Below are 144,179 nucleotides of genomic sequence, written 5' to 3' on the forward strand. Positions count from 1 at the left end.
TGGCTGCATCCTCCCTGCCTTTGGGAGGCTGACTTAGGCTGCAGGATCTCTGCTCAGAAACTTCATCCACGTTTCTCCTCAGCCCCTTTAGTTCCCATCTTCTATTTCCCTGCCCCAGTTTGTGCCACAGCAGCGAGACAGGACGCAGAGGGAAGGCAGCTCTCCATGCAAGGCAGCAGCAGATTATACACACACCTGCGCATGCATTTCAGTAGCAGGGCTTTGTCAGCAGTGTTTTGTGTATAGTAACTCTGTAATATCACAATACCCAGCCAGCGGTGCACAGCAAGGTGAGCATGTACAATTAGGTCACTATAATGAATAATGTTAATGCCATACAGGTTCAAGCTGCTCTAGCCTGTTCTGGTCTTAAGTCACTTTTTCACATAATTTTGACTCTCTGCAACAAACTTTACAGCTTCTATGAGGACTGTGGCATGTTCACATGAAATATGCCATGTGTATTTTTTTTTTACCTTTGATTTCTTTAAAGTTTATCATTTAGTTACTAATGACAGTATCCTTAAATACTGCAAACTAAAATGAGAACAGGCCTTCAAGACACATTAGTGTTAAGACTTTCACATATGAATTTACAAATTAGTGTCATTAAAAGTGAGTTTACCTGGCCATGCAAGGCAGACTAGAAACAGTAAAGTTGCATGACTAAGGAGCCTGTCGTTGCACATTCACTTCCAAGCGGGCAGTCAGCTGGAGCAGCCCCCACTTCCAACCCGACTGTTGTCTAGCTGCAGACCACTACTCTATATACATTTTGCTCAGTGAATCAGTCAGAATTGATCTGGTCTCTTCCTTCCTCCCCTCCTGCTTGTTCTTCTGTTTCCAGATACACAGAGCCACCCAGTGCAATCAGCACAACAAAGCAGCCCCAAACAGGAATGAGGTGGCTAAAGCAACACTTCAGTTGAATATGAAACCAAAGTACATTAGAAAAATCGACCTCACACAACAAGGGAAATTTGCTTCTATAAAATCAGTAGCATTCCACGTAGACAAATCAAGTACCTACAAGAGAAAGCTCATAGCTATCTCTTAACTATCCTTCATTTTCAATATAAAATTTTCCTCATCCAGTTCCAGTCAGTTGCAATTATCTTTTATCTTCATGATGTATTTACATTGAAGTGCAGAAATAGCTGAAGTTAGTCAACTTATATAATTTCAAAGTTCTCATCTCCTTTTTTAAAATCTAATTGCAGTGCTCAGTAGGTGGAGAGGTATAAAATGTATTACATATTAAGCCAAATTAAAACACGTATGGCATTCTCAGTTAATACAAAGTACACCTATGTAATTTCATAGGGTTATTATAGTTCCATCTTCTAATGATTTATGATCTGGAGGGTGTTCTTCATAATCCATACTAATGCTGCCTGCTGAATGATTCAAGTTTGTCTCGCTGGACGGAAGGAAACCATTCTGTGTGGGCTCATGAAGAAGTTCCATTTGTGTCAACGACTCCAGGCTTTCACTGGTACAGACAGCCTTTGGAATCTGCTGGGGCTCACCACTGTCTTCAATAATAATGTCCTCTTCATCGCTCTCCTCTTCTCCTTGCAAGAAGTTAGTTACAATATTAGCTGTGCTACTCGGAAGGCTAGATTCAGTAGACTGACCAGAGCTGCCAGAAGTCCGACTGTTCCTGACCACATTGTTTCTCTGGTTTGCTGGCCTTACTGTAATGATCAGGTTACGGCTGTTGGCAATCATCATGTCTGTAACCTGATCAAGGCTCTTTCCTGAAACTTCTATTCCATTCACCTCCAGTACTTCATCATTAACAGCCAGCAAGCCTGTACTTTGAGCCAGACCTCCAGGGACAAGTCTGGATATGAAAATTCCTGGAACTTTCTCTAGTCCTTGTGGCGTTACTCTGACACTAGAGCCATCTCGTATGTAGAATCCCAGGGGTTTGTCGGTTCCGTATTTGTAAAGTCGCACCCTGCGATGGGTTTCTGGAAGAATATCTACGTCTATGATAGAAGATACGGGTCTGAAGTCTTGAGGCATGCTAATGACAATGTGGGGTTTCTTCCTGTGGTTGTCGGGACGCAACACATTGGCTAAGACGTTTTTCTTCCTTGTCATGGTATCTGTACCAAAGGCACTGTAGTCCGCATCTTCTGTAAGACAGTCATATTCATGATTAGACTGTGATAGCAATGCATATACACCATACATCAATCGTTTTAGGGCAACAGATTGAAATACCTAATCTAGAAGGTTCTCAACATGCTACAGTAGAAATTTTTCTCTCTAAATATAAAACTAGCTTTTACATTATGGGATTGAGAAGAGCTTGTAAGGACCACTTTCTATTACCAAAGGAAACAGTACATACTAAAAAAAAATAGCAACAACAGAATGAAAGAAAAAAGTATTCTACCTGCCCAAAAGAATGCATTTTGGAAATTTTTTTTTTTTTTTTGGAATCATTCCACTTGTTAGCCTCCTCTCCTCCAGTTTCAGATCATTGGAATAGAGAGAAAAAAAAAAAAAAAAAAAGAGAGAGGGGGTGGATAAGCAGGCAGAGTGCCTATGACTGCCTCACTCCTGGACACTAGCCAAGTGACCTGGATTCAAACTCCAGAAAGCTTATTCCATTCCACGCTCTCACCCACCCCCATGCAGTGTAGGTAAAATGGCTGAGGAGCAGAAACAAAGAGCCCTTGCACAGAACTGCTCCAGGCTAAGTTATTTATACAACACTAACGGCTACAATTTGATTCAGAAGTGTGCAAATTGCTTGGTATTTTAAATGGAAAAAAGTATTATGCAGAATACTTCAGATCTGATTGCCAAAGCAATTCTGATATCTGAAATACCCCTTAAAAAAGGCTTCTGTTTTTACTTTTAATACTCTCCATGAAGCTGATTTTAAGTGAGAAACTGAAACCCATTCAGATCTGACTGAAGTCCCTCAGGTTTACACTAGTATTTCTGCAGTGCTATGTAAAAGTTTAGAATCAGAGCTGGTTTATACTAACTCCAGGAGGTTGGGATTTCTTTGTATTAGTGTACTTGGCTGCCATTGGCATGGTGAAGAAAATGTGAAAGTTTGGTAAGAGACTGATATGTAGAGATTAAGAAACCTATGGAAATGCTATTGCAGTGTGAAAGTTAAAGATCGTTGATGAAAGTACTCCTACAGGAGAGGACATGGATGCCTCCAGATCCCTATGCCCACCTTGCAGAGCAATTTCTGCGCCTGCTTTCTCTTAGATGCAGACATCTTTTCACTCAGAGTGAAATTCCTGCATGAACTGCTCTGTGAATAAAGGTTGCCTCCTACACACTGCTGCTTAGGACAAACATGCCACAGCACTGTCATTTCATGTCCCATGGGGTATGTTGGGCGCACCCTAGGGATTCCTCCTCTTCACCCAGACACCCGGTGAACTCTGCTTCCCTGATTTCCGAGGAAAGGATCAAATATAAGAAAACAGTTAAAGCAAGGAACACTATGAGGAAGAATATGAACGTGGAAGCAAACAGCAGAATCTACTAGAATCTCTACAGCTGAGCATGTTGAACTAGGAGTTTGAAAGTTTGTCCCATAAAAGCAAGGAATTATGGCTGTTCTTCACCAAAAGAAACTTCTAAGTAATAAAATAAAATCACTGGTTTTCTATGCTTACTTAGATTTTAAGATCAGAGAAACATAAGTAGAAGTTCTACCCTGATGTACTGAGGACCCATCAAACCAGTTTCGAGTTAAATATCTGGTCACTACTTTGAGAAGATTTCTACCACTTGAAGAGTTGCAATAGAGCTGCTGCTCTGACTTGGAAACACTCCTGTTTATAGGAGAACTTGGAAAGAACACTTAGGAAGCAAGAGTAGATAGAAGGGCCTTGCTCTAAGCATGTCTTTCCTGTCAAATACAAAGTAATGTACAGCACCAGCACACTGGCAGTTTAGGTAATGATTAAATAGACAATGGCGCCTTGAATATTAGAATTCATTAAGAGCATTAATGAGAGCAAAGGTGATTTCTTAAGCCACGGACTTCCCCTTTCCGCCACAAGCACTTCACATGGAATTTGGTGATCTCAAGCTAAGTTAAAAACAAATTTTTGCAGCACATGCCTCTAAGTAGCAGTTTCTGATACTGCACAACTCTGCTGTTAAGTGTTGCACAACACCACAGCAGAACTAGTGAAAAATATTCCAAGGGACAGAGATTTTTGCATGGACAAGTCATTTTGATTCATTTCAAGCATGTAACTTTTTTGGTTTGTGGCAGTGGTAAAGATTTATACAAATTTAACACTTCATTGCTCTAGAAGAGCTGTTTGTTGAAAAATGCTCTAAAGAGTCAGTAAGTTGGATTTAGATGAACACTGTTTGTGCTCTTGATTCAAAGAGCTAGGTATTTTACACATTTTCAAATCATAGCAAATCTACAAATCTCAACACTGATCTGGTGCTTTTGCTTGTAAAAATCACTACTTAAGTTTAGTAACACATTGTTGCAGTAAGATGGTATCCCCAAACTGCAAATTATTTATGTCAAAATATTTAAGGCAAACTTTTTAAGTTATCAAAGGTGTTGTATTATAGTTAATCTTAGCTTAATAAATCAGCATTAGCAGAAAATAAGATTGAACTTATGCTACTTTAACTAAGGGAGAAAAAAAAACATCAAAAAGTTGAGGACAAAAATTCATCTCTCCATATCTCAGCCAAACAGTATGACTTTGTTTAACCTCTCCTCCACTACTAAACAAATTTTCTAAAGCAATATTCTCGAGTACAAAGGCATCTTTGTCCTGGCATCTAGCTAATCAGTTTAAAGCTGCAGTGAAAAATATTTTGGCACGAAGCCAAAGGACTAGGTGTTAACTACAGATATGTTAAGGAGAATGTCCACATTCTCCTCCTCTTCTCTTTCAGCTGTTGCAGACTGAGGACAACAGCAATCTGCATGCATATTACAGTAAGTTTAAAACAAAAGTCCACAATACCCAAACCTGGTTTCAACTCAACATTGTTCAATACAAAATATTTAAAATTACGTTCTTCTGGTCTACCAACAAAGCAACGAAGTTACCCTTCATGAATTACACTTTCAAAACCCCAGAATCATGCAACTGCATTGGAATACTGATGTAAATTAGCATTTTTTTCCTAAATGTTCCAATAAATCAAGTCTCTATTTAGCCACAAGTTATAATGGAATATGGTTTTAGAAACTTTTTTTTTTTCCTCCTCCTCCCTAAAAGGAGGAGTCAAACTCTTTGGATATTCCACAGAATTGTTTAAAAAGTCAACTTCTCTTATATTTTTTACCAGAGAAGTTAATACTCTACAAGCCTTAACAGTAAAGTGAAGAAGTCTAACTTAAAAGGCAGGAAATTCCAAAGTACTTTTTCCACTTTTTAATATATACGATGCATAAAATTTGCCATAGCTGTTATGTTGTAATTTAAATACCTGTAAAACTCTCATAATATTAAGTGAACTACACCTCCTGTTTATCTATTATCTGTCATTATTCTTGTATTTACAAGGCAAAATCCCTCATCTGCCCTTTGGAGTCCATCAGTCCCATCTGAACCTTTTTTTCACCCCACACACATTTTATCCTTCAGTAAGATTTCTCACAGACAGAGTGACTCCAATACATCTGGACTTAATCAGATAGATCAGTTTAACCTTTAAATTCCAGATGTCAATGGTACCTGTTAATTTGTTAAAATGCAGAATGAAATTCCAATAATCAAATATTTTTCTGCAAGCTGATAGCCATCCTTGTGCAATATCACTCCCTAGGGATTTTACATTCTGCACTGGCATATTCAGAAATATTTTAAAGGAATTTAGTTAAAATGAATGTGATTTCACCACATTAGAGTAGCTCTTGGTTTCTCTCCAAGCTTGCCAATACGCATAAATGCTCAGGATAAGACAATTTTCTAGCTTTTGTAAATTATCAGTCAAAAGTCAACAGAAAAAGCATTTACTTTGGCATGCCAAAAATCTCTTAAAGATACAGACTATATTACCCTAACTTTTACAGTGTTACTAATATATGTTATTTCTATTACTCCCATTACAACTCTTTAAAGTATTCCTAGCACGCAAAATAGTATGAGGTTGGTATCATTTAAACAGGATTTTATTATAGCCTGTTCTTGGGCTGTTTTTTCATAAGCTGAATGCAGCTTACAGATAGGTCTACCTTCTTCAGTGCCTTTTTGTCAAAAAAAAGTCTTAACACCCCCAAATATTCTTGCTGGAAATGCAAAAAGGCAATTTCCATTAGATAAAAAAAAATAACACAAAGATCAAGAGGCTTAATGGGGTTTATAAAAGCCACAAAAAAAAGCCTTGCATGAGAGAGTAACTTGGGGTAGCTTAGCATTAAGTTTCCAAAACAGCAAGGTGACCGCCCTGCCAAGAGCAGGTATTTGTTCATTGTTTTTTCGTTGGTTTTTTTCCCCCCACCTTTTAATTGTTTAGATAGCATGACTCTTATTGTCTGTCTGTCAGAAAAGTCGTATCTATACAGAAAGACTGCTGAATAAGTTTTGACATCGCATACTCTTAATTCAGCCTTACTTATTATGGCCAAATTACCACCAGCAAATAATACATCCTTATCTTCTATAAAATCAACGCCGTTGTGTGGCAAGGATACCAATGGAACCAAAGCTTCAATTTAACTGGTAGAATTTCAGATTTATATTGAAGTTTAAAACAAACCTCAGAATTTGAGTGGTCGCAAGTATTTCAGTATAAAGTGCAGTGCTCTACGATTTTAAAATACAAACCTGAGCTCTTCTTTCTCTATGCTATAGCTAGAAGAAATCGTACTGACAGAAAGAAAACAAGGAAAAAACTACCTTCTACAAGGCTTTTCTTGCTCACCAATTCTTGGCATGCTAAACAAAAGTGGTTTTAGTTTTGCACATTGTATTAATTCTATTCTCAATGTCTTGTGCCACTAGAGTCACAGGAAATAATCTATTTTACTCTTGAAAAATAGCAAATTGGTATAACAGATTATATATGCAAAGTCAGTAACAAAAGACATATGGTGTTAAAATGTAGCCTTAATAATCCCAGCCTGACAAGTGGCTTATCTGTTCTCATCATATGGCTACTGAAAGAGATTAAATGGCCTTTTCTACCTGTAGGTTCCATTAAAGCAAATAGCTCATCTCCTTGGCAATTCAGAACCAAAACCATCCAGGCCTTACCATGTTATCCTCAACAAAAAACATGCACATTTTGCCTGCAATACAGCACCTGACCAGCTACCATACTAACTGTTTTTAAATATTGTCTTTGCTCAAGTCCATTGTGGAGCTTGTTTATTTTTTTGGAGTGTTTTTTGGAGAATTCAAAGCCTTTAAAAAGCAGTTATTTTATGAAGACTATTTTATGCACTAAGCAATAAGTAATCTGTTATGAAAAGATATTTGGCTGACTTATGGTAGGCATGCATGTGCACATATCCACACATGTATGTTGATGCCTGTACACAAGCAAGCTGAAAAAGAAAGAAAGAAATTAGATTTTCTTGGGTCCTCCGAAATGAAACAGTTTCAAATAATTCCACTACATTTCATCCCATTTTGATATACTGAACACTGTCTCCTGGTTCAAAACAAATCATTTTTCTCCATGAGTAAAACCAGACACTAGAAAGAAACAAACAGAACTTGTGCCTAGAAGATTCTATTTATAAAGACCAATTGACACACTGAACACTACTTATATTTGAGTTTGCTAATGGAAATAATCTTGCCTCTCTGAAAGTCACAGTGTTTTGTTAGAAAAAAAAAATGCACTGAGAGTAACATCTTACAAAGTTGGTCTTTAATTTATGCTGATATTTAATACTTTACATTATAAGATTGAAAAAAATGTGGAAAGTCTTATTACATCCTTTCCTTCTGTCCAAAGAAGATTTAAATTTTGTGCGAAACTTATACCTAACTTACAGGAAAAGAAAACTAAAAATAAGTTTAACACTTACTAATATATTATTAATAAATAACTAATATTTTATTAACATTTACTAATATAAAACAAGAAAGAGGCATTACTAGACATTTTTTACTCCATTTTGTCCAACTGAACTAAAAATATGAGCAGAAAGCACATAGTATAAATAGGTTGCTTGAGGAAGCTGTTGCAAGAAAGCTGTGAATACATTATACCCATAATTACTGTGGAATTCAACATGGTGAAATAGGACTGAAGGTTTCTTTTCCTCCAAAAGTCATACTGTTTACTGCAGCAAGGCATAACTGTGTAAACAAATGGTTCACACAATGCAAGTGCACGTACCTTTTCTTTGAATGAAAATCCTGAGTAGAGGATTGGCTGTAGAAACTGCTTTATGATAGTTGTCATCGTTATTGATAGGCAGCAGGTCTCCATGAATGTCCGTATATCCCACTAAGACATCAACATTTGGTATCTTGTGCACATGCTGCAATAATCCATAAAACTCCTCAAACTTCCCAGGTTTGGATCTTTCCAGAGAAAATCGTCGAAATTCTGCTCCAAACTACAACAACAAAAGATACATCTTACTTCATCGTGCTCAAACAATAGGATGATTTGATGCAACATCAGAAGTGTTACAGAATTGAAAGTACGCTAAAAAACAGAAACCACAATTTGGAAAAGGCTTTTATGCCTTTAAGATGTTTATTTTTTCAAAACTTTCACTCTACATTTGGTCTTCATATGAGTCTGCTGTAAGAATGCGTGCAGATTTTGTTTTTACTGTTCTGTTTAAGTCAAAACATTTGCTCATATGGTTGTCTAACAAGCTCACACACACTAGTATAAGTTATTGTAGATTCTCATACTCTTACATTGCAACAGCCATGCTCTGGGTATAGGACAGAATTCACACCCACCACTAACATCGGTTGCTCAAAAGCAAGCGCATGCTTAGCTGAGGGTACGTGACTACTTGAAACTTTTCCAAAGAAATTCCAGAGCACTTCAGAAAGTCACGTAATAGATGCATTATTCTTTTAGCATTTTAAAATTCCTAGTTTTTCATGCCAGGAGCAAAAAGCCATTTTAATCTGAATAATACAAACAATCACTGCAGGCTTTAAGTAAAAGGTGCAGCAAAGCTTTAGTGAGCTACAGAGAAACATTTAAATTGAATCCTCCCAAGCCTTAAGTTACTTCTGCTCTTATTCAAAGAGAAAAATATACGAGGCAATCAGCAACAGGTCTTCAAAAGTATTCAAATATTTGTCTGTACCATTAACACTCAAACTTCCATTGAATAATCATTTACAAAGAGACTGTATCCAGGGTGTAAAACACACAAGGTTTGGAAAATATACCGGGGACATCACTGGCACTATACTTTTAGAGCACGCAACTAGTCAATTATTTAGCTTTCAACTTGACATAAACAACAAACATTTCATGTAGATCAGACAAATTTTAATAGGTATAACTGACTCAATTACAGAGTTCTGTCCAATGCAGGTAGGACATGCAAACAGAGTATCAGATAAAAGTAGTTCCAGAATTCCAGGAACTGCACACCGGGCACACACGACACACCAGCAAGGACATTAAAAATAATGAAGAGATTGTGGCAGCATCCAGGCTACAAAAAGCCAACTAGCTTATGGTTATTACCATTTTAGACAAAGACAAGACAAAATAGAAATACAACATCAGTTGGTGATATTTTTGTCAATTCTACTGCTGATCTACAGAGAACAAAGATTTAAAATTATTTCTTCAGCGAGATTAATTTTAACCAGAACATGGTGGCACATGGAACAAAATACTTGGCATGAAAGTTTGAGCTTCGGTATATGTTACACTGCAGATGTGAATGAGCACATTACCAGGCTTCCAAACTGAGATCCTCTCATTTGATTACAATCTTTTAGGAGACAAAAGGTTTAAAAATCCTCACAAATCCTGAAATACGAATGAATGAAAATAAGGAGATGCTGTTGCGAGCACATTAGCACCACACTAACTCTAATACAGCTCAACAAAACAACCTAAAAAATCTTCTGCACAACACTCCACCTTCCACCAAAACTCGTAAATAAAAGGATTCTACATGAATATTCTTCTATAGATACTCTAATTGCAGTAACATTAACTAACAATAAGGCAGCAGGGAGGATTCATTCTTGCTTATAACAAAGTAAACAAATCTGCAGGAGGAACTCCCCTCACGTCAAAAACCTGTCTTCTTCATAATGACGTCAGCTTTAAGAATGTGTCTTGTGTCTCTTAATTCTTCAGTCACTTGAGGCAGCAATATCACAAAAGTTTCCCATTAACTGCCTCGAATTCACTTTGTTTAGTTTTGAAAGACTACACATCTAAAGCACAATTATGTAAAGGCTGCTTTAAAAATATATGTATTTCTCAATTTGGAGCAACTGCAGGACAAAATGCAGACAAAGAATCAGATTTTCATAAACATGCATTAAAAACATGAAAAATAAGAGTTCTATAACATTTAAATGTTTGGTGCACATACTAAGAGACTTTTAATCTGGCTCTAATTCCTATCTTTTTTTTAAAAAAAAACAATGCTCATATGACAAAATAGATAAAGCCAAAGTAAAACTATGCAATTTCATGGTCAGTTTATTTTAACTCCCTGAAATGTTTTCATTTAATATAAATTGTTACACTCCATTCCAATAAAAGGGCTGCACTAGCAGAAAATTAACAAATCGGAGAAGCTCATATGAGATGAGAGGTTGGGACAGACCAAACAGAGAAGGCTACTTGTTACCAGAGTTCTTTATAAATACAGGATATGTCAGGATGTTTCATTGGTAACTCATCTGAGAAAATGCAGTACAAGCTATGTCAACATACTAAGAAGATATTAAAAGACGCTTACAAAAGACTTATAGTTATATACTAAGAAAAATAAATTTTCTTACAGAAGACAAAGATGTCTCATCTCATAACATATGATACTGGCACTATATTTTCATACTATTATCAAAACCTCTAGGTTGAGGATAAAACTTACTCGATTAACATTAGAGAAACTGGGATAAAAGTATTATGGGGATCCCCTAAGGCAAGTTCAGACCAGTTACCTAAATCCAATAAGCTGACTACCAAAAAGATGTTGCTCGTGTGCCTGCAAACACAGCCGGGCTGTGCTGGCTCACAGCTGGGGCAAGATACATCCCCATGAAGAGCTGTGTATTGCTGATAAGGCTTCAAAGCCCAGACCCCTCTACAGCCATGTTTCCCTCCGCCTCCCACACACTCCTTTCTTCCTCCTCCTCTTTCAGGATTGTTCTTGCTTCCATAAAAGGGAGATGTTATATTAAATCAATGCACTTTTAGGCAATCCATTAGCGACAAGTAATTCTAGGAATGTCTTGAAGCTGGTTTTGTAATATGGGCATAAGCGACAGCCCCTATTTGTGGGATTTTTTGCATTTGCCTATACAAACAGCAAAGAGTGCATCTCACAGCTGATTCCTAGATATATTCACCCCATTTTTAAGCAAAAACTCACGATGGGAGAAGCAAGCAGGCATAAAGTTTGGGGCTTCAGGCAGTAATTATTTCACTCCTAAGCACATTCTTTTGGCTGTTCTCAGTCTTGAAAGCACATAAATGAAAGATTTCACCAGCCATAGGAAGAGCTGTGCTTTGCTAGCACTTCGAATAGTAGCTACCAGGTATTCCTGTGCTTTTTGATTTTGTCCACTTGAAGAGTATATCAACAGTTTTTCTTCTAAAAGTCACTATCACCTATGCAACTTTTCCGTGGGGGAAAACGAAAAAAAAAAAAAAAAAAAAAAAAAAAAAACACTCTAGTGTGTCAGGGTATCCTTAACAACGACAACAACAAAAACAAAAAACACACAACAACTACTTAAGCCCTGGCTGATGCACAGCTCTAACACTTGATCAGCCAAAAAAGACTGCACAGAAGGCACAAGCGATAAGAAGTAGTTAAAAACTGAACAGAAGATATTTTATACCAATGGAGAAAGTCACATTTCTGTATAGATACACTTACAATTTGCCTAGACAAAGAGAAAGGGTTTCTAACCTAAATTGCATATGTTCATTTAACTAATGACTTGACACATCAACGACTACCACAGACACCTTTACAATTCTTAACAGCTGAACGACAGTCAATGAAACATCAGAAAAAAAAAACAAACCCACAAGCATCAAAAATAAACCCAGAAAAAAACATAACTAATTCATTTAAAAACTTCAAGGCTTTTGCAACAAAGCTATGCTTGATCTGCATTAAGAATTGTGTGCAGATACTTTAATTGAAAGACATTTCATGGAACTGTGCACAGCTTTAACAGCAACCACAACAAAAAAGCTCTCAGTAGGAACTATAATACAAATATATGTGCTCATTAAAAAAAAATGCCATTATGAAATTCTTTAAGAGTCCCCAAAGGGCAGCAAGTTTTGTTTAAGGCAAGCTGACCGTGCCTTATCTTCACGGGGTAACACAAGCCGAGTAACAACAATCTCTGGCCCACTTGAAGACAGGAACGTAAACACATGGTTACCAAGTTAACCCGAAATCCCCCTTTTCCTCATCTAGCACAAGAGCAGGTTGGGGAGTTCAAGGATCACGAGGCTAAAACGCTTCCAGGTTTCCTCAAACTCTCCCAAAGCCTCTGTCGCCCTGGGAGTCATTTTAGCCAACGCCGAAACTGAGGGGATAAAGCGGCGAAACTGCTTTAAAAAGAAATTATAAATAAATAAATGAGAATATGTAAGAACACTGACTTCCCCTCCTTGTCCCCGGCCCGCGCAGGGAGCGACACGAGGCGGCCGCCCCCGCAGTGCCCCGCGCCACGGCCCGGGAGCGGCGGCGGCCGGTACGGGCCGGCCGGGGCGGGGGGAAGGGACGGGAGGCCGCCGTCCGGAGCCCCGGAGCGGCAGCCGGCCCCGCCGGCAGGTGAGTCAGCAGCGCTCCGTGCCCCGCAGCACCGGGCCTGCGACCGGAACCTCCGCGGCGGCCGGACCCACCTTGCTCTTCACCTCCATGGTGCCGAGGCCGCGGCTGCCCGCGGCGCCGCGCTGAGGCCGGCTCATTCCGCCGCCGCGCCGGGGCTCCGCCGCCGCACGCGCTCAGGGAAGGGCAGCGAGGCAGAAGAGCGGGCGAACGGCGCAGCCCCGCACCGGCCTCACGGGCTCCCGCCGCCGCCGCCCTCCCTCACAGCGCGGGGGGAGGGGCCGCGCGGGGCGGGGCCTCGGCGGCCGCGGCACCTGCCGCGCGCCCAGCCCGCCGCCCGCCAGGGGGCGGGGCGCCCGCGAGCGCGCGCTGCGCATGCGCCGCGGGGAGGTGCCGCGCACCTGCCGCTGCTCCGAGCATGCGCGGGGACGCGCGCGCGCGCAGCGGGGCCGCGCACCTGTGCCCGGCGCGGCGGGGCGCCGACATGGCGGAGGCGCCAGGGTGAGGAGGCGCTGCTGGGAGAAGGGCTGCTTTGTTTTATTTTATTTGTTTTTCCTTTTTCTCTCATTGCCTGAGGCCTCGCAGGTGTGGGATGTGGCCGGGCGACCTTTGTGCTGGAGGAACCGGGTCTGGCGCGGCCTCCTTCCCCTCAGGGGCTCTCGCCAGCAGTCCCAGTGCCTAGACGTGTCCTGTGAGCATAGTTTGAGGTGATTTGTCTGCGGGTTGCCTGAAATATGTATGGATCTTGCCTGAAGTTTGAGCTGTTCCGCTCTGGATAGAGCCATGAAGCGTGTCTGGCACATAGCGAAGATGCAGCTTGTGTTTCGTTGCCTCATATTAATGTATTAGGCAACATGAACCAGCGTGGCTCTTAACTTTGTGTATCACTATAATTCCGATATAAAACACTTTAACTCAAAGCCTCTGCTTCCCTACCCTGCTAGAGATCTCCCTAGTGACAGATCTAGTGGGAAGACCTCCGTCTGAAGAAGGCCTTCCTGTTGGTACAACTTCACCTATGTTGGTAGGGAGGAAGGCCACGTATCAACCATGTTATGTTCATGTGTTTTTTAAGTACAAATTGCTTCCTGGTAGAAAACTCAATTTGATGCACCATCATGTAGGCTTTGCATAAAGTGCTATGGAAGGACAAACAGTTCCTTGCAGTTCAGGCAGGTTATGAGTGTCTCGTCAGTTCACATGTCTCGGTCGCTAATCAGTTTTTAAAAACATCCAGTGCTGAATCACTTTTAGGTTAGTGCTGTTTCATACAGCTGATCTTAGGCCTGTCATGCCACAGGCAAAGAAATTACACCTGTCACTCAAGCTAAGACAAGCACTAATTAGTACAAAGGATGTTGTTAATTGTTAAGTATAGTTGGCTGTCAGTCAGTGTCTGGGCAAGTTCAAATCTTCACATCCTTTATGCAGTATGTTCTGCGTTTAAACAGAAAAAAAAATGCTGCATAGAGAGATTAGTCCCTGAATTTAGATAAAAGACATGATGCTATGGTAAATGTAAAATAGCAGATTGCACCTGTGTGAGCCACATGCAGGTAAAACCTCTTATTATCCAGCTTCGTAGTTAGGAAAACTGAAAAGATATTTGACTACTTCCCGTTTCTAACTTCTACAACCTACTTTGATTAATGAGCCACAGGAAAGCACAGAGATAGAGTGCACAACAGAAGCCAACAGTGCCTTTCCTGGGCTCTCCAAAGGAATTGATTTTTCTTTTTGTCGGGAAAAAAATCCGAAGATGTGTCCCTGGCAGTGTTCAAGAAACGTGTAGAGGAGGCACTTGGGACGTGGTTTAGCAGGCAGGGTGTTGGAAAGTTTATGGTTGGACTTGATGCCCTTGAAGGTCTTTTCCAGCCATAACGATTCTGTGGTTCTGTGATTCTATGTATAGTACTTGAAGCCAACATACAGTTGATTGGTTTTACTGCTATAGGTTTATGGGGGATAGGCTAAGGTAATTTTTTTCTACCTTGCATTCCTAGAATTGTTTGAGTGCCCTGCCGTGGGTGTGGTAGCATGCTTAAAGAGTGAGGGCAAATTCATTCCAAGTCACTGGAACCAACGTAATAAAAAGTATTAATCATAGTCTTGCTTTCATCACAAGGAGTGATGTATAAGGAAGGAATGTGATAAACAACTTGATATAAGATAAAGGTAGGAGAAAGGCAGGCTTTTTGAGCCAGGATTAACACCAGTTTGTAGCGCTATTTTAGTCACAAGCTCTCTAAAACCTGTGATTCAGACCTGATCAAGCTATTCATGGCATGTTCAGTTTCAGCTTCTGTGAAGTTGAAAGACGGGTTGAGTTTCCTAATCTGGGATAGCTGGGGAGGATTTTATGGGAACACTTTTTTTTTTTTTTTTTTTTTAGTTTGTTTTGGTGTGGAAATTGGATCACTAAAACCACCGTGCAGTATAGTGAGATTCTGCTCTAATGCATCTTCTGCTTCTCCTTTTCTGGCTAGGATTTTATTTTATTTTATTTTATTTTATTTTATTTTATTTTATTTTATTTTATTTTATTTTATTTTATTTTATTTTATTTTATTTTATTTTATTTGTTTGAACAATTACCTGAGTTGTATATCTGAAAAAATATCAAAGAACTATATTAACCATATAAAGAGCTTAATTTTAAATATGTACCACAAACATGTAGTAGCATGTGAGTCCAAATGAACATGTACTTCAAATTATATTTTTGCTCTACAAAAATACAGTTTTACTTTCAGTTTTGGAGTTTGGGAGCATTATTTATATATTTATTTGTTGGTCTTCCTTTAGGTAAACAGCTGCCTTTTTCATGTGATCAAATAAATGTTTGTTTGTTATGTTCTACAATTTTTCAAAAACACTTAAACTTACTCACATAAATATGACTGGCTAATTAAAGTTAATTAGGAATCTGCTCCAAATCTGGAAGATTTGTGCAGATGGAAATGGGTGACTAGTGGCAATGTGCTCTAAGAGCTGGGGACACCAAAGCTATCATGCTTCTTGCTGCAGAACTGTCTGTCACAAACATGGACAGCTCTGTTTAGGACTCTTGAGTTCGACTTCTGAGACCTGTTTCTGCTCTTTGTTCCGAATTGAATTTTTGACTTTCAACTAACTCTAACATGAGGCCTTTAATAAGGGATGTGTTGCAGGTATTTCTGAACACTACTTGTCCTGGGAAAGGATGCTCTGTAGTATATTTCTATTCTTGGTTATTCTTGGGTAGGGTGTGTTTCTGTGGTGATAAATTCTGAAGGTTTTTGAATCTACTTCTTATGAAGTCAAAAGTTCACACTGATAGCTTGTTTTTTACTGAGCTTTCTAAATAAAAATACAGATTTTTAAGGCCTTTTCCTTCTTATTCATCTAGTACTCTTCCATTTACATTTAGTGACTCTGGATTAATATGAAACTACGTCATTAATTAAACACTGCAGTACTAATCACTGCTGACGTCTCACACTATGCACACATGTATGTAGCTTAATGACTTCTTAGGGCTAAGGTGTTCTGAAGAAAACATCACCTATGTTTTCTTTATAGTCTGTCTATAGGTGTCCGTAGACACCTGTGAGGGTCTATAGATCGCACTTCAATGTTCCTTTCCTCAAAATGATCAGTGAACACTAGTTTCTCATCTTTTCATTACTGAGGGAGTTTTCCTGATCTAGACTTTGGAAAAAAAATAAAATAAATAAAAAGAGTAATTGATGAAAAACTTATGCTAAATTTAACACTGGCATACTTTGGAATTACCCTTTGGGGAATGCAGAATTTCAGGCTTGCTGGGAAGTACCTTGCATGGGTTGCTGTTTGTAGATAGAAGCAGCATCCTCTGTTAGTGTCAGTAACCTAGAATAAGTAGCACATTAAGTATCATCTGCTGAATAATGAGTCCCTCTGCCTTTTACTGCAAAGGAACATTTTTATATTGAATGGTGCTGATATATCCTAAAATTATTTGTGTCCATACAGTGTTTTTATAAAGGAAATCATTTGGCATTGTCTGTTGTTAAAAGTAATTTCCTATCAATATTTAAGTGTTAAAACAAACTAGTTGCTACAGATCCTAACTGTTTAATCTTTTATAATCCCGCAGTTCCTGTTATGTAATACCTTGCTTCACAGCTAGGTTGGCCTGTGTTTCCTTGTGTCCCTTGCTTCTCCAGGACGTGTTGTTTAAGCAGTGCATAGCTTGTCGCTACCTGGTTTTGACATCCTTTAGTAGTGAGTTTGTGTGTCACTGTTGTAAGACAGTATCTGCTGGCCCACACCTCCACAGATGCTCCTTTAGAAATCCTGCATTTAACTGTCTTTTCTTGGCATAGCTTGTTCATGAATATCTGATTTCTTTCAGAATTAGTAGAAACAAATGAGTATCTACAAAGTTGGCTCTACCATGGAGTCAAACTAGAAGAAAGTAAAGACAGGACCTGCCATGTTTCTGTTACCTTTCCAGCTGAGAGGAAATTAATTAATTTTGCAAATGCTACCTGCTTCCAACTACAGAAATAGGGCAACTGTTTGTAAACGAATTCATTAATGTTTATGATCAGATTATTAGTGAATAATACGTAACTCGTCTGTGATTGTATGACCAGTGTTCTGAAAAATACCGACGTGTGGTGCTCGATTGCACTGTGTTACACGTATGCTGAGGGCTGCTCAGCTGGTGAGCTAGTTGAGAACACGATGATATCAGGATTGACCATCTAGATCAAATTCGTCAGGCTTTCAGCCTGTTATCTGCATTGTCCATTCTAGCTTCTGATAATGAATTGTGTGGAAATATTCAGAGAATATTGAAAATAGCCCAGCAGAGGGCACTGTGGATCTTATTGGTGCTTTTGGAATTTAAAAATCGTTTACTGGGGTAAACTCACTTGTGTGGCACTTTCAATATGAAGGTAACTGTATTTACACTATTTGGGTAATTATGATTGTAGTTAAACATCAGGCTTACTTATTAATTGCAATATTGGCCATGACACTAAAAAATATTTGTTCACAGTACAATAATTGCTCTCATAGCATTACATGTAATTTATATATCAAATTAATGTTATCATGGCTTAGAACTGTCACTCTGTATTAACTAAATAATACTGATGCAGTGGCTATAAGTAAATCAGAAGAAGGACTACCCAAAGGCAGTAGAAAAGCAATTCAATTTTCCCATGTATGTCACATTTGACAATACTGGGTCTGTGTGGCTAAGCCATTGTCCCAGTTTTCCTAAGCTCTTAGAAGATATTTGCTGCTTCAAACACACAATGAATTTTCTCTCTGTAGTTCAGTTGGTCAAAAAAAAAAGAACACTTAATAAAATTCAAGTTAAACTTATTATGCCAGAACACTGGTGAGGCTAGAACAGTAAACATAATGTTGTTGCAACCATCCTGAATTTTGGAGAGTAGAATGATCTTTGCATGTCATTGGTTATTGATAGATATTGAGTGGCTGAATTAGTATTTGGGAAATGCTTTGAAGCCCTTGAAGAATTTTTTTTTAAATGTCCCTTTAGGTTTGAAAGACATAAGAATGTATTTTCTATTTTCATTATAATGTTTTAATGGTCCCAACAATGGAGTATTTACTGCTTTTCGTATGTATGAGAATTCTAAACACATGTACTTTTTTAAAGGAAATTCCAGAAGAATGTGAAACTAGCTTGCAACAATAGTTTATAGGACTGTGCCCATTGTTTTCAAGAATATGTAAATTGTTACATTATAGAACTTGCTTTGAACCCTGGTACATAATTAACTGCACTAAACATCAGTGTTCAATTTGGAAAATCTGTAGCCAAATGTTTTATTAGAATTTCGTGGAAAAGGAGAATGTGAACAAAACCATAGAGCAAATAATCTGAAATGCAGTTAAAAAATAATGAAAACCAACTACCATCCACATAAACACCAGATGAAGACACAACAAATGAGGATCATAAAAAATAAACTGGAATAAAAACATGTAAGGCCCGTCCGCAGCTGATCCCAGGGCCATTGGCACTGGGATCGATGGAAGCTTGGTCATTCACATTAGCAGATCTGGCCTGTGAAATTTGTTATAAGCCTTGTATTTTGAAGGAAATCAGAGCAGGGGGTGTTAGGTCAGCTGTGCTCGCAGGGGGCTCCTGCAGACATTGGGTGTTCAGACAAAGGTCCTTCCGCTGCTGCAGTCGGGCGGGTTTGGAGCAGCCCCTGCGCCAGGGCTGGAGCCGCGGCCGTTCCGCGCAGTCCTGCGCCCCGCGAGCCCAGGGCACGGGGAGCGCCCAGGCTGAAGCGTCCCCCTTGCCGACCCCGCAGGGCTGCCCGTCCTTGCAAAGGATGCCAGTTCTTGCCTCTTAAACTGCTGCTGGTGTGTCCTTGGTGTTATCCCAAGCAGTTAGTGCGATTGATCATAAAGCTTCCGAATACTAGGAAAATTAAAAGAACTGTTAGTAGAATTACTGTGAATAGAATCCGTGAGGTACAGGTATTTGCATCTTTGTGCAATTTGTTTTGTTAGAAATGCTGGGAAGTACTATTTAGTTACTGTTCTTTTCCATGGTGTTTCGTCATTGACTTTTTCAAGCTTCTGAGTACTCCTAAGCCAGTGTCAGGCTCAGGTACCAAACCTGTTTTTGTTTGCATCTCAGCACTGTTCTTTTTAGGTGCTTGAGTTGTTTGCTCAGCCCACACCACCAGCCCATCTGTTTTTGTCTTATGTTGCTCTCACATTCATGTGTGTCAGTTCCCTCATGTGCCTTCTTAATGACTTCTGCATTCAGCTGCGCCAGAGCTTCCCTGCATCTTTCCAGACTTTCTTTTAATCATGGGGATCGAAAAACGCAAATGCTCATGATTAACTCCATCAAGAACTTAAAACAAATAACTCTGCCCTAATAGGTCCTTGCATGAGATCTCTGGGCATTTGGTGCTTTGAGAAGCCTAGTTTGTGTTTCGTCCTGCTGCGATGGGGTGGAGGAGCCTGCTCTGAGTGCTAGGTATTGCTGAGGATGGTCAGAGGGGGAGCGAATGCTCCTGGTAATGAACTTACCAATGTCCAAAGAGTCAACTCATTTTCCCCCTGGCTTCCTCCTGACATCCTGCTCTGTCAGTGAATCCACTTGCCTGGCTTTATGGGGAAACCATTCTAAACAAAAAACCTAGGTGAAAGTGGAGAAGGGTTTCCAAAGCCAGGACAGAGTCACGGAGGGTGACAGGCCCAAGCAGGGACTGTGGCTGTGCTTGGTGTTTGCTGAGGGCCTGGCAAGGCCCTTTTGGAAGGGGAGAGGTGAGTGTGCGGGCGGCTTCCCCATGAGCTGGGCTGCTTTGGAGGATCCCAGTCTTCTTTCTGCCTTAAATTCACACCTTTTATTTATTTATTTATTTATTGGTAGGGCTACCTGCAAGGCACCTAGAAAGCTAGTGGGAGCGAAGCCATTCCCAAGAGGCTTGAAGAAACAGCGAGGAGGTGAGTAGTGGGTGCAGCAGCAAGGGCTGGAGCAGGTTCTGCTAACAACCAGGGACAGAGCAGATCCCTCCTCTTCAGGAGCAGAGGCTGAAGCCGGGGGGGTGGGGATGGAAAAAGGAAGAAGGCAGTAGTAGAAAGATGAGAGTTAGGGAGGGATTGTGGCGGGGTGTAAGGGGAGAGTCTTAAAAGGGATGTTGAAGAGATGGGGTGATGGGGAACTGTCAGGGGAAAAAAAAGAGGAGGGGAGAGGAGGAGTGAGCAGTGGATGGGGAAATGGGAAGGGAGGGGATCAGGCAGGGGAGGAAATGGCTGAGAAACAGCGAAGGGGTAAGAGGTGGCTGGAGGAGGCAGGGGCACGGTCAGCGGGAGGGCAGGGCTGGTGTCCCTGGTGCGCAGCCTGCCCGTCCTCGCCATGCGGCCCGCGGGGCCCGGCGCGAGCAGCGGGAGCGAGCGGCGGGCGCTCGGGATGCCCCCCGTGCAGAGCGGAGGGTCTGCCGGGCGCAGGCTGCGGCCTCGCTGCGCCTCCCCAGCCCCCCCGCCAGCATGAGGGGGGTCGGAGGGAGGGAGGGAGGCAGCGGGACAGGGCGATCCGCGTCCAGCGGCGAACGCTTCCTGGAAGCGGGGCGGGCGGCGGCGATAAGCGGCGCCTATCGCTGCCCCGCCGGGCCGAGCTGAGCTGAACCGGGCCGGGCAGGGCCAGCCCCGCTGCCGCAGCCGGGTGCCCCAGGAGCGCAGCCTTCCCGCGGGAGACCCCCAGGTGCGAGCGGCGCGGTGGGGACGGGGCTGCCCGGGCGGCGGGGAGCAGAGCAGGGCAGCAGGGCAGGATGTGAGGAGTCACCTATGGTGGGGCCAGGCTCGTGGGAGCACACAGAGAGCGAGCGGCACGGGATGCTGCTGCTGCTGCTGCTGCTGCTGCCGCTGCCACTGCTGCTGCTGCTGCTACCACACAGGGAGCAGCTGCCCTTACCCAGAGTAAGCGCTTCCACCCAGGGAGCCCCTGGGAGGTGAATGCCCATCAGGACGAGGTGGAAAGTAAGAGATTAGGAGAGCTCCTTGCCGTCCTGTGGGGCTTTGGAGGTGTCATTGTATGGGCTGGTTGCATGTTAGATAAGTCTTTCTGCTTGTGCAGGGATTGTGTTTTACTTGCTCATAAATATGGGTGGAGGTTGTGGGTCAGAGCGCAGCTGCATTTTGCTCCAAAGCTTAGTTCCTCATTAACAAAAAAGTCATTTTAAATAAGTTGGGCTAGATGGAAAATGAGTTGTTCACTACCCAGAGAAACTTGAAGGAATGTGGAAAATAGTGACGCGTTTCTTAAGCATGAGAGTATTGAGCCAGAGTCAGAGTACAGCACGATACTCAGGACTCCCGATTCTGTCATTTCCTTGGTTAGAAACAGAACTTAATCCAACTCTAGCTGTGTTTTCACAGCAGTAAAATGGGACTACACAAATTAATGAGGGGCATTAAGTAGTGTTTTTCAAAAGACTTTTTATTAAAAAAAAAAAGTGCAGAAAGGGTAGAATATCTGAGGGAATATTTCGTGTTGACTAGAAAGAGATGTCCAAGAAAGATGTGGTGCTCAGAGGGACATGAACCTTCAGAGCTCTGTTGTGTTCATGCTTAGTACAGTTTATCGTTTCCGTGCTGCTGCTCTGAGTTCTGCAGAGTGAATGACATAAACACGACACGTAGTAGAGGAAAAACTGCAGAAAACTTGCCAAAATGGGGTGGAGCTGCTGGCAGACCGAGCCCACGTTCTGTGCCCCAGGTCTAACGAGAAACTTGACAGAGATACAACACGTGCTACAGTAATGAACAACTAGCTTGATAAAATGTTCTTCCAGTTAGAGTCTGGATACTGTTCAGAGGAATTAAAGGGCTTCCCTGGGATGACAGGTCCTGCGCCTCTATCCTGTGCTCCGCTCTGGAGTCAGTTAATAGCTGAAGGGAAGCAGGGGTGTTTCGGCTAGCAGCACAGAGCCAAGAATGGGGAATTATATATGCCAAACGGTGAATTATGTAATGTTATTCGCTAAGGGACAGTGTAAGACAAAGTGATTTCCTTGTGTCAGGACAAAGCAACAGCAGAAATGCTCTGCAGTATTCACTGTAGCTCTGAGTTCCTAAGGAACAACTTACATGGGGAGATGGAGCCACATAACAGCAGATCTACCAGTATCACTCTGTTCCCTCCCAGAGCAAATTCCTTTGCAAGTGCAGAATCTCACCTCCCTATTAAAAAACTCGAGAAATGGAGTAGGGCCACTGTGGCTAAAAAGGGAAACCAGGTTCAGTCTAGTGGGAGCAGAAAATTATTGTTAAAATGTGTTTTTTTCTGAAGGTTTTGGAGGGTGATAATGTGGAGTTATGGTGCACCAGGACAAAATAGAAGCTCTGGGTATAGAAAGATATACATAATAAAGCAAAGGAGTGGGAAAGGCCCCAGAAAAGGTGATAATTATGCCATTTGGATAGAATAAATATGGCATATTGGAAGGAAAAAGATATGTGACATAGTAGGTTTAATGTTAGTTTAATATATACATTTGATCTTAGCCAAGGTTTGAGAGAAAGTAACAGAGTTGAAATATCCAGAATGTTATTGGCCAGACTTGTGTTTGGATCGACTGGCTGGTGACAACCCAAAATGACACAGACAGCAAATCTTACAAAGAATATCAGCCAGCTTTTAATGACTAGAGGTGCTCGGGGTCCTGGGTTTAATTCTGGTCTTAAGGTGGCGCCTCCAGTAGTACAAGAAGGACATAAAGGTCTATTTCTGAAATATCATCTCTATCCACTTTTTCTGACTTTTCCATTTCTGTTGCCAGTTTATTCTCCCTAAGCACAAATTGATTTAAACCAAAATGTCTTCAGAGTGCCTGAAAACATAATTACTCTTCAATTCAACATCTTAGGAAAAAAAATGGTCTTTAGCTCATCAATGTATTTAATCATTAGTAATTTAGAAGGTCAGAACACCAAGATGATCTTGTTTTCTTTGTCAGTAATACAAGAAAATGCTGTAAGTGTAGTTAGCAAAGCAATTTGTATGTAACTGATCCAGAATTGAATTTCGCTGTTTCAAATTAAATAATAAAATCTGTTTCATGGGGAACTTAAAATGCCGTTATTATTGGAAAAATAACTGTGTCAGTGGTACTTTTAAATTCATCAGATATGTTCTTTCCATGAATTCATCCTTGATCTGCTTGACTGAATAGCAAAAATCCATTCTCCTTGTTTTTTAACTCCTACTGTTCCAGACTGAAGGAAGAGGATTCTGCAGCCCTGCGCACTGCTCTGGCCCTCATGAACTGAGACCACTGCAGGGTTTGTATCTTGATGTGCCAGTCTCCACTTGCACTCTAAAGCACCCCTAGTAACTTGCATTGGATTGCAGTCATCTAGTATGTCTGTAAGGTTTCACACTGACTTTTTGGGTTTATTAATAAATTAAGAAATTGTTCATTTGATGGCTTACAAGCTGAACTCAGGCTATAGGGTTTCTCTCCCCCTTTTTTATCCCTCGGTTCTCCACAACAAAGCTTTCAGACTACAGATTGTCCAAGTGTTGCTGTGCTTGAGCTGAGCTGTGCAGGGCATGGCATGAAGTATCAGTAGGTGTCTGTAACCTCAGGTAAGGCATGCAGGTTCAGCAGACTTTTCATAAGGTTTGGCCTCGTGTGCACCTGACATATCTCATCTGTGAAATGGTGATAATACAGTAATGTTTAGGTAGCCCTGGGAAAGTGCTAAAACCGGGTAGGAACCCTTCTTTCTTACATGGGGATAGTTACATTTATGATTAGGAAAGGAACCTCATTCTCTCAGCTTTTATTCTTTCCTCATATTTGTTCCTCTGGTGGGAACAAAGCGCTCATCATTTTCTTGAAAATAATAATCGTTAAAAAAAATGGCCATAAAAAGTGTGCTCACCGTGGCAGTTTTCTCTAACAATTCTATGAACATTTTTAAATTAGCCATTTTAAGCTATGCATAAGGATCAATAGCTAATATTCTGTGTGCCTATGAAGGCAGGAAGGGTTATATAATTGCTTGTATTTGCACATCTCTCCCTGCTTCACAGTCTTGCAGGCCAGAACAACAACATAACTATTCTGAAAGAAGAAAGTTAATGTTCTGGCCCAGAATTTTAGCACCAGATGTGTTGCCACAGAAACAATTTAAAGGGAAAAAAGATTTACAAGTGAATCGTCTTTCTAGTGGAAAACGTAAAAACAGTATTGGTGTCTAAATGCCTGCCGTTGGTTTGTGTGTGTATTATATGTGTGCACAGGAGAGAAGAAGGGAGAATTTTACTTTTTTGTTTTATACATCTGTTAACATTTTTAAAAATCTCTATACATGATTGAAAATTGAAAAATATTCTATTATGGGCATGAGTTACATACTTCTGAGGCATTTTTATTAAAACCTGACTCATTTTTAGAAACTTTTCCTTGAAAAGTGTGCTGTGTGCTAGCTGATTCACTTAGCTCTATTTGCAACGTGCTTCAAAACCATTTCAAGTAAGTTGTCTTTGTGAAAGTAAGAAAAAATATTTGATTATATAAAATTATCGCAGATTTTGATGCTGACAATTAATAGCACATTCTTACTTGCTGCAGTTGACATGCTGATGAAAAGAGGGAATGCATATAGGAAATATTTTAATTTAATCTTACATAGGAAGGTTTAAAGCAGCCAAAGCCCTTGATTGTAGCTAGCGTTTATTTTTCTCTCACTAGTTGCCCCAGGGTACTCTATTCAGTGTATCCTTTTGTTGAATATTGTGAATATATTTGTCTGAACAAAATGCAATAAAAATTATCTTAATATTCCTATTGGCTTTTATGACCACAGAAGAGCTGTTTTTTGTTTGGTTTTGTTTTGGTTTGGTTTGGGTTTTTTTTTTCCCTGCTTTTTTTGCATGCTGGTTGGGGTAGAATAACAGGCAAAACAGCCAGAAAGGCCAGAATTACAGCAGCAGAGTGATATGGGTTGGCACTTGGATATCAGAAACTGTCTAGATGTAGTTACGTCCTGTATTTGCAAAAAGAGCTTTTTTAACTTAGACTGATTTGGGAGGAAAAAAATAGACATAAAATGTGGCAGCTGTACCTAACATTATTGGACCCTATAAAACTGACTAAAAAATTGGGAAGCTTTATAAAGGACCGAGAGCCACACATAGACAGACTTACTTGTTTCCATGGTTCCTCATGCGTTTGGAAGGTCTTTCCCTCTGCACGTTTTGACACACTGCTGGTTGGGGAGCTAAGGGAAACACCGCCTTTCATTGACCAAAAAGTTGGGATGAAATCTGTGACCTTTTGACATAATGGAAAGACTTTATCAGATGCTTTTTTTGTTCATAATGATACCCTGTGATTTTGGAAGTTAATGTTATGCTGAGAACCCGTCTTTAATTTATTGATAGGTTTATTTAACCTTCTATGTGTTTTTTTGTCTTACTTTCCATTATTTTCAGTTTTCTTTTCCCTTATTGAAATTTCCTTGTAGCAAAATATCAGAATATATCCATGTATACTGGAGTTATGAACAATTATTTATGCTTATGCAAATAGTTCTGCATTATTTTAAGTGCCCTACAAGAGTAATAATTTGGAGTATATTGGTTTTGGAATTATACTGCTTACTGTGTCACACATTTGAGTTTTGGCAGGTTCAGAGGCCTGTAGATCACCACACAAGATCTGCCATAAAGATAAGAAAATCATTTTTCCCCTGCATTCCTGATTCAGGCAGAACTCCAGTTTTGGGTGTGGAAGGAATGCAGAGCTGGGCCTACAGCTTGTGCTTGTGCAGGTTAGAAGTGAGCTTTCTAAAAGTAAAATTTGGATCTGAATCTATATCCAAATTCCCCAGGAAGACCGCAGATATTTGAATCCAGACTTCTGGTTTGGGTGCTGTTTGGGGCTGAATCAGACCCACATTGTGTTTGCAGGCTGGATCAAACATGCTCTTAATTAGTTCACTTCCTTTTCATTTGATATAACAAAATCTTTGTTTCGTTGAATAGGTTAGGTTTTCTTTAGGTGTTAGAGCTTTCCCAGACAGACATTGTAATTAAATCATTTTATTGTAAATTTCTACTTTAGGTGCTTATAATTTTCTAAAAAAAAATGTCCTTTGGGTCTGAAATTTCTTGTGCTTGGTTTCAATCCAGTGCTGAATAAAACTGGAAGGTCTGAGTAATGTCAGTTCAGCTACATTTGAGTTAAGTGCATTTTAAAAATACAAAGTTTCCAATTGCATTTTTACATAATTCTCTGCATTTGCATAACTTCTGTCTTATTTAAATTGCCACAGGCTCAAAGAGGACAAATCCTTCTCCAACACTGTGGCTTAGCTGATAACCAAAGGAGGAAACGAAGAGTTCAGTGTGCTTGAAAGTCTTAGTGTTTACTGTTTAGCCCTAGCATGAAGTAGCCCTGTGTAGCTGCCTAAATGGGAGGTACCAGTCTTTTGTGTAGAAAGCTAATGGAAATGTTAATTATTGAAACTCCCACTGAAACAATAGAGCTCTAGTTTTGCAACTCTGCTGAAGCCATTGAATCTTATTCCTACTTGCATTAGGACTAAGCTGTTCGCAGCTCCTCTTCTGAAGTGTTTGCATGCCAATGGGTTGTGCAACCAACATCAGTTGTTAACAAATAAAGAAGAATTTAAATAATCTTAGAAAATCAGTGCAGGCCTCCCAGCCAGCTGCAAACAAACATTAAAAGTGCAAAGCAACTAAGTAGCGGTGAAAAGGATCTCAAAATGTTTGTGGGTTTTTTTGATTGCCTTTTTTTTTTTTTCGAGAACATAAGCACAAGTCTAAGACTCTTGAGCTCTGGAGAGGAAGGCTTGGGATAAGAACATATTCTAAATCTCTAGTCCAAGTGTAATCTCTGCATCTGCCCAGGCTGGCTTGTTATCTCCAGGGCTGTAGTAATAAGAGTACATCATGAACCTTTTCCCCAGTGTGTACGAATTTGACTCTGTTTTTAAAGCAATGAGCAATTATATTGAGACCTATAATTGTCAGGTTATCCTTGCCAGCACAGTAAACGTGTAGCAGTACTGTCAAATAGTTCTCCTGAGCAAAGCATGTGGAGCCAAATGACATTTTGCTGTTAGAGCACTGAATGCACTGTCTTTGCTGGGCTACCTGTGTCAGGGAGCTGTTTTAAATCTTTAATTCTGGATCTGTCTGGTGTTTGGTCCCCTGCCAGCATGTGAATTTTGTATCAGAATGGCCATTTCTGAATTTTGAGGATCACTCAAGAGTGACTGCCTGCCAGGGTGTTCTCGGGGCTGCGTGTTATCAGTGATGATTCTGCAGAGGACCACAAATGCGAGTTCCTAAGGTCAGTGATTTGTGTCCTGGCGGTGAGAGGGTGATGCCAGGGGGTGCGGAGCATCGCAGGGACGCTCTGTTGTATCTGCTGCCTCTGCTGCCAGCCCTGGTTCCTCATTAACAGGCAGATTATCACTGCTGGGTTAGAGCACCCTTCAGCAGCAGGACACGGTTAGAGCTTTACAAACCCTGCCTGGCTGATGCTAAAGAAGCTGGTCGGTACCCACATAGCGCAGCCCTTTGATAGCATAGGAATCATCACTATACTGTGATGTTGAACTGTTTCCCTTGTGTGCTGCCCTGAAATTTAAAGCTATTTGCTGGCAATCTCATTAATCACCAGGATTCCCTAAATTACCAAGCAACTGCTGCTTGGATACGGACAGTGCATTTGGCCACCCATCTTTGTGGTAGATTTGTTTGTAGCTCTAGTAGCTATAACATCAAGCCTGGTGTCATTGGCTACGTGCCACATGCTGAAGGTGACGCATTGTCCTTGTTCTATTAAGCCAATAGGAGATGATGAATTAAGCATCAGCAGGCAGAGCTAACAGACACCTTCAGCCTTTTGCTACACTGTTCTTGAGTAACAGCTCGTTGCACTCCTGAGCCACCGTGAATGGTGGCATTACGGGTCACAGAGTCCATGTGGAAAGGGAACCAGGAGACCTTTTCTAGAGAAAACCCTGTTCTGTGAAGTGGCATAGTCTTATTCTGCAAGACTAGTCTTAGGTATAATTGGCTCATACGTAAGTACTGGGTAACATAAACTAAGTCAAGTTACATCACAAAAATAATTCTTTTATGAGGCACAAAAGATTTGCACTGAGAATTGTAATTATTCTATTTGCCTTCTAGCCATGCTAAACTCTGCTCTGCAGTTAAATGTGCTCTTATGACTTTGTCTTGGTTGAGGCTTTCTTTTTTTTAATGATGTAGCCATATGACAGTAGAAGGTCTGCAGCAATATCAGTATAGCAGTATGCCCGCTCTAGCAAAGTGCTTATAGTATCTCAAGTGACACAAGGCCTCCTCTGAGACCGTTGGGTCCCTGTGTGTATTGCAGATACCTGCCCTCGTAGCTGAGCTGGCTATGCATTTGCAATACATGCAAGTACAGAGGTATCTATAGTGCACTATAAAACTGGGCACAGAGTAATGCTAATTCTTTGAAGTGTGAGAGAACGGTAACAGCGCTGATAGCAAGCAGAGCCTTGCCAGACTGCTCCACTCATCCTAGGAGCACTGCCCTAGTAAATATCACTGGTGTCCTGAGAGCAGTGAGCTGCTGCTGGTATAGATATAGCCAGAATGTGCTCACCTTGCAGGATTTTTTTACATTGTCTGCAGAGTGCTAATACCTTTCAAAACTATTCTAGCTGCATTAGAGCAACAAAACTTTCCTGTGTAGCTGTACAAAAGATCTTTGTTTCAAAGTTTCTGGCATAACTGTGAGTGCTAAGAGGAGTGTTAAAAATGAGACCCCGAAAGATTTAGCTATGTTGGCAAAGTACTCCGAGAGAGGACTCCTTTTGCCAGGATTGCCAGTCTTTTTTGGGGAGAGAAGTTAAAATATGCTGGCAAAAGAACGCAGTTATCTCTTCTGTGGGAGTTTTGTTATTGTACTTAAGCTTGGATGTAGAGTAAACCAGTCCAAGGTCTAAGAAAAACTCCTTATGACAGAGAAAAAATACTAAACGCTTAACAGATGTGACTGTTAGTTGCAGTAAAAGCTTGGAGTCCTCAGGGAACAAAGAGTTGAGTTCATAGTCTTTGAAGAAGTTTGAGACAGAGATCCTATTGATTTTTTTTTTGTGCACAAAACTGAAAGTCATTTTCAGAAGTGACTCTTGCTGTGTTTGTTGATGATATTCATAACATTTCAAGGGACCTTAAAATTAGATTAACTTTTGGCCTAAATGTTGAAGTGGTTTGATCTCAACCAGTTCTGCTACTGAGCAACTTCTACTTAGCACTTCCAGTTATTTCTACCTTTTTTTTTTTCCCCCGGTGAGTAGGTTGTGCGTAGGTTGGGCGAGCTGGAAGAACTTGACACTTCCAGGAACTTGCTATCTCTGGCAGAAGTCTTGTTAATGTCGGTTATTGATAAGTGAGAAAGTAAACATGTGGCCAGTGAGGCATTGCACTTCCACTAGTCTGATTTCATGTCACATGAAACAAGGACCCTCCAAGGAGGGATCATTTTACAGTCTATTAATTTTCAAAATTATTATGTATATTACTATAACATATATATTATTAATATGTACATTCACAAGTATGATTTGGTTATCATTTGTCTACTTTTTGTCTTTTTGCTTCTTTGCAATGCACAAATAAACTTTTTTGTTTGTTTGTTTACAAGTTTTGGGCACATTAAAGATATTTTCAGATATTACTGGAAATATTTTTGCCTTACCAAAGATACAATAATGTTCTCAACTTCTAAAGGATATCAAAAGGGAGTTTTTACATGCCAAAAGAAATACTTTCTGTTAGCTGACTATGAAATGTATAAATTAAATATCTGTAACAGAAACATAGGTCTGAAAAAAGAGTTTATGAAGGCTAAGGCATATGTGTACTCTCTAATCAGTTATTCTGATGGAATCGTCAATGCTCACTGCTCGCCTTCAGAGATCTGTTGTCAGAACTGTTCATGTGAGTGTCCCTAGCCAACTTCCAGGGAAGTAAACTGTGTTAGAATAATCTGTTGAAATAGCAGCTTTTGCTAACCTATCTTTTCTAGTAATGGAGCCTAGCCACTGTACATCATCCTGGTCTTTCCAGAGCAAGCTGTATGCAAAAGTCTGCAAGTTTGCCTGCCCTGATTTTGCTCCTTTTAAAGAGTGATGCTGCCATTCTATTTAGACTTCAGACAATAAAGTGTCTTCTAGGCAGAACCAGACTGACAAAGCTTGAATTTCTGGTTTGTAAGCAAACGTAATCTGGTTTAGACTGCATTTGAGCTAACTATTCATTTCATCATGTGTATTCTAATACACAGTATTCTTTCAGCTGTTTCCAAAGCAATCTACTTTGAGTATATAATATTTAAGATTCAATTGTTTCCATTTTGTTATGTTTGGATTGTTTGCAATTAAGCATTCTTTCAAGTGGGCTTTATTTAGCTAATTCCATGACAAAACTAAGCTCTAGAGGAATGAAAAGAAGAGAAATTCCAGCTAGCCAATGTTTATTTTTATTATTAATAATTTATATTATGATAGTCCCCAGGGAAACCAGGGCCCCACTAGCCCCAGTTTGCTCTGCCTGTAGTGACCATGTCTCACAATGCCACAGGCAGCAGGAGATTCTTCTTCGCTGTCAGGGCTTGGAGCAAAGGACCCTGTGCTACAAGGGAGCAGATGGATGAAGAATTATAAAGACAAATTCTGAATAATGTCTTTTGAGAATTCCAGCTAGGATTCAGAGGGAAAACCCAATGCATCTTTTCTATGGAGATCTGTAACTAACGCAATTTTCCAGTGTCAGAGCCAAATCATGATTACAAGGTCTTGTCCCACCTCTCTCTGAAGTCATGGCAAAGCTCCCAGTGACTTTGATAGGAGCAAGATTGGGCAGAGAAGGAATGGACTTAAGAACCTTATCTGTTTTTGAAATAGCCGAAATCACTTTATATTTTGAGACCACAGATGTGCAAAATCAATTTCAAATTTTCCTACATGCAGCCAAAGTTTGTCAGAGCCTACAGTTTCAGTGCATCTGATTCTAAATGCCTGGTCTGCTTTCTGTCCTGCAAAAGCCCTGAAATGGGTGATTTGGAGATGGATTTCCATAGAGTTGTGGCAGTTCATATGAACTGAACATCTGGCCACTGTGAATGGGATACTCATGTGAGCTAAGTGAATGTGGGCCTATGGGCTGGGTCGCAGAGGGGAAGAGCCTTGGAGTTAGTGCAGCGGTGCAAATTTTCATCACGAGTGGATTTACCACCCGTTTCCCCTCTCCTGAGGTGAAATCACGAGTTTTTCTGGCAAGCCATAACTCCAGATTCCAAATCTAGACAGAAGTTTTCCTGAATCTGGCCTATCTGATCCATATTTCTGTCCTCGTTAGTTCAGTTTAAAAGGGATAAAACATCTGTTTCTAAGTACAGCTGTATGGTTAGTATGTGGGCTTTTTTTTTTTTCCATACAAAATCTCTAAATCTGGCCATTTAAGACACAGATTTTATAGGAACTAAAGTTGGGCTGTGCAAAGTTCACCTCATTAAAAACAAACCCAAACCAAATAAAAGGAGAGAATAATAGCATAAAAAATGTGGGCCATGAATGTCAGCATGTGCATTAGAAATGAGTAGGGGATAAAGAGAAAAGCTCAGAGATATCCACAGATATGCAAAGGCTCCTGTTTATCTGGACAAGAAAACTTTACATGATTGTAGAGTGTCCCTGTGCCTGCACAAAGGGAACATGAAGACAGAACAAAGTGTTAGGGTTTTTATGACAGTTACCCTAATTCACTAGAAAATCTAAAGAGTTCAAGCCTGTGTTAGAAGCTATTGAGTAATAAAATGTTCAAAGATGCCAAGTGATTTTTTGAAGCTTCAGGTGATAGATGTCCAGTGAGAGACATCCAGACTGTCTTGATTTTGATATCCCTTTCTGGAAAAAAAAAAAAAAAAAAAAAAGGAGAGAGAAAATCATGTGCAGTTATAGGTACCCACGTTCACTTCCAGCAGCGGAAGTTCTGACTTTGAAAAAAGCAAAATAAAAAGCCTATGTCTATTCATCACTAAAGGAAATATTTTGCTTTAAAATATAAAACTCCTTTCTCTCTCCGAAAGCATGTCTATGTCTTTCTCTTATGTTACATTTTCTCTACTTTTCTTCCTTTTTCAGTGCTCTTTGGAATATCAGTCCTACCCTAGCAACTTGGTTTCTCTTTTGTGGCGCAAAAGCATCTTGGTAACATTTGTGGGAACAAAACACTGTTGCCACAGGAAGTTCACTTACTGGTTTAATTCTTAATAAAGGGCCAGTTTTCCCGATCGGAAGGTTTCTCCCACTTCAGAAGCATGCCCTAGGACACAGACCGCTCTGCAGTGATTCACAGACTTCACTTCTTGAAGATATCAAAAGGCATCCCACATACTGCTGAACACCAAATTCCACAATTACTGAAAGATTGGCATCTGTTTTAGTTAACATCTACTTCTGAGTGCAATAATAGAAACACTTATCTCCCCATCACGGTGGTTTCTATTGAAGATTAAACACTGGGACTTTCCACAACCCTAAGGCTGAGATAAAGGACAGGGTGGTGGGTTTTTGTTTTCCGAAGTGACCTGGCAATGGGCTCTTCAGAGCCTTCAGCGCTGGCCAAAGGATGGAAACATGATCATGCAGATTGGGTCTGTATGTAACATGCGCAGATATAGGTTGGTCTGTATAGAAATGCGTCTTGCAGACTATTCCTTGGCGTTTCCAATTAAGGAGGAGGAACCTCTCAAAGTCAGAATTCAGAGGATTCAGTGCATTGCTGCTAGGCAAATTTTTGTTTGTCAGAATTGGAAGAGACTCTTCATCAATTGTAAATTGTTCTCTCTCAACGCCATCTGCTTCTTCTCTTGTTAGGAATTTGTTTTTAAGTATTCATTATAATGCAGCTAACTGCAGGCTCCAATTCTGCCAAAGCTGAAAAAGCTGCAAGTCAGGCTGGCGTGTGGAGCCTGCCACATTCCTGAATCTCTGATTCAGGCTTGCAAGTTTGTCATCAAGTTTGAAATTGAAACCAGAGGAGCTTGCAGCAAGCCCCGTGCTCATAAATCAGCTGATAATGGGCGAGTTGTTCTGGGCCTTTCCCTGCAGAGCAGAGCAGGGAGCAGAGCTGCGAGGAGGCAAGGCTGGAAAAGCTGCAGGGCCAGGCCACAAAGTCCGCGGCAAAGGGACTGAATGGGGATTTGGATACTGCACAATCCCCCATTCCCTTCTTGTTGCACTCTCACCAAAATAACAGTGGGATTTACTGCCAACCTTGATGCCGGGTAACAATTTGCCTGCGAGAAATAGGTGCAATGCACCCGAGTGCTGTCAGTAGCAAGGGCTGCTTTGTGCTTGGGTTGCTTGGTGTCCTCTGCCGCTAGAGGGAGATACAAATTGACCACAAATTTTCCCTTGAAAAATAGTTTCCAGGTCATTAACTAAGCATGGGCCAACTTCTGCTGTTGGGATGCTCCTGGCAGTCTGGAATAAGCGACTGATTGATTTCCTCTAAGGTGCATCGGCGTCACTGAGAACAGTGTTTGGATCTGTTTGCCTAGATGAAAGCTAATTAGAAATACAGTAACATTTTGAATCCCGGGCTTGAAAAACAGGTCTTGAAAGTCCAGTCCTGGGCTCGAGAAACTACGGTAGGGATGGTGGCCTCATACCTGCTGCCCCACATGTGGGAATCTCTTTGCAAGGGCTGCTTCTGGGACGAACCTTTGTGCTGTCCCACAAACCTGAATCCAGAACTGCCATCTGGGAGGAGTGAAAGTGCAGCAAAACTGGGCTCCGGGGTTTCACTGCCAAACGCCGCCGTAGGACCGCGGATGGACCTTGGCGGTGAACGACTAGAGCAGTAACTTGGGGCAAGCTGCTTATCTGATTTTCTCATTATGGCTTGCATATGCTAAGAGGAAAGTGTATGTCATATATTTGGTATTTAAATATATATTTAAGAACTAAATTTGCCCAGAAAAAAAAATCAGAAGTACCAAAATGAGTAATATACTACTGATAATATACTACTGATGCCCTGTCTTTTTTAAATGTCAAATGTGAATGTAATTCTTATTAAAATTCAATGAAACTAGCTGTAAAGAGCCTAGATTGCTTTTAAAAATATGATTATATATTCCAAAATCATTTAAAATTTTGAAAATACAACCCAGCAGATGCAAGTTTGTTGAAAAGTAAAGAGCCCATCTAATAATTTGAGTTAAACAGGTTTAGGGCAAGAGGTCCTGTGGTAGGTAGTGCAGGTATCTAGAAAAGCATTAGCAGGCTCTGTACCTTTAGGCAAATTGCTGTGTAATTGTGCTTATTTCTCAGTGTTAAAACTGCAGAAATGCCTGATGCATATGGCTGGATGCATCTATACAGCTGTGGATTCACTGGATGTTACAACACGATGTTATAGCCATGATCTATATGGCTAAATATATATCTTTGACAGGCAGAAGTTGGTTTCATGCGTGGATTGCCTTTTTCTGCATTTCTTCTTTTATTTTCATTATAGGTGGCAGTGGGGAGGAAGACATGCGTAGTGGTGAGATGGGAGAGTTGGAAGATACCAGGCAGAAGCAAAACTGACCTGTTAGTGCTTCGGAGATTGATGGTAAAACTAGCAAGAGGAAAATGTTCTGGTCATCACAGGGAGCTACTTGTTTCCATTACTTTAAAATCTGTTTTAGGATACAGACTTGATAAAATACAGAACATACATTTTCAATATCTGTAATTACAACGGCTGTTCCCCTGAGTGGTGGACTAGTTACAGGTTATGTTTGTTGGCGTGAGCTCCTGGTTCTGGATGAATGATACCCTGAAGTCAGAGCATTACAGTGAATCACACGCAACCTGTGCAGATCGTCCTGTGCTGCTTGATCTTGAACTCCAGGGAAAGGGTATATCTGAAGAGAGGATCTCCTTTTGTGTGTAATGCTGTGTGAAAATAGCTATATTGAGATGCAGCTTCAGAGATTCTTTCTGTGTCTAATTCAAATAGCTTTTCATATCTAGAAAAAATAACTAGGGATTTTTTTTCTTTTTTTTTCAGTAACAGTATAAATAGAATGTCTGTGTAATAATTGAACAAAAATGCTGAAAATTTACGGGGTTTTAATCATAAATTTGGAATGTTTATCTAGCAAAGTAGACATTGCCACTGAGGTCAATGGTTTTTCTAAAGAATGCTTGAGAGCAAAGATTAAATATAGTGTGTACTTTCCCAGTGGATTCAGCCCTGTGCTGTACACAAGATAATTTCATTCATTATTCAGTCAGCCTTCATTACCTGCACCTTTAGAGTAATAAGGTCTGAGTTGTGTTGTTATCACATCTCAGGAGTTTCATTAATTTTAATGGGTCTGGATTCTCTAAATGTCCAAGGCTGCAGTGTAAATGCCAAGATCTAGAAAATTTCAGCCTATTCCAAGATAATGAAATTATCAAGAAAGTTTTACTGGTTCAGGCCCTGTCCAGCACTAAGTCTTTGATTAAAATGTTGACAGTATAGTAATACATTGTGGCAATTTGTTTTTTTTTCTTTATCCATGTTGTGAAAGACTCAAATCCCATTGTCTGCATTTGGATTAGGTTGTGGTAATGCAAAATAAAATCAACTGTTTGTTTTTCACAGTTAGAAGACAGACTGACCCCGTCATCCTTGCAAGTAAAGCTGGCATAATGTGTCCAGTTATAATTTTACATTAACATATAGTTGAAACGTAACAGTAGTAATCTAAAAAGGAGAGGAGAAAGTTAGCAGCTAGTGGCATAAAAGAAACGACTCTGATCTCATAATCTACCCAGAATCATAAATGTGATCCTGAGATCTCTTTACTGTCTGAAGAGACTGACATTTAATAGTTTCTGTTCTATCATATGGATTATTTTATATAGTGACTAATACTTTGCTTGGTTTCAACCTGGCTTTTATTTTTGGTTAATATGAAGCTTGCTGAAGCCAGTGAACAGTGGGTGCTGATTCCCTAATGACAGACCCTGCTGATGTAGTCACTTCTTATCTAGGCTATGGATTTGATGCATGTGTCCACAATTCACTGTAGCAAATATGGCACAATTTTTGCAAAAATGTAAAGGGAAGCAAATGAGTGTCCTTTAAGGAACAGCACCTTCAGAAACGGAACCTTAGAATATCCTAACAAAACACAAATTCCTTACTCTAGCAATAGTTCACCAAGTTTAAGTGAACCTCTAGGATATATTTAAAAGAAAAAGAAAGGTACCAATTTAAAGTACAAAACACAAGCAGAAATACTTTGTAAGAAGTCTGTGAGTCATGTTTTCCTCATAAAATTGTTGAAACTATTGTGCCTAGAAACAATTAAGAATATGACTAGGAATGGAAAAGTTTAGCCATAAATACAAACAGACACCAGCTTTTTGTTTGTGGAGGATGAAGGTCATTTGGCTTGAGGAATAGACTAATACTAACACAGATTATTTAGAACATGGGGTTTGAATGTACTCCCTGTTGCATAGAAGAGTAGATGTTTGGCCCTGTGTGTCTGGATACTTGGGAATACTGAGGTTAAATGACTGTAAAATATCGGGGTGCTGAAAACCATTGAAAATAGGAACCAACAAACAATCTTTTCTTTAAATGGAAAACACTTCTTTCAATTTATTTTAAATCATATTATTTAGGCCCTGAAATCTCAGTTTTACAACATTGCACATGTAAAACCTTAGAGTAAATTTAGGCAGTGTGGAGGTCTGTCTGAGGACTCTCAAACATCATCAAACATTATTTTTCAAGCCTCCTCCTTTTCTCCAGCAGATCAGTGTTTTTATTGCTCTTGTCAGGAGGCACCTTCCATCGGGCCTCAGAGTTTGTGTTCTACATGTGCCAGCCCAAAGCGAGCTGCTGTATTCACATGCTGTGCTTTTTGGGGAGATTCAATGTGAGGGCATAGCTCTGATCCCAAGGGACTAATCCCCGTATTTAAGAGATTCAAAGTCATTGACATGCCCAGCAGAGATGATAGATTGGAAGATGGATTTGAACTCAGCTTTGTCAGGAGTCCATATCTTATTTATTTCTAGCCTAAAAGGACAGTTCAATCTGAGATGTGTCCAGATGCTTTTACTCAGGGGCAGTCATAATGTAGCTCAGCACATTTATACAGACACTCTGGCTAGCAAAACCCTCTGTTTAAACAACTGCATTTATAAATCTTTCTTACCAATAAAATGCTGTCATGACATCCTACTTATGGCCTTCTAGTCAGAAGTGTGAAATGAGTGGTAAGATTTCTAGGTCACTACCAGGTGTGTAGCGTGACTTCATCAACATCATTTCAAAGTAAAATAGATAACTAATGATGTAGTCTCTTTCTTTCTCTCTTTTTCTCTTTCTCTCTCTCTTTCTTTCTTTCCTTTCTGTCTGTCTGTCTTTCATGAAAAGAAACCATATTGATAAAAATGTGCTTGTGAGTTGTATTTGAATGTTGCTGTATATGTTGCAACTAGATAGGACAGAGTCAGTGCCCTCGAGGATTGAACCTTTGTGCACGTATAAAGAAAAAACAACAAAAACATAAGCATTTAAAAAAATATTTATGGCTTTACGTAAGTGAGGTCCAATATATCTGTCATTTACACTAATTTGTGACAGCGTATCTTTTTGGAATCCAGAATAGTATTTGATTTTATACTAACATGTATGGCAATGGGCTCAGGGCTAAGCAATTTAGTTCTTTCACCAGCTGAGCCATGGGATCTGTACGTTTCAAACTTAACTTATGTTTGTTGGTCAGGGATCTCCCTGTTTTTGTTTGCTTAATATCTACAAGCTTCAAAGCCTTTCAGCCTCATGCGGATGCTTTAGGAGTCCTATAAAATTATGCAAGCAGCTTTCTTCTGCATTTCCACTGTCGCTTCTACCCATGAAATAGGGTTCTTAGGTTAGGGAGCTGAAGAATAGATCCTGGGAATCTTCCTCAGCCTTGATGAGGGATGTGGTCAATAACCATGAGGCTGTTTGTCTTATTTCTTCCTTTAACAGCTTGTTATGCAATGACATTTTTCAGTAAATTGCCTGTTTTTTTCAGACTAATGATCCTTTTGATGGGGTGACTGTTCACAGACTTGTAAGCATCTAAAAACTAAGGGAAAGAATGGAAATTATTACAAAACTTCAGCTGCCATGTGATGCAAGTGCAAGTCCTCTATGATTAGGGGTGTACAAGAGACAGCCTTTCAAAGCACGAGAACACAACTGCTGTGCAATTTGATTAAAAAGTGATTGAGTTGCACCTAAGTTTGTCCATATAGCAGGTTTTCTATTGATGCCACTGAAGCTGTGGAGTCCTGTGGAGTTTAATGCACAGAGGTACCAAATAAGTAGCTATACCCAACACTTGTCTTCTATGCAGCAAGCAAGCTAGCTTGCAAAGCAGGTAGCTGGCTTGGATTTGTGATTGTCAGATCTTGTTCTAATACCTCCTGCCTGTTTTTCATGGATATATTCATGAGCTTGGCAAAGCCTGCAGAAGAGACAAAGAAATAGGAGCTCTAAGACTTCAGGGAGCTAGCTGAGAGGTTTCACATCCCATAATCAGTTCTCACTCAAACAGAATCTCTGCTATGGATCTTTAGTTACTGCCGTAGCAGGTAATGGTACCTAAAGCACAGTCACTTACAGTAATTCCCTATACCTGGAGATGAACTTACAAACCTTGCCAGAATTTGCAAAATGCTCTCTAAATTTGCAAAATATGCTCAAAATCTCATCCCTCTTTGGAAAGTATATATAACCATCAGGCACTCTATGCTTTACATCCATTCTGGAAGAACACTGAGTTAGTTTGCTCTCCAAGCTAGTGACAGAGCCAGGAAAGAGTCTTGCTCTGACATTTCTGGGCTTCCAGTCTGAATAACTGCATCCACGCTGCTGGAATAATGTGGAGGCACAGGGATTGGGTGCAGATGTTTTTTTCCAGTATCTACACTGTTTAATAAGAGCTCCCAATGTCTTGGAGCATTTTCTGTAACCCAGGACAAACTTTTTCATGGAGTATCTCCATGCAGACCTCCTTATTGGAGTTTTCCGCCTCTGTACATACTTCTCTATAGAAAAAGATATTCCATTTTTTGTGCTTTACTTAGTCAAAAATTTTCAGCAATTTCGAATGGAGTTTTGTGTGAGTAAGGATTAAGAACTGAGAGGTAAATTAGGATTTGGCCTTCATTTTGGCATCATTAAAAAAAAACAAAGCAAAGATGCTAGTTGTGGTGTTTACATTACGCCAGCCTGTGGGGGAAAGGAAGGGAATTATTCTGTATATTAACTGTCTGGGTGATTTTCTACAGCTGCTTTGAGGGATTGTCTGTTACTTATATTGTAACTTGGATTCTCTAGACATATGGCAGTGAACACAGTTCTCCAGAAAGCAAAAGAGTTTGACTGATGGAAAACAGAAGAGAGCAAACCAAGAGAGCTTCTGCCAGAGGAGGAGCCTGAACCTGAATTTTACTGTTAAAACCAGACTCCTGCCTTGGGCTTAACTACCACACTCAGCCAAAGCCCTAATTCTGCTCTTGACTTCGATGTGGCTCTGCACAGATGCACAGAACTACTTTTGGACCTGGCTAAGTCTAGGGCTTAAGTATTGTTCTGGCATCCAGAGTGATTTGGAAGTACATGGGTTGGCCTGAGTTCCTTTTTCAGCAGTGGGACAATTACAGTTTATTTTATTTTTAAATCAGAAATGCAGAGAGCCTGTAAGTAGCCGATATTCTGACTTTTACATAGTAAGTTTGCAAAATCAATCAGCCATTGCAGAGGGCATGAGAGATTTTGTTTCAGCTAGTCCAATTCCTTATTAATTGTGTTGTGGATGGCACCAGAGGAAACCTGCTTAGCAGACAAGGACTTTTTTCTAGTTAATCTAATGGCTGTTGTTCTGAGTATTCCCTTTTGTGCAGCTTGTCAGTGTCTAAGTGTAAACTGTGAGAGGGCGTTTCACTCATCTGTTTTTCTGTTTATTTCAGAAGCCAACAGACTTCCTGACTGGCAGTCATGTCGGTCAAGCTCACGTTCGTCTCTCCTGGTGACGGCGGTGGTATCAGCAGGAGTTGTTCCTTCACGGGATTCAGCACTATGCAGAGCAGAAAATTAGCGTAAGTAACGCAAACAGAAAAGCTCCTGGTCCTCTGGACAAGAGACATTAGGCACCATGAATGCATTTACTGAGCTCAGGTATCCATATGTAGAAATTCTTTCTTGATTCTTATCTTAAAACGTGGGGTGTTGTCATTGTGCACTGAGAAGCAGCTACTACGGGTATTTCAGAGATGGCTGCATTTCAGAGGTTATGTAGCAAATATGTAGCAACGTGCTTATAGCATCCATTTTTTCAGCAAAATGTTGGTATGAAAGGTGTTGATGTGAGGCTACCTAAACTCTGTTGCTGTAGTGGCTTTCACCCACTTCTCTGCTGGGTTTCTGCAAGCTCAGGAACAGATAAGAACACAGAAATCACTTTACTTGCTAGCACATGAAGTAGGTCTGATTCTTAAATGGAAATGATGCAGATAAATAATACCACAATTGCCCATTTTTCCAGTTTTCATAAATTACCGATTTGAATGCATTAAGTGTAAGAACTGGAGGGAGCTGTGCCTTTCACAGAGGTGCAGGAGAGGCTGGTGCCCGGGGTGTCAGCCTGCCCCAGGCGCTGAGCTGGTGCCGGAGACGCCCAGCCCTGCGAGCCGCTGAGGAACACCAACCCGGCGGCTTCCCGAGGAAAGGTGAAGCCTTCCGAGTAGCTACGGTGACAACAAATCTCATACTGGGGATGCTAAAGGTTTATTCTTGCAAAATATGTAATTGAACCCGACGCAATTCCTGCAGTTGTTTAAGCAGAGCAACATTATGTTGGAGGAGGGACTTCTGGCACTGCTACAAAAGGAGGAGGGAGGGAAGACAAGGATGACTACTGTGAATTCACTGCTGTCAGTAAGGTCAAGAGTACAGGCAAGGCTGCAATAGACTCTTCCAGTTTTCAGTCCACTGCCATAACTGTTAAACCGTACTGCACTGCTTTTCCATTTTTGCTTATCATAAATTGTTGTATAGCCCTGCTTTACACTGATAAATCTGCAGCTTTTCCATGAGAAACACTCTTGTTCTTTATCTGAATTTAGTGATCCTTATATTGTTCGTGGAGTGCTTTTAGGAGGTGTGATTTATAAATAGAAAATTAATATAATCTCTGGCTGCCGGTGCTGCCAGAACAACAACAAAGTGAATTATTTAGAAACATCATACAGAAGTATTGAAAAATAGGCCTCTAATAGTATTTTTTTAAAAAAATCCTATTCTATATAAGTAAAATACCTGGCTCATCTCATAAAACATATTTTCAAAGAACCAGACGATGGAATTAACTTTTTCTGTAACCGCAAGATTGGTAAAGTGGGAGAAAAAATTAAATTCAAGGCAATTGTGACCCAACTGAGAAGTATTTACATTTGAATAAACAGATTTGTTATGGAAGCTGAGTAATAATAATACTGCACCTAACAAGGGCTGGACATCTTAAATCACAAGTATCACTAAGATCCTGAGAAAAACACAGGCAATAAATTCTATAAACAGACTTGATCTGGCAGTACCTAGTGGAAGTTCTTGCAGGGAAAGGAAAAGTGGTGAACAGCTGTTGTTCCAACAAAGGCACATCCAGCAGGGTAAGAACGCTCGAAATAGAAAAGTTCATATTTCCCTTAACATTGTTGTGTTGCTTTTAACTGCAAAGGTTTTTTAACCACATGCCTCTCCTTGTGCATTTTTTCATGATGTTGCTTTTTGTTACTAGCTGCTTAGACAAAGAAGAGTTTTGTTAAGGAGTCTCCACCATCAGGAAAACCCTTTGAAATGATGATGTGCACCAGATACAGCCTGGTGAATACCCAACAACCTTCCCAGCACAGTGAAGAACTTTCCTAACTAATTTCTCTCTCAGGCACTGTTGCAAAACACAGCAGGAGACTGCAGGGGCCCTGTGCAAGGTCTGTCCAAAAGATGACACACAAATCAGGTCCACATGGAGATTCTCGAGCAGACGCTAAATATACTTTTGCATTTCTTCAGCAATTTCCTTTTGAGGCTCTCAGTGAGACACCCTATTTCACTTTGCCTCACAATGGTCTGCTCAGGATGTAAATATTATTACTGTCATCTATTAAATGGCAATCTGATACTTAAATTACGAAGTTCACAAGGGAATATAGCTACATAACATCAAGCTTTTTGGTATTCTCCTTAAAGTCCCATACTGGACACTCTACATTTTCATGCAGTGTATGAAAATGGGATTTTAAGCTCAAGGTTTCCTAGCCTAGGACTGAGAACAGCTCTGAGGTTTGCCGGGCTGATAATTTAAGGACCAGACTCTCTTATTTCCTTACCCCTGGGGTCACATGCCTTGACCTTAAGGCAGCCTGTGGATAATTAAGGCTGGTGGAGTTCCTCACTTTCTCAGGTGAGCTGAATGTAGGACAGGGATTCTGGAAGAGGTGGGATGCCTTGCTGAGGGCAAGGCTCAGGTTGGTGCTGGGCAAAGTTTCCTTGTGTTATTTTAGAGGCTTGGCTTCAGGGGAATCTTAACAAAAACTAGAGAAAAATAACTAAGTCTTAGAGAGTGCAAAAATAGAGGTGAGCCAGGAGTCTGTGGGTGTGAAGTGTTTGCAGTGTTTGTATTCTGGTGTGTCTGCTGTGGAGTCATAGCTAATGGCTGGCTAGAGGTTTGATAATTCTTCAGAAGTTTTTAGGCAGTTTTTGTCATGACTTTTGAAAGTAAGTGTCATGCCAGGCATTGAAAAAACACAGGCAATAAATGTAATCTGGGCTCAGGAGCTGTCTTTTTAAAAATATGTCAGGAGTCTTAAATGAGCATTTAAATAGGTACTTCTAAAGGGTTTTTAGGAGGTCTTTACAAGAATGAATGATAGTATAAGAAAATTATAGTCTCTTGATCAAGCCTTAATACTAATTGTTTGTGTTAGGTATAATCTGTTTAATTGTTGTGTCTCAGCTAGTACTTAAAGTGTTAAGGCTTTAGGCCATTCACTGTTTGGGGATTACTGATAGCTGGAGAGCAGCAGCCTCTTGAAATCTAATTCTCCCTCTAGTTCAGGGTTGTTAGACCTTGGACAGATAAAAAGCTTGTTGCCTTGGTTTCCTGCATCTCCTCTGAGAGTAAGAATGAGGCTGTCCCTGCCCCCTTACCTGAGCTTGAGCAGAGCAGCTGCGTGAAGGTGCTCGGGGATCTAGGTCCTTAGTTGCCATGCAAGACAAGGGCAGTCTGAACAGTAACCTCTTAAAAAAAAAAAAAAAAAAATCCTGTTCTGTGCCCTACCTCAAAAGAAATGTAGAGCTGCATGATTTTCTATATCCCTTAAGAAGGGTTAAAAAAGCCCTGCTAAGCTCTTCAGTGTCTATCTGAAGCTGGGAAGATAGATTTTTAGCGTCTTCTTCTGGCTGAACTATAGTTTAGAAGCCGTTTTTCTGTTTCTGATGAAGTTGTAAAAACTTCTCTGCCTGGATATCTAAAGCTGGTCCTTGTCTATTTAATGTTATCTGTGAAAGTGTTCTCACTCTTTTGAAGAATTCTACTCTGTTGAGTAAGCGGTACCTGGGGTTAGGTATAACTTGTAGCCTGGAAGCTCTGTGCATTAGGATGTTCTCCTGGGTGGTGGGTTTTACATCTTTACCTGTTTTGTTTTTCCTTTGTGCAGAAAGTCTCTCAGCAGAAGTTCGGTGAGATCAAGAATGTCCCTGAGATCCCCCAAGGCTTATTCTTCTCTGCAGAAGGGGGAAGTCATCTGGGATCCAAAACCACTTCAGGTGAAGAAAATTTTTGAAGCTTTGAAGAAAGGACTTAAGTAAGGACTTTTAAAATATTGTAATTGCCTTACCTAGTCACGGTGCCTGAGTTTGTGTATCCCATTGTTCTCTCTATCTTCTCTTGACTCTCTGAACTTGTCTCTGTGTGGTGGGTTTTTTTTTCCTCCCCAAAGCTGCTTGTTGTCTTGCTAATATAGACCAGAAAGCAAGAAGCAGCACTAGGTGCTCTTTAGCTGTGTCTTTCCCTGCAAAATTTATGGTGACTGTGGTAGCTAATCAATCTTTAATGGAACTATCAAGTCTTTTAATATTATTATATAAATATTTTCATATTTTTAAATATGTATCGATAAGATAGTATATTATTTATATCTTAACCATTACAGTTGGTGTTGATGGGTCTGGGCTAGGATTGTAGGAACTTTATTTACATCCTAAAGAAGGGTATAAATATTATACTACTCTATGTACTATATCCTACTGCTGTAGGAGGATTAAATAGTATCCCTTGGATTAATAATTCCTATGGCTTTTTATATTGGTGTCCCACTAGCTGTTCGTGCATGTTACTGCCATCCCCAGAATTTTGTTATTGTATTAAATCATAGGTTTTTAAACTAAGAACACACACACAAAAAAGTAATAATTTGTTGTAAACTCAGATGTGTCACTTCCTATGCCAATGAAAGACTGAAATCCTAGCCTTAAAAATGTGAGTCAATGTCTTATTAGTGGATCTAGTTTTAAAACTTTTTTTTTTCTCAAAGTTTAGAATTTATCAGGGATTAGGGAGGAACAAACATAAAATGGATCAGAATTTGTTCCCAGTTGTAAAAGGAATGCTGTATGATCAGGCTTCTGCCAAACCTGAGTAGCTAACTGACTATAGTAACCTACAGAAAACAACTGTATTGAATAGTGATGAAAAGTCCAAATTTTAAGTAAATGCAGATTAAATCCAGTTTCTGTTGGAGTGGGTTTTTTCCCCTCAGTATGGAGCATGTTTTACGTGCCTCTTTTCTTATAGTTATAGCAAGTAACTCCTAATTCTGTTAACCCTCTGGGTACCTCTCCATCAAGCTAGCAGCTCTAATGTGCTTAAATGTAAAAATGATGAAGTCCTTTTAAAAGGAAAGCAAACCCTTTCCTGTCACCAGCTTTGGCTACTTCTGCACTGAGCTGTTAACTGGCAAGCGTAAAGAGCAGGCAGCTGAGTGCTGGAGCCAGAGAGGGCCTTGAGGGAGCTGGGTTTGCAGCAGTGAGAAAATGAAACACACCAAAGCACATATGAAGAAGTGCAGCTGTCTGCATAAACTCATGTATTTTGACTCTTCAGATCCCGTGTTCCTTTTACAGCACTTGCTAAGTGACTGTGTTTCTCTGCACTAAAAGTGCTCTGAACTAAATGCAAAGTTGGGAAAAGGTGGTTTCAGCAGAAACAGCTGAACACTCTGTGGCAGCTCCTAAGGGACAGCACTGTCATGCAAGCAAATCTGTAGAAGCCAACTAGCACCATGTGCTTTGCAATTTGCAGAATAGTTTCTGTTCTTGGAAAAAATAATGCATCAAGAAATTGTCTAGCACAGCCAAGGTGGTATTCAGCTGTGTTTGCTAAAACACTGGCTGGGCTACCTTGCATGCAGAGTACTGCTATGAGCTTGGTTTTGTGATGCAAGATTTTCTTGCTTGTAGTTCTTTGGCTTTGTGAGCTGGAGCTCGATGATGAGCACTCCTCAGTCACTGTAAGAAGCAAATGAACTGGTCCTCAACCTTACAGAAAAGACTCTAGAAGGCCAAACAGGAGTGACTAAGCTGGAAGAAGAGCTCTGTCAGCTGGGTTGTGTGTGTAGAACTTGCTATTCTGCTACATCCTTTCTTTCCTCTTGCCTTTGTTAGTAGTTGCAGCTCCATTTTGTGTCTCGTTTTGTGTTTTGCCTCATATTCCCAGAATAAAGTCTGTCTTCATCTAAAAGTGATCATTCAAATTAAAGGGAAACAAGCAAAGATGTTCCTTAGCAACTGCCACATCTGTCTTCTGCTTTTTTAGGAGTAGCTCTGCATTTAGGACCTTTGTCCAGAACCCCCCTTTCTCCTCATCTGACCCCTGATGCTCTATATGGCCATTCACAATCTCCAGAGGGGAAAACAAGAGAAACAAAGTGGCTTTGCAACATTTTACTGAAAGATCCTGTGTGTGAGATGTTATAATGAATGTACAAGTAGACTTTAACACTTCAGGGTTTTTTCTTTTTTTTTTTTTTTTGTTCCTTTTTCTTTTCCTCCCTCCAGTGAATACTTGGAAGCACATCAGGCTGAGTTGGATTATCTCTCTGGTCGTCACAAAGATACGAAGAGGAATTCCAGATTGGTAAGAATACTTCTGACATCAATCACTGTAATTACTGTAAGAATGCTGGTATGAGAATCGATGGTGTCTCTCACTTCTGGGACTGCCAGGGTTTTCCAGTTCTAGCATCGCAGTGCGACACAGCAGTGCAGGACAGCTTGAAGTCTACCACGCAAGTGTGGTTGGTTCTTGGTGCTGGAACATCTTGCATCGTATCTCTAGATGTGAGAACTCAACTTGGGATTTCCAACATCCAGCTGTGATTTTTGTTCAGATCTCTTTCCTTTTCTTATTGTGCTGGTGCCAGTTTGGTGGTCGGTGTTTGTGCCTGCCTCTAGATTGGAATAGCCACAGAGGTCAGGCTTGGTGTGGTAGATGTGACCTAGCAACTTAGATTCTACCGTGTTCTCAGATCCGTAGGAGTACCTTCAGCAACAGTGTTGATGAAAAGACAATTAATAGATCCAGTTTGCCTTTTGTTTGGGACATAAAGTTGTCTTTCATAGCTAGATTTTAACAAGTTAATCTCCCGTGTGCCATTGCCAACATCCAGATCCCTGTTACAGCTGATGATGAGACTGTCATCATCTCAGTTCAGGAATCTGGGTACAAAAACAAACTCCTCACAGAAAAAGAGAATACTAATAGATAAAAGGGATATGTGAGCAGTGGCTCTTAATTTACTGCAATTAAAGATTTGCATAGTGGTAATGTAGTAATTATGAAAATATCTTTAGTATGTACAAATATACACTCTCCTATTCAGCTGGTTGTATTTCTTTTTCAGGCCTTCTATTATGACCTGGATAAGGTAAGGCTTGTGACACTGCAAAAAAGAGAAAAATTGGAATGATGATCACTCTGTTACATAAAGATATCTAATTATATTTGAACAACAACATATATTGGAACAACTTCTCAAGTGCCTTTCTTCCCTTCTTAAAAGCAAATTCGCTCTGTGGAGAGATACATCAGAAAACTGGAGTTTCACATAAGCAAGGTGAGGGAATTTTTGCTTTGTAAGGCTTGTGCTGCTGTACCAGCGCTCTCTGAATAAAAAAGAAAAAACACTTCCACTGCAGCTTCTTTAACGGAGAACAACGCTGGGTACTTTTCAAAAGCTGTAAGCACTGGATTACAGAAGGAGGGTTTGTTTGTTTATTTTTTTTTCTTGGATGGTTCTATTCAGGTTAAATATCGGACATAACCCAACCTGAGCCTGTCTCTGAAACCAGTTTGCATATTCTGCCAGTTTATTCAGAATGATGCTGATATGGGAGACTCTTATCCCCTCCCTTCTCCTACAAGGGGCCTAGAGAGGCAGTTCTGTAGACTGCATGTTTGATTCCAAAGGAATGAAATCTCTAACACAGAATAAAACCCTTAAACTTCACCTGTACTGAAGGGATTGGTTTCCGTCTCCCCAAGTAATTTTGCCACAAACAAAGTGTTGCTTGTACTCCCTGTCTTCTTTCCTGATAATAGGAGAGTAGTGAGTTTATTGATATTCCCTCCGTCTTTGCAGGAATGTCTAAATATAAACAGTGCACTCTTTATTCAGTCTGTAAAGTGCACGAATTGCTGCTTGGTGCAATGCTCTGATAATGGGATTTTGTTTTCTCTTGACAGAGAAGACCAGGCTGATGTTTCCTCCCAAAACTTGTTAAAATCGCTTTGTTCTTTCTTCTCTCTCCCTTCCCTATGTTCCCCTCCTTTTTAATCTTGAAGGTAGAAGAGCTGTATGAAGCTTACTGTATCCAGTGCAGGCTACGAGATGGGGCTGCTAATATGAAGCAAGCCTTTTCCTTGTCTCCTTCCACCAAAGCCTCCAGAGAGAGCCTAGTGGAGCTTTACAAGAACTTTCAAGGGTGCACAGAGGTAGGAAACGCTGCACACATCCAGCAAGGAGCTGACTGAGTTCCTAGCCAAAAATGTGCCACTTTCTAATGGCTTTATTTATTTATTATTTAAATGCTACGGGCTTAGAGAAAATACAGGTACATAATGCTAACTAAAGCTTGAGAGATATGTACGTAATGTGTAGAATTCTTGAAATCTCTGCCTTAACTTTTTGGCCAACTAGTTTGTTACTACTCATTTTGGCATTGTCATGCATTCATGGAAAAACCTTCTTTGTTTCTGCTTTAATGTGGAGCCCAGTGTAATTTTTCAGGGAAGTAATGGGAGTGGAGGAGTAGAATTGAATACATAATTAATATGCTGTGCTATTGTTATCAAACAAGCTGCAAAAGGTACCTGAGGGCGATTTGCTCAAGCAGTTCAGCTCACTTGCAGAGCTGCTTCACTTTTCTGTCTTAAAAGTAGTTTTAATAGACTGCGTTGGCCTCCACTGGTGAAGATGTTAGTGTGTCCTTTTAAAAAAGGTAAAATCTAGCTCAAATCCTTTAGAGGTGAGATAAGAAAATGGCATGTACAGCAAGGGTGATTATTTTACATTGCTTTTCAACCACAGTGACTGTTGCCTCCTTTCTAGGATATGTGCTTTATAGAAGGGGCACTGGAGGTCCATTTGGGAGAGTTTCACTTGAAGATGAAAGGTATGTTCCCTTCTCATTTCCTTCAGGACTCATCAACAGAATAAATAGCCACTGAATGGATGAGAGATACTTTTTTCATAGAAAAAATGAGATAATTTTTTTTCATAGAAAACCCGCAGTCACTGTTAGTTGCTTCCACTGGGTTTCTGGGTCATATTCTGAACATAAACTTGGCAAACTTATGTTTGCTTCAGTGTTGTAAAACATTATCTGCAATGATATTTTCCATTTGAGAACAAAAACTGGCATGTTTTTTCCCCTTGGCTCAAGTAAAAGTTGTCCTTATAAGAGTGTTTTGGGTTGCAACACAGCTTCCACGTGTGGAGCTGTCTGCAAGGGGTGTTAGCCAGATACTTCATTTATTGCAAGCAGAGGCTTTGGGGGGACACTGAAATTCCAAAATATGAGGAGTTTGCTTCTCTTTTTCAGGCCTGGTCGGCTTTGCACGTCTCTGCCCAGGAGACCAGTATGAGGTGCAGTATGCAGCAATTCATTTTCTTTGTTTTACTACTTGGACTCTGTTGGAATAGCAGAGCACGGGTGCAGTATGTGGAAGGGAAGCAGGAAACGGAGTAGAACAAAACCATGTGCTGTGCTGATGAGGACGGTGCTGTGGCACCTTCCTTAGTTACTCTGGCTTCTGAGATGGAAAGACATAATTTAAGAGCTTTGAGAGAGTGTAAAGGTGGCAGTGATTGCCTGTTGAAGCCAACCTGGCAGGTGATTGTGTGTTCAAAGCTGCCCCTACAATGAAGCAACCTTGTTGCTCCCTCTTTCTCGACATACTGCTCTGGGCGTGATTTGGATGCGTATTAGTAGGTGTGACTGGGTTGGTTTCCTATTTCTAGCAGTACCAAATTAATTCTTACGCCCTGTATTTTAAGAACTGCTGCACTGAGTATTTGATTCAGTTTTGCAAGCTCTTCTAGCATGAATGGGACTGCTTGATTAAGGCATTAAAGCTCACAGGGTTAACTCATGCCTCTCATTTCCTGCCTTTATCCAAGTTCCTACATAGATAGTGATCAGAGAAAATGTTGGCCTCTGCAGTTTTAGAACAGTGAGGCTTGTTGGTCCAAGAGAATGTTTTGGGATGCTGATACAGTGTGTCTGACTTCTACTCTCCATGTTTTCCAGGTGTTCGTGCGCCTGGGACGCCAAAAATGGAGGCTAAAAGGCAAGATTGAGACAGATGACAGCCAAACATGGGATGAAGAAGAAAAGATTTTTATACCCAATCTGCATGAGAAGTTTGAAATCAAGGTGTGGTGTATGATGGTTGGGCTGAAATCAGTGCGTTAATGGGTCATCTGTCATATTGCTCACCTGATAGCCTGCCATGCAGTTTCCAAAATTGTTAAGCACTGTGGTGTTTTTCCTGTGGGTTTTTCTATTTGCTTGTTTTCTACTCACTTAAAAATGGCAGGTTTTTTATGATTAATTTTTTTATGATTAAAAAATTGTGTGTGTATATAATATGCATGTATATACACAATCTGTATCGTCCCATGTAGAATTTCTGGGTATTAAATACCTGGAGTTTTGTTGAATTTCAGTTTTCATTGAAAATATATGTATCAAGAATATATAACTATATGCCGATATAAATTGTCTGTACTTTAAAGAAAACTGGCAGAACTTTAAGTAAGGATGTAAAGAGCTTCCAAAGAGAATAAGCCGTAACAGCAAGAGAGCAGGGCTAGTGTTCTGGTGCACTGGGGACACCCTGGGGACACGTGTGGTCTTCAGAGCCACATGCAGCTGTCCCTGGCAGCGCCTCTGCTGCTGGCCTGGCAGGTGGAACGGGTCTGTAAGCAGCTCTTCCCCATAGCCTGGCATGTCTTGTGCACCAGACTCTTAGCCATGACTCCTCAGGGAGCTGAGGCTGCAGGCGGCTGGATCCAGTGCCGCGGGGACGCGGTGCCAGCGCACGGCTTCGCGTTCCGGCTGCTGCCTAAAACAGCTAGTGCAGATTCCCCTCCTATCTGGAAGCAACAACTGGGTTACATAGGACAGACGTTTTGACGTTTTGCCAGCCCTAAGAAATGTGCCTGTAACACGTTTTTGCCACTACTACACAATAAAAATTGGGTAAGAGGCTAATTCATGCGCCTGTTTTCCCATAATAATTGTAAAACCTTATATTCCTTTGTGCGATGATGAATCGTTTAAAGTTTAGAGAGAGCTAATACGGTGTCTTTCTGTCGGCTTGAAAGACGATTAACTAAGGTTCTGCATACCCTTTTTCCACCTTGTACTTAATAGTCTTTACCCAGTGCAAATACCTAGGAGGTTAAAAAGGAAAAAAGGTGCAAAATACAGTTTTCCAAAAGGATCCTAGCAACATCATCTCCTCTAAGAGCCAGCGGAAATCTAGGCAGTTAAGTAATTCTTGAAGTAGACTTCTGGCACGTGTGCTAAAATTCTGTGCCGAGTCTGATGCTGCTTTATGCTTTTGTTTCAGATGCAGCAGGACAATCTGATGTTCAGTTAATAGTATATTTTTATAGCAAATATTTATTAGTAAATGTTTTATTAGGTTTTTAAAGTAGCAGATGCAGAAAAGTGCCAGACTGGAAAAATTGCAGGCTTTTGCTCTTGATAATAAATCTGGAGCCTCCTGTGGGCTTAGAGGAAGGACTTACACTTGTAAATTCTGATTGTTTATTAATTTATTTATTTATTGTCTGCTGAGCTCATGACAGTTAAAAAGGTCATAGTGGGTGCAGACAGATGGGCTTCCTGACTCTTCAGGCAAGTGGGAGCTGAAGTAGTCTAGCATAGGTAGGTGAATGTTGGTATTATGTGTGTGTTTTTTCCTGAAAGACGGGCTTATTATAATATTGGCATAAATGTGACAGATACGCACAAAAAAAAAGACAATTATTTGTGGATGCCAAACCAAAATTGTCAAAAATCTAGACAAGAACTTCTTTCTTAAGTTATAGTTGATCAAGTTCTGTTGTCAGAAGTGTTACACAGCTCTGTGCCGCCCACTCCATTGGAAGCTGTCCATGACCTGGTCCTTGTGGGAATATTGGCTCACAGCAGTTTATGAGCCTAGCCTTGAGTAACCAAATTTGAGTTTGTCGTGGGTGTCAGAACAGATTTGAGGCCAAGGGCTCAGATCCTTTCTATGCACGTGAATCTTAGGATTGTCTGGCCTGATGAAAATGGATTTCTTTCTTCCTGCAGGTGACAGAACTGCGAGGACTGGCCACTATTCTGGTTGGTGTGGTGACATGCGACAGCATAAACTTCTTCACAACAAAGCCTCAGGCAATCATTGTGGATATAACTGAGCTGGGCACCATCAAGCTACAACTGGAGGTCCTCTGGAAGTAAGTACGGCTTCAAATTAAAAAGCTGGAGCTAAAAATTTGAAATAAAGGCTCCTTAACGTGTCACTCAGCAGCATTCAACATCGTAGACCTCCTTTCTGTTTGCAGAGCAGGTGCTGGCTAGATAGCAGCCACGTGCCCTCCCACAGCTGCTTTGCCTGATCTCAGTCCTGGGGGGGAAGATGGTTCCTTTTTCTGTGACCCGTCAGTTCCTTGCACTGATGTTGCTGAAGCCAGGGCTGGCTACACCGAGCTCTTGCTTAGCTTACTGATGTGTCAGGGTGGGCATTCAACTCGGCCTTTAAACGGTGTATATACCTCTGTGAAGCTTGAACAATAAAACTTAAAGGTGATGAAATGAAGCTGGGAATAACGGCTTTTAGGCACAATAAAAATATGACTGAAAACTAAAGCAATCACTGTTACTAGATCACAGGGTTTTTTTTTTTTTGCTTGTTTGTTTGTTTGGGTTTTTTTAGTTTTTTAAAAAAAAAAACACAGGAAAAAAAAGAACACGAGGGGGGGAAAAGAAGCTTCTCCAGAGACTTGTATTTACTCTATGATCACAGCTGTAAGAGGACTGTTTGTGCACTACAGAGAAGCTCACTTGCAGGCAAAATAGTTGTGGTTTTACATGGTGCATGTGACTTGAAAAAATGTTTTAAGTTTGTAAATTGACTTATTTTTGTAGTGAATTACTGATGCTATTAAAGTCACCTGTGTGGATGCTGCGTTGGAACTCTTTGCTCACTAGACAAATAGTACATTTTTTTTGTTGCAGTTGTTTTTAATGCAGTGCTGTATCTCCTGCTGCGGGTGTACCACTGCATCTTGCCAGGCTCTATCTTCTCTCCTCAGTTAGGCTGGCTGTGCCTACGTGGGTGTATGAGGAGCCTGATGTAGTCCTTTCCCAACAGCACTGTCTGGTGTTATTATAACTTGTAGCTCTGATGTCTGCACGTCATGTAATAACTTCTTGCACTTAAATTGTTTTGCAAATGAGTGACCTGCTTTCCTGAGGATCTTGGAAGAAGCGAGGAAAATGATGTGATGGTTGCCTAACTACTGGGTATGGTGCTTGTTTGTTTTGGTTTTCCCCTTCTTCCTGGAAAGCGGGTATGTAACTTGGCAAACATAACAGCAGATTTGACTGGTGCTGGGAAAAAAAAAAATCCATTTTCTCGGGAAGCCAAGACAGCAGCTCAGTGCTTGGGGCTGTCCATTCATACCGAGAGTCTCTCCTGCAGCAAATGAAAACTTGTTAACCTGTTTCCATTTAATACTGTCCAGGAATTAAATCTAGCCCTCTTGGTAAGGTGCCCAGTAGAGCACTGGGCTCTCTTCATTTTTATTTATGGCTTATTGTAGTGCCTGGTTCTTACCAGTCGATGTGGAAAAGAGGCCTTTGAACATGCCCAGTCATAGGGGAGGCCACTCTTATGACCACACTTGTAGATCTAGTCTCTCTCTGGGAAAAGGGGAACAGGAACAATGTTTAGATTAGGAAGTGCAGGGAGTTTGCAGACCAGACTTAGCCATGACTCAGCCTTATGCAATTCTTCTCCTCTGGCCATGCTTGTTTCTTGTTTTGTTAAAATTATCTAAAAATAAAAAAAAACTTGCATGTATGTTCAGTGTGCAGCCTGCCAAATGTCTGAGAGCCAAGTAGGTCTTTCAGCAGAGAAAAGCGTCTCTGCCCTTGGGATAAAGTAACCAGATGTATCTTAGAATCACCCTTGAATTTCAGGTCTTAATATCCTGTTTCTACTTTTAAGAACATTTGGAAGCATCACTTGATCTAAGTCTTGTCACAGTCGTCTTAATAACTAACAGGAGAAAAGCCCTATAAAGGTTTTCTGTTCAAATTTGTATTCCAAGTCCTGCTGAAGAGCATCAGGTCCCTTTCAGGAGAAGAGGAGAAGGAAGACAAACAAAAAAGCTTTACTGATTAACACACTTTTTTGAGTGTCTCTGTATATGCTACAGTCCTTGAAACTCCATTCTGTTTAACTGGAAATGTGTTTGAGCTGAAGCAACAACTTTGGCAAGTTTATTTTCAAACACGCACATTGCTCTAAGTCAGTGACAAACTCGCTCGTGCAGAGGAGATCTGCCTGCACCTGCTGTTTATGACACTGTCTTTCCTCCCGAGATCTAGCAGTGGGCAGCAGGACATGTTTTGGTGAGGTGCAGCTGCTCTGAGACTTGTGAGGCCCCAGTGTTTCTTATTTGAGGATCTGAACTGGTAATTAGTTGGCTAAGGAAGCCTCATTCCAGAAGCGTCAGCCGCTGTGGTTCTGTGCTGTGATCTTGCACATACACTCCGTCAAGTTTCCCCTTCCCCATGCCTGGATATTCATGTATTTCCCCTTGAATCTGAAAGCAGAGATCATCTTAGCAAAGCTATTGATAAGTAGGTGGAATGGGGATGTTGCACATTTTTTGTTGTGTTTCAGCTGTTAAAAGGAAAGTTCTTTTCTGAACCAAGGCCAACTAAAATATTTTGTTATTTTAGCATATGTATTTCTTGTGTCATTTGCTTCCCACTACCCCTCAAACACCTCCACGATTTCCCTTGCCTTTATTCTGGATTTGAAATGATCAAAAGCTCTATACACGGTCAGGGCAGAAGGGGCTTAGCTGTGAATGCTGTTTGCAGGGGTGCTTTTCTCATAAGGGAACTCTTTACTTTTTCTGTTATGACTTCAAGTCTAACATCTGAAGAATACGCAGTAAAGGAAACATCTTCTTTACTAAACTGGGTATAAAGTTCATTTATGCCCTAATCTAGGAAGTGCTGTACTCAGGAAGGGCACGTTCATGGTGGAGTTTGGAAGAAATCGTTTCTAAACTCTTCTTGCTGACATACAAATGCTCTCTAACAGATGGTCTCACTTCATATTTATTTTTGCTCAATTTGCTCTCTGCTTGCTTGCCTTGCCTCGCTGTCAATAAATTTATAGATTCATGTGTATGAAAGTCCTTCTTCCAGAAGGGCTGGACGGGGAAACGCCTTCTTGTTCTGGGATATTGCATCGTTTCTCAAATAAGAGTCTAAGTCTCCCCAAAGCAAATTGCTTTTGTGACTAAATAATTTTCTAGAAATATATAATTTAAATTACATTGTCACTTGATTGTTACTGTAGCTTGTGGCCCACAGCACAGTTTTGGAATGGCAATATATGCACTTTTGGGACAACCCTAACCCAGCTTTTTGAGCTGAGAGAGGGATTGGCAGTGACGCACTTCCTTTGGGATTTAATCCCCACGTGGAATTTCCAGCCATGTGTCTTTGCTGTTCTAAAGCTTTGCAAAATGTGTTGGTGTCTCTGCAAGGGGATTCTCCAGAGCACTTCTGCACAGAACTGGCAGGTTCCTCCTCTTTGACAGCCTCTTTGCTCAAGTTATTTACAGAAAAGAGTATTTGCATGGGGATAATTGGGGGCTTCTATTCTAAAAGATAAAACACTGAAAATAACAGCTGCTTTTTCCTTTGAATTAAGAATAACTAAACAAATCCAGCTGCTACGCCCAAACTTTCCTCAGGGGCAAGCTTTCACACTCGGTCTGCTGTGAGAGATCCAAGAGTAGATCATTCTTCCACTTCTAAATGTATATTTTCTTTAACTAGGGTACTAGTCTTCTGGGCTCTAATAAAAGTTCCTTCTCCTCCTTTATAGACTGCGTCATGAGTGGCATGAATGAGCGCGGGCCTGTTGTCTAATTGCTTTGCAGGCTAAGCTGGCAGAAGGCTCTGGGTTTGGGGCCAACCTAAACAGCAGTGTGGGGCCTGTGTCTCTTGTCTGAAGAACAAAGCGAAAGGCGGGAGCCTCTCGGGAAGGCGGGAGCCTCTCGGGAAGGCTGGAGCCCGGGCCGGGGAGCCGAGCGCCCCGTCCAGCGTGGGCTCTGGGTGGCCTCTGCCCAGGGCGGCCTGTGCTGGTGGGGGAGGAGAGAAACAACCCCCCAGGGATCACCATAATCAAAATCAAACCCTGCGTCTTTGATACATTCCTCTAAAAGCTTTGCTTTTCCACGCAGAGGTGTGTCTGAGAAGGTGGTTACTTACACAAGCGTCTGTGGGAAGCAGCCCAGCAAAATATTTCTGTGCTTCTTTGGGAGTAGTGCTATAGCTGAGTCCTATAGCTGTGCTAGCCTTTAAATTGGTGGTTATAGTGCTTTAATGAATAGCAGAAGACAAATAATGATCATCTTGTTAAATTTGCCTAGGTGTTTTCACCTGTGGTCAATAGGGAAAAGAGAAATCTCATGATTGGTAATAACAGTGAGCAGGGTTTTTGTGTTAATGGGAGTCTGGAAGGGGGACAGGCCTTGCCACCATGAGCCCTCCAGGCTCTGTGGGATATAGGTAATGAGTGGACAGGAAGGAAGGGATTAGGGCACTGTCTTGATTGTAACGAAGAAATTCAGATGCTCTGGGGCTGAAGAAAGAATTGAGTTCAGGTCTTGAATGTGCTGCCTAGTTACATTTGTCCTTCTGAGGGCATAAAGCAGAAGGTGTCTCTGGTACGCAGGCAAGTGAGAAAATGGAGAAATCTCAAGAACCTCCCTCCTGCCTTCGTGGCTATGGCTCAGTACCACCAAGGCTGGGGCATCTCTGAATCTAGGCAGATTTGAAGCTCCTGGTGTGAAACAAGGAAATCACTTCAGGATTAGACTGGATATGCGCATTTGGGATCTGACTGCTGAAGTGCTGCAATGATGGGGACTTCCCTTAGCTAAAGGGGTGTCGTACACGGCGTTAACACCGCCTGTGAATGATGGTACTGCAGCGTTGTGCACTTAGTGCCAATGTTGTAAGTAGCCCTAACTAAAGGGAAAAATGTGTTTGACAATACAGAAATAGAATGGGGATAGAAAGGCAACACAAATGATCAGGAACCACTTTTGTTACAAGAAGGAACTAAATAGAAATTTTCAGCATGGAAAAGGTAGGAAAGTTGAATTGTTCATTGAGGCGACTATTATTATTCACTGTTTATGTCAGTACCATCAAGGAGCTCACCCCAATAAATGTTGTTGTTCCGTAATTCAAAGTTGAATGATGAAATTTCTGCTTTGCACTGAGGCTTCTTGTCAACGAGCTCAGGTTGTGACTAGATGAACTAAGGAAAGATGTGGCTCTTGGCGACTCCTCTGCTTGAAGAGACTGATTCCCGGCAGATCTACACTGCAGGCTGCCTGGAGGCACTCAGCTCCACAGATCCTCTGGGAGGACCTTCTTTATTCAACATATTTCCATTGTTTTTCCCCTGTGTATCCCCTGCCAACCTCTGTCAATGTCAAGCAGGCGGGAGACCCTTAGATCTGCCCCAGCATGGACAGACTGTGCCGAAGGGGCTGACAGGGAAGAGAGGACGGACACCTTGGAGGGGCCTTCGTTCTTCCCAGGGCCCTTCCACCCTCCTCTTCCCTTTCCTGCCTGAGCGTGTGCCCGCGGCGCAGGCAGGAGAGCCAGCCTTGCTGGAGGGCTCTAGTAGCTGTAGCAGGGGCAGGATGGATTTGGCTTGGAATGGATCCCAGGAATGGATCTCTTCCTAAGAAACACTGTGGATGGATGGAAGTAATTTGCTTTCATCAGTAAACATAGCGGGCTTTCACTAAAGGCTCTTGCTGTCAGAAACTGAATTTATTCTCTGCACAGTGAGACAATGCAGATGGTTGTTAGTGTGACTGCATGGAACTGGCCTCTTTGAGGAGCCCCAGCTGGTTAATTAGGCCAATTAACCTGCACTGGGCAAGTTCAGAGCGCGCTGCCTCCGTGCTGAGGATGATGGTGGTGCGGGATCCGCTGCAGGGAGCTGCCGAGGACTGTCTGTGCATCCAGCAGCAAAGAGGGAGGAGAAGCAGAGCTCTGCGTTTACTCAAGAGCAAACATTGATTTCTCTGTAACCAATTAGTCCTTGTTATCACTTGGCTCTTTTCAGACCTTCCAGTGGTTCCTTGTACAGCTAAATGCAGCTGACCTCATACTACTGTTTGGTCTTTTTATTTGTATTGATACCTATGAGATTACTGATTTGCTCTAGCCAGTTAGTGCTTTTTTTCCCTCAATATGTCAGTGCTTAACTGTAAAAATAAACTTTCCTTTGGCACTAAAAGACATATCAGTAGGGAACAAAAACAATGGAGAAAATAACCTTGCTCTACTGAGCTTTCGATCTTCTCCCTCTCCTGAGGTGTGTTTCTTGAGCAAGTTCATCCAAGTCTCCTTAGGTTGCAAAGGAGTTGGGAAAGGAATGGCTGAGATGTGCTGGTGGATTGGGAAACCTTTGGAATGGGGCTTGTCAACATCTCCAAGAGCAGAGCCAGTGTCCTCCAAGGCCGGAATTGTGGGCTCATCCATGACTGTATGAACCACATAGCGAGCCATGTGCCGCTATACAAGCTCCCTCTGCCAACCAAAGCAGTTACTGAAAAATATTTGCAGGATTAAGAAGGTTTACAGAGGCTTTTCCAGGTGACATATGCTTATTAAGGGCGAAACCAGTCAAAATTTTCCTTTATTGCATGTTTTATATCTCCTTCCTTGCTGGAACAGTGGCCATAACCAAGCAACCTGTGTTGTGCTTGCCAAAACTGTTACCTGAGCAGGACACTGCAGAACTGTCCTCCTTGGCCTGTTGGAGTCATCTTCCAGAGGTGGTGGCACAGGTCCCTGTCTGAAGGGTGTGGAGAAGTTTCACACACTGTGTGAAATACGTGAGCTTTTTGTCGTCTACTTTCTCTGCTGCTGAATTTGAGGAAATTGGTCAGAGAGGTTGTTTCTCTTTTTCTTCCCTCTAAATGTCTAAATGTTTACCAAATTTCACGATTTAAATCCCAGCAGTTGTTGCTGTTGCTAAACATCTCTGTGCTTTCTGGTCTTACTAACACTTAGGCCTTTGTGTCTCCTGCTGCAGCCCCTTTGACACAGACAACCTGTTTTTGTCACCTGGAACCACTGCCAAGTTTTCTGTGGGCAGCAGGAAAAGCTCTTTATACAACTGGACCCCACCAAATACTCCCAGCTTCAGAGAGAAATATTACCTGGTGAGTACGAGGAAAACAGAATGTGATGCACAAACCTTAGGATTGGGTGTCTGGGCATGCTGGGTTTCCAGGAACAAGAAACGATGGTTCTCTGTCTTTGGTGGTGTCTCCTGCTTGTCCGTCATCCTTGTGCTCACTTGTGTCTCTGTTTGCTGCAGTCTGTTTTGCAGCAGCGCCAGAATGAAGGAGAGGTGAAAGAGGCAGCTCAGCCCCCCAGCATCCTGAGCTACCTGGCTGCCTGTGACTTCGGCGTGCACCCACGGAGCAAAGCTCCCAGCGCTGCCGCGACGAGCGAGGCGGGCTCGCTCAGCTCCGAGGATCAGAGGGGGACAGAATCCAGGGACACGACTCCGGCCCTGGGCCACAGGACGTTGCCACTGGTAATTATCCAGGAGACTAGTGCAGAAGAACGACAGCATCCCCTTCCAAATCACGCAACTCTAGATATACTGAAGAAAACTCCCTGTGTGGATGGGTTTCCAAATACCCCTTCTGGCTTTGTGATTCGTGGCAAAGGCAGTAGAGATTCTATCAACCAGACCAGAAATCACCGTTTGACAGAGCAAGAAAACATCAGCCAGAGAAGCTTGAATGCTGAAAATGACCTAAAATTAGATGGATGTGCAAAGTCAATCAATAAGACTCTCCAGGAAGTATTAAATTTGCTGAAATTCTGGGATATGAGACAAGCTCAACTGGAGAAATTGGAACACCAGGTCCTGTGTGTGAGGGATAAACTAAAGGTATGGTAGTATTATGCTCTTGAGAGATGGCAGTGTTTGCGCTGTTATTCCTAGAAGTTGTGAAAGTTTCATGACCCTGAGTTTCATGACCCCGAGTTTTGACATGAGATGCATTGGTGTCATGTCCCTCAAAAGCTGGTCTGGCCACCAGAGGTCGGGCCCTGCTCAGAGGAGGCAGCCCCAGGAGTCACTCCACAGCAGCAGGATGTGCAGAGCATCTCTCAGGGCAGCTCAAATACTGGGCATGGGTCAGTGAGCCAGGAAAAGCAGAACAGCTGCATCTGGCCAGAGGGGAGAGTAGTCCAGGTAAGCAGGATCTGGACTGTGTGCCAGAGTTTATGGATTATGTGCCATTTTTAATTCACGAGATGTGCAGATAGGTACTCTTCTGATTTTTTTCAGACTCAATATACCATGAAATGGCTGCATCAGCTCATCAAATATAATGTTTCTGCAGTCACCTGTGCTTCTGCAGGCAGACCAGTCTGTGTGACAAGTCACCATATAATGCTGAAAATACTTCTTTCTTTAGCAGAAAGATCCTGGATCAGAGCTTTCTGAAAGACTGTCCTGCAAATTTACCTTGTAGTGCATGGGGCCAGGAATAAAAAAGTTATTGGCAATGCTGCACTGGCTAAAACAAGTACTAAAACGTAGAATTTTAAAAATGCAAGTGTCCCCCCCACCAGCAGCCTTTTTGGGGGAAGAGTGTTGGTGGCCCTCTGAAATCCTTGTTTGTTAAGTGGAAAGTTCTGTGCTGGCATGCTAGAGACCCTCCTTCTGGATCTGAAACAGGGAATGAGTGAGGGTTGTACTAAAGGCAGGGGCTACAGGGAAAATTACCTCTCATACCAACACTAACATGTATGGAAAGCCAAAAAGGAGTAGTAAAGTTGGATTAGAATATGGAAGTGTATCATGAAGTTAATTAGCAGCATTATTTTGGAATCAAAGTAGTGTACAAAGAGTTAATTTTCCTAGTGTGCCAAGAATAAAATGAGTGTGGCAGACTGCTTTGTTATTAAGAGCAATTTGAAAATCATTGAAGAACTCCTGCAAAATGACTTGATCCATGCAAATAACAATAGTTTTCCCCCTTTTCTAAATACAGCTAAAGACACTTCCGCGCAAACATTCATCTATGGAAAGTTTAATGGTGGAGACAGTGCTGGAAAGTTTTGACTTCTTGAATACTGACTGCAGCGCAGATGAACTTTCATTATTTGGAAGCATAAGAACAGCCAGTGTCAGGTATGTATGTGCAGCCCTTCGTTAAAGGGGGTGATGCAAAGGGTAGGGAAGGCTGGTCCCAGAAACGCTGATACTGATTATTTTTTTAAGGGAGTGTTACAAATGCAATCAAAAATGCTTCTAAGTGCCATCTTAATAGTGCCAGCTATCTGCTAAGTGCCACCTGTTTTTTACCTTTGCAACTTGATTGAAGGCTACTAACGAGAGTGCATGAATTCATACTAATTTAGCGAAAACGTAGGATTTCAGAGGCTAAATGCACCTAGGAATTTTAAATAAAATCTCTCAGTTTTCATGAGATTGTCCTACATCACTGTGCTGGGGCAACATTTCAGTTCTTTTATTTCCCTTCTGCTTTCTACAGCACGTACAATGACAACACGTTGCACTCCCTGAGCAGTGACATTAAGACAGAAGCAAGAGATGTTACTACTGGTGATGACAGCTTAGACACACTCCTGATAACTCATCTGAAGCTGTGCAAATCCCTGCTGCAGGTAAGGAGCAGCCTGCACGCTTCCAGTGCGGGCTGAAACCGTTGGTGGTAATTGTGAATAAGCATAAAGTTGTAGCTGGTTCTTCTACAAAAGCTGAATAGAAGTTAGGTCTCAGCAATGTGGTGTGTGCACTGCCCAGAAGCCATCATGCAAACCCTGCAGAAGAGGCTCTCTGCTCCCTTTTGGCCTCTGGGTTTAGGAGAAGCAGTAAACCCTGTGCCCAAGGGAATGGTGAGCAGGCTGCAGGTGAAGTGGGGCAGGTCGGCGTTGAGTGTAGATAGCAGAGATGAACTCTGCTTGCTGTGAAAAACTACGACAACTAGAAAGAAACTGGTAACGTGCAGGATATGCAGGGGCTTCTCGAATAGCCTGTGGGTCCTCGTGCCAAGGCTCTGTGGGGCTGGGCAGGAGGACACCAGAGCTGTTGGTGCTGCTCTGCTGGGCACCTGCCCAGGGCTCTGTGCTCGGAGGAACCCCCAGGGCACAGGAATGGGTCCTGCTCACCCTGTTACGCCGAGCTGTTTGCATTCAGGAGCGGTCAGTCCACGATGTGGTGGGAAAAGGAGCCTTTTGAGAGAAACTAATGTTTTCCCACGGATTCTAGAAGTTAGATTCCAAGAAATTGTGCAGCCTTTGTCATCTTGAGCTTGGTAACTGCCTTTGTTTCAGCTACTGAGAAGATCATGTTGTGTTTCAGAAGCTGAGGTCACCTAGCGTAGCCCAGATTGTCCAGGAGAGGCTTTTGGAAGAAGTGTCACAGCAGACACAAGTCCTGGGGGAGGTCTCGGAGGGCTCCGTTGAAGAGAGTGAGTAACTGCATCATGCCAAGGTGTGCCAAGGGCTCCAGAGAGCAGTGCTGCACGTCGGGGTTTCAGTCTGAATGCCTTGTGAATACTCCTGTTAGATCTTGCAGATAAATTGTAAGCTGTTATAAAAAAAAACAGGGCTAATGAAATATATATATATATATTTAATATTTCAAGGAAGAAAAAGGTTTGAAGAAGTTTAGATCAAAGCAAAAATAGCTGGAGCAGCAGGTCTTAGACCTTTAAATCCTCTCACATTTCTTCTTCTGCACAGTAAGCAAACAGCCCAGCCTCTGTACACCTTTGCAAGAAGAGGTGGCCTGTGCTCTCCCATCTCAGCCCTTTCCCTACTGCCTTGTTGCATTGGTTGTTGGAGATCACAAACATCGTAAAGGTGCTGTGGAAGACTTGAAGATCTTTGTTCTCATCTTGGTAACAGGCAGTGGCAGGAATGCAGATTCTAGTAGGAAGCTCTTGCTGACGTAACTTTTATGCTGAAAGACCTGAGAATAAATTGTCCCCTAAAGCAAGGCAGATAATATGAGGAGGAAAGTGTATGAGTCTGAAATGCAGAATGCAGGTTTAATATCTCTACTATAAGAGCAAGAAATGACAGGGTTTAAGCACAGAGTATTTCTTTCAAGTGTTCCTCAAAAGCCCTTCAGGAGGAGACATTGCTCAGCCTGTTCACTGGGACTCCCCCCTGCTCTCCTGAGGCTACGTGAACAGGATCTCCAAACGCTTGGCAGTGACACGTCTCTCACTGGGACAAGTGGGAACAGTTTTAGTGAAGAGGAAAGTGCCTCTCGACTCAGAGCTAGGGCAGAAATGAAGAGTGAATTGAGGGGCCCTGTCACTGTGCCAGGCGTCTGCTCGGGTCTCGTTAACGATAGTTTAGGAGCCCAGCTCAGCCTGCTGAAATCGCTGCTTGCAAGATGTTAAACTGCTGGCAGGAGCCTCCAGCTCTGAACATGGCCAGCTGCATGCTGCAAATGCACGTTGTGCTGACACAGCTCTAGATGTGCTCTCTGGTACCTAGTTTCTCATATAAAATTCAAAATCTGCTAGATCTCACTGACTTCATAGAACTTTTTTTTTCCCTAGTTATTCAGAAGACTAAAAAGAAAAAGCATTTTCTGAAAATCTGGAGTGACATTGCAGAGCCTGGCAGCGTCCTGTTTGCTTCAGCAGAGAGGTTCCGTCGTGCCTTGAAGTACTTGCTGACGCTCAAAGTGAAGGAAAGATACCCCGGGCAATTAGAAGCAGGTACCAGTCCATTTCTTGAACATAGGACCACTTTGGTACCATCCTGCAAGGCTAAATGTTTTCTTTGTGTATTTTAAAAATAAACTAAAACTCTTATGTACTTGCTTTAAGGCATCTTGTTGTTAACAACTTTCTCTTTTCTCACTTGCTCTTTTCTGTGTTCCCCTCAGTGTTGCAGAGTTTGCTGGAGCAGATTGTCACCTGTGATGGGTTGCTCCCCACTCCGTACCTCCAAGCAGAACCTGTTACTTTATTCCAGTTTTGTAGCTACCTGGAGAAGCTCCACATTACCAGCCTGGAGAAACACTTAGGAAAACTTGCTAAAGAAGGTAATGGCAGGTACTTGGCTCCTTCACGTGAACTGGCAAGGCCAGTGTTTGGCTGCTACTCAAGAAATATTTTCAGGGCAGAGCAGCCTACCAGTGCATTAGCCATTTGGTTCCCATTTTAATTCCCCTAATGCCTATGCAACTTTGAATCAGAACAGGGAAGACAGACCTGGTTCCCAATTCTAACTAGGTAGAAATGAAACAAGGGTGAAGGAAGGGTGTACCTCAAGAGCCACAAAAAGGGGGGTTCTGCAATCTGCTGAAGTTAAAGCAGAAATTCGGTTGGCAACAATCCGCGCTTAAATTACTGTGTAAATGGTTTGTAGCTTTATTTGACTTTAGCAGCTGTAATGAGACACAGATAATAGTGTTAAATTCCAGGTCACTAGAACACAGTTGCTAAGAGGTAGCTAGTGTCTTGCTGAAACTCAGCCCAGCATATGCAGGGACTTTAACATTTAGTTTGTTTCCAAAAAGAATTATTTTAAAAATAGTCCTGATATTGGCTGTACCTTCAGTCTTACTTTGACACAGTTGACTTATCTTGTAGGGGAATGAGAACTTGTGTGTTACTGCTCAGTGACGATTCTGCAAATTTCAATGGTCAGCTCAGTACTTGATTTCTTGTTTTGAGAAGATATAGGCGTTTCTTTTTGACCAATATAGTGAGGTGTTCAAAGAAATATTTTGTTTGATTCTTTTTTCCCTTATTTCAGGCCTAGTTGATTCTTTTTTCTGTGTTTTAGGACTAGTCCAACTGTCCTCCAGCACGAAGGTGCCGGAGTTGTCCCTCGTGTTTAATGCAGGTAGCGGGTGTTGCTGCACCCGTGGGAGCAGCGGTTGTGCAGCGCGGTCCTGCTGCGCTTGCTGGGCAGTCCCAGCACAGCAGGGAATGAAACATTAAATGGGAAAGGAGGCAGGATGGTCACGGGGGCAGTTGTCCTGGTTTGCTTCCTGCCTTGCCAGGCTTGCTGGTTATCCATGTGAATAACCACAGAGGCTGAGGGAGGCAAAGCTAGAGGGCAGTTTGTCTCTCAGCTGGTGCCGGTGGGTGCAGCCGAGTCCTTTTCCTTGTAGTGATGCTGATCGAGGAGCTCCAGTGCCCCGGGCGGCTGAAGACTCTGAAGAAGCTCAAGGGGAAGCGGCTGAACAAGCTCCAGCCTCTCCCGCGGACCCTGCGGCTCCTCGGGATGCTCCAGCTGGACGACAACCACCGCGTGAGCAAAGCGGCCACGTCCTGCCTCTCCCGGCTGGCAGCAAACAGCAGCTTGAGGGAAAAGGTAGGGCTGGCTCCAACTGCTCCCCACCAGGCCCTGCACCGCGTGCAGCTCGGGCTCTCCTGGAGCAGCACTTTGTCCTCTGTGCACTTCATTAATCTAGTTAATGAATGAATGAATCTGGTTAATTCATTAATTAACTAGAAATTAAAGCCTAAGAGTGTTGAAGAGATTCCTCTATGTTCTTAATTCAGTCTCAACTAGGTAAAATGGTGCTGATAGGTAAGAACGGGCTCATGTTGGCAATCTCAATTTGACTGATTGCACTGGAGCGTTAACCCCACTTGTTTTTTTCTCCCTCTCCCCTTCCTTCCCTTAAAGGCTCTGCTTTTTTACACTGGTGTTTTAGCTGACTGTGATACAAGACTTCAGCAAGCTGCGTGTTTGGCCCTCAAAATCCTCAGAGTAAGCATTTGAACTTATTCTTACTTTTAACTTGGTGTGTGTCTGTCCAAAATCGATGGACGCAAGAGTGTATTTTAGGCTGTCGAAATTATTTTTTCAACTTCCTGGTATTTGGAATTAATGATTTTTTGGGGTCTTCCAGAGTTCTGGACTATTATTGCTGTTATTCAAAAGGCAGCAGGTCCAGGGAGCTGCAGCCTCAGTGTCTGCAATCTTAGCCTTCATACAGCAGGCAGAGTACAAGGTTAGAAAAGAACCTTTCTAATTTCTACACTGTTGTTACTGGTGAAGGACATCTAGCATTTAGAAGCAGAAAATCCAAAGCTAAATCAGTTGATCTTATTTTAATAGTAGCTGATTATGGTCACAGATACAAGGAATATTTGCACTGATATTATAAGAAACTGTCAGAGTGGATTTGAAGCCTACAAATCTGTAATAAATTTGTTTACAGCCAGGAGATTATTTCGGTACAGCTTCTACAACCAGGCAGTCACAAGGCAGGCCCCAAAGCCACGTAGTCTCACTCTCAGATAAGGTCAGGTTTGCAAAGCAGTCCCTGTCCTTGCAAAACCAGCATTCCAGGATCTCATCTGTGGTTCAGCTGCCACCCGGATTCCCTGGTGTCTTTCACGCTCACGCAACAGCAGCGCAGCAGGGAACTGGGCCCTGGAGCTTTAACGCTTTTCCATGCCCTGAAACAGGAGAGAAGGGACCTGGGAGAAGCTTATGCTCAGAAAAATAATCATCTGTAATCGGATACACCGGGGGAGTAAAGAGCACGGTTGAGTTAGTGGGTTTTCACTCTGCTGAGAATATTAATCAAAACACTTTTTAAAGAGCTACCTTTGCTATTTTGCTCTTCTCGAACAGGGCATAGAAAGCATTGAGGAGGTTGCCCATCTGTGCCAATCTGAAGCAGAGGAAGTTCGAAATGCAGCCAGGGAAACAACACTATCATTTGGTAAGTGTTTTGTACAACTTAAAAATATATAGAGAGAGATTCTGAAAGAGTCATATGTAATATTGCAGAAACAAGAGAGGCCTGAAGTTCTAGCTGTGTATTGTTCAGTCTGACCTCACCTAAGACTGCAGAAATGCTTCAGGAGCAACTACTTCACACCGTGAAGATAAACTTGCTCATTTTCTGTGGTAAAAGGCTCCCTTCAGAGGATGTAGACCAGACAAGGAGACGACTGGAGGATGAGGTGCTGTAAGAACCACAGGAGGGCTTAAGGGAGTGGCAGAGGGTACGGAAGGTGCTGGCAGCACCGCTGCGGCACCTCCTTAATGGAGTACCCATGTCAGCAATTTTCCCCTGCAGATTTTGGTAAAATGACATGTGGCCGATCACAGTAAAGCCTGTTCTAGCTCTACTAGATTAGTGGAAACCCATTGAAAGATCTTCTATGTAATGCAGCACCAACAGACTATCTCTTTCTGGTAATCTTTGTAGCAGCCACCTAACAACTCTCTAGTTACTTGTAATTCTGATGGTCCCATTCCCCTCCAAACTGCTCCACTGTGAATACCTGAGTAATGATCCGACAGGTCTTACACTGTTTAGTGCCTGTTACGGGCACTGAATTCAGCGCATTGACCGTGGTGTTGAACTGCTAAGCAACTGTCACTGTTCTAAGCTCCCCTCCCTACCACCATGTAATGAAGAGAAAGGGGAAATACCTGGACTATTTAAACACATAGCAGCTAGACAGAATAATAGATACTAACTGCTCTATTCTGTTCATCCTAAACACCTAGATTCAGGCTTAGTTCTGTATATCCAGGCTGAATTCAAAAAATACTGATTCACATATGTTACAAAACAAGTTTTCCAAAGGTGACACTCAAGTCAAGAGACCTAAACGGAAGCATTTACGGCAGACCTGACTTTCCATGACTGCTGCTTTTGGCAGACTGCACATGTAGAGAAGTCTCTTGTCACTGCTGGAAGTTCCTTTCAGCTCTGCATGAAGTCACGACAGGAGGAGCATTTCGAAGCCGTTACCTTTCTCGGGCTGTTTCCCACAGGCCTCTTCCTAAGCACGGGGTGTTGCTCTTTCTCCGCAGGTGAGAAGGGTCGACAAGCCTTTGAGAAGATGGACAGGATTTGCTGTGAACTAAGGGACACTGTACCTCAAGAGGCTGAAATTGAAATCACAGTATTTTAGTAGTGGAATACGAGCAGTTAAATCACATTGTCCACAAGGCCAGACGCTGGTACCTGAGGATCTTGGTTTGTTGTTTACAAGTCTAGCTTGCTTACACTCTGCTATACGTGCACTCTGCAACCACAGAGTACAGGTTTCCAGAGGGGGTAGTGTGAACCCTGGACTAAGTAAATTGGAATCTCAGTCGTTTTCTCTGCCAGCACTGGTGAAATCTCAAGTGCTGGAAGAAAACAGGATCTCCTAGAATATGGAACCACATTGTCACTTGAGTTACATCCCTCTCTCATTGGAAATGTCTTGTCCTGCTCAAACTGTAAGTCAAATCTGATCTGTCTTCCTGTAAGGATTTTATTGATTTCTCATGTCTCAAAAAGGAATGAAATGATAATGCTCCAACTTCCAGAGCATAACAGTTCATGGAGAAACTTGTCTAGTGAAATCAAATGTTGGAGGTTGCTGCCAGAAGGCATCATACTTACGTAATGCATAATGAGCCCCCAAAATGCTCGTAAGAGAGTTCTGATCACTACTTAGGGACAATGAAAGCTGGCTTCAGCGGGGACAAAAATCGTAGGCTCCTCTGGGCCCAGAAGCAGTTCGCTCTATAGCTTGAGTGGACTGAAACTTTGTTCCTTGGCCGAGTTGCTGCGGACGGGGCCGCGCTGGGGCTGTGGCAGTGCCCGTGGGTCCACGCTGGGATCAGGCACTTCTCCCTCCAGAGCAGCGGCCACCGCTTCTCCCCATGAGCTGCCACCTACATTACGACCTAGCAGCAGCGTTTGGGGTGGGGATCTACCTTTTTCTGTACAATTCATTTTCAGAAGGAAAGTCTGTTACTTCAGCAGCTCAGTTTGTTTGGGAACATCACACCTTGGGGCAGTTTCAAGCAAGGCTTGACTAGGGCAAACGCAGAGTGTGTAGCCTCAGCAGTTTACAGCAGGAAGTTATTTATCTTTCCCGAGCTGTATCTGCCACATGTAGATCTGACTGGCACGGGGACAGACCTGTGCAAGTTTTTGCCTTTTTTAATGTACACTTTATCCATGTAGTCATCGGTCGGGATTTCTCAACGTCACGTGCCTGGTGTCACGCTCCTTACTCAGCGCTCGGTGCCTGTAGCGGAGGGTGGCCCCAAAGAGAAGTCTAACTTCAGGTGAAATACTTGAAAGGGTTTGACTTGTGTGTATATATAATATATAAATAGTGCTTTTCTATTCAGTATTTATTTGTGGGATTTCATACTGTTTTCTATAACTGTAATAAAGCATTTGAGACGCGTTCCTGCCTGTGCTTTCCAGTGCTGCCCTGCAGCAGAGGGGCTGGATCCGAGGCCCCCCTGGCCCTGCGGCTGCTTCTGGTTCCAGCCGCTGAGCTGGGTCCACAGCTCCCTCCTAAGCAGCTCTGAACAGCAGGACCGGCCTCTTCAGCTCACGTGTTGTTATTATTCCAGTAAGTAAACTCAGGAGGGGGCTGCTCTAATGCTGCTGCTTTAGTGAAGCCCCTGCTCTTGTTCCTGTTCCAGAGCAAGGGAAGTGCCTGTGACAGGGACAGCACAGCCCATGTGGTCATGCTGCACTCTGAGCTAGGCCACTAACTCGAGGTCCTGAGAGTGCCCAAGGGCAGTGCTTGGAAACCCAGCTCAGCTGCCCTCCTGCTGCTGCAGGAAATTAAGGGAAATCCTCTCCCTGCAGCTCTTCCCCCTTGGTAAGTTTCTTTAAAAATATAAATGAAGGTAAATACCTTAATGCACGGTGGGGGTGTGATAGCTGCCCCTCCTGCCGTACAGCTGGGCAGGTTACTGGATCCTGTGGTACCTTCCACCAACCACAGCTGCATGTAAGGGGACAAAAACCTTGGACCAAGGCCGCGGCACTGTGGTTTGGGCACTACAAAACTCCCAGCCCAGGCTGGGGAACTGCGTCGTTATCCCAAGTGGGGGATATGGGAGGACACTCACCGCACTCACCTTCTTCTAGCAGAGATCTGACCTACAAAAAAGTCATTATTTAAAACGTTTTCCAGTGAAAAAATAAAGCTGTGTTAGCCCAGATGTGCAAGTGATCCAAAGCAGGAGCCGGTGTCCCGGGCTCTGAGCAGACAAGAAGCGGTAAGACTCACACGAACGTTCTTTAAAAAAAAGAATTTTATTGTTACAACTAAAATGAGAACTGAAAACTTGTATGGGAATTTGAAAAACTGTACAGTTTTACTATAACCTGTGAGGTCTTTGCAGTGGCTTACACAAAAGACAAGATACCTGAAAATGTATTATACCAAAACATTTAGCTTTTTTGTTTTTTATTTTTTTAAAAAAGTTTATTCTATGGCAATCTGTAAAAAAGAAAGACCTGATGAGTAAATATTTGCTTAAGGCATATAGCAGAGCAGCTCACTAACTTTCTAACAAGTTTAACATGGATATTTGTCCATTTTCCAAGAATAGGTTAACCAATACACCCACTTTGAAACGCTACTGTATATACACACCCAAACTACTACATACATATACAGGACATCGAAACAAAAATGTTTACAGTTCGGTACTGTAAGCCTTATACACACCTCTGGGTGTTCTGCTGCCTCTCCAGGACACTAGGAATTCTCCTGGATTTGGAACAGATTAAAGAAGTAGCACAGTACATTGGCAGAAAGGGAGATACTCAAAGCTTTTCTTGTGTAGAATTTCTTTTTAGGATAACTTGTAAGCACGATACAAGTGAATGGTGCTGGATTCAAAGGAAGGATGCTTTGCTTTCCTGTCAAGCCTAAAATTGAAAGCATTCCCCCTTGCAAACAATAGAGCAAGTATTTTTTTTATATATAGTGTGTGTATATATATAAATAAAATTTGGTTTTTGAGTTTCTTTTTGTAAACGGGCCGCCCTCGGGGGAGCCCGTGTTTGTGCAGAGCTGCTGCCAAGAGGCTTCCCCTGCGCTGCCGGCCCCGCGCTCGGGATAGGGCCGGAGCTTTGGAATGTCTGCTCCGCACGGAGGCGGCCCGGGGAGCCCGGCCTCTCCGAGCACCAACCCAGACCATCGCTCCAGCAGGGCACTTTCTGCAACACCCGTGCAACCACAGCCACTTAATGAGCGGTTCATGCAAATACCAGTTGGGCACATCAGTAAGCAGAAATATACGTTCTTTCATCTTTCAAGCATGTGGTATTTAATCAGGACACTAGAAGACTTTACATGCATCTTAATACAAATGGGGTAGAGATGTTGCCTTAGAACAATATTCTACCAGATGATGGAGAGAATAGTGGGGACAAAGCAATCACATACTGTATCTTAAATATACAGATGAGCCATTATATATTACCATTTTTCTATACTCATTTTTCATGTTTCCAATAATATTACTAAATATTGACTGATTACAACATTCCTCCTTTCAAGTACTGGTCTGACCAACAGTCTCACAGGTACAGTATTAACTCCCAGTACTACCTGAGGATTATTTATTATTGTACTTTTGAGAAGCCCTTGATGCAAGCTTAACAAAACACAGACTAGAAGCAACTCCCCCCCGCTAGTCACCATCCCAGTCATCGAAGGAAAAGAGCAACACCTAGAGACAGCTTGGCGAAAATAAATATGGAGTGGACAGACTTACACAAGCGAAATACTCCATAATGATGTTTGCACTGGCGGCTAAGTGCTATAGATCTATAAGGGATTGATAGAACTCAAAGAATGATTAATAACACTGTTGCAAACCAGCTGTCATGGGTGGGTTGCAATTACTCCAACTGTCAGCAGCGAGTTTGCTCCTATCCCCATGACGCGAGGAAAGAAATCTTTGCTGTTACTGTTGGAACTCTAATAATTTGGTACCAGTGAGAGGAGCAGCGTTGACCAAGGCGGTTCCGGTCAATGCCGACTTCCAGCTCTACCGCTGCAGCCAAATCCTTCTCTGCAAGCGCTTCCCATGAGCCCAGCCCGGGGCTCCCCGCAGCGGCGCCGACACCTCCGCTCCGCCGCAGCCCAACCGCGTTCCGAGGAGGCTGCCACCGCGTCACCGGCTCCGGATTTACGGACGCGCGTCCCGCGTGAGGACCGAGCGCTCCTGCTCCGGCCCTGCTGCAAGCCGGGTGTTTTGCGGGAAGCAGATTCAGAGTGAAACTCTGTTTTACATTCCAAATGATGAGGTTAAGAACTGGTCCTTCTAAATGCCAGCTGAAAGCTGTAAAATGCTGGTGGACGTGTTTTGGTTGAATTGCCCTTCCTGTTCCTCTCCCTCCCCTCACCCAGGATCAAAGATAAAAAAAACAGCTTTACAGAGGATGAGACAATGTGAATAGGCCTATGTGCAAGTAGAGTGCAACAAAAGTCAATGAGGAGATACATTAAAAAAAAAAAAAAAAAAAAAAAGAAGCGTGACCTGTTGGGATACCCTGAGCAAATGCAGAAGCCTGTTTCTATAAACACATGTAAAACAATAAGCTCTTTAAGAACAGTTATGCCAAGATTAAATATATCAATACCACAGGCACTGCCCACAACTCAGTCTGTAACAGATGAAGGAAAAAAAAAAAAAAAAAAGCCCTCCCCTTCCAAAACATTTACATTCTTCAGATATGTGGGTTTCTCATTCTTTGTTTTTGGGAACTCATCAGTTTAAGTCATGTATTTGGTTACAACACTTGGAGAGTACAAGCAAGTTTCACTTGTGCCTAGTTTTCTGAAACACAAAAGAAAAAGAACTGGCTTTTTAAAAAAGGCTAAAAACAACAATGTGTTGTAATTCTATTATTTAGTTTAAAAAATCAAAAGAAAAAATAACAAAAGAAAAACAAGACTATTTGGCATTTTTTCTGCTTACTCCTGAATATTTTAAGGCCCTGAGATTAGAATATTATGTTCTTGGGACCACAGGGCTAGATTAAACCCTAGTGCATCAACTCTCTCTTGAAGCCCTAACCAAAGTTCCAGCGTTTCAACCTAACATCTACATCACTGAGACAAGGCTCCCGTGCCTCAGGGAGCTTTCTTTCGTAGAAGCTTATTACAAACCCCTCACACGGTGGTGGTTCCCGCAGGCTCGGCCGTGCTGGCATGTCCATCAATGGAAACACACCCGGTAGCAGAGATAAGCGCCCGCCGTGAGGAAGGTGAACATGCAGATGTTCACCAGGAAGGGCTTCCAGGTCGTCATCATGTTCTCATCGTCCTCTTCCGCGTTGTCCGACTTCGCTGACTCTTCTTTGTGGGGCGAGAGGTGCAGGCTTTCACCAACAGTTCTCCTCCGGATTTCAGTGTCTTGACTAATGCTTAAGGGCAGAGAAACAAACATTCAGGCCTGGGTTCTCCACGCGGGAGCAGCCACGCGGGCTGGGAGCGCACGGCCTCGATCAGCCCACGCAGAGCTGGAGATCACGTGGAGCAGGAGCTGCAGTGCACCACAAACACGGGCAGCTTGGGCTGCTCAATTACATGTCTTATAGCCCCTGAAACAGGGAACTAACCAGCACAACCAACCCTAAGTCTGGATTACAACATTAAGGTTGCAAAATCTCCCAAAAAGTCTTTACTTCCCACCTCTCCATCTCCTCCCGCCCTTCACTATCCCACATCCTATTAACGTCAGATCATGGTCGCAGCCTCTCCAGGAGCTGAGTTTGCAGAAAATCTGCTGAAAACTCCTCTCCCTGATCTCCAGTTCCCAATCACAGAACTGCAACTCTCACTGATCTGCCTACATAACGTAGGTGCATTTTGTCAGCTGCATGTTGAAAAGGCTCTGGAGTTCTGTGGAAAATACTAAAGCTTAATACTCTATTCTGGTATTCCTGTTGGCAGCTGAAGATGCCTGGTTAGGAGACCACCTCGTGGGGGAGCATTCAGCTTGCCCTTGATTATCTCTGGGGAGCTACGGATTTGTTTTTCCCTTTCTTTTTCATCTTCCTTTTGGCTCCATGTAGCATTCCGGTCTCTGTTCCGAGCAGGAGTCGCCGCTGTGCCCGTGCCGGAGCTTTCCTTGGGGATTCCGACGCCGTTGTGCCCTCCTGCACAGCAGCAGTGACATCTAGCGGCCACGGCCACCGCGCTGCCCACCAGCATTGCCCCATGTTCACTAGTCCTTACGGGTCGGCTTTGGGTTACAAGGACAGGCAGAAAAGCTTCCTGCTCGTGAACCCCCGGCCTCTCCTTTGGTCAACAGAACCTTGGGATTCATTTCACATTTTAAGGGCAATGGAGAGCCCAGTTTTCAGCTCCACGAGCCAAACTGCTCCAAGACTCCTCTGGAACTGAACATGTTCTCTATGTAAACCCAGACTGAGCCATCTCCTTTTACTCCAGTGCATTCCCTAAACGGCCCTAGTTTGTGTGAGAAGCTAAAGAACTCGAGCCTAAGACCTTTACTGAGCAGCACGCACAGATGTGGATTTCAGGACTGAGCTCCTCGAGCTCTGCAAGAAAAGCCAGTTCAGAAGAGGTTTCCTGCAGCATCCCCAGCCCCGGACCACGCACCCACCCTGCCCGGTTCGGCCCGTTACCTGTCTGCGCGCAGCGGCCCCGAGGAGCCGGCGCGGCCGGCGGGAGCCGCCTCCTCCGCGGCGCTCCCGGCGCAGCCGGCCTCGTCCTGCGCCCCCGGCTGCCGGCAGGGCTCCGCGTGCTCGGGCATCCTGCCGTTGTGCAGCTCCGAGGTGCGCTTGGGCGGCCGCGGCGGCGGCGCGTGCTCCGGCGGCGGCTCCAGGTCCTCGTTGGAGAGCTCCTTCCACTGCTCCTTCGCGGGAGGAAACAGCCCGGTGAACTTCCTCTAGCTGAGCATTTCCTTAAGGCAAGCTACTCTAACTTTTATCTTTATATTTGAGTTTGGAATTTGTTTTTAGGGTGAATGTTCATATACGTTGAAAAAGAAAAAACATAAAAATAAATCTAATCCTCCAAGTGGAATATATAGACCTCAGCCACATATAGAAGAGATTAGCTACAAATGTGAGAAAATTTAATCTGCTTCTACATGAAACTTTAGCACAAAATTGAGCCTGTGTTGTTAGGGTTCTGTCTACCATAAATTAAACACAGAGAATTTAAATCACAATACTTAAAATTGTGGCATCTTAGAAAATTGCTGTTATCCAAAAGGGGGCCAAGCTGATGAAGCCAGCGTACACCTTGATGAGAGCCCTGAGAGGCACCTCTTAACCTAGGGGCCAGCTCATGTACCACAGGGCTACAAGTTCTTTTATGAAGAAATCACACAGTAAAGCATGTCTTGTGTTTAAGACCCCCATGTAATAAAATTTTATTCATGTTCAAACAAGCAAAAAAATCCAAGTTTCATTCTATCCTGCCCATGCCAGAAAATGTTTGTTAGAGTCAAAAGAGAGTTGGGGCTTACTGCAACAGTGCGTGCAGTCAAGAATACTCACTTGCACCGAAGCGTCTCCCATGATGAATTTTGCCCCTTCGATAACAGCTAGGTAAGAGAAGCGAAGCTGATCTGCCGTCTGGATGAGGCCCATTCGGTACTTCCGCATCTCCAGAAGAACCTGCTTAACGTCCACTGAAGAAGGATCTTTTCTTTTGTCCATCTAAAGAGAAAAATTGGAAAGACGCTTTATGCTCTGATGAGATCCAATACAATTACTCATTCTGTAGCACAGAACTAATGAATTAATAAAAAGCTGGTATCAGCTATGCATCCGTTTCTAAGAAGACAGAGAGGTAGCGCTTCACTGGATCTCCAAGATCTTGTCATTATTTCCTTTTGAATTTCTTTTTGAAATAAAGGCAGACATTTTAACCTAGGCATGACTTCTGTGCATCAACTGCTCTTCCAGAGTAACAGTGAAGGTTTCCCGATCAGGACAGCATCCCCCTGCCTACAGGGAAAGCTGACTCTGTAAAGGGAAGCTCATTAGTGTACCAGATGGTTCACACTGTTCCTTATTCCAAATCAAACCTGACTTTTTCGTGACTAAGAGGGCAAAGTCTCTCTTTGCAGGACACTCTGTTACTAGAGACTTTTCTTCCCCATGCTCAGAATGACCCGGTAAGCGAGCGCGCTGCCTCAGCTTTCCAAGGGAATTCTCCTGTCCAAACTGCCAGAACTGAGTGAAATAACAACGTGCAACACGACTCCACAGAAAACGCTGCAGCTCCTTGGAAGCGACCAACAAACCACCCCTCCACTAACTGCAGAAAGAGCATTTCTCCAGCGTGAGGATAAGCAGTTCTTACCAGCAACAGACACGTATCGACCAAGCAAAAAGTGCCCGACCTCCCGATTCCTGCACTGCAGTGCACAACAACAGGTCCGTGCTCGGGGCTGAGAGACCCAGACTCTCTCACTTTGAACAGGAAATTGAGGAATGAAGCAGGTGACTCTGGAACTCCAAAGTCAGGCCACGTAGTATAGTGAAAGTGCAGAATCTCTCTTGTTCCGTGTGTCTGTAAGAGAAGGTATTGATGAAACCTCTTAGCCTGGAAATAAGAGTCAAGGACTATTCAAAGCACACTTCTCTACAACGAAGTTTTAATGAGCAAATTCCATTCCTAGCATGTTCATTTTTCTTGCAAATAATCTCTTTAACTTATCTGTCATGGTTGGGCATTTTTAGCTTTAGGTCAATTTCTTATTTATTCATTTGGAAAAACTGTAGCCACTTCCTTTCAAAATAACCCTGTGATTTTTATGGAACGGAGGGGTGTGCGTGCACAGCTTTTTATGACATTCATGCTGAATTACTTCCTCTCACAAACTGCATTACAGGAACCTACTTCAGAACAGCTGACTTTTAAATTCAAATGACAAAGTTCCTCTAGTCTGAGATAGCTTTTTATAGCTAAGAGACTATCTTGTGTTTGCTGTGAAATTCTCAGTATTTTGAGCAAAGGAAATGAGATATGTAAATTTACATATGTATAACATGTTTTAATTTTTTCAGCACTGTTAAAGTGCTCTTATCAACACCAGATAGGCAGCTCTATCCGGGGCCTGCCAGTTTCCAATGGCAGAATATCATCTGAGCATTTCTCAAAATGAAGTACCTCAAGCCACACAAGCCCTCTGCCATTGCTGAGAGCAAAAACCCTTCCCTGTCACAGCCGTTTCTTTAAGACCTTGTCCCCTGCTTAACACTTTCTTCCAAGATTACTAAGCCCCTGGTGCTTACACGGCCCGAGAAGCCCCAGCCACAGCTTTAAAATACACGTCTGTGGCAAACACCGTATTGAAGTCACACCGCAAACTACAACCACCAAATTCTTACTCACTCAGGTACAATTTGGCCGGTGAAATGAGTAACCCCGAACTGTTTCACACTTCCTAGCAAGCACGTTGTGAGTGTGGGAGGCGAGGAGGAGCCCTGAGGAATCCCTGCGCGCTGGCAGCGCAGCAGCGAGCGGCGCGACCCTCCCAGCAAACCCACGGCACAAAGACTGAAGACTTAGAACAAGACAGAGTCAAACTGGAACTGGTAGAGTAAGTGACTGGAACAGCAACTATTTGAGACCCCACGCTGCCACACGCTAACCTCGCCAAGTCTCTGTATTCACATCTCTGTCCGTAGACTCAAGTGTTTCCAAACTTATTTCAAAAACATTCAGAATTTCATTCCCACAATGCAAATTGGAGGCTACAGAATAATCTGAAGTGGGATTACTGTATCTACAACAAAATCTGCTGGAATTGATGGTTGTCCCTTTGTTATGGGGAGCCGAGTCCCCCCTCCAAGAAGTTAAGGGATCTGGTTGGTGGCAGTGTCTGCACTTACCGTAAGGTTTTCCAATTCTAGCTGTCGTACTGTGTAATATGATTTTATATCTTCCGATATCAAGGTTAGTTTCAAGTTTGTATCTTCAAAAAACATTTCTTTCTCTTCCTTCTGTGGCCAGTACTGCGCACATTTTATCTAAAAATAAACAGGAACAATTTATATATATCACTTATGTTTGTGTAAAAGGAAAAGTAGGAAGTGTTCATAAATACAACATTTTCTCATATGGCAATTTCATGATCTGCCTTTATTATAAGAAGCGATTCTAGTGCGAGGGATATCAGTCTTCTTATATATTGCAGCGCCACGTCCTCAGTGAACCTTCCCTATATGTCAGATTATCTTGAACCTGACTGAACTCATGAAATACCCACAGCTCAAGGGCAGTTTTGTGCAGGTAGAAATCTGTTTATTCTACGTGCGAGCTGAAAGTGTGTGCAGCTGACCAGCACCAATACAGAATCCAGTCAAAATCACCAGAAATGCTTTTTATTTTGGCCTGTGTCGAATAATAATAATACCAACAAAATATAACAACTTCTAAAAGCTACCAGAACAGTCCGCCGAAATCAGAATTTTAGTCTACTCAGCATTTTATATATATATTATCCTCATGTTAAATAGTTAAACATTTCAAAAGAAAGGATAAATGTTAACAAGAATAAGAGTAGAATATACAGAACAGTATGAAAAGGGATTATTAATTCAACTGCTAAGCTATAAACAGAGAATTACAATGTAATTCTAATTTGCAAGTGTAATGCTTGATGAGATTTTGGGTTACTCCATTCACTCACCCCAAAGTGATGAAAAAAGCATTGAGATCACCTTACACATGACACAGTTTATTAGTAAAGTGCCAAACAGAAATGCTGTAATCAACAAACATCCCTGTTACCTGCTTCTCACCGAATTTCGATGTTCTGTGTCGCGTTTTTCTCAGTGCATTTAGTTTTGCAATAAGGCTGATAAGTGCTGGAATCTTAAATGAGTCAAGCAAATAGGAAAGTAACACATTTTTCCCATTATGGGAAAAAAACAAAACTAAAACTCTTCAGCGACACAAATAGGAAACTCTGCAACATGGAGTCTGACCGTTCACCCTAAGGGTGTTGTGGCTATGACAGCTGGGCTGCTACTTCTGCATTCATACCCTGCTCCTCTGAAATGGAATTAAGACCAGCACTTGAGCAGACCTAAACTTCCAACAGGAATGAATTGCTGCTCCTCGGTAACGCTTCTTACATCAAACTGCAAATAATAGGTCTTCAAGAGGAAAAAAACATGGGAACAAGAAAATTGATTATTATGTAGTTTGATTACCTAAGTGCCGTTCTGCATATAACGGGAGCAGAGATGAAATAGAATAGTATTCTCACCTCCGAGCACTTCTTATGGCATTTTAAAAAAGAAAAGCTTTTTATTCTTAGGTAGGCCAAGTAATTTCATTCCATTCTTTCAAGTTCAGATAAACCAGTGCCTAGACTTATTCTGGCTCTAATTCTGTCCTGCAGTTTGTTAGTCGCAACCCAGACAATCCTCTGTGCTTTTCTGTATTAATGTTCAAGAGACAGCAATTGGCTGTGTGTCTAATTTCTCCACCAAATGTGTCTGCAAACAATATTCTGTTGAGCTTCACTGTAGGTCCCCCATTGCTGTTTGCTGCCTGCCCTAAAGGATCACAATAATTCGTTTTGTTCAAGACTACTGGCAGTGAAGAGAATGAGTGGGAATGGTTGGAAAGGAAGAAGCTATTGAAAAATATGGTTACTGCACCTCTTTTGAAGATTAAGTTTCACTTACACTACAAAAAAAAAGCAGAACACTCACAATCAAGGCTGCAGTTTGTTAAAATATAACTCACTGCCCAAGAATTTTCCTGATTATTGGAAATTCCTGATTGCACAAAAGCACACACCACCCAGTTATCACTGGCGGATACGCAACAGGCCAATACCCATCCTCTGAAATGTCTCATACTGCAACAGTCAACCTAAAATTGTACATGTCTATCAGTTTTTAAAATCACTTTTGTCTTGAATTTGCACGGAGGCCAAGGGACAGCAGCCCTATTGGCGCCCAGGGAAATTTCCAAGAACACGATGAAGGAATTAACTCCCCATCTGGTGGTTCCTGCTCTCTCCACCATGGCAGCCTGAGCCGTTTCCTCTCAAGACAGCAGCTGCTCTTTGTACCAGAGGAACGTACTTATTTTACCCATCTTTTTACCCAAAATTACCTGAATGGTTTATCTATTTCTCCCCCTTATCTTTTGACTCTCATCCTTCTTACACGTCTTAAAGTATCTGGGCAGAACTAAGCCCGCTGAGCTGGTCCTAGCAAGTAAACCACTGCACTAACACCTGTGCTTAGGATGAACCTGACCTGGTAATGCTTGTGAATGCACACGTGGGGTAAATGACCTCTGATAGGTACAATCCCTATTCAATGAAAAGCACATTCAAAATGTGGGTTAGCAATCAAGACCAAATATTCCTCTGTGTGGAGAGCCATGATGTGTTCATGTCTCATCTCCGCCAAATCCAAAAGAAATCAGGACCTTGCAAGCAAGCCCAAACTCGCCTGTTTTCTGACTTCAGTAAGATTGGTTTACAAAGTAACTCAATTCTAGGAATAATTCATTAGATAAAATACATATGAGCAGTTTATTTTGTAATAGTTTTTGATAATTGCTTTTTTTTTTTTTTTTTAACCACACACATGCAACAAACAGACAGCTAAAACCGGGAAAATACTTACTGATCCCTTTTCCATCACTCTGTTCAACATGACAACACCACGGCTCTTCTGTTCCCAAACCATCTCCCAGAAGTGACCACAAGTATTTGGCAAAGGACCCTGCACAGACAGAAACCCCAGAAATAAGCATTATTTTCTGTTAATGTCAGAGCAATGTTCCTTGGTAAAAGTCACTGCACTAGGCAATAAATTTGGGTAAGTAACAGGCAAACTTCTTATTTTAAACTGTAAACAAGTGGTGCTATAGCTTTAAGTTCCATTTTCCCTCTGTGAATTCACCCACAGAAGGGCAGTAAATCTGTTTCCCACACATAACAGGAAGGGAGAAGTAGCCTCATTTGCGAGAAGAGAACTGGGAGTGAAAAACACTCCGAGAACTTTCTTAGGAAGGGCAAACAAGTAATGGGGAAACGAGGCCTCGGCAACTAACAGCGGAATTAAAACATATGTTTAACTCTTCTGCAACATTTCGCTGCTATACACAACGCTTGAAAAATACTAAATTGAATAAACATTCAAAAGACTAAAAATGCCAGCTCGCTTAAGGAGCTAAGCAGGTTTCAGGCATCTTCATGGATACCTCACTGCTTGCTTGGGACTGAACAAAATGACAATTCCTCCTCAAGAGCTAGTTACTCACAGAGCAGATTCCCTTAAAAGCTGGTACTTGTGCTACGTTTCTTTGTTCTTCTCTACTCCAGAATCACTGCCCTGAACTTCTGGCAACACAAAACAACAACTTTGCCTCTTTCATTCCTATCCAACACCTTTTTCTAAGAGACCAGAGGGTCAGGGTCTTCAGAAAGATGGACTGGATTTAAAGAAAGCCACTGAAATCCATTAAATGCTGATCAAACACATAACTGAAACAAGTCAGCTGCCCATCTGCCTGCTCCATCATACATCTCTCCCTCTTCAATGATATGATCGGTCTCGTTTGTCCTGTGCAAAGAAAATGAGAGTTGTGTGCACAGAACAGGAAGGAAGAGCTGCTGACTTTTGCTTGGAAATATTAATCCCAGGCTACCTTTATCTAAAGCTTGAAGGAAGATAAAAAATCAGCCAAGATTAGAGACTAGGACTATCTCCAGGGAACTGAGCATTTAGGACAAACAAGAATTCTGGCACAGAATGAGAAGTCAGGGCATCCAAGCATTTGAAAATCTATTACATAAATAGGTGTGGAGTCACAGATTGAGTGAAAAGCAGCAGCTTCTTCCCCCGACACCCTCCTCACAGAAGCCTGTATTCATCTCAAAGGTGACGCATCAGCACTGCCCAACTTGTATCTTTTGGAGACTGGCTTGTTAAAACAAGTTACTTGTAAATGCTAAGAGCACTTTCAGAAGGACACCTAACTACAGAGAGGTGGTGAAGCATATTGCTTATTTGGGCTGTACACCAGGGCTCTTAGAAATGAATCACAAGAAAACTCCTAGTATGTTTTATGTAACTTCTGCCCTATTCAATATAATGTTCTTAATAGCCATTACACTTAAAGTATGCTATTCCAAACAGATTTGGAAATTCTGGAAGTTCCTATGTACAGTTCTTCTGTAAATGTGAAGCCTTCCTATCGAACGAAATTCACTGCTCACAGAATGTACGGGGGGACATGAGGCTGTAATGGTCCTTATGCTGGTTTTGCCCATAGGAGAACGTGATTCATTCCAACCACAGCTAAATGTTGCCTGTCACATGCCAGTGCATCACAAGCAGATTTCTTCAAGTATGTTAGCTTCTCTTCTACACCAAAATGGAGATGTGCTTCAAGCTGGATATACAGAGGGACCGAGACCCTCTAGGAAAGTCAGTCAGTGCTCACAGAGAGAAAAAAATAGGAATTGTATCTGTAAAATTGTTCTGTGCATACAGTATGTTTATATACCCATGTGCATGGTTATATAAACTCAACTAGTTATAAAATGCAGAAAACAAACATGATGGGCAAAAGAAATCTAAAGGAAAATGACTCAAAACACCATCTGATTTCTATTATCCACTGCTAGCATTTACCTGGGTGAGGATGTAGCTCCTTTGGGCCTCTTCCATTTTTATCAAACTTGCATTGATGTAGTCATTGTCACCTGTGTTTAGCTTAATTCGACTGTGATCAACTACAAGTGAATAGAAAACACTGGTTAATGATTATTGCAGCACAACACAATCCATGCACAAGCTCATCAGACATTAGGATCTTCCTAAAGAGCGAAAAGACCTTAATTAAGTACAGAGCAGACGTCTCTTTTCTTCAGATTCACATCCACAAATACAGAATCTACTGCAGACTACTACAGTATAATTCCATGGATGTAATGGCATTCTATGGTACCTATAGCATACCAATATGAACAACAAAAGAAAACTCTTGGATGCCTATCTGTATATGAGGGATATCCATTAAAGGTGTCTAACAGACATGTCTTACAAATGAGACGTCTCGCAAATAGACTTCAGCTGTAAAAAGAAGTCATTAGAGAACAACAGTCTGTTACAAACAATGGAAAGAAAGTGTACGTACAGGGGCTGACATCTCGGTACCTATTCCTGTTCTTGTTTCTGGGATGTTTGGCCACTTTACATGGAAAGTCACTGGCTTCATGCCTGATGTCCTTTAAAGAAAAAGAAAAGTCTTAAATGTGAATCCTTCTAATATCATAATACCATTAGCTATTTTAAGACAAATATCCAATTAAAATGACATTTTCATACATTAAAGTTTTGGACAGTAAAGTCTTTGGGATTCAAATTAAGAACTAAATTTAAATCTATCAGAATACAGCACTAACTTTATTTGCATGTGAAAATATTACTACCTTGCATAATAAAACAGTAAAATATTCAGTAGTAGTACCAGACATAGTAGAATCAGACATTATGACTTTATACATCTGATGAAGCAGAGTTTCTGCCCCAAGGCACTTTCATATAAACTGCTTTATGCAGTTGTTTCCACTCCCAGTGAAACTATCAATTATTTTTCTGAGTCAGAAACAAATTAGAAAGAGTTCATTATGACAGAAAAACCTGTCTATCCCTCGGCGTCAAATACACACGGAGCGATGCGTCAACAGCAGCTTGCTAGTCAGGCCTAGGATCATTTTGATCTGTATCTTATCAGCAAGATGTCACAAACCTGCAAATGGCAAGAGCTATTTGTATCCAACACCCAGGCACAACTAACCACATGTACTGTCTCCAGCACACGTTAAGGGTTTCCTCCAGGCTTTTTCAGATCCATGTTATACCTCAGACACCTGATACAACTTCAGAAGATACACTAAAAAGAATTCCAATGTCCTTGGACTTTATTCTGTTTGTAGAAATAGAGCTTCACACCGTAAAGATACACTGCATAAGTATATCATTCTTAAAACATAAAGTACGAGGAATTTCAAGATGAAGCTGCCAGGTTTCAATAAGACTAATGAAAACTGAAGGAATGATCTTACTATAAAATTATAAAAGATGTTTAGATGGGATAAATCAGTTTAAGAAGTCCTAAGACGAACAGTTTGTAGAAACGCATGAAACAAACATTTGAACCTAGCCCAGAGGCCATTCAAAACGAATCTTTCAGCTCAGTTCACCTCTCTCCATGAGATGGAGACCTGCTCTGTGAGGTATCCCGATCCGAAGGCAGCCGAGCGCTGCGTCAGGCAGCCTGTCCGTGCAGGGCAGGGATGGCAGCGCGGGCAGGCTGCACCCCAGGGCATCCAGAGCCCCGAGCAGCTCCGCGTTGGGCTGTGACAGCCTTCCCGAGCGCAGGAGAAGGGTCTTACAGCACCTCAACATCTAAAACACAGACAGATCGGGAGGTTTTTGTGGTTCTGTCACTTTTGCATAAACAATAATTGACAGTGCTTTGGGCTCACCTTTCTCTACCCCGTTATTGAGATTTGTATCAATTTACACTGAATATTACATGTCGAGCTAAGGGGTTCTATTTTACATCTACCTGCTCAAAATTAGTACAGTATTCTGAAATGGCTCCTCGCTGAAATAAGCCCTGACATCAGCTGCTAGCTTTTTATAACTTAACACATGTCTGCTAGTATTTCTGCTTATGAAGAATGCAGCCTGGAGAATATGATCTCGGCTGCCACAGTCTAATATCTCAAACATGAAGCAACTAAAATGGCTGTTTTCCTAAATCCATCCCTGACACTAAGTTGGCGATTCTGCATTTTGCAGTGTTCTTTTTTTTTTTTTTTTCTTTTTCTCTCTTCTGTACTCATTGTACAGGATTAACAAAAACAAGGAACTAGGAAAAATGGTTTTCTAGCCCTCTAACCACATTTCCCATAGAGCCTACTTTTTTTTTTTTTTTTTTTTTTAAAGTGCAAAGAAACCTCTCAGGGTCCATTTGAAAAGAAAATAGCAAAATGCAACCCAAAACATAAATCCTTAGGCTCTTTTTTTTCCCTGTTAAATTGGGATTAAGATGGCTATTGTTAGGTTATTTTAGGGGGGGAACCAAAGGGTTGGCTAGCACCCCTCTATCCAAATACTAGATTTTTTTTTTTCTTTAAGATGCTAAGATGCCTAAAGGTACAGAAAGAATAAATGGGTTGAAGAAGATGCTAAGATCACTTCTAGGATACTAAGCTGACTGGAGTGGAAATCAGATGGTTTTCAACACAAGATTATTGGTGAGAAACACTCCAGGGACAAGTTCTGTAGAAGTGTCTTCTTGTTGCAGGCTTTCTTGTATGTTCCTCTGAAGCTTCTGTTATCCCTTAGTGCAAATGTCAGCGTTATCAAATGAGAAAACTACTGATGTGGATGGTGAGGCAGTTTCAAAATACATCACTAACACCACAGCGTCCCCCTGCTAGAGAAAGCAGCCTCATCCCAAGCACAGAAACGTTACGGCTTGAGTGACGTGAAGCCAGCGACGCTGCAAGAACTGAAGGTAGCCGATGAATACAGGGTTATTGAACACCTTGAATCACCCTTGTAGTCACACTGCAAAGACACCGTTATTCAAAAATGAAGCATGGTCCTGCATTTACAAAGCCATGTAATACAAAGCTTCAAAGAGGAAGAGCTAAAACTTCAGTCAGTTTTCCAGAGTCAAATGCTTCTGGTTTTGAGCATGAGTCATTCCAAGCCACTCATCCCCTGGTTTTCAGTCCTGCACATGGTGCAAACAGCCCCAGTAACGTCAAGGGTGGAAAGAGGAAGTCTGCTGAAGTGCTGTCCTTCAAACAGGAGATTCTTGTTGCTGTTAAGCTGCAGCAGTGACTGGCATGAGAACTTCTTCAGTGCTTTTCAGGTGGTTGCTCTCCATTCCACAGCAATATCCCATTTCCTGTTGCAAATACAGGACACACAATGCGAGTGGTAGGTGACTGTGCTGTTCAGTCAGACACGGGTCCTCTGAACGCATCCTTGCTCTGCAGAGTCCTGGAGATGTTCAGCATGAAGAGGTGTTCATGGTGACTCAGTCCCTTGTCCCAAAGCCTCTGCACCAGATTTCCTGACCCTTCTCCCAGCCTTAGTAATTCACTCCAGAGTCCACAGCCCTTTGATTTCGTTCCTCCCCGCCTTCAAAATTCCCCCCATTCAGTCTCTTAACCCTTAGCTACTCTAGAGCTCTATATCTGTTAACTGCTCCTTCACCCAATCAGTACTTCTTTATTTTTATTTTAGTCTTCCACTTTTTGCATTTGAGGTAGCAAAGTTAAATGAAAGCTGCTTTTTCTCAGATGTCTTTACAACTGATTTTAGAATGGAAAAAAGTTAGTACAATTATTTGAAGTAGCAAATATCTGTGCAGAGGATCATAAGAAAAACAAGTAGTAGTGAGGAGTCCAAAACAAGCAGCTACTGGACACACACAGGGAAAGGTCTTCAGATTCTGTTTGCCAGGTAGAACATTCAGTCACTGAGCAACAGTGAACTGTCTCCTTCTCTACAAAAGGCCTTTGCTAACATACAAAATCTACCAAAACCAACTTTTCATTCAACTCACTTGGACAAAGAAGACTGGACTTCTTGCACTGTAAGAAACTTGATATCAGGGCATTTGGCTGGAGATGAGAAATGAGGATGTAACTTGTAGGTAACAAGAAACGCAATGTGCATCCAAATGCCTGACAGATGGACGGACAATTTCATCATGTAACAATAACCATAACAATGAGCTTCAGAACTTCCACCAAATGAACTAAATACATGCCAATTTTAAACCTCTTTTCAGCATTTGATATAGTCTCTCGGTTTTGTTTTCAAGGAAAATGACAATATTGATTTGCTAATTAATATGTCTCCAAAGAGCCGGTGGGCTGGCGTGCTGAGCCTCTTCCAGAGGTCAAGCTGCAAGACTCAGAAAAAGGAACAGGCTTGTTTAAAGTTCAACAAAACTATTACGTTAGTTAAAAAAAAAAAAGTCACACACTTGCAACATGGTTTTCCTAGAAAGCCCCTTGCTAATTCAGCACTATGTGGGCAATGTGGAACAGGTCGCAGCGGCGCTGGCCGAGGGCACGGAAATAACCCCAGGAGAACGCGAGCCAGGGACGAGCACGCTGCGAAACCACATCAGCACATGGGGAGGGCACCAGCTCCTCTGGGCCTGCCTTCTTCTCCACATCCATCAAGTATCACTGACTATTTCTCACCATCAACCAATTTTAACACATCTGTGTGTAAAAAATTAAGAATTCTGAGGGTTAATCCTGCGGTACCCAATTGTACCTGCTCCACCATGGTGTTTAACTGGATACTGTAACCAAACTGTTCTCACAGCACAGGTGTGCACTTGAATAAGGGAGAGGGCCACACACTCGTGGCATTTATCAATCTCAATAGCGTTATATTCTATATACGTATATTTTACATGTTGTCAAAAGGAAAACATTTCTGTAGCACAAATCATTGGAATGGCACAGAATTCAGTTGCTTGGGTTCTCATATTGGCTCAGTGTTATCATCTGCAATTAGTAAAGACTGATTTTTTACTTTTTTATTTTCAGGGTTGATGGAGAGCGGTGGCAATTAGAGATTGATTCTTCAAGCTGAGCATTGTGTGAAACTCTAATATTTGGTTAAAAAATTACATTAACCTTCTCAAATTTCAGCAAGTTCAAAATACAGTTTGTCCTTGCAATTTATGACCCATAACAGAAGAAGTTCACAGGAGCTGGCAGGAACACTTGGCTTCTGGTGTTTTGTAGCAACACACGCACTGCCAAAACAGGAAACAACTGAATGGAGGAGCAGTATAAGAAAATAATCCAGGTTCTCCCCTCATATTCATGTCCCTCTCAATTTTTTCCCCAGCAGTTCAATCCAGTCCAGAAATAAATCTGAGATGTTCTGGAAGGATAGAGACTTTTGAGAAGCCCAAATGGTTTTTTTTTTTTAACTGCTGTTTTTCAAAGGAAAAGCTCTGCTATCTTTGTCATCAAAGTCAGTGCCAGGAATGAACGCTTAATAAGACTGTGCTTTGTTACTAAAGAGGCTTTAAGCAAGTTACTCATCTTCTATAAGAAAAATAATCATGGAGATAAGATCCAGATCTTGATTTTCCCAAACATTAGGGGTCTCCAGATAAAAAAAAAAAAAAAAAAAGTTTAACTTCATCTTCAATAGCCTGATGCATCGAAAAGCCCAGATATCTACCCAGCTCCTGAAGGAATTAAGTCCTTGCAAATCCAGACTTTAATCTGTTTGCAATGTGGGTTTGTATAGTTTAAAAAATTATCTTTGCCAATCTGTATGACTTTCCCAGCTTTGTAAACAGACAAGACTCTAAACAGAGTCCTTCTTTCCAAATTAGCTAGGATTTTCATCCTGACATCTTGCAAGCCACTAGCAGCATCATGACTTTTACAGGACAACTACCCAAAAAGAAAAGGCTGTGCCTAAACCTCAAGGAGAGTGGGGATGAAGGGGAGAGAAGACCTAAAAAAAGGAAGATACTAGAATGAAGGGCAGGAGCGAGAAAAGTTTCGACCCACGCTTTTCACAGGGCTGTGTGAAAGCCAGAACACTGCGCTGCACAACCAAGATGTATTTTCTAGAAGTTAAACAAGCTGCAAATGATAAATTGCAAGCTGGAAACCAAAGGCCATGAGATGGCCTTGGAGCTGCTGCAGATGTTTCTCAAGGGGATCTCTTGACCTCATAAAACAGGACCCGCAGAATGATTTTTTATTTACACTCACTCCCAATCCCCTACTATCTTTCACAGCCATTGCATACAGTGTAAATAACCTCAAACAGTATTAAGAAAGCAAGACTTTAATACGTCTCTAAGTCCTTGCATAATGACTATTTGATCTTAGTATAAAAGAGCTCACAGGAAAAAAAAAAAAAAAAGAACATTAAAAAAGGTGAATTTCAAGCTGCCTGTTGTTCACCACTTGGACTTAGCATAGGCACAATGCTCAATTTTCGGTCATTAGTCACTAATATTTTAGAGTTTTACCTGTCTCACTTTTATAAACACAAACTACCTGCAGACTTGATGAGCATTAAAGGAATTACCCTGGATAAGATTTAAATCTGAATAAGAATTAACTTTAGAACAACTATAATAATAATAATAATAATAATAATAATAATAATAATAATAATAATAATAAAAGGCTTTATTTTCAGTCATTTGAAATGATGTCTAACAATCACCCATACTCTGTTAATACCCGAAGTTTCACTTGGGGCAGAAATCAATAAGCAGAAAGTGAATCACTCCAGCCTGACTTCCTGTAAATTGATTTCAGCACAGTGAAACCTGTACGTTTAAAATTTTGCAGAAGAAGAAGGTTCCTGTAAATGAGCAGGGGCACATAGCTCAGCCTCACAAATGAGCATCCTCCCCCTTCGCACAGGCTGCCCAGGGGGTTTGATCCAGGTAACGACACCGGACCGTGCAGCCTCTCCATTCACCAGGAACACGCTACAAACTCCCATTTGCTCTCAACTCCACGACTAGGGCACAAAGCAATTAAAGCCATTACTGGATCCTGCCTGTAGGACGATCCAAAGGCAGCTCAAAGTTGTCTTCTCCCCCTATTCCTGGTGTCTCCTCTGGCAAACTGCCTCCTTGATGTTGATAAATACAACAAAGGGCATCCTTCTCTTTTTCTGGAGAATTTTTAAGACATGTCTTTCTTCACAAAGCTACGGTTGCTGGCTTTCTCTTACTCATATATTTAAGAAATGACACATAATAGACCTGAAACTCATTTTTTGTTTCAGAATTTAAGCTTGGGCTGGCATGTGAAAGGCAAAGAGGACGTGTTTTGGATCCAAGCAGCATATTGCAACCAGACCTGCACCCGTCACTACCACCCCTGGCACCCTCGTCGCACAACACACTTGATGTCTGGTCAGCTAAAAACCAGCCAGGACTTTGGGCATTCTCTTTTCTTATCTGTCATTTTTTGATCCCAATGTATAGGTCTGTTCCATGACCTTTGGTTCTGAACGTGTCTTACTCCTCTATTTACACAGGCATGCCAGCACATTGCCAGGAAAAAAAATGCAGTATCTGGCATTTCTATTTCCACTGTTACCACAGAATTTGAGAGGCTCCTATGATACCAGGTATTGTGCCAACATAGCACAATATAAACTTCCTCCTAAAGACAGGCTTTCAGACAGTTATTTAAAGTAATATTTGAGCTACTGTCATTGCCTCAAGCCCTCTCCATCACTTGGAGAGACTATTAACATCCCCAGCTAATGAATAAAAGCAAACTATTACAATTACTAAAGGAGCTGGAGCATCCAAGCACAGAACGAGCTCTGTGGTCTTGATGATTGTTACCACACACCAAATTCAGAAGGAAGCAGCCCTACATATTTCAGGAGCTGAAGTTTAGATCTTTCTACTAAGGCTTCATTAAGTGTTAAGAGACTTCATGTTACATTAGAAGAGCACTTCATATTCACCAAACTACAAATGAAACTTGTCTGTGGTATTTGTGTCCTTTCACCTTTTCCTGGAAAGTATATTGACTAAAAGCCAAACAAACAGCAGAGCAGTTTTAACTATTTAACAGGCAAACACTACAATCATGTTGCTGCAAACTAGTATTTAAGAGAAACTGAATAAAATTCCAAGTATTAGAACATATTCTTATTAAAAGAATTCAACACTTGGTCTTTTTTTAAAGCAGATTAAACTTCCAGAATTTCAGAACTACCACAGTGTCATCTCTAGAGGTCCCTTCCAACCTTAAGGATTCTATGATTCTATGATTCTATGATCTTTACTCCCTTCAGAGCTGACGCGAGTTGAAGACCTCCACCTTACTGACTGATATCCCAGGACATGCATCCCATTAATAAAGCCCAGCCAAGCTGAGTACTCCCCATCTGCTATGATATATACTCAATACAAGCCCAATAACTGAAAAAATCATTTTAAAGTTACAGGATGGACAAGGAGAAAAACTGGAAGATAATTACCAAAATTTTCAGATTAAGATATCACATGTGAGCTGATTGTTTAGAACGTATCACAGTTAGAAATCATTAGAGGAAGGAGGTAAAATTGCCGCTTACTGCAAATCTACTGAATTCAGTAGAAGAAAAAAAAATGTGTTTGCCAAGAACTGCATAGTCCTAACCCTCAAGGCAAGGCTAACAGTTAAGTCAGAGGAAGAAGAGCTGTTTTGCTAAACAGTGTCCTAGCGGTAAAGATAAGAAATACAGAGTTTGTGTTTCTGAGAGTTTCACACACACACGGAGCAATTCCCAGAAGGGCATCTGATACACTGAACAAAATCACAAGGACTTTAAACTACAGATGCAGCAACGGGGAACACATCCTTTTCAGCTGTCAGTTTCTTTTACAGGAATACTTTCTGTTGCAGCTGGATGATGAGGCTAAAAAAAAAGATAAAATAAGAAAACTGTGTATCTCCAGCTCTTGAACAGTGCACAACCGACACTGCAAGTGGTGATCCAGTTACTAGCAATGATGGCTCCACAAAAGATCAAAGATGGTACTTACAAATATGACCTGAAAATAGGGAATAAGATGACTTCTGAAGGTCTGGTTGGTGCCCTGAGTGAATATTTGAAAGTACACGGAGTTAGAGATGACTATACAGTGACATTTTGATCAAAAGCAAAAACTAGCTAGTCTCAGAGAGAAGAAATTTTAATTCTGAAGAGGCCTTAAAGTACAATATATCCCTACAGAAAAGGGAGCTTTCAAAGAGCTCTGAAGTTGTTTTAACATTTATTTATCAAATCCTTTAGGAATTTGCCAACTTGTTTGGCACTTGACAATACCTTTTAGAAACGACACTCAATGCAAGAACTAATATGAAAAGTAAGGGGCTTCACATGCCCCAAGCCTCATCACCAATTCATCTTTGCTTATGCTGTTAACACAGTATTCAAATTTGCAGGTAAAGGGAAAAGATAAGCTGTGTGCAGGAATACACAAGCACAGAACCCTCTTCAAGTTCATTAGAGACTTAAAGCTAATTTATATTTAAGACTTACAACAGAAAACATCATACACTTTTCACATCACTGCTATTGTTCTTTGGATGACATAATGTCAAATTTTTGTTGTTCTTGGCACTGCATCCAAACAAAACGTTTATATCAGACTTGGATGGCTAAAACAGTAGAGGGTTTTGGTGGGAAAGAGAAGAATCTTTCAGCTACAGCAGCGATTTCCATCTACGTTGTCTCTTCTGAACAGCCCCTGTCACAGCGGGCCTGCTCCCTGGAGCCCAAACGCTCCAACCCAGGGAGTCTCTCCCTGCGGACGGGGGACGGTCTCGGTTGCTGTTGCAGATGCTGCTCGTCCTCTCCAAACGGGCTGCTTTTCACACACAACAGATTGTTTTTCATCCACGAGGCTCTAACTCATGAGGTTTCTAACTTAAGAGTCAGCCTTGCTCACTACCATTTTAGGAATCCAACTACTACAGTGCAGCACTCTTTGGATGACAGCTGTTTTGGAACAAGTTATATTCTTCTCTTTTGAGCGGGGAGGATATTCCTCGGTGCAATTTTGGGGGCTCTTGTAGGAATGCTTTTGTCTTCCCTGGCCCCTAGGGACAAGGGAAAAAATATTTACTCCAGCTCCCCTCCTCCAGCATTAGCACCACAGAAGAAATTGCTACTGGAAGTGGCCGCCCTCCAGAGCCAGGATTGGCAGGCCTGGAAATCATGAGCATCCTTTATTAAAAGCAAATCCAGGTTAGTTTTCAGTGGCCTATTTTCCACAAATACGTAAAACCAGAAGCAGAAGAATTAGTACTCAAGAATCAGAACTATCTTCTAGGGTTTGTTGAATTTTTATTGTTTGGAGCTGGTCTGTGATTCTCTTGATATCATGAAAAAAAGAGAGAACTGCTTTAATGCATATGAAAACATGATTTGTTTTCGACAATTGTTTTCTGCATCTAGCACTGACAAAAACTAAACTCAGATCTTACCTAATTTAACTTAGAAGCTCATGTAACAGTAAAATATCGACATCAGTAGAAGCAAACAAGAATTAAAGAATCAAGTTTTAAATTGAGTTCTTATCTCAAATTAAGCTAGTTGTAAATTCTTTTGTAAAATACAGGCAGTTAAAGATATTTTAAACAACAGCTGGGCATATATTAGACTTTAAAAAAATCAATTTAACTTTAACATGTAATACATGCACATGAAGCATCTACTCAGTACACACATACTATGAGGAACACTTCTGCTTATCAATAATCTTTGTACAAAGTAGCAGATAAAGATTATTAGCAAAAAAAATAGTTTGGAAGATAATCTGAAGTTAGTCTTGACAATTCCTCCCAGAATTGTAAATGTTCTACACAAAGTAACTCCTTGTAAACAAGGCAGAGAAAACAACAATCCTTTGTGCCAGGTAACATCCCTCTTCCCCCGAGGGAACTTCCAGCTGGAACTCTACAAGTCAGAGCGTTGGTTCCAGCCCAGCCCAGCCCCTCTCGAGTGTTTTGTCTGTTCTGAGCAGTTTTGCCCACTGTTCTGAGCAGAAAAGTGACAAATGGGTTGGACTAAAATTTTTGGTTGTACCCAGTTTATCAATGGGATAAATGCACATTAATGTATTTTTTTAAGGTAATAACATGAGTATCATTAAGAACTGGAGTCATTATAAACTAGCTAAAAATAGTGATTTGAATTCCTAGCTTAGTCAGCTTGGCAGAGACAGCTGGGCTCATTGTAACCTCCAATTAGTTTGCATATTATAGCAGTTCTAAAGGTTATTTTCCTCTCAGAAACCCACTGAATTATCCTTCACTGCACAGTACTGTTACCATATCAAATGCAGCAGCAACAGATTATTCAGATTTCAGAGCCTTATCACTGTGATTTTTCTGTAATGTTTAATTTATATATTTTTTCTTATTTGATAAGGTAAAGGCAATGTTCTCTGGAACATTCAGAAGAGCATTAAATCTGCATTAGGCAGGCTAGGCAATACCAGTAAATATTGAACATGAAAGAGAAAGGATTCAATCCTTTTTCAATATCTTGAAACATTTAAGAAATGACAGTGTGTGTTTAAAGCTAAATTATTGCTTTCATATCAAAGAGATGTCATTTCTCAGAAGATATTTGGTTCTCCAGTACTCTCAAAGCTAAGTATAATTTTTAATTAATTTGCAGCAGTTAATTGAATAAAGTCTTGCCATTACCAAATGCAGCACACATTCTGGCCATGTCAGCATTACTTCTGTATGCAGAACACTATGGACCAGGTCAGAGCCAGATCACCAGCTCCCTACTAACTCCATCAAGACTCTCAAAAATTATGAACTTGCATGTAGAGGAAGCACTAGAACATACAAGAAAGGAAGTGGCAGGAATTGTTAAATAGGAAGTTATAAACTCCACACCACCTATTAAAAATACATCTAGATTTTATTTAGTGGCAAACATCATTTCCTCGAAGATGTTTACACTGCAACACGGTTTTATTGACCAGCTCAAGGTGCAATTTTCAAATCAACAGTGTTACTAGAATTTGCTTAATATCAGGAAACGCTGTTCTTTCAAAATTATGAACCACTTACTAAGAAGGTACCGACTCTGTAGTCAAAGTGGTTTTCCCTCCTGTATCCTGTTTCTTCCCTACAGATTAGGGCCTAAGAATTCCAAAAAGCAGCCACAGCAAGTGCTAATCTGCTATAGGAAGGCTTCACTGCGAATTCTGCCAAACGTTAGCAAGAACAATTAATTCTGCCAAAACACTCGTCATACTATTAGCAAAAGCTTTGTACCATTTGTAGCACATTGAGATTCAAGTTTAAAGAGAATGTGCAATTACCAGGACAGCACAGGGCATGTTCCTGCCTCTGCTTGCAGAGAAGGGCCAAAGGCAGCTTTGCTGCTGCAATGTACCCAGCGGGTAGTCACGCTCGGGGCAGCGATGCCCTTCAGCATACTCCCCAAATCTGTATTTGTAAGCTGCAAGTAGCTGTAAATGGTTAACTACTAATCACAGAAAGAAGTTACAAGGATCCTTTAATTTCAACAAAGATTTTTGGAAATTTGAAGAAACCAACTGAACTACCAATTTCCATGAACATCTTCATTGTCAAGATCCATTTAACATTCCAGTTGCTGTTACAATCATAGATGCCCACTTCACAGGACTTACTCGAATTTGGAAAGGAAAATTTCAGTGCCAGTTATAAGCACACTGAAATCACTGAATGGTGCAACCTGCAGGTTGCCAAGCTACTGCAGTGCACACAAAAAGCTGCTGAGAACAAACAGTACTGCTCGAAACAGATGTTAGATAAAGCAGAATTAGGATACTCCTGCCTTCTCACATGACTGGCTAATATCTGTTTAGGTAACTGAACTAAGCTAAACTAGTTTAATATTAAAGTTTACAGTTTTGAAATCCGAGGTGACCAGCTCACTACTGAGGTTCTTGGACGTGTCAGAACACTGATGCCATTTCCCCCCTTCTCCTGTCCCATATAGCTTATCCATTTCTTTAGGTGACTATATGAACATCGGGTCACATAAGGGCTGAAGGCCACTTGGCAGTTGACGATGGGGACAGAACAGACCACACAGCCCTCACATGAAGCCCTCCAGGACAGGAAGGTTGGCCACCACTCCACCACCTGGAGCTTTAACAGAAGATGTTGCACCAACGGAATGTTTACACAACTAATTCACAGTAATATGTTGTTGCAAGAAAAAAAAATACTTTTTTTTTTTTGAAAGACGATATTAACCCTTGAATCAAAAACCAATTCTTATGTAGCTATTGTAACTTTTCTGTGTGTTAGCGTTTGCTTTTCTGTGCCTAACAGGTCCACAAAGCTCCTGCAGGATGATACAACTCCTCCATTAGCCCCAAAACAAGCCACATCATCAAAGTTTATTCTCTATGTTGTTACTTCTCCAAGTTGTAAAGCAATACTTCGAGACACTGACAAAACAAATGGTGAGTTACAGGAGCTTGCTTTAACTGAGAGAGCTTCCCCTTCAGGTATGAGGGACGCCATTTACTCATCTGGTAACAACTGAGAGTGTAAAAGGAAAAAAAAAATATTGAGTTAGTTCTAAACAGGCATGTTATGTAGTAAAGATGACCTTTCACAGGAATCCAACCCAGGAAGAATTAGCACTCTGCACTCCAGTATGTGAAAGAGACTGTAAAACTAGACAAGCTACACCCTGAAGAAAATGTTTCATCTTCCCCCTGCCAACAAAACCACACTGGGAGTGAAAACAAGTCGAAAGCAGGCACATTTTGCCTCCTTATGCACCTACTAATATTGCACATCTAATTCACTCGGAGAACATGGGTCCGTTCAGCAAAGCCAAGTGACTATTATAACTTCCATCCCCGCGATTACGGCACCCCTCTGGAAACGCAGAGCTCCTGTGACTTCCTGACGTCCTCCTTGCAGCGCCGCGTGTACCGCACCGCCGCGCGCGGCTCTGCGCACCCTCCGGCTCCGCAGGCTCCTGCTCGTAACGTTCCACTTCCCGTCAGCCGCAGCCGGTTATCAGCCTCCATTGAACATGTTTTATAATTTGGTGGCTATCTCAACCCCCCACTTGCAGCCTTAGCACATATCTGCAACGCTTACAGAAAAAGTATGGCAGTAATAACCAGACAGCTTTAAAAAACCTCACCCTATCACGTCCTCTTGTGCCCCCAGGCCCGTAGGAGACGGTTACGCTGAAGGCTCCCGAGCCGGATCCCCAGACGGAGGTTATCAGCTATTAGATCACACATGAGTGCTGGCTATGACACAAACAGCGCTCACAGCAAGGCATTTCACTAGGAGACTTGATTATTTTCTCTAGGCGTTTAAAGCCAGAACTTAATGCGCAAAGTGACTCTTTTATACGGAGAAAACATTTTTTAGGGAAGGCTTTAGTATAAGTAACCTTAAAGAGCATTTCCCGTTTCCTTTAAAACTATCAGGCACTCATTATTATATGAATATAATAAAAGAGCCTTCATAAATGTTTGAGTGCTTCCTCCTAACTAGGCAGTAGTATTAAGTTATTTAACTACTCTTAAAAGAAAGTAAGCATGTAACAGTTTAACCACCCAAGAACACCAGTTTCACAGAGAATTTAGCAGACAGAAAAGCAAATATGGCATTTCCTGCTGTCAGTCCCAGGGAAGAGGCCTGCATGGTGATACAACTGCATAAAGCTGAGCACAACGGACTCAGCTCCTGACTGAGGCTCTGAATGGTAAAGGTTTATACCAATTGTGATTTTTTGGTCAATAATTTCTTGGAAGTAATTTCCATAAAGTCCTTCTGCCCTGTCTGCTTCTTGACAAGCTTTAAAAAGACTGCTGTAAGATTAGAGCTCTCCACTACTGCTCTCTAATAAATCCAGCAACTTAACAGCTGTAAAGATTTTGCATATTTTCAACCTCCTGTTCCAATCTTTCAGCACCAGTGAGAACAGGACCCGTTTCGATGGCCTCGGAACAACCCAGTTTCAGGGGCCGGGGGTCATGCCGAAGGCCGGCGCGTTCCCCGGGTGCCGTGAGCGCCGCATGGGCCTCTGCTCACCCGCACGGCCACAAACCCCGTCGGGGCCGAGCTCTCTGCCAGCGGGCACACAGACCTCGCTAGAGAGGCTGCTTAGAAGCACTGAAGGCAATCGCTGTTTCCCTCTAAGGGAAAAACATTAATAAGCACCTATTTCTTGTTCTGACAATTTCGGTATGGCTCCCTGGCAAAACAAAACAAAACAAAACACACACACACACGAAGTCCTAAGTTTGTTTTGAATGAGTATACCACAAATTAGCCAGTGCTCATGTTGTAATATGCGAGGATAAAATGGATGGGTTTGTTGGTTCACGGCACATTTTGTCCTTCGGATATTTGCTGTGGTAGTTTTGAAACAGTACAAAGGCAGGTCTGCTCTGACACCTCGAGCCAGTTCTGAGAAGATACCAATACTGCGAATGAAAACACCACACTAGTTCAATCAACTTTTATGTTTAGGTTCTCCTACTGCAGGCGCCATCAGGCGCTTCACAGTTCTGGGCAGGCAAACTGCAATTCAATGCGAAAATCTCCCTTTGTCAGAAGTTTATGAAAAAGTGTCCTTATTGCTTTCCAATTTCATTAAGCTACAAAGGGAATAAAAAGGAACATTTTCTAGACTTGGGTAGCTGTCCACTGACCCCATCTCTTGCTGGTTGAAATTCTCACCATTATTCTTCCATTTCCAGAGAGATTCAGAGAATTTCTAAAATATATGTGTGCATATGTACTTGTCTGTTTAATGAGCTACATCGGATTTTTCAAGTCCTTGCTCCAACCACCACCACTCCCTTCTTCCCAGAAGGAATTCCTTTTATTAATCCTCTTGCTTGTGCGCTAGCTCTGCCTTTCCAGCGGGCCACATCTCACACTCGTTTATCCTGTGCAAAGCAGGAGGAGAACACAAAGTGCTAAGCAAGGCCGGCAGAGCCCACGCTGCAGACAGCTCCCGGGTCCTGCTTCAAACCGCTGCACCCGCTGCACAGAAGGCAGTGGAACAAACAGGCCCTCGGCAGCATAATGGAACCAAGATCTTCTGAACCAATATGGGTTATTTTTCCCGTCAGAAAAAGGAAGTCAACTCTTCCTTCATCAAAGATGCATTTTTAAAATAGACTTCTCATTTTACTTCCTGTGATCACACTGAAAGGTCACGCTGTTTATGCTACTATAACCTGTTACTGTGGGATTAGAAATGATATAAACAAACGATTCTTATTCAAATGCGCACAAGGGAAGAGGGTTATGAGAACATTCCTCTTTATGTGTAGACCACTTGTTCTTGTTCCAAATAAATATAAAGAATGCGAGAAACAAGAGCGTCTTTTGTAGCTCACAGCATCAAGTGCTTGATTAAACAAGCACTTCACAGAAGAAATATAAAATTCTGGGAACTTGAGATACGAGAAGAAGCACCTGAAAGATCAGAGACAGAACAGCCACTCTGTTTAGCAGCGTTTTCAACAAGCGATGCTCTTGTTACAAAAACTCCAGCACATTTTCTGAGCAGAGGAGTCAGCCTCCCTCTGCCTCCAGCTAGCTCTGCATAGCTCCACACTGCCTATTCCTGCACAGTTGCATATACAGGCAGAGGGCAAAACTCGCTTTAGGATTGCATTTTTTTTCCTGTAGAAGCTGTTTTGACATTCTTCTAAAAGCACACAGTTCAAATCTGACTGAATGAAGTGTCTCGGCGAGGAAGGTGGCATTGATCCCTGCCATTGCTCACTGCACTGGCAGTGCTGACAGGGTCTTTTTTAGTTCGTTAACTAGGTGTCCCCAAAGCACCCACGCCAAGCAAGAGCTAGCAGAACTACAGTCCGAGGTGGTACAAGCAGCAGTTGCATACACAGAAGGAAAACACAGTTCCTGCTATGAAAAAAGAACAGACTTACAGCATGCTTCTTCCTGCTTCTTTCCCCTGCGCTACACTGCAGTTGGAAAAAAAAAAAGGGAAAAAAAAGGAAAGAAAATACTAAAATACTACTTTAAAGCCTGTAGCTTAATAACAGTAGGAAACAAGATATCTGATTCACAAAGTAGAAATCCAGTTTCAGGTTCTAAGAATGACAATCAGGCCTCTGAAATAGGCCTTTAATGTGACTAAGGGTATTCTTCTGCAGTAAATCTAAAATACACCTTCCCGGGATTAACGTGGGATTCAGTGGAAAATTTTCCACCTTCCACTTTCTTTCACAGAAGATCTGCTCATCTAGAAAGCAGGATTGCCCAGTTATATGTCCAGATTAACAGGCCAGCAACCCATGAAGCTCAATGAGTGATATAGAGAAAAGTCTCCTGCTTAAAAATGTAGCTCATTTATCATACCAATAAGCACAAGTCAAGACACAGCTAGAGAGTGTAATTAAGAAGCAAAAGTCACCAGAGAAAAAAAAAATGTGATTTTGGAGCACACACACATACACACATGTACATATATGAAATATAAGTTATCACACACACACAGAGTTCACATTCTAGGAAAAACTGTTGCGCAAAGTGAAAGCATATGGAACAGAATCTACAGAATCAGGTAGAAAAAATGCTGAAACACTTCAAAAAGTTTTATATTATGTCATCTCATTCTCCTTCTAAACACAGACATCAATTTTTTCATTGTTGTCCCATGAACATCTCTTAAAAGTTAAGCAACACAGAAACAATTCAAAATTAGATTAGCTATCGCTATTAGCATCACACAAATTTCCAAGAACCACTTTTATCACTTTTTCTTAGTATACTATGACAGGCAAGCTGTTAAGTCTTAGCTGTGTTTTGCGTGGGTGAGAGAAAAAGCACATCTAAAATCACAGTATTTGCTAGAAAATGAATTGGCACCTGTACGACATGATCTACAAAGCGAGCACATAAAGGCATTTGGATGCTGTATCGTGATGCGATGCCTCTCGTGGGCACACCAGCAAGGGCATGTCTACCGGCACAAGGCAGATAGACAAAAATTGTTTCTTGTGCAAATCAGCAAGAGACAAGCTGACCAAGGACTAAAACCAAACCTTAACTGCAAGTGCTGTAAGCATCAAGGCTTACAGACCAGATCAAGTTTAACACGCTACTTAAGAATATTATAAAGAATCTTTTACATTTAATTTTCATAAAATTGCTTCTTTTAGGAAAAAAATACACACATACTGCTTACTAAAGCTGCTTTCCTCTGACAATGATTCAGTATACATATTTATAGAGATTCAGACACAAACATTATAATCTAATATTTTTAAATAGCAAAGCTTTAGGTTGATATAATTCTGTAAAATGTCTGAACACAGACAGCATTCCAAACTAGCACTGTGGAGAAGATACAAAACCTTAGGCAATCCTCCAGTGTTTGCCTTATCTCAGTCTACACTAACCTTTCTCCAAATCAGTATTCCAGAAATCCTGTACTTGGGAACACTTTGATAACCTGCTTCTGCTAAGTTGCTGGGTTTTGGTCATTTAGATTCAATTTTCAAATTTCTTATCAATCTTGTCTTCAATAAGCCTCCTACTTGCATTTTAAAAACAGGCGCTCTACATATGGATCTTATCCTTCCCCGCGCTGGACAACAGACCTCTGGTGCAAGAGAAAGGCCTCATAGGATGCTATGTGCCTGTAAGCTGAGCATAACTCAGCTTTCTGACAGGGCTATAAACTCATTTACAGGTACTCATCCCCCCCCCCCCCAAATTAATTAAGATACTAATTATAATAGAACACTAATACACTAGGCATATTTTTGATTGTTTCCCTTCTGCATAACAAAAGGATGAAAGTAATTTTGCCTAAAAAATGAAAGTTCTTGAACATATTACTGAATACAATTATAATTTTGTAGATGAGGAAATTGAAGAAAAAAAATGGCCAAAGGAAAACAAATTCAGTGGCAGATCTGGTAACAAGAATGCCTCCCAGTTCTCATCTGCTGGATTACAGATCTGGCAGGAATTTAAGATTTCACTCCATATTTTTTCTGTTTCATCAGTAGGGTCTCCTTTCTCCTCCATTCTTATAATTAAAATGCCCAGTCTGATTCATACATTAATTCTAAATTTTAAGTAATCAGTAATATTCCTTGTAATTTCAAGTGCTGAATTATGCCCATTTCAAACTCCAGATAGATTAGGTAACTGCAGTGACAGATTTGAAACCTCAGAACTGATGCGTTGAGCAGAAAGCTGCAGTGATACCTCAGCCTAAGTCAGAGCCTAGAAAGTCCCAACTAAACCGAAGCCTTAGGGAATGTCTAGCTTAACCTACAGAGCGAAGCCATGTGCAAAGCAAGTCTTACAAGGTTTCATTTTAATGTTTAGTTGCCCGGAGGACAAAGTGTTAATTCAAACCTACCGAGAATATTAAAAAGAGAAAGTTGTTTTCATTTGAAAAAAACTTGGTTTACCACTAATGCAACACATTTCACTCCATACTTAAATGGGTTATTTCTCTGTTTGGAGGTATTATCATGTCACAAGTGACCAACACAACTGTCAGATTTTCTCTATATTTCTTACAGCAAATACAGAAAGAAAGAGAAAACGATTACTTGTGGCAGAACACATCAAAACCATCAAAGCTCACTGAAGTTCAGTAGCACTATCTTCACGTTGTATAGTTTCTAGCTTTTAGCAAATGGTATCTCCTTAACAGTAATGGAAGGCTGAGAAACACTAGCATCTTTTTCAGTAGTTTTTTTGCAGGAATACTCTAGCAGAAGGTTTGGATCCAAGTTAGATGAGGCTTAGATGCTGGAGTCTGAAAGACAAGCGAAACTAAACAGCTCAGTGGCTTGGTACGACGGGGCTTGCACAATCTTGCATTTGTCATCAGGAAGCAGGATTTGTCTGGAGGTGACAAAGCTGCCAGCGTAACAACGGAGTGCCCAGAACAGTCCCAACAGTACAAGCCACACCGGCATTCGTGAACAAGAGCAAACTCTGGTTTCGTGGGAGGATATAGAGCTCACAAGCACAAACTGCTACTTATTTGGTTTATATTCTCTTTGGCAGCTGTATCAAGATTCAGCGACTGCTTTGCACAGGAAAACATGAAATACCCTGAGCTGTGTCCCCCTGTTTAGAACTCTTAGTTCTAAACTAACTTTCTATTCCCAGAGCCAATTAAAGTAAGCCTTGAATGAATCAACATAGCACGAGTTAAGCAGCAGCAAAGCATGCATGCAGAGACCTGCATGTTCAAGTAGCAAGAACTGGCAGAATCAGACACAAAGATGCATTTATAAGTAGTCCTGCTCATGCCACAATTTATTTGCACCAGAGCAAAAAAGTAAGCCAAATGCTTGCAGAGCACATGAAGTCTGAGCTCTCAGGGAGGCTTATAAACCCAAAACACTAGAACTTCCTGTTCATTTACTTTAAATAAGACAACACAACCACACTATTACAAGTCTACAGAGCCAACCATTTTACAGTTTGTTACTTCAGCATCAAAATCTATCTGCATATTCTATAAATATTATCTGGAGATAACAAGTACATAAAGAGTCTTCCATGCCTTTTCCAGCCCCACTGAGTGCAAGTAAACCAGACAAGACCCTGCTGCTCCTTGGACTTACACTGCTTTCCTTTGGAAGCCAATGCCCCAAAATATTCTCAATACTTTTCTACCCCTCCCCTATATTCTGAGTAAGATGACAAACTCATTAACCTTCATATGTAGCAGTCTTTAAGCCTACTGATTTAGCAGCAATGTTCAAGCTCTACTAGCCTAGAGAGGTTTGCTAAAAAGCAATATTAAAGAATTATTAGTTCAAAATATCCTCAAAAGTTAACAAAGAGACTGAGAACAGTTATAATACTCCTTTTGTAGGCCTCAAAGCAAACTGTAATTATATTCCATTTTTCCAGGGCACATACAGCAGCAGCAGTTCTGTTTCTAATATACTCATTTCCAGATACATTTGAAAATCTAAACTATACCCACACCTTTTATATTTTATCGCCTACTTACTGTAAAAAGTAGATCATGAGAGTGCATATTTTTGAATAATTTTGCTATCTTCACCAGGAAGACATTGTATGACTGTCATTATAGAAAGTTCTGTGAAAACCACGAGCTGCAATTTTGCCTCCCATCCATATTGCCCTAGATCTCAAGTTGGTAGATTAGCAAATATTTCAGAAGACACTTTCATGTTCTAAGCACATTAAGTGTAGTAGTATCATTAGTTAAATTAGTATTCCTAAGACCTACATATATAGTTTATATAAACACAAGAAGCAACTCCACCTGTATTTGAGGGTTGTGTTTTTAAGATACTATCTCATTCTATCATCATGTGCGAGCAGCTGGAAACCAAAACACCTCCAAATTTTTGAAAGACTTCTGCACACTGAATTACGATTAAGATCTGATACTAAATTCACTGTGAGTAAAGAAAAATTCAATGACCCTTTGCTATTCTGGGCAAGAATCCCCCTATTTACCTTGCTCTCCCCTCTACTAACAGTAAGGCTAAACTGCACTTTTCTTAGCTTTGGGCTATTCCTTTTTTGTTGCGATATTCACGGAGTAAATGCTTTTCATTCCTATTGATACCTCTAAAGATACTTATGCATGCACATATCACTCACCTACCCTTAAGTATTTGTTTTCTAGACTTGATATCTTCAACGTAGTATCACATTGCAAAGTTCACATTTAATAATTTTTCTGCTTTAGAGGCCCATTTTTCTGCTTTAAAGCTGCTGCTTTACAGAAGAGGACTTAAATTTGATCGAGTTGTTATTTTCAGAATCTTGTATACTTGGAGTAGGCCTCACTTTATTTGTTATCTTCTAAATTTATTTCTCTACCATACAAGCACAGGCCAGAGCTACACTGGCTTTTTCATGTTTCAGGCCTCTGAACAAACTTTACATGGTCTCATGGTTCTTGTGGCAAGAAAACCTACATGAAAACACAGGAGGTTATTGGGTGTTTTAAAAATAATAAAACTACTCTGTTTTTGACCAGCTATAGCTCAGAACCAAAATAGTTCCACTGAACATCCAGTGCCCAAGACATGATTGTCACACGTTGACATACCCAAATACTTAAGAGAAGTTCTTCATTTTGAGATGTTTTTGTCTTTCCTGTGATTATTTATGCTTTAAAAAAAATCTAAAATTTTAAGATTTTCTTTTACAACTGTACTCTTATCACAGAGGAACACAGCTTCCCCTTGTCCAAAAACAAAAAGCTTGGGCACTTTTAACCCTTCAAAGTCACACAGCACCCAGACAAAACTCCTTGTAGCCATCCCTCAAATTAGCTCTGCTCCCTGCAGGATCCATAACTCCTTCCCTGCTGCAGACAGACAGCAGTTCTCCATCCTTAGCCATTAGATTTAACCAGGAAAGAAGAGGAAGTGACTCAGTTAATGAAGTCTGTCACGCCTCACTCAGAACATTGGTGTACATTTGGACATTAAGCAGTTACCTTTTAAACACCTAGACACTGGAAGCCTGTGCTATGATTAATTTGGGGGGAAGACTTTTTTTCAGCAATGCAAGACTGCACTGATAACATATGTTATTGCACTTATACCACTTTTTCATGCAAAACTTTATTTGTAGGAAAACTGCAACATTAATGTTACACCTAAGACATCAAAAGCACAGGTTAAAATAAAGTACATTTATCTTTTAGATATATATGATGCAGAAGATGTCAACACCTGACAGGATGCAGTAAGCAACTGAATTACTTGATGCACATACTTAATAACCAAACAATCTTTAAAAAAACACCCAAACCTACCTCTTGTGCTTGTCAGTTCTTGGATGCAAATCAAAAAATAAAATAAAATAAAATAATCCCTCCAGTCCTTTTTGAGGTAAATTTTATCTCTCAGCAAAACCTCACTCTGTGCTACAGTAAAGAGCAACAAAATGTCACTGAATGATAACCCCACATTGAAAATATTCTGCGCCTTATTCTTCATTAACCTTAGGGCTCCTTATACATTTCACTTCTGCAATGAAGCTGTCTCAAAGAAATACATTATAGAGGGTATTACTCAAAATCATTTCCTGAGCACTGGGCCTGCAACATACCAAATCGTCGAGGGCAGTTCAGTAAAAGCCCCCTGTGCACAGGACTTTCAACCGATACAGAGTTAGCAAGTTCTGGAGGACTGCAGGAAGTGATACACTTAAAAAGGGGCCTTCTGAAAAGAGGACTCCTCATCCCACACACATTCTCCATCTCCAGCTGACGAAGAACTGGAGACGTTCATCCTGCAAGGCACTGCTTTTAAAGCTTGCACACCATGATCCTGAAACCGAAGCTTCATCACTTCACTTGGATAAAACACCACTTTCTTTTCTTTCCCCTCCTCAAATGCCCCTTGCCAAAGAAATTCACAGTGACAGAGAAGCAAAGTCCAACTCCTAGCTTACAAAATATGAACTTCAAACTCACTAGAATATTCAATATACCTGCCTAAGCAGCATTCAAATGGCTTTGACAACAGCACTATCCAATCTCACTGATCCACATCAGCCTCACCATTCGCGTTCTTTGCCTTCTCTTAATCTTAGTTAAATGGTAGCATAAATAATTTTTATTAAAAAAAGCCTTAATTTCTGTTGCTTATATTCCTGAAGTAATATTTAAAAATTTATTTACAAGCATTCCTGTTTGCTGCAGCTTTTTTTTTTTGATCTGTCACTAAAAAAGCTGAAGATGGCAAACAAAATAATTTGAGAGATAACAAAATATTTTTTAAGGAATATCTGTGTTATTAAAACGCATGAAAGACGGGTGTGTGCAGTGCTGCCCAGCAAGGCTTTTCAGAAAAATAAAAGAAAAGAGGAACAAAACCCCAGGACCAGGAGAGCAAGGCAGAGGTTGCACGCGGATTTACCGTGCGGGTTAGCAGGGTTTCGAGAGGGCCCCGCGCACCGGTGGAGCCCGGGGAGCGGGCGAGGAGCGGGTGCCCGAGGGGCCGCTCCCCGCGGCCGCGGCGGGGCGAGGGCCGAGGCGCCGCGGGGCTGCGCTCCGCGGGAGCCCCGAGAGGCAGCCGGGAGCAGCCGGGCGGCGCGTGGAGGCGGCGGATACCCGGCGAGCGAAGCGCGCAGCCCCCCGGCCGCGCGGGCCGGGCCCGGCCGCTGCCCTCACCTGGTAGATGGCGGCCCAGCTGGCGGCCTGGTCGAGCCGCTGGAACTCCCGCTCGATCTCCATGGTGGCGGCGCCGCCGCGCCCCGGCCCCTGCCCGCCGCCGCCGCCGCCCGCGGCTCCTCCGGCAGCTCCGGCTCTCGCTGCTGCGGCGCCCGCCCGCTCTGCACGTCCCCTCCCCGCGCCCGCCGGAACTACGCAGCCCGCGCGGCCACGCGACGTCCGGGGCGGCCGCGGCGCCTGCGGGGGGCGCGCGGCGCCAACGGTCGCTCTGTGGCGGGGCCGCGGCGGCCGCTTCCCCCCGAGCCGCCGCCGCAGAGGCGGCCCCGGCAGCTCCGCCAGCGGCCGCGGGGCCCGGGGAGCAGCCCCGGCTCTCCCGGGAAGGCAGAGCCGTTAGTTGCATCGCTCCTGGTCCCAGGCTGGCGCCTTCCCGTTCCCGCGCCTTGGGGAGGTGCTTGAGTCGTGTTTGCGAGCTCCTCAGCTGCAGCAGGAGGGACAAGAAGTAAATAATAGTAATAATAATAATAAAAATCCTGCAGCTGCCTGATTCCTGAGGAAGGGACTGCAAGGAAAACCCTTGCCCACAGGTTATGCCAGCCGGGTCCGGCAGCGCACGGACGCGTGTGCGCAGGGGTTACCTCAGCGAGGGGACAGCGGGTCCTCGTCTTCCACACTGCAGCCGAAGATGCAGAATTTATTTTTCAGTCTGAGGCCGTGTGGGGAGGGAGACGCCGGTGTCGGCCGTCCCGTGCCCTTCCCTCCGGAGGAAGGAGCGACCTCGGAATCGCAGCGGGATGTTGGCGCTCGCTTGTCCTCAGAGCCTCGTGTCGGAGCCGGGGAGCTGCCTGCTGCCACCCAAGGAGCTCCCGGCCTGCGTTCACCACCAGCAGAGCCGCTGCAGGAGGAGCTCCCACGGCGGAGACACAACCTATTTCTTCCCAAGTTTTAAGAAATCTCGTCCCAAATGTATGGAGCCAGTTATCCCACATATAATGCCAGAGCGCACTTTGTCTCCAAAGCCAGGAATTTCTCTTATGTCCATGGCAGATTTTAACTGGACATGACATGTCCAACTTGCCTTATGCCCATTTTATAAAAACAGATAACCTAGTGTTTTATGCTTATATCACCTGAATGGGCATAACAAATAAAAATGCTACAAATTCTTCACCCAATGGTTCACTGACAATATATTTTGCTAAGTGTCTGCTGTTGTCATAGAGTTGTCTCGGATGACAAAAACTCATATATTCCCCTGAACAAATTGATGTTCAGCTACAGATGTCACAGAGTAATCCAGAGAAACTGCCAGTGCACCTCACATTTCTACACAAATGTTCAACATAGTGTGATGAGTGACCAGTGACTTTCTAAAAGGTATTGATTTGGTTCAAAGAAGGTTTTTTTCTGTAATAATTGGGATTTTTTGGGCGGGGGGGGAGTAAATTGCATTATAAATATTCATTGACTATTATGTGCAGAAAGGTATATAAAAGAAGTAATAATTTGCAATGAAGATACACATTTGGATTAATTTCAGAACAATATGGCTAATTGCATATGCTACTGAATTATGGGTTCATATTTTATGTACCGATACAAGAGTACATACAATTACATGAATAGGTAAAAAGCTGGTACACTGAAAAATGATTGGCCACTACAGTTAGATACTTGTTTATGTTAAATAGCAAACAACAGTTCTTTGATAGCTTGTAAAGGGCCTATGAGGTATCTTAGGGAAACATCAGGTGCATTTTATGAGTAGCAAGTTCTGGAATTCCACCTGTTGAGGGGGAGAGAGCTCTTGACCTCATCCATTTCTTTGTACTGTTTGTAGGTGCTTTTAGCAATTTTTCTATACCCCCTGATACAGACTGGGGTGTAACTACCCACAAAATAATATGAAGCAACCTGACCTCAAGTATAAAAATACATTAGCAGAACAATGAAACTATTAAAAATTGCTTTAGTTCACAGAGAGGGTTAGACTTCGAAGTCAGGACTTCAGAGAATAATGTATTCACCGATCTGAGCCACCTTCTGTGCTGAGATGCTCTAGCCAGATTACGCTTTTCATAGAAAGAGAGAAATAGTCATAATGAATATAGGTTAAGGAGGAAATTACTACGGCCTAAGTCTTTAGCTCATCAGGAAGGAGAGTGAAATTCTGGTCCACTAGATGCTGAATATTTAGTCTGAGCAAAACAGTTTAGCTTTAGTAAGGGAGGATGATAGACCTCCACTCCAGACCCTGTGGCCTGGTAGTGAGAGCACAGCTGGCCTGGGAAGGGCTCACTTCTCTCAGGTTGGGCAGGAATTGAACCCAGGTGTGCCACATTGCAGGGTATAAGAGAGCTAAACAAGGATGTAATGGTCAAAGGGTGTTTCTCAGGTGTAGCTTCTTCTCTAGGTGGTGATATCCTGCTGCTCTGAGGATATTCTTGAGGACAGACATCTCAAGGAAGGCAAGAAGGTAGGTGTGGAAAACATGTCTGGGTTTTAGACTCAAAAAAAAAAAAAGTTTTATGTGATTCTGTTGGAATATGGATAGTTTTGTGCAAGCTAACAGTTTAGGAAAGAATTTTAGAGTATTTTAGACTGACTAAGAAACTTCATAATCTAGCTGAGGTTCTGTACTATCCCAGGTACTGCCTAGACACCTAATGAGAGAATTCTGTTCTGTAAAAGATTAAAAAAACATGTCATGAAATGACTTGACATTTGTGACTCAGACAGTGGCAATGCCAGGATGTAGAGCTGTAGTCTGACTTGTAACCCTACATCCTCTGTATCCTCTCAAATCAAGAGGATTTTTTTTTTCTTCTTACATCTGGCTTTCCTGATGCTTGTCTTTGTCCTTTGCCAAGATAAAAGAACAAACAGATAGAGGGAAGGGGAGGCTGAAATAAGCTGTTACAAAAAATTGCATCAGAGAGAAGAGAAATAATTTGTAGTCAAAATGCCCCAGAAGTGTTGGCATAGCTTGCTAGTGATCAATTCTTGGAGAACTATGCAGCTCAACTGATAGAGCAAGGAGGGCAGAGATGTTTTTCTTCTGGAATTTTTGCTGGTGATATTTTTCTGTGGCTTCCAACTTGGGGGGGAGTGGGGGGAAGGATACAGGATCCTAAGCCATCTGGCTCAATGAACAGTGAAATTTTTAGTAATGTGGAAGTCTTTTGGGGGCTGCGTAGAGTTTTGTTCTTCCTGAAAGACCAGGAAGCAGGTTGAATTTCTATTTCTACAGTGACTAATTTCTTTTGCATTTAGAAGCAAGGATGCTTAAAATAATTATTTCCTGTTTTTAACAGCTCTTTCTGATCAAGGGATAAGAACATGAGGATAAAATGAATTAAGGGATTTAAGGTTATGTTAAGGTTATATATTTATGCTGAGTAATTTGTGTGTATCCACCTTGGGTTTGCAGTGCTCTAGGAAAATAATTCCAGATCTTGGTTTTCACTTCTGTGTTTTTTTTTTTTTTTTTTCTTCTCATAATTAGAGAAAGAGAGGTTTAAATATTAAATGTAGATGTTTAGGGGAGATGGTTTAGGATGGAGAATTAGGGGGGAGAGAGGCTTGTTAATCATGGCTTTGTGTTGAATCTTCTTGGGAGACTGCATGGCAACTTTTAATCCGGGGCAGCTCCCCTGTGGAGCACTTGAAAGTGGTGGTGGAGCCTGTGCGAGGCCTCCCATGAGCTCCAGTGTGTGGATGGGCTCCAGGATGCGGTTCACTTGACCTTGTCCCTTAAGGAAAATAGAAGATACTCTAGAGGTTGAACTTGGTGCTAGAGAAGAGAAAAACTGGGGATTTGGGGATTACAGCAAGAGTGTTAGGAAGTAAATTTCAGGTTGTCAGTGTACACCAGAACACTGCAACTAGTCATATGTAAATATTGACCATCCTTGCATGCAAGCAGGGCACTTAGTGACTGGCAGGATGGGAGATGGCCACAAGCCCTCAACGCTGCAGAGTTACTGCAGTTGTGCTGCAGCGGAGCAGGGAACAAGGGCCTTGGGAGAGCAGCTGCCTTGGGGCCTGTCCTGGGTGTCACTCCGTGCAGGCAGAGGCAGCGTGTTCAGGAATGACTGAGAAAGGAGGCCAATGTACAAGAGATTTAGTGGTTTGCAGGGCCTTCATGGGCATGGCCTAATAGGGAGCATGACCAGAATGGGGACAGCTTTACATCAGAGGGCTAAATTGAGGTAGGAAATAAGTTGTACTGGAAAGCAGAGAAGCTGCAGACTTAAAATGAGGGTAGGAAGCAAATGGCAAAATGCATTTCAAATGTCAAGTTAATCTAAACTGGATGAATCCTTTTTCTAAGGAATATGGTTAATTACAACATGATGTTGCGATCAAGTATTAATATTTTGGATGGTGCCATCTACTGGTTAATGTGCCATATATGCTTGGACATCTGTCTTCACAACAAGGGGGTCATGGTTGTATCTAATAATGCTGTTCCTTTCTGGTAAATCTGTCATCTAGGGTATCTGGGCATTTGTAACTATGGATCATAGAACCTAATCTAGAGTTTCAGGGGGATATCTTTACAATGTCATAACATGATCCTACACTGGCATAAAGCTCAGTAGCTGCCTGCTACCTAATCTGTTGCATGATTTTTATGACTTCTCAAATCTTAGTAATTTAACCTGGTCCTAAACATAATCTCTGATAAAAGGCTGCTGAGAGGTAAAAGTACTTGCAATAAAAAATATGCACACTTAAAAGTAACCACTTGGTGTCACTATTTTTCAGTGGTTACTATGATATACTCCTATAGGAATTGTTTACTCAGTTGACACCTCTTTTGGAAATACTGTTGTAGCTTATTGTATAGGAGGGGAATTACTCATGTAGTGAAATCAGTGTCTTCCTCCTCTTAAATGGGCCATTTTTAGTATTGATTCTGTAATGATACCTAGGTTTTGGTATCCTGTATTGCCCAGGATATTCTGCAGAGTGGAGCTGTGATTTAGAATCTCAGTAGATGCATTCTCTCCTCCATGTACCAGTGTCCTGGAGGAAGGGAGGGAAGAAGGGGTGGCATGGAAGGGAAAGAGCAATGTGCCAAGGAGGCTGCAGTACTGCTGCATGTTTTGGAGCAGGAAAGAGTAGTTATGACAAGGGCTAGAGGAATCATTGTTTTGCTTATACTTTGTGCTTATATTATTTCATAATATAAGCATAATGTGAAATGATTTTTTACAAAAAAAAAAAACCTTTTAGAGTCTCAGGCTTTGTCTTTGTAGGTTAGGCTCTACAGGACAGCAGAGACAATCCTTGACCTGGTAATCAAGTAATACTTTAAGTTCTGTTTTCCTTCATTCATACTATATTCTTGAAAATGCTTCTGTAAGCAATGGAAGGTTATGGAGAGTTGGAAGTAATTAAATATTTTTCACTGTTTTGTTCCACTCTTCACTGTGAAACATGTTCTTTTCCCCTGGCAAAACACTTTAGACAAATGCTTTAACTTGTAAAATGGACTCTTGCTTAGCTTGGTTTGTTTTGAAGACTTCTCCAGGGACTTCTGAACCCTTTCCTCCTTGACAGGAGCTAGTTCAGTTTTTAAAAAGTTTCCTTAAAACATTATCTTGTGATGGTAGAGATGAAATAAAATGGGTAGTAGGAATGAAGGAATTGGGGATTTCATGAGAGAGTCTGTGTTAATATTTCTGGTCCTGACTTGCAGTGTATAGAGGGTTATCTCTGCTTTAGGGACTTGTAATTTCAGTTGGATTCAAAGAGGGTAATGCATGTTCACCCCAAAGCTGATTTTTGGCTCTCCAGGCTTCATACTTCTGAGTGCATATCCTAGTAGAAGGCCTTAAATACAATTGTGGTCTATAATATAGGCTGAAAAGAAAGAGGCTGCTGTGGTTAGACCTGTGCCCTACTGATCTATGCAGCCATTTAATAGATATTTAGTCTGCAAATTGCTTTTACCCCATGTCCCAGAGTAGCAAAACATTTCCTAACAGCCTATATGAAACTTAAGATCTAACTTACAAAATACTAAATGTTGCAAAATCTTCAAAGTGTTGCAGGAAAATGGCAGAAGAGATTAAAGTCATTATTGGTGACATAGATTCTTAGAATAATATAGATTGTTTGTTGAAAATATTTTATTATCTCAGGACAATTCTTTCTGTGCATTAGGAATGAAGGCATTTTTCCCCACAAATAATACAACCTGGATAACCTGAGGCATGCTCCTTCCTGATCCCAATATTTTCTGATTCAAAGCATTTAACTGGTAGGTTGTCCATTAGAATTTGGCACTGGCAAAGAAAATGCAAAGCCAAAAAAAGGGATTGGATCCCATTGCTTAATTCCACTGCATAAAAATGAAGGTGCTTGTCCAGACTCCAACTTGTATTTTACACCCTCTCTCCATTCTGTGTGGCTCGAAGCAGTTTGATGGGGAAAGTTTGAATATGCCAATTCTGTTGTATGGTGAGGAAATATCTGACTGGCTCAAACACCCTATTTTGACTTCTGGGTTCTTCAAGACTAGCTGCTAGATTTGTTGTCAGGCTTATTCTTTAGATTTTTGAAACAATGGTTCTAGGATTCGAATCCTTCTACTACAACCAGGATACCAAAAACTTTGCTTGCTGCCCCTCTTAAAAGAGAGGTTTTTTGGAAGGGAGCAGAAGTTTATACTAAACTGGTCTTAAGAAATGATCTGCCAGAATTGTGTGTGAAGAGGAAAGGAGCAATATTTATCTAGTTTCTATAATACATACTGTTTATCTTGTCTGAGGTTTGTCATCAGTGATTGTGATGAACTGCATGTGTGGAGGGAGTGCCTTGTGCATGTGCAGGCACACACATTTTGCTGATTTTTCAACCTGTGCATGTGGCTTTGTCTTTTTTTCTCCAGAACTCATATAAGGTTAATATGCTGTGATAGAAGCAAGCAGAGGTGGAAATTCTTTAGAAAGCCATAGCTGCAAAAGATGATCTTGCCACTGGATGGCACTATGCTCCTTGGAGCTCATAATATCTATAATTGTGCAAAATAATTTTACTTGCAAGAATTTTAGGTCAAGCAGGGAAATAACCACTGCAAAGTCTGTGTGTGTGCTTTTTGATGGCTAAGGTGGTAATAATGAAATGATCTTTTCAGAGCTGGCTCTAGTCTGGCAGCATTAGGTTTTGGTAAGTCTATATTCAAGCTTTGCTTATATTTCAAGGTAAACATTTTAAGATACAATTTATTCTGTTTTTTGGAGGCTCTGGTAATACATGCTCTTTGCTGCTGCATAAGGCGTTATGGTTATTTTGTGGTTATTTTATCGCAGGACTTATTATTTATGCTTTAGGCAAATATTTTATATTAATGAGAAAATAATGTACTTGGCAACCCTCTTGTTAAATCACGCTTTTTCTTTTTCTTGACAGCAAGTATGGCAAATCTGTGTGTGGAGCCCTCTTTACCTGAATATCTTGGACATAAAGGATGGGTGAGTCTGGCCCTGTTGTGGACCTCTAATTTTGTATGCACAGATATTTTTAACTTCAAGCTGAAGACCCACATGTTGAAGGGAATGTTAGTAGTTCATTCAAAGTTGTGGCTGCTGTTTGTGCATATGCAAGGAAGCATTAACTTCGGTTTGGCTTATTGATGTGAGTTTCATATGACACAGTGATTATTATGCTGTGAGTTTCATATGAGACAGTTTGTCACAGCTATTGCTCTGATCATAGCTTGGTGTTCAGTGCAAGCCACTTGTGAATTTACTCAAACTTCCTTCTGGGTGTACCAAACTCGCTGCAATGAGTACAGTTAGCTTGAAACTACCTGAATTATATACATGAACTGCTAACTAGACTGTGGGTTACATATCCAGATGCAAAATGCTTGGCAGAAATATTGGCCTGTCCTTACCTCTTGTGCCACCTGATGCTGGTTTTTGTGGTGTGCCACCCCCTCAGTATCTGAGTGCAGCTATTGACACAGCTGCATTTTGAAATGGGTCTGGGAACTCATCTGCCTAGCCCTGAGCAAGTCTGCAGTATAGCTAACTACGTGGATACAGAAACACTCCTTTTTCTAGTAGCATGGAGTACCTTGATAGTGGGGCAGGAAAATTGTAGGTTTGAGTATTAATGCTTTAAGTGAGCATTGCTACCAAAGACTTAATCTTGTGACGCCACAGCTAAGCCTCCTATTTTAATGATTTTTAAATTAAGGTCCTATTTAAAGTGCATCTGTTTGGAGCCACTTCCATACAGTCTCCTGTATGATACAAAAATATAGCATGGACCCTGACAAACAGATATCCAATTCTATATGTAGCTCTGTGGAGTTTATTGTTTTTAAAAAAAAGTCATAAGCAAGTTCACCAGAGGTGAAAAGTGCTCTGAAATGCTTTTTTAGCAGGCAATACAAGGAAAGCCTTCAAAGTGGTATGGTCTAGTTTCAGGTAAACATCTAGGTGGAAAGAAGCAGTTACATGAAAATAAGAATATGTTCATTTTAACCAGTATTGAGAAAGAGGTGGCTATTTGTATATTTTATATATTCCTCTCTATTTGTGTGTGTATATATATAATTGGCCTCTTTCTGGAGGCCAATCTTACTACTTCTGTATGTGTAGATTTTTCTAACATTCTGAATGTATTTCCCATAAAAGGAAAGAATCTCAGATCAGCTTCTCTTGATAAATGCAAGAAGAGCTCAGTGTAACTGCCATAGCAGTGAACAGCACATCTGGGTTGGCAGGAGGTGATTTATACATTGTATTTCCCCAGCACTGTGTATAAGCAAGCAACTTTCACCTGAAATACTTTTTTGGAGTTGGATGTAGTGAAAATTCCACTGGCCTGACTTGATAAGCAGACAAGACAGACAAATAGTTCTACAGGGGAAAGAAACCTCAGCGTGTGGTTGGCCTTGTTCTCTTACCTGACAAGAGGAAAGGGACCTATGAAACTTTTTTTCTAACACATTATCTGAATCTTATCTGCTCAAACACTTCAGAGTTCAGGCAGAACAGCCAAAGTCAATTTTTGTTCAGAGTGTTTAAAATCAAAGATAAACAGAAGGGAGAAGTTTTGTGTGGGGAGGTGCTGGGGTGGGGAAGGGACTGGATGGTGGGATTGGGGAGGGAGTGTTTTAACCTACACTGACACCTCTGAGATCTTCATGGAAGTATCTGCCCTCCTCTAATGACAATGAAATTGCACAATACATAATTGCTGGGGGAGGAGATCTCCTGGCTTGTGGCCAGGAGCCAATATTCTATCTGTCATGACCAGGTTGATGATACCAATGGCTGGTATAAATTAGAGAACAGATTTGTCATGGTTGTTGCTGCTAGTCTGACTCTAGGAAGTCTGAAAGTGCCTTCAGAAATGTATAAAACAGGAATCAAACTTTCAGAGCTTTGTCTACTAATGTTTTAAAATACTTAAATATTGGTTTGCTAATGGTGCAGTACTCAAATATCCACAACCCTATGGACCCTCACAGTGTATACTGCTGTGCTAATCCAGACACAGCAGAATTCTTAGTATTCCAGTAATATTTTGCAAACTTCCCTGTCCTTTGAGCTGCAAGTAGGCACCTTGATGTTCCTTGTACCCAGATCTGTCTGGTAACTGGGAGATGAGTTATTCTCCCTGCCCTTTCCTGAACCAGGTAGTCTCAGCCCAGCTCTTGAGCCAATTTGGCACTATGTTTAAATGGGAATAGTAGTATATCATCTGTGAAAGCTCTCCTTCAGTTTACTGACACCTTGTTTATTGAGTGTTATGGTTGATAAAAGCTCCAAGGCCTAGTGCTGATGGAATAGCTCTTGCCTTTTACTCACCAATCCTTGCTGTGTTTCAGGGTTTCTGTGTCCCAAAGGAAGCTCCAAGAATGACTGTGCCTTGAGAGATGTAATTGCTTCCAATTCCTTAATGGGGATGCAGAGTATAAATTGGCACCATCTTTTATGATGCAGCCCTATCCCTTTTGTTATGTATAATCTGCTCTGTGATTAAGGAGGGGAGATGTGGCAGGGGGAAACAAGGTGTGGTTCTGCTTTATGCCTCCTTCCCTGCAGTGTGAATTGTAGGGAATGGTGTGCAGAAATACATTTGCTTGAACTGAATTTCAATGGATTGAGCAGATATTGCTGATTTATGAGAGATCTTGCCCACATCCTGTTGATTCAAAACCTCCAGCCTGTGAATTTGTCAGTGTATTCTGTACACACTGACTAGCCAAGACTGGCCTCATATTTTATGAAAGAGCAGAGTAGTGTCAAAGTATGGTTGGAAGAGATGTTGAGAGGTAAGATTATGGATCAGATAAGGTGGCATAATTTCAGACATGTTGTCCAAGTGATTCTCAAACTGCGTATTACAGAATATATATGGGGAATATTCCCAGGCATTCTGTTCCAGGGCTTAGACAGTATGTCCTAATGTTTAACCTAAATCTTTACTTCCAGTTCTGCTTGTAGTTTTTCTTTTAAAGAAGATATCCTCAAATGAGGTGTTCTTTACAGGTTGATCCCTACATTCTCCTTAGCACTATATTTTGAAGGGTTATATTTTTATATATGCCAATAATAGCAAGTGATATGCCAGTATTATTGTCACATATTTTACATCTTCAAATTATCTGCTGCCAAATGCTTAGCATCCAAATACTTATGTATATTGTTAAGCATGTTAGGAAGCTAAATGTGCTGACTTAGTCATGAATGGAGAGCAGCAAGTACCTGCAGTAGATGTGGAATGTGGGTGCAGTTGTGAGCTGCATGTGTAGTCAGAATAATGAAGGAATATTCTGCGTTTAGAACTTACATTTGTGTTCCCCTCAAACTTGGTGATTTTTCTCAGTTTGTGGCATTAGTGAGTACACATACTGCATATGAATCATTTGAGTGCTCTTGCTAAAGATTAAATCAGAAGCTCTCCTTATTTATCACATAAGGAAACTCTTCTAGTAGGACTGTTTCTTAACTGTTTAAAATAAATTGGTTGGGTTAAATTTCTTCTTATTCAAGTTACTATGAAAAAATACTGTCTGTGAAAACATAAAAGCACTTACAAAATGTCAACATTTCAGCCCTATCTGCACATAGATCAATATGAATAGGTCACAGTAACCTCCTAAAGAGGTCTGCATGACAACCAAAACTAATTATCTAAGGTTCTAGAAGGAAAAACAAACCACCTTTATCCATGGGGTGACTGCTCTCAACAGGATGATTTATATTAGTTTACATCGTCTTGTTTTAAAATAGCTTTTTAACTTTATATTATAGCAGAAATAAATCTTCCATCTATATGAAAACTATGCCTATGTATATTTAATCTAGAAATTTATATTTTGTGTTACTCTGTTTCATTTTGCTTCTGTGTGAAATTAGGATGTTTTTGATGGGTGTCAATATAGAACTTTAATGACGTGTAATTACCTCCACTGTATGCAGTAAGCTGTGCACAGCTAGCTTGGAAATCGCTTTTGGGATTCAGTCTCTTAAGCATTATAAATGCTTCTGCAATTCACAGGAGGAGGAGAATGTCTTTGTAAATCCTGAGGCAGATAGAAAGTCTAGCTAGTAACGTAACTAAAACCCTTGACATACTGTTTGGCCTTGGTGTCTTGGAAAGAATTTTTGTTACTTAGATACATAGTTCAGTGAAACTGGTCTTTATAACTTCTGTATTTAGCACTCCTGTATCTTAATCGGGAGCCAGGGAAAGGCTGATGTACTTAATAGCTTTAATCTTAAAATATGCTATGGAATAACAAAATCAGAAATATGAATAGTTGGGAGTTAGATTGGCAGATTCACTTAAATATGAAGAGGTCAAATACATTGTACACTGGAAAGGCTTGGGTCATCTGGTCTTAAGCTTTTTGTTCCTGAAGACTTTTTACTTGCTACCAATTTCATATGTGGGTCCAAATTCAGTAAAGTTCTTGTTGGTATGGAATATATGCATACTTAGCAAACCTGTTGAGCACATTCCTAAATTAATCAAAATTCTGATATTCTATTTAAAATGAAATCTAGAATGCATCATATGGTGCTTTTTCATCTGTCTCCAACCAAATGGTCAAGCAGTTAAAACTACAGTCAGATTCCTTTGAATCCTTTACCACAGCCATCATAACTGCCTTTTTGCAGTCCAGGTGCAGTAAAGGCACAAGGTATTTAATGCCACAGTGAACATGTGGCCACCTGACCTAAAACTGTCAAACAGCAGTTGTGGTCACTGACCATGAGGACATTTTTGCCTGTGCCTATTGTGTATTAAAATACTTTAAATTATTTCCAGAACACAAGCAAGATAAGCTCTAAGAGCAGCTTTCCTTTTTGAAACTTTAGACACTTGACAATTAACCAAAAGTACAGTAGTTTGAAAATCTGAGGTTTCTGATTTGTTAGGCATGATTTTTGCTACCTGCCATCTGGAAATCTACAGTATTGTTGCAGAGCTATAAGTGTCTGTTTTAAGTTGTATTGTATACACTATATTATGTTTTGCAAGATTCTTCTTAGACTACTTCCAATTCTTTCTCCAAAGATTTACCTATCTTCTACCAGCAGTCTCCCTTACTGGGGATAACTGATGCCCTTGGTCAGGAGGACAGGGATGCAAGCCCCAGCCCCAACAGGAGCTATCTCTTGGGTTGCCTTCTAATGCTTAATATGGAAAGCAGCTATTTCTGATGCCTCTTCTCTGCTGAGTTACCAAGAAACTGTGTTTTGGTGGTTATGAATGTCAGGTCTTATTTGGACACTTTCTTTGAAGCTGCTTTTCAGTATGTTTTTCTTGTTGCATCCCTTTGCCTCTGTACTAGTGACTTCAGTGGGGTGATGCCACTTCAGTATGAACAATGTATTTTTCTGCAAGGGAACGAGGGACTCTGCTTTTGCTACAGCAAAGCACTTTCAAATATTAGAATGCCTTGTTTTATGAGGTGAAAAATCCTATTGCCAGAATGTAGCTTTGAGTGCTAGAAAAGTCAGTGTCTTTGTAGAAAAATTGGCTTTTTTATGGTTAAGCCTAGAGAGCTCTGAAATACATGCCATTATACCATGTTTCAGTGAATCATGAAAATGCTGGGTTTAAGATTTTTCTCTATTTGAGAGATAGGTAAGATGGTAAGCAGAATGATTGAGTACTAGTTGGAGATTTTCAGCAAAACATTTTGCTTGAAACTTCTGATCTGTTAGAATAGAAATTTCTTATTAGGTGTAACATCTTACAGGCTTTACAGAAAGCTGCCAAGATCCAGGAACAATTTTGGGTTCAAGTAAAAGATTGCAAGAGCCCTTCCATTTCAGAAAATCAATCTAGGGCTGGCACTTGCAACAGGAACTTAAACCTTGGTCTCCTGTGCCTCAGAAAAAGCCTTAAAGGTTTGTTTGGAATTTGGCTGCCTGTACATGGGTTATGTGCTCTTGCTCTCCCCCTTGGAGAAAATTTGGATGGTCTTTAGTTTGTTCCAGTCTGGAATGCAACAATGTTGAAACCTTAAGGGTTTTTTCTTTTCCCCTGGATATATTTTCCCATATCTATGTAAGATAAAAAGCTTAAATACTGTGGTTTTAGCCTCCATGTAATCTTACCATACATCTTCATTTCACTCCTGCTTTGGGATATGGATGCACCATGTTTGTCTTGCATCTGTTACACAGATGAACAATGCCATGGGATGTGTGAGCCATCCAATAACTTGGAATTCTGGCATTATATCACTGGTCACAATAGGTGGGGCTGTGTACACCCAAAACCGAAAAATGTGTTTTTGGACAATAGGATGATTGAGGCTTGTTTGTGTTTAGGTTTGCCCATTCTGTGCATAAGCCATTGATCCCAAGTAAGTAATGAGGATGAGAATCCATTTAAGAAGTTATGAAAAGTATCACAGAACTTCTCCAATCACTGATTTTGTAAGTGGTGGACAACCAATTGTTTTATAGCAGAGCAATTCTTTAGGGTTTAAAGGAAATCCAGAATACTCTTGGCAAAATCTGAGGTAAAATCAAAATTTTACATTCTACGATGAAAGTAGAAAGGATTGTGGAAGATCTTCAGTTTAGTAAGGTTTATGCATTACTAACTTTGCTTTTTACTGCTGTGAGGCAGCTTACATCAGTGTAAAACCAGGCATGCAGAAAGTTCATGTGTAGGACAGGATGGTGCTACTTGCCTGAAGGTTTAAATGCTTCGTAATGAAGCTTTGGCCAAACAGAAGTGGCTTAATACCCTCCTCTGCACTTAAAGGTGCTCAGTGGTCCTCACTCGGTTGTACTGAAAAGGTGACACTTGGTGTCCAATCACTAGTCTCTTGCTGTCACCCTTCTCCCCCTTTCACTAACTTTATCCTATGCTTTTGTGAGGTAGTGCCCTGGATCAACATCCATGGGCTCTGTGAACAGCCGTGTGCTGCAGCATTCAGTGGGTGATAGCAGAGCAACTGCAAGAGTTGGGAAGGCCATGGGGGGGACCCATGGGCTGTGGGGGGACCCATGGGCTGTGGGGGGACCCATGGGCTGTGGGGGGACCCATGGGCTGTGGGGGGACCCATGGGCTGTGGGGGGACCCATGGGCTGTGGGGGGACCCATGGGCTGTGGGGGGACCCATGGGCTGGGTACCCCTTGCATAGGGTCAAAGAAGGTGCAAATCGGAACAGCCAAGTGCCTGAAGGGTTTCTGTTGGTGACACATAGTGAAACTTGGGAACATTAAGAGTGCCCTGATATGTTTGTGGGCTCTTTCTGGGCCAAATGCTTCTGAAGTTTGAATATATTTTCTTAATGATAATATAACTTGCAATAAATACACCTAAGGTAACCTGCACTTAGCCTCAGCTACAAAAATGCTTTAACTTGCATCATAGTGACTATTGTATAGCTGGATGGATTGGTATTTTAGCAGCACTGAATTCTGTCATTGAGAATTTTATAGCTTGGTATAGTCAAGTATGTCTGTGTTGCTATTGATAATTAGCAGGTTACAGAGGAATAATGAGAACTGAGATTTCTTTTTAATTGTGGTGCCCCAGTTGAAACTCTCCATGGAACAGATATCTCTGCTTTGGGTAGGGCATTTTTTCCATGCAGAGTGGGTATGCTATTGTCCATATTTGTCTAATTCCAGCCTAAGCAGTTCCAGATTTCAATAAAACACAATGTTTGGGAGTATTTTTCTCTACATATGTCTCTAATGACTGCGTCTACTAACTAAGCAGGGATTTGAAGTCTGCTTACTAATGCTGTGAGTCTAATTGTGATGAGCCAGGCCCCAAAAAAATGGTGAAATTGGCTTGTGGAATGTGCGTTTCTGCAGGATTGCAGTTTGGCTTCAGTGCGCTGCGGGATGGACACTGACTCCCAGGATGTCCTTCCTCTTCTGAGCTGACTGGGAATATGGAATATGATCACGAATGCTACTAGGTATCATTAGTCAGTTTGATTATTGGTGCAATTTAATTTCACAAGTTGTACAAGCTGTTAATAGTCACTATGGATTTTTGTAGTACATCAGATCTCCAACTATGCTCCCTCCTTTTCAACCAGTCTTATCGTCAATTTCTCTACCTAGAATCAGTAGGCAGAATTAGATGGGAGCTACTTCCAGTGGGAGACATCCTCAGCTGTACAGATCCTGAGTTTTACCACAGACTTCTGGTTCCTTCATGGGACTTCTCAAATGAGGCTGTCATGTGGCAGGGTTTAATTCAGAGTTTGAGCTGTAGGTCAGAGGTTCAAATCTAGCTTATAATAGCAATGGCAGAAATCATAACGTGATAGTTACTCAGTGTTGTGTGTAAGATGGGCTTGCTAAGCCCCAGTCTAGTTTCTGTTTGGTTTAGTATAATGAAAATAACCCAGCACTACAACAACCACTGGTGGCAATTGTAGTTCTGGTTTGCAGTTGTGAGCTCTAGCCCTTAAAGTGAAGCAAGGGAAGGCAGTAACATGCATCCCTGTTTTAGATAAAATCTGGAGAGGTGAAAGGTCTTGCCCAAACCAGGCAGCCTGTCGGGAGCAGCTCAGGATGGAGAGGGTGTCACGGGTGTCCCATGCCCTGCCGAGCAGGCAGCTCGGGTTGGGGCAGCGTGGAGCCAGAGGGACCCGACACCTCAGCTCCCTGCTAGACCCCCAAGCCCCAGGAATCCCCTGCTGGGGAAACCTGCCCTCCTCAGCACCACACGTGCTTTGTGAATGGTCTATCTGGCATTAAGACTAACTATGTTAGTCTTAATGGTTGCTATCCAAATATTTTAAAATCTTTTTCTAGATTTCCCTCTTCCCTATTTCTTTTTTTCTTTCCATGGTCAGTGGTATTTTTGAATGTTTTTTCCTAGATGTGAAGAGATTGGAAGGATTTTGCCTATCCTCAACCTGCTTTCTGGATTTTGAGCATTAATTGAGTGCTAAAAACTTTTCAGTTTTTACTTAGATCTGTTAAATATTTAACTCAAACAGAACTGAGATTTTTGGCACAAAACTAGCCAATGAGGGCTGAAAAAGCTTACAGCTTTGGCTAGTGCTTGTGAGTATTAACTTAAAGTGTTTTCAAGAAAAGCAAAGCAAGAATTGGGCCTGACATAGTCCCTTTGATTTTCTGCTGGTTTCTCAGTCTCATTCTCCTAATTTACTCTGCAGCTACTGTGATAAGTTTCAACTTGTTGCTGGTTTTTTCCATAGTAAAACTTCTGTCCCAGCGCCAGTACATTATGTTCCTGGTTAGAGCCATGACGTCAAATGGTTATCTGGCTGTAGGCCAAAGAATGTTGCTCTGGAGTGAGTGAATGAATGTTGTTGGGTGTTTTCTTTTTATTTTTTATTCACACTGTAGCTGCTTCCTTTGGAGCCAGGAATCTTTGTATAATAGTCAGCCAGTTGGTTAATATAAACTTATTGCTGCTCCTTCAGTTAGGAGGGACTTCAGAGGAGGTTTACAGTATATAAAACAATTTAGAAGAATTGTTATAAGCATCAAGTTCAGAGTGGTGATAATAACTGGAATGGTATTAGGAAGATGTAACTCAATGCATGGTGACTGTTACTCTTCAAATATTATAAACAAAATAAGCCTGTACCTGAAATAGTTATTACCTGGTATTCAGGAAATGCAAGTCAATAAGCCTGTACCTGATGTCTGGATCTTTCCAGGAGGGGTCAGAATTAGGAAATGTGAAAGCATTTCTGGTCTTAACTGCAACTCATTCAGTAGCCACCTATCTATAACTGTATCACTTTCTGCTTTAGTCCCAACAAATGAAATATGCAACATATACATTCCTCAAAGGCAATGTATCCTTAATTTTGCACTATGTCACAGGAGCTCATTGGTACTACAGGCTGTACCATGTGCACAGTCAACTCATGAATTGGGAACTGTGTAATAGTTCTTAGGCTCTTACATAAGGCACAGTGAAGAATTGTACCAAGCATCCCAATCATTAAGTTTGCAAATGCACATACTGATGGAATACCATGATAAATTTTTACTCTTTCATAATGAAAATATACTGTAATCCAGAATATTAAGAATCTGCTTACATTTTAAAATTTTGCTAATTGTTGCTGCAATTGGCTGAAGATAAAAGAACCCTTTTAAGTGTTCAGTGTGGTAGGAAACACTTATAATTATTTTGGCATCTAAAAGATCAACAGTATGTTGTCTAAACACCACCCTGTTACAGCAAAAGATGTGGATTCCTGCATGGATCTGCTTGTTTTTGTGGAAGGACTCAAGAATCCTAGTGAAAGCATGACTCCCTGAGTTACTGTGCCAAATGCCAAATGGGTGGGGGGTTGAGATTTGTTTTGGTTTGTGTGGGTTTTTGTTTTTTTAGACAAATCTAAATATGTATTTTAAAAAAAAGTTCTGCATAAGTGACTAAGCTAAATAACATATGCCCTGTCTTGCTTATATTTATATGCCTACTTTTACTAGTCTGATTAGTCTTTGGAAATTATTGAGACTATTCACAGTATTAGCACTAAGTACATGTATCAGTGTTGGCAGAACTGGAGTGGTAAAGTGTGTTTAAATACAACTCTACCAAGTCATGGTTATGCTATGGCTTTTTCTATAATGTCCATGTAATTAGTCTGTGTTGGACAATGGAGGAAGAAGGTAATTTGCGCATCTTTTCTAAATTGTAAAATAAAAGTAAAGAGTAATAATGACACCTAATACCTAAAGCATATGGTGATACCATTTGATTTTTGCATCTTTCAAAAATATTGATTAGAACTTGAACCGGAGTGACTTTTTTCTTGACCCATGAAGATTATTTGATCATCAGCCTTAATCATCTTTACCATCAGCATCCACTACCAGCTTTATGGGTTTGACTCTTTGTACTGTAAATGTTGTGCTGTATTATCAAAGGTTGAATGATCCCACAGACCTTTTGGTGATGATGGTCTCATCCCGAGCAGCATGATACAATCTTTGAGAGGCAATGCTCTGCAATTCAGTTTGAGAAGTGATTTTTAACCTTTCAAATAAGCTAAGTTTTGTGCAGAATCAGATATGGGGATAAGACTGCAGTTACAGATAGTCAGGGCAGTGCATGGCTGAGGGTATGAAATAAGTACAACGCGAGCAGTAGCAGTACAAATTCTATTGCAGTGATTTACAGCCTTTTCTGAAGAAACCAGCAGCAAAAAAGCAAAATTTTTCACCATGTCACTTGAGATGATATTCTCAGGGGAAACAAACACCAATTTATATAATCTGACAAATAGGGTTGCAATGTCTATAGATTCATAATTCCCATAGCAGGACTTGGCGTGTCAGCAGATCAGCAGTCACGTGGGTCAGAGTCGGTAGAACCAGAAGAACTCGCTGAGCTGATGGAGCTGGGATCTGTAGGAGGGCTTGCAGCCACTTCTGTCTGGCGTGCTTTTCATTTTCCATGAGTTTTGGCATTAACACTTGAGGGTTTTTTATAGCTGACTGAGTGGACAGAGGTGCAGTGAATCTGTATCATGACATGGGGAAAAGCTAGCACAAAAGGATTATGGATCAGTGCAGAAGGTACCAGTGACTGTAGCTTGAGATGCCTAAAAGCAGCAAGAGAAAACTGAATCAGCGCCTTCAATGAGTCTTCTATTAGGGAAGAAATATTAGCAATTTGCAATTATGTTTTTTTATCATGGTGTAACTACAGTGGTGCTTTACCCTAGTGCAGTGCAATGTGCCATCGTGTAACCATCCTTGAGAAAAATACTTGCTTCTACATTGATGGGTCTTTTCTAAGACCTCTTGTGAACCTCCGTGCACCTCTCCCTTTCACAGTATGTACTTGCAGAGGTCTGTGCTGTAGACGTAGCCTCAGGCTTTAGTGTTTCAGTGCTCTTTTCCTTAGAAATTGCAACAACTTATTTTTTTTCCCCACAGAAATAAATAACCAGTAGTGGGTGTGGACCTTGGTAATGGGTGGACCTCCAAACTTCACATTTTGTTTGTTCCCCCAAATTTCCACGCTCTTAGCCCAACCAATTCAAATTGTTTTGATCAGCAGAATTAAGCACAGTATAATATGGCTGGCTCATATGGTGTCACTTTGGAATCCAGACAGTGTCACAAGACTGAAGTACAAAGAGGTAAATAATGACAAGAAATTAACTGGGCTTCCTTGAACTTCCCCAGAAATGTTCTGTTTTATTCCCAGCAAAGGTTCAGAGCTGCTCATGTTTTAATTGAACCACTTCACTCATTCCTAAATGAAAACACTTGTGAAGTGTCCAATGTACATAGCCCCAGGCACTGCAAGACAATCAAATGAAAAGACTTTTGTCTTCTTTACTTGGAGCTAAAGAAAAATGCCAGAGTTCTGCCCTTGAACAAGTCACCACTCTTCACATACTTTACCCAGGGCATAAGTTCCTTTTTTCCTAACTCAGGAGTAGTTTTTGTTTATATTTGTGTTTGTATATTTTTGTATATCTTGTTTACTTTTCCTGCTTCTTAAAATTGTCTCTTCCTTTTAGAAGTGGGGGAGAAGGAAAGAAACTGAGGTGAAACCACAGCATGTTTTCATTTTAGTGTAACAGACATAGTTCTTTTTCATAAGCTTCAGCAGGCACTAAACACCAAATATGGCTTGGGACAATAAATTGAAATGCCCTTTAGAGAATGAAGAGCTGGGAAAAGAACAAATGCAAGTGTTTACAACATGCATCAAGAGAAAGAGATAACTGATTGAGATTTCTTGGCTAACAAGTGTCTCATAATGTAGAATTGTAAAGGATAATATTTACCCTTGTTGACTTTGTTTGCCAAAGTCTTTAAAAGTATGAATAAGTATCATTATTTCTGTTTCTCAAACTGTCTTTAAAAAGTAGCAAAAACTCCATGGAAGTTAAGGCTGGCATGTTAGGAGATGGGATGTCTTGCGTTAGCCTTGTAGGTGGCTGCCTGGGGAGGATGCTGTGCTGGAGCTTAAACCCACGCTGAATCCCGAGTAATGCAACAGGTCAGCTAAGCAGTGTCAGACAAAACAGGTGGAGGGACAGAGACTTCAGTTGCCTCTGGTTTCAGAGGGAGGCACTGCTTATACATCATCCAGGAAGATTTCCTTTCATGTGTCAAAGCAGCATAAAAAGTGGTTCCTTTCTTCTAATGCAAGAAGTGCATTACTGTGCTCTATGGGCAGATTCTACAGTAATGAAGTTGAGTAAGGAAAAGGCAGAACTCCTGTTTTGTCCACTTTGGTACAGTTGTGTATGAAGTGCCTTTGGCAGGATTCTTATCCCTGGGCACCTTCGGGTCAGGATTAGAAAGCCTTTCGTAAGGTCTCGCTGGGACACTGAAATCGGAAAACACTGCGGGCAAGTGGCCTAGATCCCAGTGAATCCTTGATCTGCTGAAACCCGGTTGGAGACTAAGGAGCACAACTTCAGAAGGAATTTAGTGTCTCCACCCTTGTTTCTGTCACCGTGTCCTTGTTTCACCTATTCCCACCCAACATTAGAATTCCTTCCTCGATCAGAGCAACATTCATGTCTTATCAACAGATGAACCTCACGTACTCTTGTTCTCAAATAAATTGTGCAAAAACTAGACAAGTCCTATGAGAAGTTAAAGCATTTAATTGTGTGCTTTGCTTTAACAACCTCTACTGAAAAATGTAAATTTGATGGATAGGCTACATGAGATTAAGAACAATTTCTACCCTTGCTGGTGACGCTGATGTATCTTATTCCTGATGCCGCTAAGATTGAGCAGAAGTCAAAGGTAACCTCTGTATCTATTATATTGAGACTCATTCTCAAAAAATGAAGTGTTGCAAAAGAAATGTTTCTTCAAGGACTGACTTGGTTCCTTTTAAATAAAAAGGGAAAAATAGGTATCTGGGTTTTCCATCCTGTATATAGGGAAGTTGAAAGAAATGCTTATAAATGTAGTGGCTGACCTATGACTCAGCTGAAAGTTTTGTTATTAATGGGTGTTTGTATCTAACTTTTTGGATGTGATTATTAGATATGTAATAGTTTGAGGAAAATATGCTGGTAAGGCCCATCCTGGGTAAGGGCTGAGTAATAATTGAGAATATTTGGAGGGAAAATGAGGATTAGCAGTTAGCAGCAGTCAGTTGGCCAAGGACAGTGCTAATGGTTAGCTTATTGCAATAACATGTCCAAGACACCACATCTGGAAAAGCCAGGTTAGGCTGGAGGATAAGGACCTGAAAACTTCTAGCTTACAGAAGTAGAAATCTCCTGTTTTCAGGAGGTATATTTCAGGTATATTTCCCAAGTGGTGAGAGGGGGGGAAAAATGCCTTTAATTTCCCACTCTTTTGCACATTTTAATTAAAAATTTTATAAAAACTATTGCTTGAACATGTTGACCACCAGGACCTCAGCATTTGTTTGCCAAGCTGCTTTCCAGCCAAGTGTCCCCCTGGGCTGTACTGGTAGGTGGGTACTGCTGGGTTATTCCACCCCAAATGTAAGACTCTGGTTTCTCTCTGAACTTACGGGGGTTCTTGATTTCCCAAACATGTCAATGTCTGAGTGGCAGCACGTGAATCTGGTGCATCAACTACTTGTCTCAAGTTTTTGCTATATAATTAAAGTGTAATCAAAGCCAAGGCACCATGCATAGCTATGTTACAGTTAAGGTGTACTACTTAGTCATGTCATATTTTCCACCTCCAAATATGTGGCAGTTAGATTGGTATGGTAGAGTTAGTGATGTCTGGAAATCATTTAAAGAAAGATTTAATTTACTATGTCCATGAAACCTACCCAGATGAAACTTCTGAAGACACAAAGAGGACACAGGCAGGAGAGTCTGAGGAATAACAGTCCTAATCCTGCTGAATAATCAGCTGACTGACTTCCTACTGGGGTGCCTCAAAAAACTATTACCCACCTCTAGACAAAGAGGGAAATAGTGGTTCAATTTGGTTCGATTGCCTACCCTTCACTTAGGGGAAGAACTTGAAAAAGGAAAGTCTACATGCCTTTTAAAAATAAGAACTTATGGAAGTTTGATAGAATTTTCTCAAATCTGGTTTTTACCACACAATAACCTTAAAATCATAAATTTTCAATAAATGTCTACCCTTTTTGGTAAAAATAACACTTAAATAACAGCTAATAAAAATCTAAAAATTTCACACTCTACCAACTTTTGTTGGAAAGCATAGTACACAATTTCCTTGAGCCCAAATAGGATTCAGATCTGTGCTGTGACATGTAGATCCTGATTCAGCCAAATACTCAAACATAATATTTGGGTTGGGAATTAATCTACTAAAAATGTAGCACACCTTAAAAATGTAGAACCTTAATTTTTTTCATCTGTAAAATAAGCTTCTAGTCTAGTACCTTTAGAACATCAGCAGGAATATGGAGTTGTTGCTGGTCTCAAAACATATGGTTCTATACTGGAACAGGCACTAGATTTCAGGTTATGCTGTGTTATTCTCAACTTTTAATTATGATCTGGGTATATGTGATACATTGCCTATATGGAGCCATCTATATAATGATTCAGCAGTTTCAAATGTCCTTGTCTAACACAGCCAATTTATAAATGGGTTCAGTCTGAGAGCCTAAATGGATGAAGTGCTGGGACTGCCAGCTGAGAAAGCAGCTCACACAAGTCTTTCCAGGGCCCCAGGAAAAAGAATGGGTTGTAGTGGCAGAGATTTTTTTCCTCCCTCTTCTCCTTGTTGTCTCTTTATTATTTTATGTCCCATCTTGGTATTTTAACTGTGGAACTAACCTTTTTACGAGCAGACAAAAGGTGGTGTATATTATATTTCTTCTTGAAAGCACTGTTAAGGATCTTTTGGGTTTGCCCTTGTCTGTGTAGTGTAGAATAATGTTGGGATGATCATGTTTATCTTGGCTTCCTTCCAGATTATTTCTTTGCTTCTCTTTGTATAATATCTAATCTGTAATAATATCTAACTTACCTAACTGGGAATACCCCAAATAGGTGTGTAACTCTTTAACTTCTAGGAAACAGTCATTGGTCAGTAGTAATGGTTTTCCATTTATTAATAAAACAGATGCAGTCTCGATGTGGATGTTTGGCTTACCTTGTGATTGAGTTTTGCATAGGTGTTACCTTGAGGAGAACTAGGCTTGGAAGGCAAGGCAAGCCACTTCCACTGGGATACGTAGTGACCTCTCTAATTCATCAGGTGCAACTTCTGCAGTATTTGAATTATACGGGTCTCCTATCCTCAGTACTTGGGCATGGTTCCCAGGGTGTTATATTGCTGTGCACAATACACAGGACTTTCAGAATCCAGACTGAAATTCAGATTTTTATCTTGGCTTTTAGAAATGTTTTTCTGGTGGATGTTATTTGTGTCATCAAGGTAGGATGTGCAAAAATGTGGGGATCTCTTCCTGACTGCCACTGAGTTCAAGAGTGTTTTTGGATAAAATGTTTTTGAATTGTGTTTCTTGTAAGGGCTTTGGCTTATGCTTTGCAGAAATAACTAATATAAATGGTGAATAGTCTGTCACATGTGCTAGGAAGTTAATGAGAAAAATAACGTCTTCTAAATCTCGTATCTGTTTGACCCTGCCCCAAAGGGTATACTTTATTACTTACAGCTTTCTCCATTTATTAGGAACTATTCTGTTATTACTGCTTTAATGCATACTTTTCTCCAGTGATAGAAATGTCACACTAATGCAGTAACGCTGCCTGTGGACAGGGGTTGTAATGGGAAACAGGCACACGGGGGAAAAGATTTGTTTGTTGGTTTTGTGTTGTTTTTTTGAGGGGGTCTGGATTTTGATATGGGTATTTCAATACTATATTCAAACTATTCCCATCTCACTTTTGGAAGTTTTAGGTTTCTTTGAGGTCAAATTTCCTTTGATATAGCACAGTAAAGGTCTAAGAAGAAAGAGGACATGAGGGGGAGCACTTGCAATTAAAATAACTACCTTGTGAGATATCATGAAAATGCTTTTAAAAGTCTCTGAAGTGGCTAATGTGTCCACTACACCCATACATGGGACATTTATAGGCTTAAACTTTATACCCTAAATGTTTCCATCCTCTCAGTCTTCTGGTGGCAGGCTCTCTTTCTAGATGAAGTGCTCAACTCATTTAAGGTATAAAATGAAACAAAGACCATGCAAGCAAAGAAATTGTATGATCTTGATGGGACATACAGAAGTTCTTGACGCTCTGTAGTTCTTGGTAAGTAGTAGCAGGGTGGCTGGGGCATCAGGACCAGCCATTCCTCTCAGGTGCTTATTAATGGAACCTGGCCTTCTTGAGGAAAAGCAAATGTGTCCCCAGTGAGACCTGTCGACTGTCAGCCCTGGGAAGTGCTGCACATGCTGTACCCTCGTGTTCAGTCCAAATGCTAGGAGGTTGTTTACTTTGGTATCTTGAGGGTTATGCAGGTGTCTGCCTTGTGGGGAGATAAGAGGGTGGGGGCCAAGAGGGAAGGAATGTTCAACAAGTGGGATGATAATGAGCAGGTGGGAAGATTTGAGCTGTATGCACAGGTCTTTTTTTTTTTTTAAAAAAAAAAAAAAGCATCATCTTCACTGCTCCACATAACAGTTGACATTTTGAAGTGTAGGTTTAAGCTTTTCCACTGACCACTGCTCAGGTGTTGACACTTCTAACCATGGTAGCCTTGTATATCAGTTACGGAACTTGTCCACCAGCTATCCTTGAAATAAAAATGCAAATCCATCTTGGAAGAGATGGGACCCGGCAGCTCTAGACCATATCCAGGTGTCACTGAAGGCAGGCTGTGTGCCCATTTCCCACCCAATTTTAGTGTTTTTTGTCTTGACTTCAAGTTGTCAGTCTTCTATTTAAGACAGTAACAGAACTGCTGATTGGAAAGGACCCTATTGATGATCACCTTCAACTTGCTTGAAGCAGGAGCACTTCACTGAACTGCACTGTGTAACTCAAAGCTTCAGGCGGTCAGCGCACTGCTGGAGACAGGGAGCTCTGCGGCAGGGAGAGCAAAGGTGGTTACAGGCATCCGTGATGGAAACCTGTCCTAACTTGAGCTCAGCAGAATGCAGGAGCTGGGAGATACGTCAGATGCTTTGTGGTGGCAAGATTTCCATAGGGAAAAGAGTCTAAAAGCAAATGAGGTGGCTTGGTAAGGATAAGATCCACAACTTACCTTTTGACTGAAAAGAACAATGTTTTGAAGTGAACAATCCCACTATTTTGTACTTGAGTGTTAATTTCCCTAGCAGTTTAACAGAATATATATTTTTTTAAGATTGTAACTCTACAACCTTAGAAAAAATCTTCTGATGTTAACTCTGATGCTTGAATTCTGGTTATGCCTTATATTAAGTTTAAAATTACACAAAAGTAATGAAGAGCTATTTGCGTATGTTGCCCTTTAAGAACACAGGATAACTTAGTTAACTGATAAGTTTTTTTGGTGTGTTGTGCCTAGTTAGTGAAATGGTAAAATTAAGCTTCCAGGGGCCTTGCACCATGGTTACCTGTACCAGAGTTTTTGGTACCAGTCAGTACCCTCATTTTGGAGGAAATGGAGATATTTGTGCTCTCTGTGACCCAGGTAGTCAAAGTTGGAGTTTATTAATTTTCCTGCTATCATTTTGGATTCCACTGACAGTGTTCAGCAGATCTCTTTGGGGTTTCCTGTACCATTCTCCTGCATTTGATTTCATGTTAAGAGCTAAGTTTTATCTGACCTGTACTTTTTGATTAGATGCTTCAAATTTACTTTAAAGATATCTCAGTACTAATAAATTTATCCTGTCAGCCAAAATAATCTCTTCTTGTGAACATGTGTTAGAAGAAATACTAGCTTCAAAGCTGACCTCCTCAGAAAGAGGTGCAGAATGGAGTTGCTTTCACACCCTGAAGGCTAGTAACAGGTAATCCCTGGTGCACAAGCGATTCGTTTTGATGGTGTTTGTGTGTGCTGCAAGTGGTGAAACGTGCTGGGATGCCAGCAGAGCAACTGCAGCACTGCAGGGTGCTGCTGCTCTGGGGTGCCTGCTGCTGGGCAGCTCCTTGGGCAGTTTGCAGCAGCAGGTCCTTTGGGCTCAATCTGTGACCTCAACATTTCTTTCAAGGCTTTAATGTTGGTTAATACACTGACTGCTGTGCAGAATGTTCAAAAAGGCAAACAACAGAAAACTGAAATAGTAATTTGGGGCACTTAATCCTAACAACTGTGGAAGCAAGCATTGTTTCACATGTACACATGGCTACCATCTTCCCCCTAATCTGAGGAGTATAAAGCAGTCTCTTTCCTTTTAATTAACAACCATGTGAGCTCAAAGTGATCATACAGGGATGGGAAAGTTTTTCAAGGGAAGGTGCCAGACCTGCCACCCATATACAAAATTCATATAGAATCCCTGGGGAATATTTACCTAAGAGTATTGACCCGCTATGATCTGGGAGATGTTTCTCCCCCAGTATGAATAAAGTCTTTTTCTCCACTTATGAAGAGCAGAAGGGAAATGTATTATCTTATGACAAAATGCTTTTGAGGAGAAAATAAATTCTGCCAGTATCAAATTGGCTGCATGACTTAGTGTGCTATGAGATACAACTACCAGCTGTATTATTCTGTAGTAAACTAGTCTGAGGAATCTAATGAAGAGGAAAGGGTAAGGTCAGATTAACAGTGAAATGTCACTAAAATCAATAGTAATTATTGTGGACTTGTGTTCATTGCCATAGCATTGCATCTCTACTGCATGATTGCATCATTGCCTCTTGGAAGTGCTGTTCTTAGATGGATGTGACCCCTCCTGAGAAATCTGGAGGTAAACTGAAACTAGGTCTCTTTCTCCGGTAGTTTAGCAAGTTTATGATTGACCATCTTCCTTATTTTTCCTTTCTTTACAAGCACTCAAAAATAAAACTCTTCTATAGGCAGGGAGGAAGGGAAGAGGGGAGGGAAAAACTTATTTAGATTCCAGCTGGTCTTTTCATTAATTAGCTGTTCCAAACAATGGCAAACTGGCATATATTTCTTGTAGTACTTGCAGGATTCTTTACTGAAAGTGAAGATCCACTTGGAAGTTGAATCTGGAGTTTGTGTTCTCAGGGCTGAACTTGCAGGCCATGGTTAAACATGGGTTTAACTTTGTAGGGGTAACCCCACTGAGTGCCACTGTTTATGGCATGTCAGATCTGTTTAAGTCTGGCCAGCTGCTAGATTTTGAAATAGGAATTTATTTTTTATGGAGTTTTAAATGCCTCTTCAGTTTATAAGTGTTTGTATGTGTATCTACATGCATATGTCTCTCTGTGTATATGGTCATCAGCAGGGCTCACATAATGGGGAAAAGCAGGAAAAATGACTTTGTATATATAGCCTGGCAGTTAAATTTCAGCCTCTTTCAAAATGCTAAGTTGAAATGATGCCAGAGTGAGCTCTTGTGTTGCAGGAACTAAGTAAATGCATATTGCAAAGTATGAGATGAAAATGCATAAGGAATGCAGAGTGTTCACAGCTATATTAATTTAATGCAACTGCAGGCAGTACTGTCATGACTGAATGCGAAGAAAAACAGAATTGGCTGATGAAAACATCTGGATTCAAGTTTTGGTGCCAGTAAGTTCTTCCCCCACTGGTAAAAAAAAGATTGTAAAACTGCATTCTTGTAGGGTTATGTGATTTGTAGGAATGTTCTCCAGTATGCTCCAGCTCTTCTCCTAAATGCACCGCTCGGGGTCATTGACTGGCAATGGCAGGGACTAAATCACAGGGAGGTCCAGGGGCTGTTTCCCAAGTTATGCTGAGTTAGCAACTGGCAGGTAAGAAGCATTAAGCTCCATTTCAACTCTTTGAAACTATTGGAATCCAGAACAGCCCTGGATGTGACTCAGAGTAGCTATTTGCAGACCATTCCCCAAGGACTGGGTATTAAGAGACTGTTTTGTTTTGGGGGAGCTGCTTTGTGCTTTGTTCTACCTCAGGCATATCTGCTTTTATGGCTCTGAGGAGGATTGAGAAGTCTGTGATGCAGAGCAGCTCTACTGTCATATAGACAAGTTGTCTTAGAGTTCTTTCTGTAATGATTATGATCCTCAGTTGCTCCTGAAAACTTGTCTGCAGTTGTTTTTTTGCTGAGCAGCATGAAGATGCAAGGAACATGAACAGCCTTCTGGCAGCATTGCTAACTCTAGAAATCCCCACTCCCCATGCCGTTCCCCTGCCCTGGTCCCTTGTTCCCAACCTCTGCCCAAGTCACTTCAGGGAATAGAGCTTCCCCCATGGAACTGCTGCTTTCATGGGTTATGTTTCTGACCCAGTCGAGCCCTCACACTTGTGACAACACAAGGCAGGGGGCAGCACAGAAATACAACTGAGCAGCTGGAGAGAAGACAGGAAGGGTGGTGAGTGCGGCCAGATACCAAACCATGGGCTCAACTAGGGCACCAGGCCCACGTATTGGGCCAATCTCCTGTGCTTTGACTGTGAACACACCAAGGCAGTGGTTTTGACCAGATGAAGTCTTTCCCTTCAGCCCCACAATTTTCCTGGTGGCTCCACCACATAGTTCACTCACTTGTGCAATCAAAGCTATAGCAGATACCAAATTTCAAATTGGATCAGAGAAACCAATCCAGATTAAATTCCAACAAAAATCTGGATCAGTTACCCACTGCTGTTCACTGTGCAGCCAGATGGGCCTGTGCTCTCATGCACACAGTGCTGTGGTGGGGAGAATGAGTGGCCAGGGGCTGGAGAGAAGCAAGTGCCCAGCCCTGCAGCCTCCTGCCTGCTGTACGTGTCCGCGGGTGACTTGGAATGCCGAGATGGTATGGATAATTTGGAATGATGAGATGATATGGATAATTCCTAGTAGAAAGGCCTTACCTGTGTGTGTGTGATGTTTGTGACTATATAGTTGCTGCTTTGTACTGCTGTTTTGCAGTACAAGTGCAGGACTTCTGATGTTATAGCTATGACAATATAAGCATATATGACACTGACAAAAAGACTTCCCATTTCAGCTGTGTTTTTAGAATTCCTTTCTCTTCCCTTCAGATGAGCATTTTGTTGAAAAAAAAAATCTGGCTTTCCATTCTGAAGTTGTCAAAAAGTGTTTGAATTGCATTCCCTCAAGGTTACATCGTTTCAGACATACCACTGTTCATTCTTATACAGGCACGAGGCCATTGGAATAAACAGCAATCTGAAAGCAGCTTGTGCTTTTATTGAGCTTATGGATCAATACCTCTTGAAACTTGTTATCAATCTTATATCTATGTCATGATAGACTCAACTAAGGTGTGACAGAATGCAAGGAAACTATATTAGCTCTAAGACTGTTAAGCTGGGGTTCCTCAAACTGTAGTCTGCTTGTGCAGGTTGATATACTGCCCTATACCTTCTCAGAGCTACTAGAACTCAGATGTGGCCAAACCAACATTTTGACAAGTTCAATGAATTTCTATAGGGGTTCAATCTCTGATTATTTCTGAGTGACACTTTGTAAGATCATACGGTGAGGAAGGGAATTTTTTTGCTAATATATTGTGCAGGATTACTCCAAATAATATGTTGAGTAGATAAGAGACTTACTGTGCTAAATGTGCAGGCAGTTTCTACACCAGAAGCATAAGAATGGGAGTATTAAAGGCAGATTCAGCTTGCATGCTACGCTTACATAGGTAAAAGCCCTGTCTAGACTCCAGGAGCTAACTGCAGTAATATGTAATGAAATAAAATATGTGGGCATGGGAACAAGTCAGTTTAACTGCGTGTTAGCTGAGGTGCCTTCCCTGGCTCTGCAGGGCAGCGTGGGCTCTCAGCTGCAGGATGTGCTTCCCTCCTGGATCATTCCTGCTTGCTGTAAGAGGCTTGAGAGGGTGGATGGGAGAGGTAGGAATATGAGATTTTTGGGAAGAGGCAATAGTGTGATAAAGGAGTGGAGACTTAATGTAGAGCAAAACTATGTGGATGGACAGAGGTGTGTTTCTGGATCCCAGGAAAACTTTAGAATGAGACTCGTGTAGTTAGGAAATGGGTATGTCTGGCCTTAACTGATAGTTTTATTGTTGCATTTTATTTCTTCCTTAAAGCTGGCTTGGCTTTTCCTTAGTCATTTGCCAAATATTGCAACCCTTATATTCAGGCAGGGTACATGTTCAAAGTTTGTTACCTCCAGAACAAGTTGTGAATAGTGCCCATTCTTCATGGGTTTGTGTGCGGTCTGAACATGGAGCAAAGCCAAACCCTCATACTCTGCATTTTCTCCTCTACGAGAGGGATGACTCCTTTACACATTGCAGGAAATCTGAACGTGTGCTGTGGCACGTGAAGGCATCATAAATGACCAAGCTAGAGCTGTATGTGGCAGGACTAGTGAGTGCTTTCTCATGAAATCATGGGCAGAGTGAAGGATGTGCTGGTGATACACTTCTGAAACTGTATTTTGAAAATGGGAAAATGAGGAATCAACCTTGTGCCAGAAGTACTGCCTGCAGTTATTTCTAGCACAAAAAAAAGCAAGTAGTTAGTTTCTCAGGATTGAGACAGTGGTTCTTACACAAAATAAACTCTCCCTGTAACCACTCTTTCCTAACAGGCTTTGACAACTACAGCTTGCCTACCTTAGTCTTTGCTTGGGCCACATTGCTGTTGGCTTTAGCTGTCTTTAAGTCCAATATGCTCTGTTCCTGGTAGGAACTTTTAAGTGGGTAGAGCTGTACTGGGATAACTGCAGCAATTCAAGCCAGTGCAACACTTAGCTCATGTCTGCACTAGGTGCTTGGACTTCACTCAGCTATAACGATGGCTGAGATCCCAATGCAAACAAGCCCCAAGGGTACGTCTGCAGCAAGCCGGAGGAGCGAGGCAGCGTGTTGGGGCAGGGCTGAGCTGCTCTGAAACAGCAGCTAGGATGGAGCAGCAGCCTGCCCAAGGCCTTTGGGAACTTGGGGGATATATGCAAATGGTGCATGAAATTTCATCCCTCTGCTTTTCCACTGCTATTGCAAACCCATATTGCAGTTGTACCTCTTGGAGCAATGCAGAAACTCTCTAAAGCTGTTTGATTGCAGAAAATAGGACAGAGACTGCAAAAAAAGTCAAATCAAATGGCTGCATGTCTCTGCTACATCGCCAATAGTGTGATCTGAAACTCAAAACCACACGCAGCATTCGCCCAGTTTCCTGTTAACTGGGGACTGCTGACATCCTTTCAAGTCAAGCTGGGTACCGGCTGTCACAGCAGCCTCAGTGCAGGAGCCGTGTCAGGTGCAGCGTTCATGGTGCTGGGGCCACTTGAAAATAGAACAAAGGAAGGAAACACTAGACGGCTCTTTCTAGTGAAATGCTTATCTGCCAGAAAGGGCATGTGGCTTTAACAATGTCTTCCTCTTCTTTCTCAGATGCAGAGTGTATATCCTAGGTTTGAAGTTCAACTGTTTTTATTAAAGACAACTTTATGATCTGCTTGCCAACTTTTCCATGCCACTTCCAACTGTTTCATTTAATAAGAGTTTTATGAAATAGTTTTTAAGTAAAACTCTGCACAGAATGAAAGTAAAATATAGTACATGTGGAGAACTACTGGCTTAATGTTGTAGACAGTGGGACATGAAATTTGATGTAGCTTATCGGTTCTAGTCATATTGGTGACCAATACCTAAATGGCAGTCTTAATAGAACAGCTATTTTGTAGCTTACAGGAAAGAAATTGTAGGTATAGTTTCTGTTCCTAAGGTCTAAAGTGGTCAATATTATAAAATCAGCACTTTTAGCTATGCATTGAAAAATGAGAGAAACCAAGAACTGAGAAAAGGACTAAAATGTTAGAAAATGTAGGTTTTAGGAGAAGAAAAAAAAAAAAAAAAAAAAGCAAAAGCCATAACTTATTTGCTATTGAGACTTAACATCAAGCTTATTTGCAAGTATTCCCTACCCACCTAGAGGCTTGTAGTATCAGTTAACATGCGTGTATTTTACTTGGGAAATGTTTTCAAGGAAAATAGTGTAGAAATAACTTAGGGATGGAAGTAAATATGTCAAAGGAAGGTAAGACAGTGTAGAACTGGCTCCACACGGAAAGGCAAATGACTCGCATGGATTGCAGTGCATGTCAAATTGAAACCTTTTAGCTGTATTTGTCCTCAGTGGATGTGCTTTTTTGTTTGGCTTGTTTCTGTTGATGGATTGACTAAATGACTTTTTTATAAAGTGTTTATTTCATTATCCAAGATAGTCTGTTGTATCAGATATACAGATGATCTGAGCTGGCTTTTCAAGCCTGCTTACATATGTTTACATTTCTGTTTACTTAATCTGAGAGAGTTAATACTGAGTTCCAGCTGTTTATCTGGCCAGGTCTTCACATCCTGGGGCAAATGTTTATTTATGAAAACCTGAAGAAAGCTTCACTTTTTTAAAGTTATCTAAAATCTATAGAGAAAGTCCTCAGTTCTTTCTAGGTATAATTATAAATCTTGAGGCTGCATCTATCAGAAGCCAAATGTTTACAAGTTGTTTAAAATTTGTGACAGCTGGGATAATGACTTGGAAAGGAAACCTGCCCATTTTAGGGAGGGTATTTAATAATAATATCTCTCTGGAATATCTCTGGATCGACCCTCTAGAATGACTTGCACTGCCTAGGCTGATCCTCACCCTGGGGCAGGCAGGAGCTCAGCAGGGTGCCCCAGGAGGGAGCCTGGGCTCATAGTTTCACCCAGCAGACTGTTGAACAAGGTGGCTGTGATCTGATGGCTAAATGTGACTTCTGCCCAAGGTCCCACTTGATGGTGAAAGCAAAAAATGCTGAAGCAGAGCTCCCATTCCTGAGGCAGAGCTCTCATTCTCCAAATCATGCCACAATTTGACTTTTTTTAGCTCTTCTGATAAGGTTTCCAGTGACATACACTCCTGGAAACCTGTGATGCTGTGGCCTCTGTGGAAAAGAGGAGATCTGGGGGAAATGGGGAGGTGGGGACAAAGCAAAAAGATCTGCTGGAGAATACCGGGGTGATCAGGAAGGAAGAGGCTCAGTGCCAAGTGCCTCAGCAGCTGGAATGGGCTTGTTCCTTTGCAGCCTCTCAGTATGGAAGCAAGCAGGAGAGCAGTCCCCTCCTAGCACTGCGCTGAGTGCGTCTGCTGCAGTGAGCTCAGGGATCCGAGGCTTGCAGGGGATGCAGTGGTGCACTGTGGAGCAGTTAGACATTCACTTCCCTAATGTAGACTGCAAGGATGTGCTGCAAACAGCATTATAACCTAATCTTGGAATTGATGGCAAATATACTTTTTTCTATTTTTTAAAAGTTATCAAATCAATAGGGATTGTATTTTATACTCAGTTTGAATTAAAGATATATTATTTTACATTGAGTAGCAATGAGTTGATTCACATTTATAGGATGAGACCAGGTCAATATCTAGCATCCTAGTTAACAATATCAGATTTTAGGGGAATGATAGACTTCTATTTTATTTTACCTATTTGGCTGTTGGTGGGGGGAGGGAAGGTTATTTGATGGACTGGGAAAAGTATTTTTTCAGTGGAGATAGGAGTGTATTAAAACTATTGTGAAAAGGACTGGTAAAACCACATATCAGATACCTTCTGGGCTTCTGGTTGCCCCAACAGAGGCAGATGAATGTGAAAGAGCTCATTTTGCTGGGGAACAGAGCCCCTAAATTACAAAAGGTGCCCAAAGAGCGTGTTTAGTGCAGCAGAATGGAGATGGGGGAGGTGATGGCTGTCTGCTGAAAATACATTAGGGAACAGGTATCAGGAAGGGAAAAGGCAACACTGGCAGCTGGCTAGATAGTTTAGAGTTGAAACTAAAGAATATGTATAACTATCAGGCATATGAGAATAAGAGCAGGCAAAGCAAAGGCCTCCTGTGGTTTGAAGATGGAATTTGATAACCGTATGGCTTGGTTTGTGCCCCATGGCTGACTGCCCTAGCAGGGACTGGGACTAAGGGACGTGTCCAACCCTTGTGCAGCCCCAGCTCCCTCCTCTGGGCTGGAGCAGAGCTCCACGGCTCTCAACTGCTAGGGAGATGGAATAATGCTGAAATTCTGCAAGCCCCTTCTGCCTTTCAGCATTCACAACCACGAAGTTGCCATAAAGAACTGTTTTCTGGCGCATACTGAGCACCAGGTTGGTTTTAATGCCAACCCTAGCATCCTGTTGACTTATAGTCCCATAAGCAATCAAATTCAGCCACCTAAAAGAGGGAGCTGAGTGACAGGAGGGTTTATCCCCTAACTGCTCGGGTCTGTTACATGGACGGAGTTTGCATGCAGTGAGGCTGGGGGCTCCGCAGCCTCTGGAGCGCTCCGGAGCATCGTGTTCCTGCCGGCTGCAGGCAGAGGGGCTGTGCCTGCCCCCAGGAATGCTCACTGGGGGCAGTGCTACCTGCCCTTGAACACCCCAGACTCTCCCCAGCTCTGCTGCTTTCCCCAGCTTCAAATTTCATTTCACAATAGTGTGCATCTGCCAACACTACTAAGGGCATGTCATCAGTAGCTCAAAATGCAATTTTCTTGTCATGTACTATTGCTTAAGTATTTATATTGCTAATGAGAAATATAGGTAATTTAACATAATCTGCTATGGATCGAGATCAAGGCAACAATGTTTTATGTAAATCATAAACAGGAAAAAGCAAATATGATGAATATGAAAATCACCAAGCATCTGGCACCTGACACTTCTGGTAGTGCTTTGCTGCTTCTGCCAGGCAGGTCCTGTTAATTGCTTCCATACTTGCATGTTTCTAAAATAAGTATCGAGAGAAACAGTTAGATCCAACCTTTGTATTTTACATAGTAAATCATGCAGCTCAGTTTCTTTTCCATCACTATTTTGCTGGACCAGATTTATCCCTGATGTATGTCTGATTCAAGCCAGGAGTTAATTTTGCCTATAACATATTTTATTTTTTAAGAAAAAATGTTCACATTGGGTGGAACTGCAACTGTAATTGGAGTCAGTCTGAAACAACAACAAAATTAAACTCTCCTTAGAGGACCTGACTTTAGACATTTATCCACATTTAAAGAGAAAAGCAGAAAGACATAATCTGTTCTCTTAAGACTGGTATAAAAGATTCTGTAGTAAAACTGCAGAGTAATTCCCTATGAGTAAACCTCATAATCAAAGAACACTGTATGGTTAGGAATCTTTTCATAATTCAAAATGACTGACTCAGGTGACCTGCAAGACATTCAAGGATCGTACAGGAGTTAAGTATGACATGCTTAAATCTACAGATTCTCAAAGGGCTACATTATGCTTCAAGAAATGCTTCTCTTGGTACATCAACTATCATCAATTTATTTGGTCAAATAACTGTGTGTTTTTCAGTTATTCCTCCACTTTAAGTACTTAGACTTTTTTTTTCCTTGGCTATATGGCTATAATCTGTTTTCACTGGTTTCGGAATTCATATGCTCCTAGGCAAGGAGAACACTCTATACAAGAGCCCTCCCTGGGGTCAGGGTGAGTGTCCAGGCAAACTGCAGGCCGGGATGACCCTGTGGAACAAGGAGCTGAGGGCTCTGGAAGCTCCGGATCCTCTGCTACCTGGGACCCTTGGCACACGCTGCTGGTGAGAGCAGCCTGGCACCTTTCCAGAATGTACCTGTGGTCAGGGAACACGGTGCATTTTGCAGTTCTGCTGCCCACACTTTAAAGTTGGTGATGGTATAGAAAGTTTTAGCAAAATGCTACAGAAGAAGGTCTTAGAGCAGGAAAAAGACTAAGGAATGCATGGATTGCTATGCCCTGTTTTAGGGAGAAGACTGTAGAATAATTATTCAAGCACTGCAGCTAAGCATGACATGAAATTAGACAAATTTGGTTGCAAAAGGGCTGTGAATTTTTGACAGTGGCTAGAGAAGCCATTGGAACAGTGTAAAACACAAAGGAGGAATCTGATCCTCAGGAGATGTCATCCATGGAACCCTGGGCTCTTCAAAGCTTCCTGTAGCCAAGCAGCATCCTTGCTCCTGTTACACTCTTTCCTGGGGTAAAATCTAATGGCCAGTGATATAGAAGCAGTCAGACTAGAGTAGGGGTGGCTCTTTCTGTTTTTAAATCATTTGAATGTAACCTAATGAAACTTCAGGTTGTAATTCATTAAAAAAAAAAAAAAAAAAACTAAAAGGTTAAAAATAATGCATGACATGAAAAGTTGCATTAGGAATGAATGATACCTGAGGAAGTTAGAGCTGAAAGTTATGATGAGAGGGGTAAAAGTGAAAGAGAAAACCCTGTTCAATGGGGATCTGTCTCTAAACTGCTAAATCAGCTGTGCTTAGATAGAGATCTAATAGTCTCGCAAGCCACCTCTGAACTCCCCTAGGCCCAGTATTAGCATTTCTGGTGGGGATTTAATCTAAGGTAAATTCCGCTGAGGACAGAGGGAGTCAAGTCTAACAGGAGGAAGAGCAACAGGGAAAATCCCAAGTACCTTCCCATAAGCCACCTGAAGAACTTGTCCCACAAGGCTCAACTGTTTGTTTCCATCAATACCACCCTTTGTACACAAAAAACAACCCATGCCTGGACCTGCTGTTAGCATGGAGAGCAAAACAGCCGGGGGAGCCAGGAGATGTGTGTCAAGACTTGTTCTTGCACCGTGAGTAGTATGGGCAAGCGCAGGGATTAAGCATAGGGAGCCAGC

At 41.6% G+C, this 144,179-nt stretch overlaps 3 protein-coding genes across 7 annotated transcripts; 1 reads left to right on the forward strand and 2 right to left on the reverse strand.

The window, feature by feature from the left end:
* Window positions 1–1,246: 1,246 nt before the first annotated feature.
* PARD6B (par-6 family cell polarity regulator beta) lies at window positions 1,247–13,090 on the reverse strand. The gene is made up of 3 exons (XM_088528464.1): window positions 13,024–13,090; window positions 8,323–8,545; window positions 1,247–2,144 (listed from the first exon to the last, which is right to left on the reverse strand). The coding sequence occupies exons 1-3, from the start codon at window positions 13,087–13,089 to the stop codon at window positions 1,318–1,320; spliced, it is 1,116 nt and encodes a 371-aa protein (XP_088384590.1). The 5' UTR covers window position 13,090; the 3' UTR covers window positions 1,247–1,317.
* A 7,996-nt stretch (window positions 13,091–21,086) lies between these two features.
* Window positions 21,087–68,699, forward strand: RIPOR3 (RIPOR family member 3). Of its 5 annotated transcripts, none has more exons than XM_088528475.1 (22): window positions 21,087–21,182; window positions 40,547–40,675; window positions 44,294–44,440; window positions 46,692–46,770; window positions 47,537–47,560; window positions 47,696–47,749; window positions 48,478–48,627; window positions 49,244–49,307; window positions 49,737–49,780; window positions 50,445–50,570; window positions 52,503–52,648; window positions 59,569–59,698; window positions 59,857–60,441; window positions 61,553–61,692; window positions 62,057–62,189; window positions 62,887–62,995; window positions 64,100–64,261; window positions 64,432–64,590; window positions 65,668–65,870; window positions 66,189–66,272; window positions 67,146–67,236; window positions 68,343–68,699. In XM_088528475.1, the coding sequence occupies exons 2-22, from the start codon at window positions 40,575–40,577 to the stop codon at window positions 68,441–68,443; spliced, it is 2,832 nt and encodes a 943-aa protein (XP_088384601.1). In that variant the 5' UTR covers window positions 21,087–21,182; window positions 40,547–40,574; the 3' UTR covers window positions 68,444–68,699. The 5 variants fall into 5 exon arrangements, with proteins under 5 accessions (XP_088384601.1, XP_088384619.1, XP_088384612.1 ...); XM_088528493.1 differs by lacking the exon at window positions 21,087–21,182 and adding an exon at window positions 22,243–22,357; XM_088528486.1 differs by lacking the exon at window positions 21,087–21,182 and adding an exon at window positions 25,968–26,260.
* Window positions 68,700–73,182: 4,483 nt separating this feature from the next.
* PTPN1 (protein tyrosine phosphatase non-receptor type 1) lies at window positions 73,183–107,139 on the reverse strand. Its single transcript, XM_088528513.1, has 9 exons — window positions 107,047–107,139; window positions 83,453–83,543; window positions 82,948–83,048; window positions 80,932–81,030; window positions 78,169–78,306; window positions 76,634–76,843; window positions 75,823–75,984; window positions 74,944–75,173; window positions 73,183–73,716 (listed from the first exon to the last, which is right to left on the reverse strand). The coding sequence occupies exons 1-9, from the start codon at window positions 107,107–107,109 to the stop codon at window positions 73,509–73,511; spliced, it is 1,302 nt and encodes a 433-aa protein (XP_088384639.1). The 5' UTR covers window positions 107,110–107,139; the 3' UTR covers window positions 73,183–73,508.
* Between the last annotated feature and the right edge of the window lie 37,040 nt (window positions 107,140–144,179).

The sequence above is a fragment of the Tinamus guttatus genome, unplaced genomic scaffold (genome assembly GCF_059628265.1).
Source record: "Tinamus guttatus ecotype Peru unplaced genomic scaffold, ASM5962826v1 Tinamus_guttatus_pri_ptg000027l, whole genome shotgun sequence".
In the NCBI taxonomy this organism is placed as follows: domain Eukaryota; kingdom Metazoa; phylum Chordata; class Aves; order Tinamiformes; family Tinamidae; genus Tinamus; species Tinamus guttatus.

Bases quoted from the DNA above. Each gene is read 5' to 3' on its own strand.
- RIPOR3 (XM_088528475.1), top strand. From the start codon at position 40,575: ATGTCGGTCAAGCTCACGTTCGTCTCTCCTGGTGACGGCGGTGGTATC. The intron at 44,441-46,691 runs GTAAGGACTTTT...TCCTCCCTCCAG, and splicing joins GCTTTGAAGAAAGGACTTAA to TGAATACTTGGAAGCACATC. The intron at 50,571-52,502 runs GTGTGGTGTATG...TTCTTCCTGCAG, and splicing joins ATGAGAAGTTTGAAATCAAG to GTGACAGAACTGCGAGGACT.
- PTPN1 (XM_088528513.1), bottom strand. From the start codon at position 107,109: ATGGAGATCGAGCGGGAGTTCCAGCGGCTCGACCAGGCCGCCAGCTGG. The intron at 75,985-76,633 runs GTAAGAACTGCT...TTTTCTCTTTAG, and splicing joins TCGATACGTGTCTGTTGCTG to ATGGACAAAAGAAAAGATCC. The intron at 75,174-75,822 runs GTGAGTATTCTT...CCTCCCGCGAAG, and splicing joins TGGGAGACGCTTCGGTGCAA to GAGCAGTGGAAGGAGCTCTC.
- PARD6B (XM_088528464.1), bottom strand. From the start codon at position 13,089: ATGAGCCGGCCTCAGCGCGGCGCCGCGGGCAGCCGCGGCCTCGGCACC. The intron at 8,546-13,023 runs GTGGGTCCGGCC...TTGTTGTTGTAG, and splicing joins CCATGGAGGTGAAGAGCAAG to TTTGGAGCAGAATTTCGACG. The intron at 2,145-8,322 runs GTACGTGCACTT...ACTGTCTTACAG, and splicing joins GATTTTCATTCAAAGAAAAG to AAGATGCGGACTACAGTGCC.